We start from the raw sequence: 142,992 nt of genomic DNA on the forward strand, positions 1-142,992 counted from the left end.
CAGTGCTGAAATTCAGCAGGTTCTGACAGGTTCTGGAGAACCGGTAGTGGAAATTTTGAGTACTGAGTATTGTTTACTGTATATACACGTACAATGACAATAAAGTTTTTCATCAGGTTATATAATAAAGATTTTTCATCAGGTTTGCCTGATCCGCCAGTTGCGTCCCTTTCTAGATCGGGACTCCCTACGCACAGTCACTCATGCCCTCGTCACCTCCCGTCTGGACTATTGTAACGCTCTCTACATGGGGCTCCCCTTGAGGAGCACTCGGAGGCTCCAACTGGCGCAGAGTACGGCCGCGCGGGTGGTTATGGGAGCGACGTGGCTTCCCATGTAACACCTCTCCTGCGCGAGCTGCACTGGCTCCCGGTGGTCTTCCGGGTGTGCTTCAAGGTTTTGGTTATCACCTTTAGAGTGCTCCATGGCTTAGGACCTGGTTATCTACGGGACCGCCTGCTACCACCAATAGCCTCCCACCAGCCAGTACGGTCCCATAGAGAGGGGCTCCTTCGGGTGCCATTGGCCAAACAATGTCGACTGGCGGCCACTAGGGGGAGATCCTTCTCTGTGGGGGCACCTACGATCTGGAATGAGCTCCCCCCGGAGATACGGAGGATCCCGGATCTGCGCACCTTCCGTCGCACGCTCAAGAGTTTCTTATTTCATCAAGCTGGCCTGGCCTAAATCTTTTCCCCTTTTAAATGTAAATTTTAATTTGTTTTTAAATTATTGGGTATTTTAAATTTGTCTCAGCCAAATTATTTAATTCATTTTTATTTTATTTTAAATTTTTGTATTTATGTGTTTTATTCTTTGGCTGTTCACCGCCCTGAGTCCTTCGGGAGTAGGGCGGTATATAAATCTAATAAATAAAATAAATAAAATAAATAAAGTTATTATTATTATTATTTACTTTATTCATTAAACATGAAACTCAGTCAACTGAACATTCAAAAATGCATCACAAATACCATTGACCGGTGCTAATGGTTGATACGGGTTGCTGCCAGCGTCCTAGGGATCAACCAAGTATCTTCTTAAGATGTACGATGTTCCAAGTAGCGTTTTTACAGTTCCGCTGGTGTTATTGCAGGAAGCTGCAATTTGTTGATGTATCTTATAAAATTCTTTGACATGGTACCAAATGCCCCGATGACAATGGGTATCACGGTTATATTATTAATATTATTATTATTATTATTATTATTATTATTATTATTATTATTCCCTCCCCATTCCAGGGGAAGGAGACTGCAAAATCCCCATTTCCTCCCAATCAGCTGGGACTCGGGAGGCAGAGAATAAATGGGGGCGGAGCCAGTCAGAGGTGGTATTTACTGGTTCTCTGAACTAGTCAAAATTTCTGCTATAGATTCTCCAGAACTGGTCAGAACCTGCTGAAACCCACCTCTGGTTAGAATGCAGGAAACTGCAGTCTACTTCTGCTGACCGCTGGCTGCCTGCAATTTGGCAGTTCGATTCTCACCAAGCTCAAGGTCGACTCAGCCTTCCATCCTTCTGAGGTCAGTAAAATGAGGACCCAGATTGGGGGTGGGAAGGGCAATAGGCTGATTCTGTAAACCGCTTAGAGAGGGCTGTAAAAAGCACTGTGAAGCTTATATATAAGTCTAAGTGCTATTGCTATTGCTAAAGTCACCTCCTGCTGTCCCTGAGTGCAAGGAGAAGAGGCACATTGGAGTCCATTGGGGTCATAAGTCAAGGACTATCTATCTGTGGATAATTAAGACTCCACATATTTGGCTGTCTTCAGAGGTTTTGGAACGGTAACTCCCCAAAATTCCATCAGAATATTCAGACACATAAAATCCCACATTCCGGAAAATTGCATCCTAATTAGCCACTACCGGAGCTGTTGCTGGACCCCAGCATCACAAGGGGACAGCAGGTTGGAGAAAGCTGGAAATCTCTCTCCTGTTTAGCAAGAAGGAAGCTACATCGGCGCCCGGCAAAACGCTATCACCAGAGGAAAAACATGGTATGGTTTAACACTGATAATGTTACTTAGTTGGGTAATGAAAGGTCTGCAACAAAACAATCGAACTCAGAGAAAACACCAAGGACCTCACAATTCAAGCCTGAGCTACTAATATTCTCTTCTGTAAGACTCCCTGTTCCTAACCAAGTTGAAAATAAATCTCGTTACTCTCACTAGCCAGAAGAAACAATGGTTTGCATGGGTTCAGATTAGGGGTGAAATTCAGCAGGTTCTGGAGAACCGGTATTGGAAATTTTGAGTAGTTTGGAGAACTGGCAAATACCACCTCTGGCTGGCCCCAGAATGGGGTGGGAATGGGGATTTTGCAGTATCCTTCCCAAGGATACTTGTGTCTAGTTGTTCTGTTGTGCAGTGCTCTATAGCGTCGTTTTGAGGGTAGGAGTTGAAATAATTTATGTCCAAGATGTGAGGGGTCTGTAAATATTTTCACAGCCCTCTTTTTGAGTCCTGCAGTATACAGGTCCTCCATGGAAGGCAGGTAGGTAGCCATTGTTTTTTCTGCAGCTCTAATTATCCTCTGCAGAACCCAACCAAACATCCAACAAGACAGACACAGACTGTACACACTATTGTATGAAGCTTTGAACCCCATCCAGGACATAATCAATTTCATTCAACCATATTTGAAGGAAAAGTCCTCAGCTCCAGCCTTAGCCTCCAGGGTCAGTCCGATGGAGCCAAGCCAGGCAGGAGGATAAAAAGCAGTAGAAAGGAAAGTCACGTTGATATTAAAACTCAGGCATATGATGAGGCCTAATTATTTCTTGCCTGGGAAAATCTGCTGCTTCCTTTTGAAAAGAGTTCTGCCTTTTATAATAAATGTGATAGGGACGATAATATCTTCCCCTGCAAAAAAATAAATAAATTAAATAAATCATGGTACTTTTTGCCATGTGGCCAACCCAAAGGAAGAGAACTCCTAATACATGCAAGTTCTTAAAAGGATCAGAAAACAGCTGATGAGGTTAGGGCCAGGGGTGGGTTCTAATTTTTTTTACTACCGGTTCTGTGGGCGTGGCTTATTTTGTGGGCGTGATTTTGATGGTCATGTGACAATTCTTTTAGGATTTAGCAGAGGTACTGGTCTACCAGGCTTTTAACTGCTTGCAGAGCCATATCAGTCTACCCATTTGTTTTTGGAGCGTTCCGGTCTACCCATTTGTTTTTGGAGCGTTCCGGTCCACCCATTTGTTTTTGGAGCGTTCCGGTCCACCCATTTGTTTTTGGAGCGTTCCGGTCTACCCATTTGTTTTTGGAGCGTTCCGGTCTACCCATTTGTTTTTGGAGCATTCCGGTCTACCCATTTGTTTTTGGAACATTCCGGTCTACCCATTTGTTTTTGGAGTGTTCCGGTCTACCCATTTGTTTTTGGAGCAAGAGTTTAAACAGTTTTTTTCCTTCTAGCCAATCAGCTGGGACTCAGGAGGCAGCAAATAGATTGGGGACGGGGCCAGGCAGAGGTGGTATTTACCGGTTCTCCAAACTACTCAAAATTTCCACTACCGGTTCGCAAGAACCGGGGAGAACCAGTAGCAGCTCACCACTGGTTAGGGCCCCAGGAGCAAATGTTAATCTGAGCAGACAATAACAGGTTGGATTGAAACAGCACTGGGAGAGGCCGAGATTTCAACCTGAGTCTTCTGCGAGTAAAAGATGAAAAGCAAATGTCTACAAAACCTAGAATTTAGGAATCCCTGCAGATTTTACTCCGCTAGTCATTGCCGGAACACGACCACTGAAGTAAAGACAAGGATAGAGAAAGCTCGAACAGCATTCTTCAGAATGAAAAAGATCTTCTGCAGTCACGACATAAACCTAAGATTGAAAATCAGGCTTGTCAGATGCCACATCTTTTCTATCCTGCTCTACAGAGTGGAGATTTGATCTCTGACAGAAAACCACTTGAAGAGACTAGGAGCATTTAAAATGTGGATTTACAAGCAGCTGTTACGTATAAATTGGGAAGACAAAATCAGAAATGAGGAGGTGATAAGTCGCCTGGGAAAGCCAAGGGACATCATCAAAACCATAAAAAAGCAAAAGTTAGAATATGTTGGATATGTGATGTGACACCCGGAAAAATACGGCATCCTTCACTTAATCCTCCAGGGAAAGATTGAAGGCAAATGAGGTCCAGGCAGAAGAAGAACATCATGGCTTCCAAATCTGACTGGTTTGGACAAAACTCGGCAGCACTTTTTCGTGCAGCTGTTGATAAAAATAGGATCGCCAACATGATAGCCAACGTCCGATGATGGATATGGCACAAGAAGACGACGTTGTTGCCGACTATAAGGAGCAGTGCTCATCTCCATTTCAAGGCCATTGAGTCAGCGCTGTCCGAAGACATTTCTGTGGTCATGTGGTCAGCATGATGTCATGGAACACTGTTACCTTCCCATCGAAGTGGTACCTATTTATCTACTCACGTTAAGCATGCTTTCAAACTGCTGGGTTGGCAGGAGCTGGGATTCATCCCATCCCATAACGTGGCACTCGGGTCTTGAACCCAGGTTGCCAGCTTTCCAGCCAACATGCTCGGCATCTTAACAGCTGAGCCACCGCACTGCCCTCTGTCATTAGTAGGTGAAATAAACTAACATAATAATAATAATAATAATAATAATAATAATAATAATAATAATAATAATAATAATAAGTGGGTGCAGCAAAATTTCACAAACTGACTACCTACAACGCCATGACCGTGTTGCTAAAATCATTCACTGGAAATTGTGCCAGAAGTTTGGATTTGAGTACAGCAAAAACCACTGGGAACATCAGGTTGAGAAAGTTTTAGAGAATGAGAAACTCAAGATCTTGTGGGACTTTAGGATTCAGACTGACAGGCACTTGGTCCACAACACACCTGACATAACAATAGTTGAAAAGAAAAAAGGATGGTTCATTGACATTGCAATACCTGGTGATGCACGAATTGAAGATAAGCAGCAAGAAAAAATCACAAAGTACCGCGACTTACAAATTGAAGTTGAGCGACTGTGGAAAAAGAAATCGTGTGTTGTCCCTATTGTAATTGGAGCCCTCGGAGCAATACCCAAAGGGCTACCCCGCTATTTAGAAATTCTAAATTTGCCGGACTTGAACATTTTGACTCTACAAAAAACCACCTTACTCGGAACAGCTTACATCCTCCGACGATACCTTAACAGTTTCTAGGTCCTTGGTTAGGACTCGAGCTGCTGAGCTATTAACCAGCCCCAAAGGCTGTGAATCTCACTAAAGATTAACCAATAAAATAATAATAATAATAATAATAATAATAATAATAATAATAATAATAATAATAATTAGCTTTATTATATGCTGCCCGGAATTGCTTATTTGGTGACGTGAACAGATATGTAAATTAGGAGAAATAAATCAACTTTTGCTTCCCTGATCAGCAATCCACACAGAAACATCCTTTGCTACTGATCCTGATCAGTTTTATTCCCAAACTATGATTCAACTTCTTCTTTGACTAAGTTAGACCACTAGTAAATCTAGCTTAATCTTAAATACACCAGCCTTTCTAATCCTGGCTGCTCTCCTAGAGTGTGGACCTAAACATCACCACCCAGCCAGCAAGAATTGCTAAGAATTCTGGGAGTTGAAGTCTACACATCTGGGAAATTTCCTGGGTTGGGAAATATTAAGCTGACTTGAGTAGCAGAGGTTGTTGTGCCAGCTAAGAACAGGATGGACTTGTGCCTTACTTAATTTATGCATACAATTTTATTTAGGCACTCGTAGCATCGACCTAGATCAGCTCAGATTATCCTACCACAAATAACGCACACGCCAGAAATATACCAAATAGATAACTGAAGTATTAATACTGAAAACAATAAAGTGATGCCCAGGGTTTAACGAAGGTGGCTCTAGCACTGAGCTGTGTTCCTCTTCACAATTGTAACATCCATGTTTAAGGGAGGCAATGAAGGAAGGCAGTGACATCTGCAGGACGAAAGCTTTAATGCTTTTAACATCCGTTGCAATAAAAAGGAGTTTTTTCTTCAAAGATTTTGTTTGAAATGCATTTTATTCGAGACGACCACAAAACTTGACAGTCTGATCCATTATGTTGCTTCAAGACGTATCTCTGAGTTGCCTATGTGTGATCTGACTCACTTCAGAAAAATAGATGCTCCATTGGATGGCTGGTAGTGGCAACCGTTGATTTATGACCCTGTTCATACAAGTTATTATCAAGTGATTTGAAACCACATTAAATAAAATAATTGGGATTCATGCATAGCAAACTGACAAGAGTAGCCATTCCTGGGAGGCTGTGGCATCAGCGGTGAAATCCAGCAGGTTCTGACAGGTTCTAGAGAACCGGTAGCGGAAATTTTGAGCAGTTCGGAGAACCAGCAAATACCACCTCTGGCTGGTCCCAGAGTGGGGTGGGAATGGAGATTTTGCAGTATCCTGCCCCCAGGAGTGGGGATTTTGCAGTATCCTTCCCCTGGAGTAGGGTGGGAATGCAGATTTTGCAGTATCCTTCCCCCAGGAGTGGGGAGGGAATGGGGATTTTGCAGTATCCTTCCCCTGGAGTGGGGAGGGAATGAAGATTTTGCAGTATCCTTCATTGGTGCGCACGGCCACGTTGCGAACCGGTAGTAAAGGTAAGTAGAACTCACCCTTGGTATCCTTCTCCTGCCACGCCCCCAAGCCACGCCCCCCAGGCCACACCACGCCCACAAGCCACGCCAACAGAACCAGTAGTAAAGAAATTGGGGTTTCACCACTGGTCTACATTCTTCCAACTAGTTCTCATAAGTATTAATTATTTCACAGGTATTGGGGAATCAAGATAATTTCCTTCTCAATTAAATTGGCTAGTCCCGCAGGCAGATAGATAGCCATTTTTAAGCCAACCGACATCAGGAAAATTCCCATGTTTTACAAGTGATTATTAGTTACTGCACATACACAAACAAACATGTTGGGAACCATATTCATCCTCACAATTCTAAGCATCTCTCAAGAAAACAACCAAAAGCCTTGTTAAGTGAAAAATATATTTTATTTTTTAAAACAATAGCTGCCAGCAGTTTGCCAGTATATCTCTAAAAGATATTCCAGAAAAGTGAAAAGAAGCATCTTACAATATGTCATACGGATTACCAGGTATCTCTCAAAAGCCAAATAAATTACCTTGCTCACTCTATGAAGTTTAAAGTGTTATTGGATAATAATATTTTCAGATATAGTCAGAAGATAGTAAATTTGGCTTTTAACTAGGAAACTGGCTTCATAAGAGATAAATCTTTCTCCTTTAGTCACAGTTGAAAGAAACAAGGTATTAGCGTTCAGCATTAACATTTGATTTAGCACTGTGAACAGAAAATATATATAAATTGAAGTCAGATTTTAAGAAAAAGGCAGAATTTGTGTACAAAGCTAATTTTAACTTTTACGTGGCCCCCAGTACACATATAACTGTATACATGCAGCATCAAGGCATAAACCATTAATTTTTAAAAAGGCACAGCAACAGTTCAATTCCTTTGGTGAATATTCCATTTGCAATATTTCTTCCCCCTTGTTTATTTTTTATCAATGTCTACCACATAATCAGAACACATATAAACAAACCATGCTCCATTCCGATTTAAGCTCTCACGGAAAACAGTGAGATCAAAGTATGTGTTTGGAGCACATACTGGTTTCTGTCTAAATAAAAAAAATGAAATATTGCAAGGGCTTCACAACTTTGGCAAGGAAATTCAACATGTTCCTGTTACATAAAATTCTATTTGCTGAACTGACAAACAAACCACATTTTTCTTGGAAAGCATATAACTGACGCCTGTTGAAAGTTTTTACCGCAACTTTAATGATGTTTGAGTATATCATCAATATTTTCTCAGCCAGCAAAATATTGCTGTCATGTTCAAGACCAGGGGTCTCCAACCTTGGCAACTTTAAGACTTGTGGACTTCAGCTCCCAGAATTCCATAGTTGAAGTCCACAAGTCTTAAAGTTGCCAAGGTTGGAGACCCCTGTTCAAGACAACAGTTCCCAGCTAGTAGCTCAAGGAGTTTTAGGTGAGGGTCCTATATACAATTCTGTTGTGAAAATAAAGGGGGGGGGGAAATGCCCCCTAAAAATGGCTAAAATATTGCAAGATTGGCCTTCTTGCTCGAAATCCTATAAGTCTTAAGGTGAATTGCTCAATATCCCATAAAATTTTAGGTAGGAACAACAAAATATTGTGAAATTTGGCAGCTCTTGATATATCTAGTTCACTTTCAAGAAAAATGTGGGCATCAAAGAATGATGGTGTCACTCTTTCCTTGCACACTAGTCTTTCCTGCAAACCCCTAGATTTGACTTCTGCGTAAACCATATTTTCATGAGTTGGAAGCTCACAGAATTGCATAGAGAATTTGCAAAGGTTTGGGCCTCATCGGCTACATCTATGAACATCCCCGTGATCGTGTGCTCAAAATTCAAACGCTTGACAACTGGTTCATATTTAGGACCGTTGCTGTGTCCCAAGATCATGGGATCCACTTTTGCGACCTTCTGACAAGGTAATTCCTCAAAAGGTAAATCACAATAAATTCAGTGGGGTTTGTGCTCTGCAAATTGGTCAGCAAAAGCTTAAAATGAAGGATGCTCCCTTGCAAACAGTAAGACGATTTGCATTTCAAAGATAAAAGATCAATGTAAAAATTAAGAATGGTTTTTTTTTTTAAATAAATCCCACATAAGCAAGACCGTTTTGGAGCTTATTATTCATAGCAATTTAAAATAAACGGAAAAGTCATTCTGTGCCTCAAGCACTGGCCTTTTAAATGGAAGGAAATCAAATGTATTGGTCTTTTGAAATTGAATTACAGCGTTGTTCCTTGATGCTGTTATAAGTGGGAAAAAAAACAGCTGACCCTTTGATATATCGTGATTGCGGCATGAAAAATAATCGATCGGGTAAAGAGATATGGAGCTACTCTCTTCTCTTCCTTTCTCCTGTTCTTCTAACTTTTGCTTTTCCTATATTTTGTATCTTATAGTGATGCTTAATAACATTTATTAAGAGGTAGGAGACAGATAAATCCCAATGTAAAACCTTAATAAAAGAATGGAAAAGGCACTTGGCTTTGCTTCGCAGGAAGAATTACAGTGAGGGAACTACGCAGGTTGTCTAGATAAGGCAAATAAACTGATTTTTTAAAGAATGCTTGCCTGAAAATTAAAAATAAAACAGTAGATTTTAGCAAGATTCTGACCTTAGCAAAAAGCAAAAAGGATGCACCTCAGACATAAAGCTACTGTATTTTTGTGGAGACCTGCAGGGATGTTGCTCAAGGAAGTCATGACAACCAAACAATCAAAGCCTTACACCCTTGCTAATGTGCATCAGAATGCATTGTGGCTTGAATCACAGGCTTGTGGCCTCCACCTTGATTTTTCTGAGCATTCGTCCTATGGACACCCCTATGTACTTCTAGCCAGCATAGCTTTGACCGTTACCTAAGAAATGAATTCTGCATTTTGACAAGTCCCTTATTGACCTAAAAAGAAATCACTTGCTATTACCATGTTTCCCCAAAAATAAGACCCTGTCTTATATTTTTTTGAACCCTGAAATAAGCACTTGGCCTTATTGCCATGCACTCAAAAGCCCGATTGGGCTTATTATCAGGGGATGTCTTATTTTGGGGGAAACAGGGTATAAGCTTGGGAATTTGTCTGATTGTTTATAGGGATACCTAGCTTCTAACAAAAGACCACCAGATTCTAAGCTGATCATCCAGATCATCCAAAGTTGGCAACTTTTATGATAGGTGGACTTCAACTCCCAGAATGCTGAGAGTTGAAGTCCACTCATCTTAAAAAGTTGCCAAGTTTGAGAAACAACTGATCCAGAATCAAAACACAAAACGCTGGACTTGTGTGAGAAAATATTCGGTGAACGTGCATTTCCCGTTCACCTTCCTCCTCCTCCTCACGCTAGGTTGGCAGAAGCTGGGATAAGTAACGGGAGCTCACCCCGTTACGCGGCACTTGGGACTTGAACCGCTGAACTGCCGACCTTTCGATCGACAAGCTGCGCCACCGCGTCCCTATACAATGGTTTTACTGCCCTCTTAGTGGCTGCATTTGTCCTTTTACAGGAGGCAAAACAAAATAAGCCGTGTAAATATAAATTTGCATTTCACAAAAGGGAGAAAGACAAATGACAATACCTGGTCTGCCCAGTGTAGCACTTGAATTAACTGCAAGATACATGCAAAGTAAATGGCTATCTTAAAAGACCAAAAAAAGAAAGAAAAAAGAGCAGTCTGTTAAAAAAAGCTTTTGCTTATACATGTGTAACAACGCCACTTTTTTTTTTTTAAGCGAGTCTTTTAGCTACGTCGCTGTAGGCGATTTCAATCTCTTTGTCTCCAGGACAAGTGTTGGTGAATTCATCACGGCTATAGGCGTTCTTCAGGTATCTCCAGATGCCCGTCAGAGACTTGGGAATATCAAAGTTGCGATACTTTTTGGCCACAATCTAGGAGCAAAGAAAGAACTGGGTCTCAGTAGGGTGTTTTGGAGAAACTTTTTTTTTTTAACTTTTAATTTTTAAACAAATAAAACATAAAAAAATCCATTTTTCATAACAATTGCAAACAGTGTGTCGATCGGTTACAAATCCTTTGTGCTTCCTCCCATATTCATATTTTACAAATTATCTAATTGCTCATATTGTCAACCTTATGTATATCTTTACATCATTATCCTCATTTATTATTTATCCAACAATGGCATTATCATTCTAAAAAAACCCCGAAAATTATTTTCCCATATTATATTTTAACATACATTTTGTATTTCATATTTCGTTCCCATGTTTTAGTATCTAGCCATTGATAAAATAAATCCCATATCCTATAATATTGTTTATCTTCTTGTTCTCTAATTTCAAATGTCAATTTACTCATTTCAGCACATTCTATGAATTTCTTAATAACTTCTTCTTCCGTTGGTATCTTCTCATTTTTGGAGAAACTTGAGGCCTGAGAAAGACCTGGAAATTCTCTGAGACCCACCAACACAGCATTTAATTCACTGGATTTCCTGCCGAAAGCCTCCAAATAACACACCAATGCACACTTTAGCAACTTTAAGATGTGTGAACTTCAACTCTCAGAATTCCCCAGCCAGGGAACCTAAAGTTACCAAGTTTGAAAAAAATGCTGATTTAAATAAATATGAGGCTATCTGTTTCAGGAACTTCTTTTAACTTCCAACTGATTCAGTATTCATCTTGCAAATTCTAAATTAGCCGGAAACACAAGGGTTTCAGAAAGAACGACAGTTTAAACCGCTTTTCAGTTTCATGGATTTAGTGGAAACTTTTAGCATTAAATCCCAAAGGTGTTTTTTTTTCAAAAGGCAACTGGACGTCCTTGGTTATTTTTCCTTGAAAAATTCCTCTTTCTCATCCAAGAAGCTTCAGTTCATTTCAGAACTGAAGAAGCTTCGGGAGATGAGAAGGAAAACAAGCAAGAAAGCCCAGCTGCCTTTGGCCTCAACCATGACTTGGATGATTGAGAATCTCCATAGACATTTAGACTAGCGTTAAATCTCAATGTAGGCTTGTTTCAGTTCTCGTGTCCGATTCCAACTTACTTTGACGATATGCAGCTTGGGTAACAAGTTGCAATCTGCTAGCGTCATCTCATTCCCATCCAGGAATTTGCGCGTGGAGGCAGGGATGTCTTCCATGCTGTTCTCGTCAATCTCATCAGGGAGGGGACTGATTAAGTACTCATCCAGCTTCTGTAGAGTTTTCAAAAGACCCCTCTCTAAGGCTGTAAAAGGCAACAGGGGAAGGGAAAAACAATAGTGAAGGATTAGAGCAGTGATGGCCAAACTTTTCGGCACTGAGTGACGAAAAGGGAGCGGGCGCACACTTCTGGGCCGCAACCTGGAAGGGGAGCTGCCCAGGGCGCATGCACATGCCCAAATATGAATTTCCAGTTTCAGCTACTGAACTTCCGGTTTCAGCCAGCTACTCTTCCGGGTTTCTGGTGTGACGATCAGCTGGCCAGCGTGCATGCTCACACAGGAAAACGGAAGACCAGCTCTTCTAGTTTCCCGGCAGTGCTGCTTGCAAAAAGGCCAGCTGATTGTCACGCGTGCATGCACGCCAGAAACCCGGAAGAGGAACAGGTGATGTCGCGCGTGCCAGGCGACATGGCTCCGTGTGCCACTTTGGGCACGCATGCCATAGGTTCGCCATCACGGAATTAGAGCATCCCTCTGACCAGCAGTGGGTTTCAAATTCCGGTGTTACTGGTTCGCTATTGGGAGCGTGAGGGCGCTTCTGCGCGTGCACAAGTTCTGCACATGCGCAGGGTGGTTTTGATGACGTCTGGGCCAGTGGGCGGAGCCTCCTGTCACCACTGCTACAGGTTCGCCCGAACTGCGGCGAACCGGTAGCAACCCACCATTGTCTCTGACATCTCTCTAAAGCAGTGTTTTTCAATCTTGGCAGCTTTAAGATGTGTGGACTTCAACTCCCAGAATTCCCCAGCCAGCAAGGTAGCCAATGGATGGAGAAGTAGCCTCCTGGGAAGAGCTCGGAGTACACTTTAATGACTTCTACTGCCTTTTACTACTGCTGTTTACAAGTAGTCCTCGACTTACAACTGTTCATTTAGTGACCATTCGAAATTACAACAGTACTGAAAAAAGTGACTTATGACCTTTTTTCACACTTACGACCACTGACTCATATTTTTGACGGTTGCAGTGTCCTAGAGTAATGTGATGACCTTTTGTGACCTTCGGACAAGCAAAACCAGCAGAGAAGCCAGATTCACTTAACAGCCATGTTACTAATTTAACAACTGCAGTGATTCACTTAAGAAAATGTGGTGAGAAAAGTTGTAACATCGAGCAAAACTCACTTAAGAAATTTCTCACTTAGGAATTGAATAGTTAGATAGGAACTGAGTACCAACTAAGGAAACAATAAATTAAAAAGGGAATTTAAAATACTGTTATATAAGTAAAGACGTAGAGATATATATTGCTGAATATAGTTTACCGATGTGACTATTTAAAATACAAGTCATAAGACTTGATTTATGTTTATTTGTTGTGTATATTGTATTGTTATATCTGTGTTTGTTTGTTTGTTTTTCATCAAAAAATAAAAATTAAAAAAAAAAACAAATTTCTCACTTAGCAACATAAATATTGGGCTCAATTGCAGTCATAAGTTGAGGACTACCTGCAGGGGTGAAATTCACTTACCTTCCCTACCGGTTCGCAAATGTGCGCAAGCTGTGTGTGCACTCATCCGCTCACCCGCGCCGTCGTCCGTGCATGCACAAAGCCTCCTGCGCATGTGCAGAGGCTGAAAATCATCACAAAAAAGGGACGTCATGATGTCCGCGCGGGTGGGCGGGGCTTCGTGCAGTCAGTCCTACCGTATTGCGCGATCCGGATAGAACCGGCTGAATTTCACCCCTGGCTTCCTGTATTGGGCTGTTTCTTCTGACATTTATTTTAATTATTGCTTTCGGTATTTTTGTTTACTTTTATTTATTCATTGGATTTCCATGCCGCTCATCTCATTAAAACAGGTAGTCCTCGACTTACAACAGTTCCTTTAGTGACCTTTGGAAGTTAAAACAGCACTGAAAAAACTGACCTGTGACAGTTTTTCACTTATTGCCCATGATCACCTGTTCAAAATTCAGACTCTTGGCAACTGATTCATTGCAATGTGATCGTGTGATCCCCTGTTGCAACCTTCTGTCAACCGAAGTCAATGGGGAAACCAGATTCCTTTTACTAACTTAACAACTGGAGTGATTCACTTAACAACGGTGGCAAGAAAGGCCATAAAAGGTGAGGCAGTTTAGTCCCTTTGCTTGTGCTTTTTTTTTTTTGGCCAAAATCTCCAGAACACCACCAGAGGGCGCTCTTGTTCAACCCAACTTCACTTCTTGCAGAAACCTGGGCTAAAAACAGAAGTTCCCGACCTTCTCTCATTTCAAACAGCATGAAAGATCTGGAGACTTAACAGAAACATTAAAATGAGCAATATCTTATTTACATAAGCCTGCAGTTACAGAAGTAAAGTGCCTCCGTAGGAAATTAGCACCCACCCCTTTCCTAGAAGAATGAAATATTTTAGGAAATATTAAAAAGGCAGAATATTATGTTTCCCAGGATGAGAAATGGAGAAACATGTTTAAAAGACGAAGCAGCTCCCACCTTCCTGCTCCCACCCTTTGTCAATGGGCCAGAGGCAGAAACTCAATGGACCATCATCTGCAACACAATAGGAGCCATCTAGCAACAGAAACTAACACAATAGGACCCATCTAGCAACAGAAACTCACCACATGGCACCTGGGAAGATTATATCAGCCAGCACGGCCAGCTAAGACCCCCATCCCCTAGGAGTCTGACAACCAATCAGGATACTCTTTCTGGGCCCCAGGAAGTTCAAAGCCAGAGAGGGCATAAAACCAAGGCACGCTCAGCATCTCGCCCTTTTCTGTTTTCAGGAACTCAAACCATGTGACCCTGTCCACCATTAAACCATCTTTCCAAGCAGTCTCCATGTTTCCAGTATCTTTTTCCCCACTTGGAGCTGAACCCAGAAGGATATTTCTTCCAATACCTCTAAGAATTCCCAATTGCCGCACTTGGTTTCGGTTTTTTGCTTTTTGTTTTGATTAGGTTTTGGGGAGCAGAGCACACTTTATTGATTCTCTAGGGCAAATGTGGTCTCTCTAATTTTAAGACTTTATGTCCTTCATCCCTATAAAGCCTACAATTATTTACAAGAGGTCCAAAGGAAGGCTACATATAGTTATTTGCATGGCAAGCAGCTTATAAAGAATAAAAGAGTTGGAATGGACCTTGGAGGTCTTCTAGTCCAGGGGTCACCAACCTTTCGGATCTCAGGGACCACTAAATTCATAATTTTAAATCCCGCAGACCACTAATATGATTTGCCTAATGACCGGCTGGGTGGGTAATGGTCATGTGACTGGGTGGGCATGGCCAACTCAATGTCACTCACGTTGAGGGATGCCTCGCCAGCCTCTACTCACCCCTCCCCTTCCAGCCACTCCTCACCTGCCTGCCCGGGCTCCTTAGGGCCCCAACAGGAAGCAGTTGTTGGAGCTAAGCAGCCACCACGAGAAAGAGTTGGCAAAAGAGCTCAGTTCAAATTGGATCTGGCCGAGAAGGAGGCTCAACAGAAGCACCTCACAGAGGATTAGCAGCATAGGCTTTCCAAGCAGAGGGAAGACCTGAGAGCGTGCAAGGCCAGATACCAGCACCTGGAAGCTCAGCAGGCTGAGATGGTCAGCTAGTTCCAGGCCATGATACAGTCCCACTGGAACAAGGCCCTCCAGCTCTTCGCCACCAGCGGCACTTCCCTGCAGCCTTCGCCCAAAGCCCCACATCAGGAGGCTGAAGCAGACCCAGAGTTGGAATTTCTGCCCCCCCTCCGATCCGCATAAAAAGACCCTGAAGGGGGAGACTTTCTGCAGCAGCACAAATGTTGCACGTATCTGTCCCAGAGGATCCCTGATTTAGTGCAATATAAAAAATGCAAATAATTTTTCTGCGGACCACCAAAATTTTCTCACAGACCACCAGTGGTCCACGGACCACCAGTTGGTGACCGCTGTTCTAGTCCAACCCCCTGCTCAAGCAGGAGACCCTGTACCATGTCAAACAAATGGCTGTCCAATCTCTTCTTAAAAACCTCCAGTGTTGGAGTATTCACGACTTTTGGAGGGAAGCTATTCCACTCATCAATTGTTCTCACTGTCAGGAAATTTCTTCTTAACTACCAAATGCAGAATAACAAAGTTGGATGGGACCTTGTAGGTCTTCTAGTCCAACACCTTTACTCAAGTGCTCTGCCTTTGACAAGCGGAATCTGTTCCTTCTCTGTGGGGGCACCCACTATCTGGAACGAGCTCCCCCCGGAGATACAGAGGATCCCGGATCTGCGCACTTTCCGCCATGCTCTTAAGACCCTCCTATTCCAGCAAGCCGGCCTGGCCTAATTTTCTCCCCTTTCTTTTAAATTTTTTAAATTGAAATTTTAATTTGTTTTAAATTATTGGGATTTTTAATTGTTTTGGGCTAAATTATTTAATTTGGTTTTAATTATGTTTTAACTTTTGTATTTATGTATTTTATTTTGTGCCTGTTCACCGCCCTGAGTCCTTCGGGAGTAGGGCGATATATAAATTTAATAAAACAAAACAGAAAACAAACAAACAAACTTCCTGTCCTGCCTTCAGGTGCTTTGGAAAATAGGTTGACACCCCCTCCCCTCTTCTTTCTGGCAGCCTCTCAACACAAAAGTGGAAAGCAGAGAAAATACCTTCGGAAGAAGAAATAACAACAACAAATTTTAGATTGTGCAGAAATGAACAGATTAAACTCTGATGATTAAGGATAGAGAAGAGTCAGAATATTTTAAGATATGGAATCATCTTTATTATTGGTTGGAAAAGAGAGATAAATGATTAATTTCACAACTATGTATAAAAATGTGAAAGACTAGAATATTATTTTAGGGATGAATTGGCACAATGGACTTGATAAGGATCAAGGTAGAAGAAATCACATACTCATAGAAGAAGAAGAACTCTGGAAGATAACACTGAAATGTCACAGGGAAGGAATAACTGATGTATTAAATGTTTATCTAAAAAATACAAAATTAAAAAAAAAATATTGGAAGAACTGCTATCATATGAACCTAGTCCCCATGATGGCACACGTGCCAGAAGTGGCATGCAGAGCCCTCTCTGTGGACACGCATGCCGTCGCCAGCTGCTCTTCTGGTTTCGTGTGCCAGCCAGCTGGTCTTCGCATGAGCCGGAGCGCCAGAAACACAAAGACCAGCTGGCTGGTGCGCACATGTGCACCGGCCAGCTGGTCTTCGGGGTTTTGGTGCACATACATGCACGCGTGCACACATTCCAGTTTGGGCACTCGATGCCGAAAAGCTCTGCCATCACTGCCCTAGTCGTTCTCTTTGTTAGACTAGGCCAGTGATGGTAAACCTTTTCGGCACTGAGTGCCCAAATTGGAATGTATGCATGCGTGCATGAGTGCGCCGCATGCCAGAGCACCATAAATCCGAAGACCAGCTGGCTGGCGCCCATGTGTGCACCAGAAACCGGAAGAGCAGCTGGCAACAGCGTGCGTGCCCACAGAGAGGGCTCTGCATGCCACTCCAACACATGTGCCATAGGTTTGCCACCACGGGACTAGGCACACCCAGTTTCCATAACTGTTCATCGTATCCTCCTCCAGACCCCTAATCTACCACCCACTAATAATATCGCCAGGAAAATAACCCCAACAGCTGGATCCCAATTAATCCTGATGCACAATGGCTCCTAGTGTTACAGGCCATGTGAGGCAATATCTTCCTTTTCCTGGAGGTGAAGCATGAGTGATTCTGCAGAATGATGGCGTTCAGAGCTCCCCATCTTATTTGCATTCTGCTTTACTTACTGTAGCCTTGTTTCGTCTGAGGCAACACCGAGAGGAACTGATGGCAATTCAGAAGTTCCATATGCCGAGAGGTTGCATTGGCCACAGTGGTGAAATCTGAACTGGTTTGTTACTAGTTTGCTGGCTACACATGTGCAGTATGTGCCAAGCACGCACACATGCGCAGTATGCATTCGCATTACGCACCAAAAGGAGGGTTGGGAAGGTAAGTAGAGGAGCGAGGGGGGGAGGGGACATCAGGAGAACCAGTAGTAAAAAAATGCTTTAAATAAGTTTTTAAAAGGGTTCCGATGATCACGCACCACAGCTGTGATCAATGGAACCGTTTTTAAAAAAATCTTTTTAAAGCATTTTTTAATACCTGTTCCGGAGAATGGGTAGTAAAAAATGCTTAAAAAGTTTAAAAAAAAAAAAAAAGTTCCAACGATCACAGCTGTGGCGCTCTAGAACCGGTAGTTAAAAATGCTTTAAAAAGTTTTTTTAAAAAAAGTTCCAACCATCGTGTGTCATTCAACTGATCTTCGGACCTTTTTTTTTCTTCTCCTTTTTACTACCGGTTCAGGCGAACCGGCCCAAACCGGTAGCATTTCACCCCTGATTTGCCACCAACACACCATGCATGAATGCTGGTTTCTGGGACATTAAATAAAGGACCTTGTCCGTGTGCAGGAAAAAGTATTCTCTTCCCAGCTCTTGGCAATTCAGAAGAAATGCATTAATACACTGCCCTTCATAACTTCTGCATTGGCCGTCATACAGGTTTGTGCCAACCTGGGCAAATTACAAAACGAGTGGTGCTGCAGAAGCTATTTCACTCCCACTTTGGAAATGAACTTGTGTGTTTGCCCTGTTTCTCTACTCGTTGTGTAGCCAAGCTCACAGCAACGGATTTCCATACAATTCTGTGCATCGACAGAAAAGCCCCAGAAATTAAGTTATGGTTGGAGGAAATGATACAACAACGTATGGATTTAAAACCAGAGCTATTCCTATCGGGTATCTTACCAGAGAAAATTAGTAAAGATAATATATATTTGATTATACATGTAATAACAGCGGCAAGGATTGTTTATGCACAAAACTGGAAAGTAGAGAATACACCATTGGAGGGAGAAGTAATTAAAAAAAATTTTTAGATTGAGCAAAAATGAATAGATTAACCATGATGATAAAGGAAAGAGAAGATTCAGAATATTTTAAGATATGGAATCAATTTTATTATTGGTTAGAAAAGAGATAGAATTAAGTTTTAAAAGAGATCGGGAAAAAAATTGTTATAATTAGAATACTATATTAGTGGAAAATCTTGTAACGGACTTGGTGAGATCGAAGACAGAAGAGATAGAGAAGAGAAGAAACTTTTTGAAGATAGCACCGAAATGTCACATGGAAGAAATGAATGATGCACTAAATGTTTGTTTGTCTTAAATAATAAAAAACCTTTTTTTTAAAAAAGAAAAGAAAAGCCCCAGAAAATAATATGAGATTAAGGTTTTTGTTTCCTGTGAAATTCAGCACGAAAGCGCGATTCTAGCAGTGTGAGTCAAAGTGGACTTTTTGAATTTGTGTCAAGAACAGAATTAAATTGACACACAAACCACAGATGCACTGGAGGGGAGTTTCCCCCCTTAAATACAAAGCATAGATGAACTGTGCCATTGAATATAACTGAAGCATCTCCCTAGGAAAGTGCAGCCACGAGGAAGATGAATTTTGGAAATACTATACTTTGAAGGGTCTTTGGTGTTCTCTGAGCACCGGACTCCACATATCAACCCTGAGCCAAAAGTATTCTTCTTTTATTAATAAAGGAGCTCTAATTCAGGGATGTGAAACACAAGGCCCGTGGGCTGGATGTGGCCCGTGATGTGGTGAGATCTGGCCCACAGATCTTCTCCTGTCAGTGAGAAGAATTAATCAATGGAACGACTTGCCTCCAGAAGTGGTGGATGTTCCAAAGCTGGAGATGTTGAAGAAAAGATTGGACAGCCATTTGTCTGAAATGGTATAGGGTCGTGATGGCGAACCTATGGCACGCGTGCTGGAAGTGGCACACAGAGCCATTTCTCCTGGCACGCCAGCCGTCGCCTGTTGCTATTTTGGGTTCCAGTGCACACATGTATGCCAGAAACAGGAAGACCAGGTGACTGGCGCACATACGCATCCCGGAAACCGGAAGCTCAGCTTTCTGGCACGCACCTGCTCTTCTGGTTTCCGGTGCTCCCCCGTGTGCGCGCATTCCCATTTTGGCACTCGGTGCCGAAAAGGTTCACCAACACTGGTATAGGGTTTCCTGCCTAAGCAGGGGGTTGGACTAGAAGACCTCCAAGGTCCTTTCCAACTATTCCATTCCATTCCATTCCATTCCATTCCAGTCCAGTCCAGTCCAGTCCAGTCCAGTCCAGTCCAGTCTATTCCCATTCTATTCCATTCCATTCCACTCTCCACTCCATTCCACTCTATCTACTCTATTCTATTCTAAAGTTGTGCAACACCCAAATATAGGCAGGACCTTGACATGCCATCTTAATTGTTGTTGCCATTTTAGAAGAGACCCATTTGAAGTAGAGGTTAGCTTGTTTCTGCCCCCTGCTTCCCCTCCACTAACAGAAACATTCCTACTTCAGCTGCTTTCTTCTTGCCCTGTTGCAAAGATGCCTCTGGAAGGCCTTGAGGTGAAGTAAGCAGACTGGTGAGTCAGAACAGGAAATAATTCACCCCTTTTCTGCTCCTGACACAGCTGCAATAGAGGCCAGGAGGGTTCATCACCTGCTTCTGTGTGACATGCAGCTTCCCTGGTGCTGGTTAGGGGTGTTGAAGTCTAATATAGTGGAATATCACTCATTTGGGGGAAAACTCTTTTTTTTTAAAAAAAAAAAAACTATTTTCTTGGGACAGGGGAAAAATTAGACTAGATCAGGGGTGGGCAACTGTGGCCCTTTTAGAACCTGTGGACTTCAACTCCCAGAATTCCTGAAACAGCTTGACTGTCTCAGGAATTCTGGGAGTTGAAGTCCACAGGTTCTAAAAGGGCCACAGTTGCCCACCCCTGGACTACAGGTATCCTTGATTTATGACTTATTGAGCCCAAAATTTCTGCTACTAAGTGAGACAGTTGTTAAATGAGGTTTGCCCCCCCCCCCATTTTATGACTTTCCTTGTCACAGTTGTTAAGCGAATCACTGCAGTTGTTAAATTAGTAACACTGTTGTTAAGTGAATCTGCTCTCCCCATGGACTTTGCATGTCAGGAGGTCACAAAAAGAGATCATGTTGTACCGAGGACACCATAACAATAATCAAAAATATGAACCAGTTGCCAAACATCTAAATTTTGATCATGTGACCGTGAGGGATGCTTCAACAGTCGTAAGTGTGAAAAACGGCCGTGTCACTTTTCTCAGTGCCGTTGTAACTTTGAACGGTCAGTAGATGGACTGTTGTAAGTCAAGGACTACCTGTATGTTTACAGAGAAAAAGCTTCCTTCATCATTATGATTAACTAGCTGGACACCCGTGCTCCGCTACAAAACTAAGTGCTTGGGCTTGATAAATTGACACTTGCAGCCTGAAACTTAATGTAGAATGTGTACTTCCATAGCATCGGAGTGTGTTAATATAATGCAACTGGCAGTTGGAACAGAGGGGGAGAGGAAGTAGAATGTCCCAGCCCGCAGCATCCATCGGTATTCATCTGGCTAGCATCCTGTTAGTGTGTGAGAGAGTCAACGGGTGTTTGGAAACTCAACCAGTATTTGCTGTGTGAGCAAGGAGACAGGAAGGAGGCTGGGCGTGGCTTAACTCAACTGTTCTGTAGTAAAGCTGCTTTCCGCTGTGAAAGTAAAACTGAAACTCCTCTCCTCTGCTTGTGTTTTGCATTTGGAACAGATTTCTTTTGAAGTGGGGAAAGGGAGTATAACTCCTTAGCATCAGAGCGCCTTAATAATAATATGGAAAATACTAATGCTCTGATGATCATTTCGAAAAATCCTTTCTTAGTGAGCACCTAGAAGCCAAGAGGAACATACATGGCAAATTTCAAGTTTGTAGGCTTTACGGTTCTGGAGATTTTGTGATTAATGCGTGAGTGGTTTTCGCTTTTATATATATATATATAGATAGATTGGAGCAAGCATCCCTAATGCTACATAACAGGGTGCAGTACTGCAACTACTTCAGCTGACTGCTAGTTCAGCAGATCAGTGGATCAATTCTCACCGGCTCAAGTTTGACTCAGCCTTCCATCCTTCCGAGGTGGGTAAAATGAGGACCCAGATTGTTGGGGGCAATATGCTAATTAGTATACTGTCATTGGTGTAAGCTGCCCAGAGTCCTCGGAGAGTGGGCGGCATAGAAATATGAATAATAATAATAATAATAATAATAAATAAATAAATAAATAAATAAATAAATAAATAAATAACAATATAAAAAAACCAGCATGGATTTCCTACCTTCATTGGCTTCGGGTCTGGAATTCTTGATAAACGCTGAAAATTTAGCAAAAATGTCCATTCCAGCAGTATTTGATTCTGGGTGTTTTGCTGAAAGCTTTATATACCTGAAAGAGTTTAAGTGACAGCATGAGCTAGGATACAGGATTACACCTCTCCATTTATTCCTTATAACATTCATTATTAATAACATCCTTTTCAATACTGATTTGTGACACTCCCAACATTTGATTTTGATCCCATATCCACTTAAGAAGTCCATAAAATGATGCTTAGGGTTGAAATATCCAGCATACTGGTAGTACTCAATTTACAACAGTTCATTTAGTGACTGTTCAAATTTACAACAGCCCTGAAAAAAAGTGACCATTTTTCACACTTATGACTGCTGCAGCATCCCCATGGTCATAGGATCAAAATTTGAATGCTTGGCAACTGGCTTATACCGTGTTTCCCCGAAAATAAGACCCTGTCTTGTATTTTTTTTTTGAACCCTGAAATAAGCGCTTGGCCTTATTGCCATGTGCTCAAAAGTCTGATTGGGCTTATTATCAGGGGATGTCTTATTTGGGGGAAAACAGGGTATTTATGACAGTTGTAATGTCATGTGAGCCCCTTTTGGGACCTTCTGAAAGCAAAGTCAATGGGGAAGCCAGATTCACTTAACAGTTGTATTTCCTAACTTAACAACTGCAGTGATTCACTCAAAAATTGTGGCAAGGTAGGTCGTTAAATGGGGCAAAATTAACTTAAAACCGTCTTGCTTACTAACATAAATTTCTGGGGTTCAATAGTGGTCGTAAATTGAGGACTACCTGTACTCAAATTCTGTATCAATAGATCCCTTGAATTTTAACTGCTCTTTGCAGACTCACCTCAAATTTGGCCATGGCCTAAAAGGGTGGAAGGCAGTTAAGATTGTGAAATGAAGTTTATTCAATATTAAAATGGGGGCAGGGGAGGAAGAGAAGGTCAATCGTGCAAACGTTGGGTCCCAGAGGCCCTAAAATACCCAGTAAACCCCAACAGCAGCTCGCAGGTGTCACGCTAGTCTGAAAATCATTGTTCTGCTTGCTTTGTTCCACAGCTCTTACCAACAGGAAATTCTTCCTGATATTGTCTGAATCTCCTTTCTTTTAATTTGAAGCTCCCGGTCTTTGTCAGATTCTGAATTTCAATGAATAGATCCTGAAGCAACCTCTTGCAACCAACAACTAAAGCACTATTTTTTTTTCCTGTTTTACCCCATCTTTATTATGTATTACCGTATTTTTTGGAGTATAAGATGCACCTTTTTCCCTCCTAAAAGAGGCTGAAATTTTGGGTGCGTCTTATACTCTGAATGTAGCTTTTTCAAAGCTTTTTTTCAGCCCTAACAAGGCGCTAACGAGGCACTAGCGAGTGATCTTCCCAGCTTTGCCTACTCCCTCTGCGATCTCCGACTCTCAGCTGTTCTTTAGAAGCTTTTTTTCAGCCCTAAGTAGGTGCTAGCCGAGTGAAGCGATCCCCCCCCTCCCCGTGATTTACCTGCTTTTCTCATTGCTGCTTCCTCTCAGTTGTGCCTTAGAAGCTGTTTTTTATCCCCAAGCAGCGGATAAAAAACTAGCAAACTAATGTGCTGAAGCTGACCAGACTAAGGACGCTAGCCAGATGAATAGGTAGGCAGATTTTTTTCCCCCTATTTTCCTTCCCCAAAACTAAGCTGCATTTTATATTCCAGTGTGTCTTATACTCCGAAAAATACGGGTAAATAACTCAAGGTGGCAAATATAGTCACTATTCCTTCCTCCTCCACTTTTTCCCCCAAACAACTCTGTGAGGTGAGATGAAAGAGTGATTGGCCCAAAGTCAAGAGAGGACCAGAACTCCCCATCTCCTGGTGCCCTTCATCACTAAACCAAACTGGTTCTCTATAAGATCGGGTCCAGATTTTTAAAGATTATTTGGTGGGCTTGGGGCTCAGTATCTCTTGTATCTCTTCTGTGGATCTGTTCTAGTGTAGCTGTCAGTGTTCCGAAAGATGCCCTAATTAAATCATGAGTCTCAAGCCAAGCTTCAAAAGAAATCCAGCTATTTATTAGGAGCTTCATGTTGGCAGTTCCCAAGTGAAGCCAACTCTGACCCTACATAATTTATGCTCCAGTTATGACCCTGTTTCCCCCCTCCCCCCAGGGTGTGTCATCAATCACATTCGCCAACAGAGCAATTTCGCACTCCCCTCGGCTTCTGTAGGTAACCCTGGGATACAGCCTTGAGAGAAATAAGCGTGGAATGTGCATCTGTCTTTGGCTGCTGTGCCATTTCGCTGGTTTCCCATCCCGCCTGGCCTATGGCAATTCGAGAGCAGGCCAGGGATGTTTTCCATATCCCTTTCAAAGCGAGATGTCCAGAACTGAATATACTATTTCAAATCTACCCAGGGCAAAGTCACACCCCGCCGTGTGGAAACAGTGTTGTGTAGGACAGGGCTTTTGACTAAAAAGTCAGGCATATTCCAAAGTAGTTTTAAAAATAATGAGACAAAAACTGTCTTGGCAAAAGAGAAGCAAGCTTAGAAAGAGCTCTGCCTTTATCCCTAGCTCTGGCAGTATGAGAACAGTGCTGGCACAGTATTTTCAGTGGTAAATTTCTGGTGTCTTCTCCTCTTATAGGAGATATCCCAATTTTTTTTCTATCCTGAGACTGGCTTATCATGCTTGGGGGTGTCTAATAACATGCAGTTAAGAGGAGAGCAATTATCACGCATCTCCTTTATTTTACTAATCACCTTCCTACCAGTATTCAGAGGAAGAGAAATTATGGATGGTGCCCAGCTGCTATTATTTTTCATCTTTTTTTTTTTAATTTGATTTATATGCCGCCCTTCTCCGGAGACTCAGGGCGGCTTACAGTGCGTTAAGCAATAGCCTTCATACTTTTGTATATTTTATACAAAATCAGCTTATTGCCCCCACAAACTGGGTCCTCAATTTACCTACCTTAGAAAGGATGGAAGGCTGAGTCAACCTTGAGCCTGGCGAGATTCGAACTTACTTTAATTGCAGACAGCTGGTGTCAAATTGCAGTGCCTTGTCTGCAGAGCTATCCAGGCTCCTCTTCTGTATTGTCTTTATTTTAATGTATTTTAATGTAATTTCACCATTTTTTTTAATAAAGCAAAGATAAAAGATAAAAACGAACAAAAAGCAAGTGGTCAAAAAGAAAAAAAGAGATTAAAAAAGAAAGATAGGGAACTATATAGGTGATAAAAGAGGAAAAAAATAAAAATTAGGCAAAGAAACAAAAATGTGTTAAAAAGCGCCCTTCCAACTTCTTTTATAGAAATATGTAGCGATGGTAGTTAAGTACGAGGACCGGTTGTAAGTCCCTTTTCATAAAAATGAGCCACCTGCCAAAATTTTGATCGAGCGACCGTAGGGAATACTGCAACGGTCATAAGTGTGAGGACCAGTTGCAAGTCACCTTTTTCACCGCAACTTCAAAAGATCGCTAAATTGCAAGCAGTTGTGGGTGACCTATGCTGGAGCGTGCAGTGCAAACAGCTACGGGTTCAGTGAGCTAAGCCACACTTTTGAGAACCGGCGAGAGGAATGACGGAAAATGACAGCATGAACCTCACTCCCCCTTCCCTTCTACCCAACCCTCTCAATGATACCTACTTGGGTGGGCAGAGAACTTCTTCAAGGAACTCTTCAATCTTGTTCACATCAGTTTTCACTTCGTTATTAAAGGTGATGAAAGGCGGGTGTGTCCCTGGAGCCAAGTTCTGAAGGTCTGCAGGCTTCCTGAGACAGAGAAGTTACATGGTTTACATGAAAAACAGATCAAGGAATTCCCCAAATCGTAGTTCGCATTGTCATCTGCAACGTAACATGCCCAAGGACCAGGGATGGGCTCCTTAGGGGTTCGGGCGATCCTCTAGCCAAGGATTGCCGGGGTTCAGTGAACCCCCAAATGCCATCCCTGGCTGGCCCCCAACAATTAGCATCCCTGTAATCACATGTTCAAAATTTGGATGCCTGGCAACTGATTCATATTTATGACGGTTGCATGGGATCCCCTTTTGCGACCTTCTGACGAGCAAAGTCAATGGGGGAGCCAGATTCACTTAACAACCATGTTAGTAGCTTAAGAGCTACAGTGATTCACTTAACCTCTGTGGCAAGGAAGGTCGTAAAATGGGGCAAAACTCACTTAACAAATGTCTCGCTTAACAAAAGAAATTTTGGGCCCAATTGTGGTCGTAAGTCGAAGACTACCTGTACAAACTCTGTGCGCTTATATTTTAATTGGTTATTCAAATTGCATTCATACATTCTCTTTACATATGCCCAACACCCACCCCTTCTGATTCTTAGACTTAGAATACTTTTATTGTCACGTTAAAGGCAGTGGTGAAATCCGACCGGTTTGGGCAAACTGGTAGTAATAAAATCTACTGGTTCGGCGAATCGGTAGTAAAAATAAAAAAGCTACCGGTTGGTCCGAACCAGTATTTTCGACAATCAGCTGTCAGGAAATCCTGCTTTCTAGCGAATCTAAATTGTGCGACACAGTGGTGTCCCCCCTCACTGTTCTACTTATCTTCAAACGGTTTTTTCCGCGTGAAGCGTGAGTTTGGTGCGCACTGCGCATGCACACAGCATGTGTTTGGTGTGCACTGCACATGCACGTGCAGTGTATGTTTGGTTGCACATCATCTGGCACACACTGTGCATGTGGCACGCATCTAGCGCGCACCGTGCATGCATGGGCAGTGAACCGGTGTCGACACTAATCAGCACACATTAGAATGAAATTTTATTGCATACAGCTCTCAAAGGGTCACCATCTCCAATATACACTACATAAACATGACTGACTGACTGACTGAATGAATGACTGAATACAAAAATACGCATATACCCACATAACCACATATATTATACAACTCAGAGAAACAATACAGTCTAGTTCGGATGTATACATGCCACATTTATTTCATTTTTGGTTCTCAGCTTCAACTGACCAGGTCTTTGCCCCAGCCACCCACCACATACAACTCCAGTAACGCTGAATTCTCCATTGAACGAAGGGATATGAAAACCACTTCTGACTTGTAGAAAGTTCCACCATTTTGATAAAGGGGAATATTAGCAGCTCAGGATTGAAATGAGGGGGTCCTTGGTGCTCTTTGAGCTGGATGGTGTTTTTTCCAGACCTTTCCTTACCCAAACTAGGAAACGTCATCAATGCTGTTGAACGATGAACTAGGTAACATCTAGTTACCTAGTTTGAGTAATGAAACATCTGCAAGAAAAACCACCCATCCCAGAGAGCACCAAGGATTCCTCGTTCACCATTCCTGCCTCACCCGTTTTGCATGCAGTGGGAGAAAAACTCAGGGATGAAATACTTCCAAACAGATTCAGTATTTTTAAAAAAAAAAACTGAGGGAAAAAAACACACACTAGAAAATCAGAAGTACCCCTTTAACCTTCTTTGATAAAATCAAAAAAAGGAAATAGCACGCTTCGGCATTTACTCTCATTTTAATACGGATAGGTGCAGCCCTTTCGGTCTCCAAATAATATTTCCAAATAAGGCAAGGGTGGATTGTGTAGTAGGCTATAAATCTCTTCGGAAAGTGAAAGAAGTAGATCTGCAGGGGGGAAAGCAAGCAAATTTCCCCTCCAAGCAGATGCCTGCTTGTCTTCCAAGTCTGCTTCCTCTTGGAACAGGGCTCTCTGGCTTCACACGCTCATATCAGAGGCTGTCACTGCTCCTATCACAAGACATTTACCCCAAACAAGCTTCTCAAACCCCAAACCCCGTTTGGGAGATTCTTAAGCAGAGAAGAGTCGATCAAGGGTATCGGACCCTGCAAGAGTGACGTCTGTTTGTCAGCCTTCTCAGAGGAGGCTGACAAACAGACCAGCTGTTTTGAGAGAATGCATCTGTTTACAGGAAATTGGGGGTGAAGCATTAGTGGCTTTTTTTTAAAACAAAAATGGGAATGATAACAATGGGCTCTTATTACTAAGAACAAGGTGGCTTCTCTTAAAAGTGTCAGGAAGTGGAAGCAGATTTTTTTAAAAAAATAATAATAATAAATGGGTTCAGATTTTGAACCTTGTGCTTAAATGTCTTTTTTAGATGTTGCTTTAAGCAAAGAAAGCACAGACTTGACCAGGGCAGAAACGGAGGAAGTTACTTTGAGCCACAAGAAATAAGACAGGTTATGTAGTTTTGATCAGTGTTCTGCACCTTTGGGGTGACAGAGGATGGATTTGCTTTTGAAGCACGACTAAATATAAAGTATAAATAGAATAGTATTAGTATTAGTATTAGTATTAGTATAGTACAGGGGTCGGCAACCTTAAACACTCAAAGAGCCACAAAGCTCCTAACTGGAAGCCCCCCATTCAAGTCTGGAGCTGACTGGAAGTCCAGTTCCTTCACCATAGAGTCTCCTCCTAGCATCATGTCCTTTTTCCTTTACCTGTCCTAACCGAAAGCCCTATGAATTGTGGAGCCGACCAGCGACAGGGAGCCGCAGCAGAGGGATGAAAGAGCCACATGCGGCTCCAGAGCCACAGGTTGCTGACTCCTGGTATAGTATTAGTAGAGTAGAACAGAATGGAACAGAACAGAATAGAATAACAGAGTTGGAAGGGACCTTGGAGGTCTTCTAGTCCAACCCCCTGCTCAGGCAGGAAGCCCTATATCATTTCAGACAAATGGTTGTCCAATCTGTTCTTAAAAAGTGTTGGAGCATTCACAACTTCTGGAGGCAAGTTGTGGAGCAAACTGATTAATTGTTTTCACTGCCACGAATTTTCTCTTTAGTTCTAGGTTGCTTCTCTCCTTGATTAGTTTCCACCCATTGCTTCTTGTCCTGCCTTCAGGTGCTTTGGAGAATAGCTTGACTCCCTCTTCTTTGTGGCAACCCTTGACTTCATTTGCAAAGTGACTCTGCCGTGCATGCCTCCTCATTTCAGTGCCGTTACCGTGTGCTGCAGATACCAAGCTACAGATGCAAGTAGAGCTACTTCTTCCACCCATGGCATTCTTATTTGCACCAATCAGTCCAGATTGCAAATGTGCAGTGAGCATTGGGGCTGGCATGGGGAGGTGAAGGGAATACAGGTTTCCAGGGATTCTATTCTTACTTTCGGGTTTCGGGCTCAGTAACTGAATTACTGCACACCTGTCCTGTCACCTTTGTTGCTTGGCATTTAGACAGAGACACCCGAATGATACCATTAGGGTGTGGGGATGGTGACATCAGTACGTTGATGAAAGAAACCAGAACTCAGTGTCAGCAAAGTCAGATAAGGCAGCGTCTAGACAAAAGTAGTAGGGTGGATGTGGGGCAATAAAATGAAATTAAATCCTGACAAAGTGGAGCTGCTGGATTGGCAACTCACAGATCCGGGAAGCAGGTATGCCCCTCACTTCAGGTGAGGCTGCACCTCCTTTAAAGATGCAAGTTCCAGATTTAGCATCTTCTTGGATTCTGCTATCACTCAAGGTCCAGGGTGTGTTAGTTACAAGCCGTGTATTCACATACCCTGTAACCAGGGGTGGGCTACTGGGGGTTCGCAGGGGTTCTGGAAAATCTCTAGCTAAGATTCTGTGCAGTTTGGAGAACCCCCAAATCCCACTCCTGGCGAGATTCGAACTGCCAAATTGCAGCTGGCAGTCAGCAGAAGTAGCCTGCAGTACTGCATTCTAACCACTGCTCCACCGTGGCTCGTGTAGGGTCTCCTGCTTGGGCAGAGGGTTGGACTTGGACTAGATGACCTACAAGGTCCCTTCCAACTCTGTTAATCTGTAGTCTGTACGAGCTAGCAACTGTACTAGCAAAGGAGGAGCATACAGATTTATCGTTTATTATTTATTTATTTATTTATTTATTTATTTATTTATTTATTTATTTATTTATTTATTTATTTATTGGTTCAATTTATATGCCGCCCTTTTCCGGAGACTCAGGGCGGCTTACAATGCGTTAAGCAATAGCCTTCATACTTTTGTATATACCTGCTTAGTAGGGCTTTCGGGCCCCCCCAAGCGGTGTTCTTTTTTATACAAAGTCAGCTTATTGCCCCCACAATCCGGGTCCTCATTTTACCTACCTCGAAAGGATGGAAGGCTGAGTCAACCTTGAGCCTGGTGAGATTTGAACTTGCAGTAATTGCAGGCAGCTGGTGCTACTTAACAGCCCTTTAGTCTGCTGCGCCACCAAGATTTTACCCAAGACCCATACAAACAGGGGATTAAGAGAAGATAAACTCCAATTCAATGCAAGGCAACAGATTGAAAAGGGTTAGTCTATGTCAGGGGTGTCAAACTCAAGGCCCGCAGGGCCACCCTGGAAACAGCGAAGGAGTGGCCCGTGGTGCCTCTGTCAGTGAAAACGGAGCTCGGGAGGGCTGCACGCGGCCCCCCAGAGCTTCGTTTTTTCTGGCAAAGGGTTGCAGGAGGCCGTCGCAGCCAAAAATGGAGCTCAGGAGCTGGTTTTCTCTGGCAGAGCACTCGGGCCGCCACAGGCGCCCCCGACACGAGTGACATTGAGCTGGCCACACCGACCCTGGCCACGGCCACTTCCCTCCAGTAGTGGGTTCCACTTTATTTATTTATTTATTTTATTATTTGTATTTCTATGCCGCCCACTCTCCAAGGACTCTGGGCGGCTTACACCAAAGACAGTATACTAGATAGCATATTGCCCCCAACAATCTGGATCCTCATTTTACCCACCTCGGAAGGATGGAAGGCTGAGTCAACCTTGAGCCGGTGAGATTTGATCCGCTGAACTAGCATTCAGCTGAAGTAGCTGCAGTACTGCACTCTAACCATTGCGCCACCTCGGCTCTTCACTACTTGCCTTCACTACTGGTTCAGAACTGGGACCTTCGCTTGCGCAGAGCGTCCGTGATGATGTCTGGGTGGCCAGGTGGGTGGAGTCTCCCGTCGCCGCCACTACCAGTTTGCCTGAACCGGGGCGAACCGATAGAAACCCACCACTAGTCTCTCCCCCCCACCGAGGTCAAACACAATCCTGATGTGGCCCTCAATGATATCAAGTTTGACACCCCTGGTCTCTGTGGATTGAAGAAGTGTAAATTATACTATGGGTAGGTGTTACTGCACAGCCCTCTTTCATTTAAACACAGTTGCCTCATTAGAAATAAAATATCTGATGCCTTCCCCTCATTTGGATTTCAGAGTTATGCCCGGAATCCACTGGAGCTGGGTGGCCAATAAATATTAATAAATGAATGAATAATACAGATCTCAAAATCCACTGGACTGACAAGCTGGGGCTGGCTCGTAAAAGTGAAAAACAGCTGGAAATCCTCAGATTGCCTAACCCAAGCTTGACAAGTTCACTGACTAATGGCCATCTGAGTTAAAACGTCTCAATTTTAATATCATATATCTGTGGTGGAGAGTCTCATGTTGAAATTCTGGATGCCTCATAATTGTGAAGCATTCTGAAGAAAAGGTACAGCATGGATTTCCCAAAAACCCAAACACTGAACATCAAAATGCACATGTGAACAACCTGGAGAGGGTGGAAGACTGCTCATGTGTATGTCATTCAAGGCAGGTGACTCATATTCCACCTTATCCCAAAGCCAACAATCCCTGCCTTGGTGCTTCCAGATCCCTCTCCCTCCTTCAACCCCACACACAATAGCCAGCTTTGTAAACCTGTTGGAAACTCTGTAGGTGGTTTGAATGTCCCAATGGATCCTTTTTCCAGAAGACGCTGAAAAACGTGAATCACTTTCGGGCCTGAAGCAGCTGAAGCTTCAATTACAACATTGCCGTGTACACCCACAATAATTACAGGAAATAACTGGAGTGGCTTTCCCCCTTGGCTTGAAGGAGAATCCTTTTAAGAGAGCGGCGAGATGGACAACTTTAATCCAAAATGATAAGGTGTACTTAAACGGATTGTGAACGCTGCATTTCGTTCTTTTGAGTAGGCAAAAATCAACTCTTAACTTGCTGCCAAAAAAGTCATTTTGAAAGCAGGTAAAGGGAGAAAAGGGGGTGTGGTGGCCTAGCGGTTAAGATGCTGGGCTTGTCGACAGGAAGGTTAGCACTTTAAGACCCAAGCGACATGTGATGGGGTGAGCTCCCGTTCTTGCCCCAGCTCCTGCAAACTAGCAGTTCGAAAGCATGCAAATGTGAGTAGATAAATAGGTACCACATCAGTGGGTAGGTAACATTGTTCTGAGCCTCTTGGTGTATAGTCATGCAGGCCACATGACCACGGAAGCAACTAAGAAACAGAGATGAGCAACACCCCTAGTCAAAGGTGGGCTTCAAACATTTTAGCAAGGAGTTCTCTGCCCGGTTGCTGGGTGGTCATGGCCATGGTGGACGTGGCCTAGTCGGCCTTCTGCACCACGGCGGGGGGGTTGCGTTTTTGCCCTCCCTTGGCTCCTGAGGCTTTCCTCGAGCCTCCAGGAGGGCAAAAACAGCCTCCCCAGTGTCCGGAGGCCCTTCGGGGCCCGTTTCCAGCCTTCCTGAACTTCAGGTAGGCCCGTTTTTCGCCCTCTCTGAGCCTCCATGCACACCCTGCACTTACCTGCATCCAAAACGGGCCACATGGGAACTCCTGGGAGGTGCGGGGCCAGCCAGGAGTGGGATTTAGGGGTTCTCCAAACTGCACAGAATCTTAGCTAGAGGTTCTCCCAAACCCCTGCGAAACCCCAGCAGCCCACCCCTGCCCCTAGAGCAGAGATGAAGAACGATGGGCCCTTTATGACTTCTGGACTTCAACTCCCAGAATTCCTGAGCATGGCTGGCTCAGGAATTCTGGGAGTTGAAGTCCACAAATCATAAAAAGGCCATCATTCCCCACCTGTGCCCTAGAGTCAGACACGACTGGTCAGGAAGACCCTTGTCTTTTTAAACGGAGAAAAAGGGATTCTGGCATCCTTTTCCTTGGAAATTAAATCCAGTGACTAGAAGAATCCCTTTATCCGTATCAAAAGTTACTTGGTTGTATGCAAACTTCCTTTTTCCTCTTGGCTTCTTGCTAGTTACTCTCATGTTAGTTGCATATTTCTATTAGTCCAACACAGGAAATGAAATTGTAGCGTGTCTTCTCCAGATATGCTGGACTGTGACTTCTCAACCAGCAGAGTTAAATTATGGAAGTTGAGTTCAAGTGGAAGACCCAAGATTTGGGAAAGCTACACCAGAGTAGAGGAAACCTACTAGCCATGTTCCAGTTGTTCTGAATGAAAGCGTCTTTAGGCAGTAGAGCCAGAGGTGGGCTTCTGGGGGTTCGCAGGGGCTCAGGAGAACCTCTAGCTAAGATTCAGTGCAGTTTGGAGAACCCCCAAATTCCACTCCTGGCTGGCCCCGCCCACGCTGCCCCACTCCTCCCAGGAGTCCCCACGCGACCATTTTGGATGCAGGTAAGTGCAGGGTGTGCACAGAGGCTCGGGGAGGGCGAAAAACAGGCCTACCGGAAGTTTGGGAAGGCCAGAGACGGAGCCTAGGGAGGCAGTTTTTGCCCTCCCGGAGGCTCGAAAAAAGCCTCCCGGAGCCTTGGTGCAGGAGGCTGACTAGGCCATGTTAGGATATGGTTTGAGCCTAACAAGTTGTCCAGGCAATATATGTGTTCTGTGACTTTAATATGAATATGTATTGTGTGACTTTAAAGTTTTCCTGCTGATTCATTGTAATGCTGAGTCATGCTGTGATTAGTTGTGAACGTATTTAAGGAAGGTACTGTAAAGTATTCAGTTGATGATAAGCTACAACAGTGTGTGGAGTTGCAACCATTGTGCTATCATCGTTTGATGGATCTGCTACCATCGTGGTTTGTGAACCAGAGTGAGTTTGTTATTCTAACCGACTACTGTTTGTGTGGTAAGAAGATTTTATATCACTGGACTGATTTAACTGGCAAAGGCTTGGAATTGTTTAAAGACTATGAGATTGTTTTTTCACTATAAAGTAAACTTTTGATAAACCGGTTTGCACATCTCTTATTCATTGCTCTCAGCAACGTTTCTCTGTGCTCTACACTCTGCTGGTTGGTAACACAACAGCAATATCCTTAACAGACCACGCCCACCCAGTAACCAGGCAGAGAACCCCTTGCTAAAAGTTTTGAAGCCCATCCCTGAGCAGAGCCCATGATGAGGGATGCTGGGACCTGAAGTCTGGTTCTCTGCTCTAGAGAAACCAAGCTTATTGAGGCCAAACTAAAGGAAATACAGCACTTGTTCACTGATAGATTCTTTTCCAATAGTTCCTTATTTTAAAGGAACAAAATGTATCAAGCAATAAAAAAAAAAAGGGAAAAACAAGGATCACTTTTCCAACTAAACCTTGGCTTCGTTGTTGGATTAAAATTGAACTCCTCCAGACAGCAAACGGGCCAGTTGCAGATTCCAAGGTATAAAGTCATCGTTGGTTTCCAACCTCATACAAGAAGTTCAGGCTATGCATAATTCCCAACTTTTACCAATTATGTACAAGCACAGCAAGGGCACTCCCTCAACGCTTACGAGAAAAAAAAGGGGGAACACGCTGATAACCCTTCCCACCTCGCTCAAGATGTGCAAGGAAAAGGATCGGAGAGCCTTCCAAAGACAGGAAATAATCTTTAAGCTCAGGAATCCAGCCCAAACTAGTTGAAGACATATGTACCAGCCTGTCTAAAGATGCTAATGTGTCATTTTGGCAGAGACTTGGAAAGCCAAGCTCCACTCAATTACCAGGCAATTTTTTTTAAAAAAAAAAAAAACACCCTTCCCTGCCCGGAAGGGACTCTTACTCACATTAGCAAGTGCTACAGAGTCCTCTCCATAAATCCATGCCCCCCCCGCCCCCGGCTGCATTCACCCACCCACCCAAAGGTGCAGTTGAAATGAGGAACACCGACAGAAACACGGAGTGGATTTCTGTGTAGAAGGACTAGAACAGGGGGGGTCAAACTCAAGGGCCGGGGGCTGGATCCAGTCCATGGGGTACTTAGATCTGGCCCATGAGGCCACCCTGGAAACAGCAAAGGACTGCCCCGCAGTGCTTCTGCCAGCAAAAACGGGCTCCCGAGCTCCATTTTCGGCTACCACAGCCTCCTGCAACCTTCTGCCAGTGAAAAAGGAGCGGCCCTCCCGAGCTCTATTTTCACTGGCAGAGGGTTGCAAGAGATCGTGGCAGCCAAAAACGGAGCTTGGGACAGGGTTGAAATTCAGCAAGTTCTGACAGGTTCTGGAGAACCGGTAACGGAAATTTTGAGTATTTCAGAGAACCAGCAAATACCACCTCTGACTGGCCCCAGAGTGGGATGGGAATGGAGATTTTGCAGTATCCTTCCCCTGCCACGCCCACCAAGCCACACCCACGAAGCCACACCCACAGAATCAGTAGTAAAAAAAATTCCACCACTGGCTTGGGAGCCCATTTTTGCTGGCAGAGCGCGCAGGCCAGCACCGGCGCCCTCGACAGGAGTGACTTTGAGCTGGCCACGCCCCCTGGCCACGCCCACCCTGGCCCCCAAGGTCAAACCAGGGGTGAAATCCAGCAGGTTCTGACAGGTTCTGGAGAACTGGTAGCGGAAATTTTGAGCAGTTCGGAGAACCGGCAAATATCACCTCTGGCTGGCCCCAGAGTGGGGTGGGAATGAAGATTTTGCAATATCCTTCCCCCAGGAGTGGGGAGGGAATGGGGATTTTGCAGTATACCCTGCCACGCCCACCAAGCCATGCCCACAGAACCGGTAGTTTAAAAAAAATTGGATTTCACCACTGGGTCAAACACAACCCTGATGCGGCCTTCAATGAAATCGAGTTTGACATCCCTGGATTAGAAGAACTCACTGATCCTCGGGTCAAATATTCAGCATTTTTGAACCCCTCTGGCTGTCTTCCGGACAAGTCTTCCTTCAAAAGAAAACAATATTTTTGTAAAGGGGGTGCGCAAAAGTCTCCGATGGAAACGGCCATCCCACATGCTCCAAACTTAGAACAAAACACCACCCACTATTTTTCTGTATCCCAAACTTGAAATGAAATGGGTGTTTCTTTTCAGGATGTTTGGAGCTTTTCAACACCACCCTATTGGGTTTAAAAAAAAAAAAAAAACTTCCAAACCACAAAGACTCACAGAGCTCAGTAACCCAAAAAACAGTTTTTATTCATGCAGTTTTTTATTCCTGGCTGCGGCTGAGGGCAGGAGGGAGGATCAGTGCAGAGTATTTTCAACCACTGCTCCTTGTTAAAAAAAAAAAAAAAGCAAGAAACATCCCACAAGCATGACAACTTCGTATCCTGAGTCTTGCGGCTTCTGAACTCCCAACGTTTTGATGCGTGAAATGGAAAGGAATTTATGGCATACGGGGGCAGAAGTACATGGCACATCCTCCAAGTAGCTCAAAGCAGCATCTGTTAATCCTATTTATATTCCAAGAGCCTAGTTAAATAAAATTCAACCCAAAGAAACCCAGGGGTGAAATGCTCCCGGTTCGGACCGGATCGCCTGATCCGGTAGCGATGGAGGCTGGTGGTTCGGAGAACCGGTAGCAAAAATCCATGCCCCCCACCCATTGCCCAGCTGAGCTGCGCAATCATCAGAGGCTTTTTTTTTTACTTTTAAAAGCAGTTTTTCTACAACCTCTTCGGCCGAAAAAATGCTTTTAAAAGTAAAAAAAAAAGCCTCTGATGATCGCGCGGCTCAGCTGGGATCATCAGAAGCTTTTAAAAGTATTTTTTTCTACAACCTCTTTGGCCGAAGAGGTTATAGAAAAAATGTTTTTAAAAGGAAAAAAAGCCTCTGACGATCCCAGCTGACTTGCCTGATCGGCAGAGGCTTTAAAAAAAAAAAGAAAGAAAGCCTCTGCCAATCAGGCAAGTCAGCTGGGATCGTCAGAGGCTTTAAAAGCATTTTTTTTACAACCTCTTCAGCCGAAGAGGTTGTAGAAAAAATGCTTTTAAAGGTTAAAAAAAAAAAAGTTGGCCACGCCCACTCAGTCAAATAACCTCCCCCACCACCACCACCAAGCCACTCCCACAGAACCGGAAATAACAAATTTTACATTTCACCACTGAAGAAACCAACTTAGAATTACAGGGCTGGAAGGGACCTTGAGATCTTCCTAGTCCAGGTGTCAGCAACCTGCAGCTCCGGAGCTGCATGTGGCTCTTTGGGCTCTCTGCTGTGGCTCCATGTCAAGTGATCCCACTATTGGCTGGCCCCGCCCCTCTCTCTCCCCTCCCCTCCCAGTCACTCCTCGCTTGGCCTGAAAAGGCAAGGGAGACGGCGGGGGATGGAGAAACGGTAGGGGCAGAGGCAGAGAGATACAGAAAGAGGGGGGGAGGGAGAGAGAGAGAGAGATCAAAAGGGTTTTGTGATTCCCGGTGTTTTTTAACAACTGGTTCACTGTCCTAATGACTGGCTGGGTAGGTCATGTGATTGGTGGAAGTGAGTGATGTTGAGTTGGCCACACCCACCCAGGTTTTGTGGCTCCCGGTGTTTTCTTTTCTGTGGGAAATGGGTCCAAATGGCTCTTTGAGTGTTTAAGGTTGCAGATCCCTGTTCTAGTCCAACGCCCTGCCCAAGGCTGGAGTCCTTTATATCAATATCATCCTGGTTATCCAATCTTGTCTTGAAAACTTCCAGTGATGGAGCCCCCACAACTCGGAGAGGCAGGCTGCTCCATTGATGAATTATTCTCACTGTCAAGAAATCCCTCTTTATTTCCATGTTGGATCTCCCTCTGGCCAGCTTCCATCCGTTACTTCTTGTCCTGTCTTCAGGTGCTGGGAAGATTAGGTCAACCACCTCTAACAGCCCCCTCAAATCTTGGAAGACTGCTATCATGTCTCCCCTAATTTGTTAGGCCAGGGGTGTCGAACTCGATTTCGTTGAGGGCTGCATCAGGCTTGTTTTTGACCTTGGGGAGGGGGGGGCAGGATGGGCGTGGCCATCTCAACGTCACTTGTGTTGGGGGTGCCTGTGGCAGATCAAAAACAGGCTCCTGAGTTCTTTTTTCGGCTGCAACGGCCTCCTGCAATCCTCTGCCGGCAAAAACAGAGCTCAGAAGGGCTGCATGCGGCCCTCCCGAGCTCCGGTTTTGCTGACAGAGGCACCCTGGGCCGGTCCTTTGTTGTTTCCAGAGCAGCCCAACAGGCCAGATCTAAGCACCCCGCGGGCCAGATCCGGGTCCCAGGCCTTGAGCATGACACCCATGTGTTAGGACATATATATCTAGTTCCCGCAATCGTTCACCTATGGTCCAGGCCCCTTATCCTCTTTGTTGCTCTACTGTGCACTCCTTCTAGAGCCTTGATGGCAAACCTATGGCCCTCTCTGCTGGCACGCGATCCATCGCCCAGCTCAGCTCCACCGCGCATGTGCGCACGCCTCCCATTGGCCAGCTGATTTTCAGGCCTCTGGCATGGAGGCATAGCACATGTACGCGAGGGCACGTGTGCATGCACGGGGGTTGGGGGAGCACGGGGGGAAGCAGGGCAGCCCCCCATGGCCTGTTTTTGGTCCCAGGAGGCTTCAGGGAGGCTGCCAGGCCCAAAACGGGCCGAGGGGGTCACACACACATGCACCGGGGAGAGCGTGGGGGTCGTGTGCATGCACGAGGGGCAAGGCACATGGGAGGCATTGCATTATGGGTGTGGGCACGTGCATGTACGACCCCCCCCCCCGTGCTCCCCCCACTTTTGGCAGGCGACGGCAAAAAGGTTAGCCATCACTGTTCTAGAGCCTCAACATTTTTTAGTATCCTGGGAGTATGTATCATGGTGGTCAACCGTGGAACTCTCAACAAGCAAACAGACCTTGAAACATGGAGCCCCCAGTGTCCCTCTGGTTCTTCTCTCCCAAAGTAATCAGGACACGAATTCACTTTTCAGAGCAGACGTCTCAACCTTACTATCAAGTACCATGTTTCCCGAAAATAAGACCCTGTCTTATATTTTTTTAAACCCTGAAATAAGCGCTTGGCCTTATTGCCATGCGCTCAAAAGCCCGATTGGGCTTATTATCAGGGAATGTCTTATTTTGGGGGAAACAGGGTAACTAAAGCTCCTGGGATTTTCCCCAGCTCTTAGAAAACTCTAAATGTACACATAGCCAAAGGAAGACGTGCTTGGGGCAGAGATTGCTTGGCCCTAAATAACTTCAGCAGCGACCCAGGCTATAAATACTAAATTAAAAAACAACAACACTATATTTACCAGTTTCCAGGCTGACAAAGAACTAGTAGCGCACGATTTTGGGTCATTTTAGCATGCGCTCTTTAACTACAGTTAGTCCTCCACTTACAACAGTTCATTTAGTGGCCATTCAAAGTTATAGCAGCACTGAAAAAAAGTGACTTTTGACCATTTTTCACTCTTACGGAAAATGGGGGGGGAGGGAGATCTGCTTTTTCCTCGATCAACTGACTCTATTGTGCAGTTCCCATATTGGAGCCCTAAGCCAACTGGCAGAGTCCCAGATCTTTAGGCCCTTATGAAAGGATAAGAGGGTTGGGGCCAACCTCATGTGGGGGGGGGGTGCAAGATATACCAGAGGGCAGGAGCAACAGCAAAGATGGAGGCATGGTTCAGCCCACCGATCTTCATTTCTGCCCTCCATAAACTGCACGGAGCCTAAAGCAGAACCCGCAATCCAGCACAGTTTCGAGAAGAAAGCAGCCTCTAGTATTAGCTTCTCACCCCCCACCCCCACCCCCAAAAAGCGAGCCATTCTTTAAAGCTTTTAAAGACCTCCGGACTTCTTAAAAAGAAAATCTGAAAACCTCTGGCTCACTTCCTCCATCCTTCTTTTTAGCCAAGAATCTCCTTCCGATGCTCTGCAAAAATACGAGTCCCAAAAATCGTTTTATATTCCCAAGCAAGCTAGAACTTGGGATGCTACAGCTTTACTCGGTCCAACAAAGACCGTCTAATTCCTGCATACAGACTCCAGCTGCATTCCTGAAGATGGAAAAGAATGAAACCTCTGTCTTTAGCAGTTGCAGGGGGGAAAAAAAATACGAGCACTTGGCAGGGGAGGAAAGGGCTGGTATGTCCCCATTTAGCCTGCATGCAGTTGTGCTTGTGTTATTAACCGAGCTGCAAATATCCCCTTGTTAGCGTAGAATTAGATATAAAAAGAGAAAGTAGCAAAGGAAAATGGATGTCACAGAAGAGTAAATTGATAGCGTTTTTCCTGAATTTCACAATTCCCTAGCTGTGAACTTTTCAACTGGTGGGAGCCGTGTAGAGGCTACAGTAATTCACCCAAGTCTCTGCAAATATGTACTTGAAAGAGGAACTTGTGTATTATTGCCATCGTCTGTAGTGATGAGAGTGAAAAAGATGCACCGTTGACTTACTGCAGCTATGTTAAAACTCAATTTTTATGTCCTAATAGAAAGGGAGTGAGCCCTGGTAGCGCAGCAAACTAAAGCACTGTTATTAACATCAGCTGCCTGCTGATGTTAGGGGGTGGGGGGGAAGGAGGGAAAGGGGGGGGTGGGAAAGTGGAGGGAGGGGTTGAGGGGGGAAGGGTGGGGGGGGGGTGAAAATGTTTGTATTTTCTACAAAACTTTTTAATTAAAAAAAAAAATCAGCTGCCTCCAATTACTGCAAGTTCAAATCTCATCAGGCTCAAGGTTGACTCAGCCTTCCATCCTTTCGAGGTAGGTAAAATGAGAACCCAGATTGTGGGGGCAATAAGCTGACTTTGTATAAAATATATACAAAAGAATGGAGGCTATTGCTTAACGCATTGTAAGCCGCCCTGAGTCTCCGGAGAAGGGCGGCATATAAATCAAATCAAAAAAAAAAAAGGGGGGGGGAATGAGTTTTCCCTTTTAAGGAAATGGGAACGGTTATTGCACAAACGAAGACCCAGGAATAGAAAGTCCACAGCGAGTCAAAAGCATGAGTTTTCGATCTGGCAATAAAGTTTTGTTTTTCTGATAGTTCACAATTGTCAATGTTATACAAATGTGAAATTAAGTGTTCGGACCTGGCTCCCAAACATGACAAACCCTCTGTAGTTACCGTATTTTTCAGAGTATAAGACGCACCTTCTTCCCCCCAAAAAGAGGGTGAAAATCTGGATGCGTTTTATAATCCGAATGTAGCCCCGCCCAGCCTCGCAAACGGAGATTTCAGAGGCTGAAAGAAGCCTCTGATAGAAGCTTCGGAAAAAAAGCCTCAGAAACGAAGCTTCAGGAAAAAAGCCTCCAAACAGAGCTTCAGAAAAAAAGCCTCTGAAAGGCTTTTATCTAAAATAATATGGCAAGCAACAAAAGAAGAATCAGTAAAGGTTCTAACCAAACTATGCTAACAAATCTGGAGAATGACACAATAACCAACAGATCGGAAGAGGTTAATCTATATACCAATACCAAAGAAAGGAGATTAAACAGGGTACAGATACTCCTTCAGAATAAAAGCCTCTGTTTCGGAGGCTTTCACAGGCAGAAAAAAAAGTTTTTTTCTGAAACAGAGTTTCAGAAGTTTGAGAGGCAGAAAAAAAAGCAAGGCACAGAGCTCACAACCAACAAACCTGTTGCTAAAATTCACCTCTGGGAACAGCTGATTGGGGGTATTCCGGGAGGCCGAACCACCCACCAATCAGCTTTTTGCTTATTTTCCTCCCCAAAAACTAAGGTGAGTCTTGTACTCTGGTGCGTCTTATATTCTGAAAAATACGGTAAATAAATGTTCCCTTTATTAGGAGTGTCAGCAGCCCGGGCAAAAAGTTTTTCTCTCTCTCACAGCAGGCTAACAAGTCTGTCCAGCAGAGAGATGAATATTGTCTGCCACACCTATTCATCTCTGCCCCCCCTGCCTTTTATCCCCAGAACTAGGGTGGGGCTTCGCTAGCAGCGGTAGCTCTTCCGTCCCAAGGATCGGCCCATAGATTTCCACTGCTCTCCTCTCCTCTGCCTTCTGCACATCCGCGCATCAGATGCTGGACCCAGCTGTTCCTCCTCTTTCTCATCAGCCACCTCCAGACCTGGCGGCTGTTGACTCTCCATCTGAGGGCTGATGGACGGCCCAGGCTCTGCCTCTGTCTCTATCTCTGACAGCTCCATTCCCTCTTCACCCTCGGAGCTCTCAGATTGCCTTAATGCTGGCCCTGTCTCCCACGCCTCCTCCTCATCTGATTCGGTTGCTGGAGGGGCCGGCTGCCGACAGGCCACGGCATTAAGTATATGAGCCATTTTTCTCAGAAATGAGTGCAACTTCTCTGGCTTGGCATTACATATTCACACACCTCGCTTTCCTATTCATCGTTCCTATCACTTAAGCTATTCATGCATGAATGAACAGAGACATGATGACAGATCAACCAACCTGTCATCCTGATCTCTGGTCATTCATGCATGCAGGTTCTATGCCCATGGCGGGAACGAGGAAATGAAATCACATGTGTGTGCATGAATAGCAACCTACAGTTAGTCCTCGATTTACAACTTTTCGTTTAGTGACCATTCAAAGTTATAAAGGCATTTCAAGCCAGGAGGACCTGTTCCAAGGTCACAAAGCTGGAAAGGCTTAGATAATTTCACTTTAATCCAAAACTTCAAAAAGAGAGAAGCCCTCATAGTGGAGAACGACTCAAATGATTTCCCATGAACATCAACAGCCCCAAAGAAAGTCTTTATCTCTTCCACAATTTCTCTCATTCCATGAACAGTGGAATTTCCTGGGGAGGAAAGCTATGGCAAAGTTAGACAACATACTAAAAAGCAGAGACATCACCCTGCCAACAAAAGTGCGTATAGTCAAGGCCATGGTTTTCCCAGTTGCAATGTATGGCCGTGAAAGCTGGACCATAAGAAAGGCTGAGCACCAAAAAATTGAGGCCTTTGAACTCTGGTGCTGGAGAAGACTCCTGCGAGTCCCTTGGACTGCAAGGCGATCCAACCGGTCAGTCCTAGAGGAGATCAACCCCGACTGTTCTTTAGAAGGCCAGATCCTGAAGATGAAACTCAAATATTTTGGCCACCTAATATGAAGGAAGGACTCCCTGGAGAAGAGCCTAATGCTGGGAACGATTGAGGGCAAAGGAAGAATGGAATGACAGAGAATGAGGTGGCTAGATGGAGTCACTGAAGCAGTTGGAGTGAGCTTAAATGGACTTAAATGGATGGTAGAAGACAGGAAGGCCTGGAGGAACATTGTCCATGGGGTCGCAATGGGTGGGACATGACTTCGCAACTAATAACAAATGAACAATGGAGATAAACAGCACTGCGGAGTTGCTGGTTTGTGTCCATTTAGTGGATGGCATTTTTGGGGGGTCGGAGTTCGTGGTGTCAGCAGTGCAGTAATTGGAAAGACTGCCTCCATCAATTAAGAGTCCTTCCCTTTTCTTTTTGACTTCCTGGGAAAAGTTCCATGTGGCATAAACAGGCGTGCTGTCAAGAGAGCAATGACCCCACTGATAGAACAATTGCTCAACACTGTATTTTCGATGTTATTAATCTGTTCCTTTCATGCTTCAGCGTGTGAGATGAATAAGACAACCCCAGTATCAGTTCAGCAGGGGAGAAGGGGGAGAACCAGCTGGCCTTTGGGACAATCTGCTTTGAAAGTGACACGGTGGAAGAACAGAATGCTGCTGGTATTGGGATGAAGGCTCCCTAAATTCCTTTGGATTCCATACTAGGCACTGCAAAGACCGGGGACGCTCGGGGAGGGAATGAGTGCCTTGCCAAGCTGTAAGCTTCAAAATAAGCAACGTAGCAGACAATATTAGAGTGGTTTCTACCAAAATCATTTACACCCTGCTAAGAAATGCGGTGGTTCAGTGGCTAAGACGCTGAGCTTGTCAATCGAAAGGTCGGCAGTTCAGCAATTCGAATCCCTAGTGCCACGTAACGGGGTGAGCTCCCGTTACTTGTCCCAGTTTCTGCCAACCTAGCAGTTCAAAAGCATGTAAAAATGCAAGGAGAAAAATAGGGACCACCTTTGGTGGGAAGGTAACAGTGTTCCGTGTGCTTTTGGCATTTAGTCATGCCGGCCACATGACCACGGAGACATCTTCAGACAGCGCTGGCTCTTCAGCTTTGAAACGGAGATGAGCATCACCCCCTAGAGTCAGGAATGACTAGCACCAGTGGTGGGTTCCTCCCGGTTCGGTCCGGTTCGGCCGAGCCGGTAGAGGTGACAATATGACGTCACCGAACTGGTTCTCCCCCCCCACCCCCCCATGTTATTCTTACCTTTTATTTGGTCCCACCCCCAATCTATTGCTGCCTCCTGAGTCCCAGCTGATGACTAGAGGGGAAAAAAACTGTTTAAACTCTTGCCGCGGGGCTTCAAAGGGCCGTCCTACAGCTGATCAGTGTTAAAAGCAAACAAATGAGTCGGGTCGTAAGTGCGAGGACTGGTCGTAAGTGCGAGGACCTTCCAGAAATGACTCTGACCAGCTAGCCACGCCTACCTAGTCACATGACTTCCAAGCCTCACCCACAAAATAAGCCATGCCCACAGAACCGATAGTAAAAAAATTTAGAACCCACCCCTGACTAGCACATATGTGTGAGGGAAACCTTTACCTTTACGAAACTATTAAGGTAGAGCTTGAGAGTGACATTAACCTGGAGCAGTGAACAGAGGTGCCATTAAAATTATCCTAGCCTGTAAGTCTCAGTGGGATCCACTGGTGTTTGCCATCCAAACAGTGTCTCCTAAAGGTGAACTGCACTTTGGGTGTTCAGTAAGCAGGCCGTGTTGACGACCGTTTGCAGCGTCCCACAATCATGTGCCGACGTTTTACAATTCAAAGAAATACCTAAAACTGTCATAGGAAACCAGATCCAGGTAGTCCTTGAGTTGCAACCATTCGTTTAGTGATGGTTCGTAGTTACAACAGCACTGAAGAAAGTGACTTATGACTGTTTTTAATATTTGCAACCATTGTAGCATCCCTGTAGTCACGTGATCAAAATTTGGATGCTTGGCAACTGGTTCATATTTATGACAGTCGCAGTGTCCCAGGGTCACGTGATCACCTTTTGCGACCTTCTGACAAGCAAAGTCAATGGAGGAAGCCAGGTTCACTTAACAACTGTGTTACTAAACTGCAGTGATTCACTTAATGGCAAGAAAAGTCATAAAATGGGGCCAAACTCACTTAACAACTGTTAGCAACTGAAATTTTGGGCTCAATTGTCGTTGTAATCGAGGACTACCTGTATAGCAGGGGTGAAATCCAGCAGGTTCTGATAGGTTCTGGAGAACCGGTAGCGGAAATTTTGAGTAGTTTGGAGAACCGGCAAATACCACCTCTGGCTGGCCCCAGAGTGGGGTGGGAATGGAGATTTTGCAGTATCCTTCCCCCAGGAATGGGGAGGGAATGGGGATTTTGCAGTATCCTTCCCCTGCCACGCCCACTAAGCCACACCACGCCCACCAAGCCACACCCACAGAACCGGTAGTAAAAAAAAATTGGATTTCAGCACTGCTGTAGAGTAAGAGGTTCCTAAGAACAGCAAGTTCCTTACCTTTTCAAGTCAACTGTTGTGACGCTAAAGACCACTCCTTTGAGCCACAGTATCATGAAGAGCCTCTGAGAGAAGGGGCAGTTGCCTATGCTTTCGCCATCACTGCCAGCCTGTGGAAAAATAAGGGGGGAAAAGACATTAGTAAAAAATGGACAAGCTGTGCCACACTATCCTCTTTCGTCAGACAAGAAAGCCATCTTAGGAACCAGCAGAGCCCTCTCACTCTTGCCTCAAGCATCGCAAAATAAGGACCGTGCCAGAGGTGGTATTCAGCTGGTTCTGGAGAACCTGTAGTGGAAATTTTGAGTAGTTTGGAGAACCGGTAAATACCACCTCTGACTGGCCCCGCCCCCATCCATTCTCTGCCTCCATTTTCACTGGTAGAGGCACCGTGGTCTGGTCCCTGGCTGTTTCCATGGTGGCCCCTCGGGCTAGATCTAAGCACCCGGCGGGCCGGATCCAGCCTGCGGGCCTTGAGTTTGACACTCCTGCTCTAAAGTGACAGTTTTCAGGAAAAACAAAGCCACCAGATGTGTTTGTCTGACAAATTCTGTACAATAGTTTAGAAGCGCCAAAGAGAGAAGTCAAGCCAAACACCAACGCGGAAGGGAAAAATGTTATAGGTAACCTAATCAGAAGCCTACAGTACACCCCTCTCTTCCCTGAAATAATACATTGTTTATTAAATAATTATTAAACCACATAAACAAATTGTAATGCTAGCTCAGCTGCTGGTAGAATGACTATCACCTGGCACATATCACAGAGATTTGAATAAGAGGCGAGTCAATCTTTCTGTCTGCCAGTTCAGAAACCACAAGTTCCATCCTACAGTCTGCCAATATTATAGCGTCTGCTTCTGTTATTTATGTGGCTGGGATAATAGAAGGATAATATTAGTGTACCATCTACCCATCACACAACTGTCTCCCTTCCTGAGCTAGCCAGGGTGATTTCTGATGGACTACTTTAAAATCTACATGCTGGATATTTATTCAGCCCAAGCTCGATAGGAAGAGGATGAGTGTGGTTTTAAAACGGGAAGAAGAAACATCGATAACCTGCATTATGTGGATGATACTACCCCAGTAGCTGAAAAAGGAAAGAATCTACAAGCTCTAGTAATACATTCAAGAAACAGAGTGAAAACATGGGATTAACACGTAAACAAGACCAAATTAATGATCATAGGTACAACAACCAACCTTAGACCTGGCAATGAAGAATGCTGAAGTGGTTGGATAGCTTCTGCCTTTTAGGATCAACCATCAGCAGTAAAGGAACAACCAGTCAAGCAAAACACCACCGACTAGCACAGTGATGGCTAACCTTTTTGCCATCATGTGCCAAAAGCGGGGAAATGCGGGGGGGGGGGGGTGTCACGCGTGCATGTGCCCACATCCATAATTCTATGTGCCCCACCCTCCCGCATATGAGCATGCAACCCCACCCCTGCACTCCCCCCGCTTTTGGCATGCGATGGCACGGTGGGCCCGTTTTTCACCCTCCCCAGGCTCCAGAGCCTTTCTAGGAGCCTGGGGAGGGTGAAAACGGCCCATTTGCCAACTTCTGGTGGGACCGGAAGGCCTATTTTTTGCTCTCCCCAGACTCCAGAGCCTTTCTAGGAGCCTGTGGAGGGCGAAAACAGCCTTCCCCACCCCCCTGAGGCCCTCTGGAGGCTGGAAACAGCCTGTTTCCCTACTTCTGGTGGGCCCAGAAGGCCCAAAAATGGAGCTGAGCTCGCGTGCCCACCAATACGGCTCTGCGTGCCACTTGTGGCACACATGCCATAGGTTCACCATCACAGGACTAGCACTTCGCAGAATCCATAAAACCTTGGAAAAAGAGTATTCAGATGCTGTGATGTGTCCAGGTTCTCATGTGATCATTATTACACTATATTGGTCTTCCTGCAGTGACTTTTGGAAACCAGGAGTACACATGACGGGCAGCAGCGATTAACACCAATGTTTTTACAGACGTAAAAATGTTCCGAAGAATCCCAAAATGTGTGTGAAACAAAAACAAATTTATTTATTTATTTATTTATATTTTTATTTGATTTATATGCCGCCCTTCTCCAGAGACTCAGGGCGGCTTACAATGCGTTAAGCATTAGCCTTCATACTTTTGTATATTTATACAAAGTCAGCTTATTGCCCCCACAAACTGGGTCCTCATTTTACCTACCTTAGAAAGGATGGAAGGCTGAGTCAACCTTGAGCCTGGCAAGATTCGAACCTGCAGAAATTGCAGGCAGCTGTTCTTAATAACAGGGTGCATTAAACCACTGTACTACCAAGGCTCCTGTACTACCAAGTAGCGAATTTTCTAAATGGTTTTGAAGCAATGCACCCCTGACCGAAAAACATGTCCTCTGCTCCTGCTTCCAGTCCGAAGTAAAGCTGCTAGGAGAACCTCAAAGGGAAGTTTGTAGGCAGCAACAATATTGCAGCGATGCAACTTCAAAAAGAAAATATGCTGTTCCTCCCCACCCCGAGAGGTAAGAAAAATATGAAAGCTCAAAGAAGCAGGGATGGCTGAAACTCCGTGATGAAATGAGTCATCCGGGGTGACTTTCGCCCATTAACAACCAAGAACATTTCGTTTCTTAGTGACAGATCTAGTTCAAGACGCGGCAACAGCTGGTATCAGCACATGGGGTAGAGAGGAGGGTCAGAAGGAGAAGACAATGATAGCATCATAGGAGGTGTAGAAAGTCAGCACCCACCCCCTCCTAGAAGAATTAAATATTTTGAGGAATATTTTAAAAAGGCAGAATATTATATTTCCTTAAATGAGAAATGGAGAAAAGTGTTTTTTTAGAGGCAGGAAGCAGACTCAGTCTTAATAGCCCCCAGCAGATATTTTCTGCCCATTAGGAAAGACTGGGCCAGCCTATCTACAAAACAAGAGACCTTCAGCTCCAGGATGACGGGATTACCCTTCAGGAAAAAAACCATTAAGCCACAATAGGAATTGCCCAACACCCTTTCAGAACACAAGCCCCTTCACTGCACCACCCTCAGAAACTTCAACCAAACTTAGCTCAGACAAACACCTAAGATTTGTACTTTGCCTATAGAGCCAGCTGTGACTCCTACATAACCCCTACATGGCCCCATGGGAGTCTGACAACAGCCAATAGAATACGTGTTCTTGCACAGGAACAGGAAGCTCAAGTGCAAAGCCCAAGAGAAGGTATAAACCCCCCTCCCCACTCTCAACTCCATGTGGTCAGCTGCACCAGAACCCATGTGCTTCTGCTTCATCATTAAACCATCTTTCCAATCAGCCTCCATGTTTTCAGTGTCTTTCTCCCAGCTTGGAACTGAACCCAGAATGGATATTTCGTCCCACGGAGGTTTATAGACTTGGGGCAAATAATACCCTCTTCATAGCAATCAATGTAGCACAATGGCTAAGAGCTAAAAAATGGGGAGACCCAAATTTTAGTCCTAACTTGACTAAAAAGCACACGGGGTGACTAAGCTGAGTTAGAATATGGAATAAAATATTTTCTTTATTGGCCAAGGGTGATTGGACACACAAGGAAATTTCTCCGGTGCATAAGCTCTCTCAAAATCTCTCTCATCCCAACCTAGGGATTTTTGGGGGGATGAAATGAAGGGGGATACCCGCAGGGGTGGACTTCAAAAATTTTAGCAAGGGGTTCTCTGCCCAGTTGCTGAGTGGAGGTGGCCATGGTGGGCGTGACCTAGTCGGCCTCCTGCACCACGGCAGGTGGGGCGTTTTTGCCTCCCCACCCCCGGACTCTAGAGGCTTTCTTTGAGCCTCCCCAGGCTCCGGAGGCCCTCTGGAGGGCGGAAACGGGCCCATTTCTGGCCTTCCCGAACTTCCGGTAGGCCTGTTTTTCTCCCTCCCTGAGCCTCTGCGCGCGCCCTGCACTTACCTGCATCCAAAACAGGTCACGTGGGGACTTCTGGGAGAGGAGGGGCAGGGTGGGTGGGGCCAGCCAGGAGTGGGATTTGGGTGTTCTCCAAACTGCACAGAATCTTAGCTAGAGGTTCTCCCGAACCCCTGCGAACCCCCAGCAGCCCACCCCTGGATACCCGTGCACTCTTAAGCTCTCAGAGAAAAGGAGATATAAAATGCAATAACTATCTAGGATTAATCCTTTAAGGAAGAACAAAAAAAAGCAGACCGTTTAGATCTGTAATTGGACTGGCCTTCACCGTTTATATTCCATACTCTCGCACTAAAAACAGAACAAAAATAAATCAATGCAGGCATCTGCTTTTTATTTAACTTACAAGGCAATGTTTCAGAAGGAAGTGGAAATGTCACTTTACCAAAACAATTGCCTGAATCCAAAATACAACCCAAATTAATTCCGGATACGATGTCTCCAGGAAGCCACTGTAGTTCTATACACCCTGTCTGAAAAACTTTTCCCCCACACTTATTTCTGTTCTTTGCTTTAAATTGTCTTTTAAGAGCCTGTGCGAAGGAGGCTACGAGAATGACAACAAAAATTGGCTTCAAGACTCAAAAAGGACCCAGCCGTTTAACTTCTTGAGTTTGTAATCAATTTATACAGAATTCTGTATATACGTAGCCAAGTGCAACTGTGACCACCATATCAGGTTCATTAGCATTCGTCTTTAAGAAGCGACTTGCAAAGCTAATTATCTTTTTCCTTAGTAGGATTCGATCAAATTAAACAAAACCACACCGCTTAAACAGCCTGAAAAATACTGAAGGCAGTTATTGAAAGGTTTTAAAAAGGATTGACTAAAAATAAATCTTTGGATTCAAATGAAACAAAAATTAGGGAGCAAAAGTACAAGAGTGAATGATAACTCTTAAGATGTTGATCCTGGGCAAATCCGCAGTTGCCAATTAAATAGGAGAACTCAAATCATGTCTGAAAAGCTCTCTTTTGCATAATCCAGTTCAACAAAGATTTTTTTATTTTAGGAAACAAAAATGTAGTGCTTAAATTCAGCATGAATAAAACCAGGGTGTGTTCCAAGGCATTTGATAAGAGGGTGGGAAGGTATTTCTCAAGAGCTGAGTATCATCCATGCTGAAGCAGAGAGATTCTTGCAGGTTTAATTAACACTTGTCATTCTATAGCTGACTGATTTGACCTTAAAGCAAGTTAGGTTAGAAGTAGGATTCGGTTAAGAACATTTTTTTAAATACATACTTTACAGAAATATTTGTATGATGAGATATCAAATTATAATACTGACAGGAGATGATAAACAGGCACGGAGGCAAGCAAGCAGGCATGTTAAAATGCCAAAATATTAAACCAATGCCAGTAGTTCTTACCTTACAACCACAATTGAGTCCGAAATTTCTATTGGCAAGTGAGACATTTGTTAAGTGAGTTTTGTTCCATTTTATGACCTTTCTTGTCACAGTTGCTAAGTGAATCAGGCTTCCCCATTGACTTTGCTCGTTAGAAGCTGACAAAAAGTGATCACATGATCCCGGGACACTGTAACCGTTATGAATATGAATCAGTTGCAAAAAAATAAAATAAAATCTGGGTTTTGATCATGTGACCTTTGGAGTGGTCACATGATCAAAACAGATATTCTACATTCTACAGGTAAAGTTTACTAATATATATATATATATCAAACTCTCATTGCAACAAAAACAGCAGAATAGAAATTGCATCTACAGATACCTGGATTCTAAAAGGATATTCTAAACAGGAGGATAATTTCTCTCTCCTCTTCTACTCTCAATTCTAAAGAGGTTTCTAGAATCAAAACCAACATTCTGAATGCGCCTGAAAACATGTTAGTCAATAGAGACTATTTGATTCTAATACATTACGATCAATATTATTAGCAACGATTTCTTTTTAAAAAATTATTTTGAAGTTTTAAATTTTACCTACTATATATTTACTATATATTTACCCTCCTCCATTTCATAAAGACAGTGATCTTCAACCCCAATCCATGCATTCACTCATGGAAAGCAGCACCCTTAATTTGTGCTTGAAGACAACAAAAAGAAGCTACAGTACAGCATTTTAATACAGGTGGTATATTGCCAATACAGGTAGTTGTCATAAGACGAGAAGTACCTGTATTGCAAATCACTCTAGCCGCTTCAGGTGGCCAAATCCACAAAGGCCTGAAGCCAAAAGAGCTATTCAAGAGCCTAAAATTAGGACTTTGTCTAACCAGTGGGGAATTGTCAAAATCCCTTCTCTACCAGCAGAGCCACCACTCACATAACTTGTGACTTCTTAGTCCTCACCTAATCCATATTGACTCCAGATTCTATTTAAGCCTTCAGGTTCCTCCCCTGAATTAACTAAAAAGAGGAACTAAGACCAAAATAGCAATAGCAATAGCACTTAGGCCAGGGGTCGGCAACCTTAAACACTCGAAGAGCCATTTGGACCCGTTTCCCACAGAAAAGAAAACACCGGGAGCCACAAAACCCTTTTGACATCTAAAATGAAGATAACACTGCATATATCATTTTTTACCTTTATGCTATGTATAAAAAACGATAGTGTGTTTCATTTATGAAATCCATGAATTGCTACAGAGAAAACAAATTTGTATAACCATTTTGAACTCCGAAAAAAAAAAAAAGATGGGTCGAAAAGCTCAATAAATCACATGCCGGCGGATGTCGCATTGGCGGTTGTGACACACACATTTTGAGCGACAGGGAGCCGCAGCAGAGGGATGAAAGAGCCACATGCGGCTCCAGAGCCGCAGGTTGCAGACCCTGACTCAGATTTATATACTGCTTTACAGCCCTCTCTAAGTGGTTTACAGAATCAACATATTTTACCCACCTCATAAGGACGGAAGGCTGAGTCAACCTTGCGCCTGGTGAGATTTGAACTGCCAAATTGCAGGCAGCCGGCAGTCAGAAGTAGCCTGCAGTACTGTACTCTTAACCACTGTGCCACCGTGGCTCATAAATAAATATCATAATCATCAATAGCCTTCAGTACTTATCTAAATTACCTTCCCCGCTGTTTTACTGTACATAAAAATGAATACCATCAGGGATAATATCAACTACCTCTGAATCTAACGGAAATAATTCCACAGCTTCATACCACTGTATTTTCTCTCCGATTGCAAAGGACCCAATTCTATGGAGTGAGTTTTTCTCTGTCTGGGTCCTATTGCCAGAAAAAGAGACAAGGGCGGTGAAATTTTATTGCATCAGATGATCAGAGCATCTTTTATTGTAATCAATTGTGATCCAAAGCCAGTGACTCTTTTAGAAATATAATTATAGGCACCAATTCAGACGACAGGCTTGGAATTCAAACAAAGCTGACTGTGCCAATTTCCACAGCTTTTATTTCTACAGCCAGTTCTTTTAAAATGCTGCCATTTTTTTTTTTTTGCTTCTTCCGATGAAGAAAGAGTCAGTAGATCTTTTAAAAAGGACAAAAGTAGAAATCCTTGATGGATTAGGTCAATGCCGCTGAATCACAAAGAACCCTGTTGCAAAACTGTAGGATGGAAGAAGGTGGAGTAACAGTGAGTCAGTCCTTGGAGAGAAACAGCTGGCCAGACACAGGGAGACTTATGAAGGTTTTTAAAAATTGCTTGCCAAGTTTCAGCTTTCTGAAAATCCAATTTACCATAGGGTTATTGTTCACTCCTTTTTAGCTTCCAAAGTTGAAGTTAATATTTAATGCAGTCAGAAAAATAACTTTTATGTTCAAGATACTGTTTAACCACATATTAGGATCTGTTTTAAAAAATGGAGCTTGCATGCCAGCAGACACAATGCGACAAAGGCAGTTGTTTGGAAAAAGGAAATTTAACTACTGGGATTTGAAAATGTTAAGATTGCAAAAAAAAAAAAAAAAAAAGCCATTCTGGGGGATGGGAAAGCTAGAAGAGATCTGGAACAAAACAAAACAAAAATCAGGCAAAGGATGACCTCACACACATCCAATCACATCTCTGGAAGGAGGAGGCAAGCACCTCAAATTTAATCCAAACAAGGTGGAAATATTCTTGTGGAATTTCAATGACCAGACTGTGAATCTTTTGCTATTTTATACAGGCTGCTTCCCCTTAAAAAATAACTTGTCTGCAGCTTGGGAGGTACTGCTGAAAAAGCATTTTTACAGTTCTTTGGAAACTGTGACCACTAATGTCTTCCATCAACTTCTTCTGGGAAAGCCAAAATGTGCTCAAGTTGCCTTCAAGTTAGACTACAGCTGGTCCTTGACTTACAACAGCTTGTTTAGTGACCATTCAAAGTTACAAGGGCATTGAAAAAAAGTGACTTATGACCGTTTTTCACACTTACGACCATTGCAGCATCCCCATGGTCATATAATCAAAATCCAGACACTTGGCAACTGACTCGTATTTATGATGGTTGCAGTATCCTGATCGCTTTTTGTGACCTTCCGATAAGCAAAGTCAATGGGGAAGCCAGATTCACTTAACAACCATGTTGCTAACTTGACAACTGAAGGGAGTCGCTCACGACTGTAGCAGGAAAGGTCATAAAATGGGGCAAAACTCACTTATTTTTTTTTTTATTATTTTTTTATATGCCGCCCTTCTCCGGAGACTCAGGGCAGCTTACAATGCGTTAAGTAATAGCCTTCATACTTTTGTATATTTTATACAAAGTCAGCTTATTGCCCCCACAAACTGGGTCCTCATTTTACCCACCTTAGAAAGGATGGAAGGCTGAGTCGACTTAACAATTGTCTCGCTTAGCAATGGAAATTTGGGGCTCAATTTTGGTTGTAAGTCGAAGAATACCTGTATGAACTTCTTCTTCTTGTGCCATATCCATCATCGGACGTTGGCGATCATGTTGGCAATCCTATTTTTGTCAACAGCCGCATGAAAAAGTGCTGCTGAGTTTTGTCCAAACCAGTCCCTTAGATTTTGAAGCCATGATGTTCTTCTTCTGCCTGGATCTCGTTTGCCTTCAAACTTTCCCTGGAGGATTAAGTTGAAGGATGCCGTATTTTTCCGGGTGTCGCATCACATGTCCAAAATATTCTAACTTTCACTTTTTAATGGCTTGTATGTTACTGCATTTTATGCAGGCCTCTTTGTGAAACCAACTGAAACACTTATGTTGAGTGTAGAATAACCTTTTAACCATTTTTTTAATCTTTGACATTGATTATCAAATCAGAGCCTTGGTGGCGCAGCAGACTAAAGTGCTGTTAAGTAACACCAGCTGCCTGCAATTACTGCAAGTTCAAATCTCACCAGGCTCAAGGTTGACTCAGCCTTCCATCCTTTCAAAGGTAGGTAAAATGAGGACCCGGATTGTGGGGGCAATAAACTGACTTTGTATAAAAAAGAACACCGCTTAGTGGGGCCCGAAAGCCCTACTAAGCAGGTATATACAAAAGTATGAAGGCTATTGCTTAACGCATTGTAAGCCGCCCTGGGTCTCCGGAAAAGGGCGGCATATAAATCGAACCAATCAATCAATCAATCAATAAATAAATAAATAAATAAATTTTACTATCAGCTGGGACCTTTTTTGTCACTGAAAATAAGTTGCCTTTAATACATATTTACTCTGACAGGGTAGAAGATGCACATCAGTGAAAGCAAATTGTCTGAGATGTGGGGGCTTCACCTAATCAAAGGTTCAATGGTAGTCCTCAAATTACGATGGCAACTGGGACCAGAATTTCCGTTGCTAAACCATGCAGTACATTGCATGATTGCATGGCTTCGTGACGGCAAATCATGCCAATCCCAGTTGCTGTCTTAATTTCAGGGCTGTGTGGATCATTAAGCAGGGAGAGGCCACAAGCAATTACTTGGGAATGTGGGCATGTGTGAGATGCACAGTGGGGCTCCTGAGGTAAAAAAAAGTGACAGGAGTTTCCCTGTTTCCCCTAAAATAAGACATCCCCTGATAATAAGCCCAATCGGACTTTTGAGCGCATGCACTAAAATAAGCCCCTCCTGAAAATAAGCCCTCCCCGAAAATATTTAAACGCATGCGTAGCCAGTCCCCACCATTTCCTCTGGTTAGGGTTAGGGAGACAGAGCTGGAAATCAGGTAAGACAGCAAGAGGAGCTCCGACTTGCTCCATGCTCCCCAAAATAATAAGACATCCCCGAAAATAAGGCCAAACTCTTATTTCGGGGTGCAAAAAAATATAAGAACAGGGTCTTATTTTCGGGGAAACATGGTACTTGTGACCTTCCCTGTTGGGCTTCCCCATTGACTTTCTGGGGAAGCCAGCAGGGAAGACGGCACGTGGCGATCACATGATTACAGGGCGCTCAACAACACACTTTTAGTGTGAACAGGTTGCCAAGCACCCAGATCGCAGTCACATGACCCCAGGGGTGCTGGGACAGTGGGAACTCCAAGGACTGGTTGTAATTTGAACAGTCGCTAAACATAGCGTGTATTTCTTGTATACTTGTATTTCAGTGGTGAAATTCAAATTTTTTTACTACCGGTTCTGTGGGTGTGGCTTAGTGGGCGTGGTGTGGCTTGGTGGGCATGGCAGGGGAAAGATACTGCAAAATCTCCATTACCACCCCACTCTGGGACTAGAGGTGGCATTTGCCGCTTCTCCAAACTACTCAAAATTTCTGCTACTGGTTCTCCAGAACCTGTCAGAAGCTGCTGGATTTCACCCCTGGTGTATTTGTAAAACCACACTGGGTGGACGGGAGGAAGTTCTCCCTTAAGCCTAATTAACTTCAAGGCTTTCCCCCATCAGGAAAATAAGCAATAATCTCCATTGCGGCAGAGTCCATCATCACCCAATGCACAATGCAACAATTGTGCCAGACTCCCTCGGTGTTCGCAATGAAACTCTCCAGGGCTGAAGCAAAATGGTTACAAAACTGCAAAATTGCTTGCCTGCTGTCAAGTTTGCTTTTAAAACTGCTTTGACTTTGGAGTCAATATTACACATTAGCAAGGGCCCTGAAGAGCTCTCGTCCAAGAACTTTGCTCTTCTACGCTGGTACAGGATGTGCCTTGGCAGTGGCACAAAATGCCCTTTCCACCCTCAGTTTCCATATGGCTTCATCGCAAAGACAGCAGATTGCTGTTCCAAATTGCTGTTCGAAGGTGATTCTCCTGTTCTATCCCAGCCTACTGGCTTCCTTTATAAAAATAATAATAATAAAGCACCGAATTAATTGGCATCCTGGCACTTCCATTATTCATAAACACTACAGTTATTCAAAGACTAAAACGTATTTAGGGGAAACTGTTTATCACTATTCTTAATGAAACTCAGATGCGTAACACACCCACACCGGGCTGAATAAGGCTACTGGAATCAAAGTGATACACAACACTTGGGGAGAACAGATTGTTTAAATCGGTGGTTATCAACCAGGGGTGGGCTTCAAAAATTTTAGCAAGGGGTTCTCTCCCCATTTGCTGGGTCGGCGTGGCCATGGTGGGCATGGCCTAGTTGGCCTCCTGCACCATGGTGGGAGGGCATTTTTGCCCTCCCCGGGCTCCGGAGGCTTTCCTCGAGCCTCCAGGAGGACGAAAAGGGCCTCCCCAGGCTCTGGAGGCCCTCTGGAGGCCAGAAATGGGTAGGCCCGTTTTTCGCCCTTCTCGAGCCTCCGCACGTGCCCTGCACTTACCTGCATCCAAAACGGGCCAAATGGGGACTCCTGGGAGGGGAGAGGTGGGTGGGGCCAGCCAGGAGTGGGATTTCTCCAAACTGCACAGAATCTTAGCTAGAGATTCTCCCGAAACCCTGCAAACCCCCAACAGCCCACCCCTGTTATCAGCCTGTGGTCTGCAGACCTCTTGGGGAGGGCGCAATATCATCACAGGGGGTCTGTGAAGGTTTGAAGAAATGTTATAATTAAATCTCAAGTTAAGTCTTGGGGTCTGTGGCCGCAAAAAGTACTTAAAAGGGATCCATGGTGAAGAAAAGGTTGAGAACTACTGGTTTAGATAAAGCTAAGTATCCAATTGCCACCAAGCAAAAATACTACGACTTCTAAGAAGACATCTGGCCTTTTATACAAGAAGCGAGGAATGCTGTACTTCTGTGAAGTCTCCCTCAAATCAAGCTTAATTCTTGGGGACTTCATGGACATGGCCTTGCAGTTTTCTCGGCAAAAGCAGAGAGAAAAAATTCATCACTGCCAACTTCTAGCACATTCACCTGTTTAGCTTGCAGCCTAGTATTTCCCTGATCTTCTATTAGACTCTAACCAGACCTGATCTTGCTTAGCTTCTGAACCCAGACAAGGCCAGGAAGAGCTTGCTAACTGCTGAAGGTTCCCACTTCCTCACTTCCTACAGCCGATCGCTTTCTACCAATCTTACAGTCAAGTCAGAAAATGTCTTTCTATAAAAAGATTACAAAGTAAAGTTGAAGAGGGTTTTTCACTGCATAAGACCAGATTTTCACCACTGCACATCTCAATGTAAACAGGATGAACGCACGGAGAAAACATATGGTCGCCGGGCCCCTAAACAAATACATTAATCTGTTGAGTCAGCATGTTATATTTATCTCTGTTTTAGCAAAACTGGGGCAAAATGTATTTATTTTGATTGATACCCTTGTTCTGACTCGAGAGTTTAGGGTGGTGTACGCATCACTCCCTCCCTCCTCTTTTCTCTAGAGAAAAGTTCTAGCTGCGTCATGGTGTCCAACTGAAACAGTTCAATGGGCTTTTTTGGACTTCCATGAGGCTTTACCATAAAAAATGTCATAACCAACATCATTAAAAGAGATAGATGGTATATACACATACTAGGATGACCGCCACAAATAGTATTCCTACAAGAGAATTCTTCCAGCCACAATGACAAAAATGCTTTTGGAATGTTTTTATGATTAACTAATTAATAAAATATTACTCTTGTTTCCCTGAAAATAAGACCCAAGCGGAAAATAAGGCCTAGCATGATTTTTCAGGATGCTCGTAATATAAGTCCTACCCCCAAAATAAGCCCCAGTTAAGATCGTCAGCAGACGGAGGCGTTTAGTGCTGAATTTCCCCCAAAGTAAGACCTAATCAGAAAATAAGCCATAATGCATCTTTTGGAGCAAAAAGTAATATACGACCCGGTCTTATTTTGGGGGAAACACGGTATTAGATAACCCATGAGCTGTTGGGTCATTGTTTTAGAGATATTTCATTATCAGATTCCTCAAAGCCTTCCACAAGGGCAGAGCTTCTAATCTACTTGAAAAGTTCTTAAAAATTCAGGGAGATCTTCAGAAAAGCATCTGCCTTGAAAGCAGGCCTTGTCAAACTGTATAGCATAGTCAAACATCAGCAGCAGTTGACCACAGAAAATGTTGTATGACACTTTGTATTCTGTCATGTTTTTATAAAATTTGCCAAATTTTAATTCCACCAGAAGTCACGGATCTCGGATTTTCGATGCATTCTGTAAGTTAGCCCATTTGAAGTATCTTGACAGAAGAGGTTTCATTCTATGATGCACTGTTTCGCCTAGTTAAATGTTACAGACATGAGAGTTCTAGTATATTCAGATTAGTAAGGTGTACTATCGTGTTTCCCCCAAAATAAGACATCCCCTGATAATAAGCCCAATCAGACTTTTGAGTGCATGGCAATAAGGCCAAGCGCTTATTTCAGGGTTCAAAATAAATATAAGACAGGGTCTTATTTTTGGGGAAACACAGTAATCAGAAAAATCCACTTATGAACAATTCTTACCAGTTAAGACAGAGCAAATGATATAGAACTGCTCTCATTTTTGACTACCAACAGTCTGGAATTTTCCCCATATCTCTACGACTTATGAAATTTGTGTTTGCTTGAGTAAAACTGAAAAGGTCAAATAGTTTCAATTTCAATATTCTTGATAACCAGTTGCTTAAATGCAAATGATAAACACAAGCTTTATGTCAGGGGTGTCAAACTCGATTTCATTGAGGGCCGCATCAGGATTGTGTTTGAACTAGAGGGGGGGGCGACTGGGTGTGGCCAAGGTGGGCATAGCCAGCTCGACGTCACTCATTGGGCCGAATCCGGCCCGCAGGCCTTGATTTTGACACCTCTGCTTTATGTCATTAAAGCAATAAGATAAATAACTGATAGTAGAAAGTAGTAGAAACTTATGTTTAACCTTTTGGCAATTACAGATTGTCCTCCTCTTACGACCACAAATGAGCCCAAAATTTCTGTTGTTAAGCGAGACATTTGATAAATGAGTTTCGCCCCATGTTATGACCTTCCTTGCCACAGTTGTTAAGTGAATCACTGCAGTTGATAAGTTAGTAACTTGGTTGTTTAGTGAATCTGGCTTCTCCATTGACATTGCTTGTCAAAAAGTCGCAAGAGGTGATCTCATGACCCTGGGACACAGCAATGGTCGTAAGTATGAACCAGTTGCCAAACATCTGAATTTTGATCACATGGTCATGGAGATGCTACAAAGACTGTAACTGTGAGAAATGGTCATAAGTCACTTTTTCAGTGCCTTTGTAACTTTGAATGGTCACTAAATGAACTGTTATAAGTCAAGGACTACCTGTGTAAGGCATATGGATAAACCTGATAAATCAGTACACCATCTCATAAGGCAAGAACTCCAAAGCTCTGCATACCAAAGAGACATTTATAATTCATGCTTGCTTCAATTCTATTTCTGGCAAACTGTTTTCCTAAAACACACTACTTTTGTTTCTCTTTTTTTAAAACCACAAAGAAGGGAACAAATTCTGGATCTTAAAGTGGTAAATGGGACCCATTAAAGAATTTTTAAAAAGGGAAAGTCTGAAAGTCATCCAGCAGCAACAGCAAATGTGACTTCACTCCTGGATTATATTTCTATATTTAGTTTATGCCTAATATGGATTCAACTGCAGGCCACAGCAACTTCCTCTCAGAGAAAAAAAGCTCCGCTGCTTTGTTTAGCCAACAATGCAAGGATTAAATGATGGCTTTCGGGGAGAAACATTGACCAATCTTGTAATTAACCTGATTTATTCTTAGGGTAACAAAAGTAAGCTTTAGCAGTGACATTAGATGCTGCTGAAGCCTCTTTTACAACTGTGAATTTTATTCACTTCTCTAAGGAGGAGCTAGAAATGTTAGGGTTAGGCCAATAAAGAATTCCTATCTTATTGGGCTACTATAGCTGGGCTAAAATGCTGAATATTCTCAAAAGAAATGCATTGCTAAACAAGTACATTTCCAAAAAGACACCAGTGTTTTGAACTTTAACGCCTTCCTTAATCCTTAACGTGATGATCTGAAGCAGTGGTGAAATTCAATTTTTTTTACTACTGGTTCTGTTGGCGTGGCTTGGTGGGCATGGTAGGGGAAGGATACTGCAAAATCCCCATTCCCTCCCCACTCCTGGGGGAAGGCTATTGCAAAATCTCCATTCCAACCCGACTCTGGGGCCAGCCAGAGGTGATATTTGCTGGTTCTCCAAACTACTCAAAATTTCTGCTACCAGTTCTCCAGAACCTGTCAGAACCTGCTGGATTTCGCCCCTGATCTGAAGGGATGTGAAAGTCTTGGTTGAATCTCTGATCATTTTAACATGATTTTGCAATGTAATTGTAATTTTTGGCATGTTATACAATTATTACACTTCAGGGACAAACATTTTGACCAGACTACGTTGCACAAACTCTGTAAAAATATTGTCTCCATCTTCAAAGCAGTGCAAACACAATTCGTTATGACAGAGTCTGCAGCTAGACTTCCACTACTAAAAATAGGAATGCTTAAAGCGGATATATGAAGAGCAAAGCGACTCCGTTCAACTTTTTAAGTTCTTTGAAATGTTTCATGCTACCCTCGACGCAAATTCAGCAATGCATTTTCCTTAATATCTGAAACCCGTTCTTTCCATTATTTCGTTTAGCCATGCTGTTGATAAAATTATGAAATCAAGAATTCAGTTGTATCGCTGCAGAAGGACAAATATAACACGATCTGGTAAATGAGAGGGCAGGACGTCCTCTTAACTTCTGACACTCCATATTTAAAGTTAAAAAAATGTGACTACAAGTGGTCCTTGACTTGCAACCACAATTGAGCCCAAAATTTCGGTTGCTAAGCGAGACACTTGTTCAGTGAATTTTGTCGCATTTTATGACCTTTCTTGCCACAGTTGTTAAGTGAATCACTGCAGTTGTTCAGTTAGCAATACAGTTGTTAAATGAGTCTGGCTTCTCCATTGACTTTGCTTGTTCAGAAGGTCGCAAATGATCACATGACCCCAGGACACGGCAACTGTCCTAAATATATGCCACTTGCCAAGCGTTTGAATTCTGATCACGTGACCATGGAGAAGCTGCAATGATGGTAAGCATGAAATACGGTCCTAAGTCACTTTTTTCAGGGCCGTTGCAACCTCAAACAATCATTTAACTCAGAGGTCTTCAAACTTGGCAGCTTTAAGACTTGTGGACTTCAACTCCCAGAATTCTCCAGCTGGAGAATTCTGGAAGTTGAAGTCCACAAGTCTTAAAGCTGTCAAGTTTGAAGACCTCTGACTTAACTAATGGTTGTAAGTGAAGGACTATCTGTAAGTCTTCCCAGCACAACCAAATCTGTGAAATTTTTGAGAGCCCATTCCAAACATTTTCAGAAGTGCAACACGGCTCAAGCAAACCACGTTACATGTGACCACTGTATCAGAGGTGGGTTTCAGCAAGTTCTGACCAGTTCTGGAGAACCGGTAGCAGAAATTTTGAGTAATTCGGAGAACCGGTAAATGCCACCTTTGACTGGCCCTGCCCCCATCTATTCTCTGCCTCCCAAGTCCCAGCTGATCGGGAGGAAATGGGGATTTTGCAGTATCCTTCCCCTGCCACACCCAAGCCATGCCCACCAAGCCACGCCCACAGAACCGGTAGTTAAAAAATTTGAATCCCACCACTGCTCTGCATAGTATAAGGTTTCTCCCTGAAAACCCCAAAGACAGAAAATGTTATGTGTACTTATTACCTTCAGGTAATAAGCAAGGGAGGGAGATATTCTTGACTGAAGAGCAATTTAAGTTCTATATCAGGAACTTGTAACTTTTTTCCCCCAGGGCTGAAGTCGGCCCTTGAAAGTCAGGCTGAGGTCTAAAAAAAACCCCCAAGGTCTAAATAAGCAGGATAAAAGATAAATTTTAATGCAAATCAAATCAAGCAGAATCAAAATTAAATAGAGGTATTATGCTTGCAATAACGTTCTTTTCATTCAAATCTGATGGCCTTGAGAGCAGCCTAGTTCTAAAACAAGAGAGAGAGATCTTGACAATCAAACTCCGAAACTAGACGGGTTCCCAAGAAAAAAATTGAACAGCCGTCTCTCAACAGAGGGGGAGGGATACGACATCATCTATCTCCAATCTACAACACAGTCCTTTCAACAGTTCCAAGAAGGCTCCACACCCATTTGCACCACTCAGGTGACCCTTGAGGACACAGATAAACCTCCAGGTGACATTAACGCCCCGCTAAAAGGATGCAAATGACCAGCTGTCTGCAAGGAGTATAAATCCTTCCATTCTTCACCATCCAGTCAGAGCTGAAGAAGCTTCTTGGATGAGAAGCAAAACAATTTCAAAGAAAAAAAATCAGAACACCGAATACAAGCTGGACGGATACGACCCCGTAGACGACCCTCACTCTGTCAAGGACGTTGGAGTGCTCATCTCAAACGATCTAAGCGCCAGAGCTCACTGTAACAGCATTGCCAAAAAGGCATTAAGGATTGTTAACCTAATCTTGCAAAGCTTCTTCTCCAGTAACATTGTACTGCAAACTAGGGCATTCAAAACCTTTGCTAGACCAATTCTCGAATACAGCTCATCTTCCTGGAATCTGCACTGTATATCGGACATTAATACAATTGATGGAGTCCAGAGGTATTTCACAAGAAGAGTCCTCCACTCCTCTGCTCGCAACAAAATATCTTATGCCACCAGGCTTGAAATTTTGGCCTTGGACAACCTAGAACTACGCCGCCTATGGTCCGACCTAAGCATAGTTCACAAAATTATCTGCTACAATAAATCCATCAACGTCAAACAGTTCCCAGTGACAGGAGAAGAAGTTTGTAATTTGTAAGTTTGTAAAGTTTGTAAACTTTAAGTTTGTAATAGAGCAAAGGAGGGCCGCTTGAAGGGCGTTCTATAAAGCCGGAGGCACGGGAGACACAGCCGTCTCTGACTTTGCTTCTCACCAAAGAACTTCAGCGCTTACTGTTTGACCATCGTGTAAGCTATGATTAAACCGGATAGATTCCTCTTCTGAGCGTGAGTGTGTATGTTTATCCGGTGCAGCACAGGTGGTTCCAAGTGGGGCTGACACTACCTGTCAATGACTACTTCAGCTTCAACCGCAATAATACACGAGCACACAATAGATACATACTCAAGGTAAACCGCTCCAAACTCGATTGCAGAAAATAAGACTTCAGTAACAGAGTGGTCAATGCCTGGAATGCACTGCCTGACTCTGTGGTTACATCCTCTAAGCCCCATAACTTTAACCTTAAACTGACTATTGTTGATCTCACCCCATTCCTACCCTGTTTCCCACAAAATAAGACATCCCCTGATAATAAGCCCAATTGGGCTTTTCAGTGCATGGCAATAAGGCCAAGTGCTTATTTCAGGGTTCAAAAAAATATAAGCCAGGGTCTTATTTTTGGGGAAACACGGGAAGAGGTCTGTAAGGGACGTGCATAAGCGCACCAGCATGCCTACTGTCCCTGTCCTACTGTCCCCATTTATTTGTACCCATTTTCTGTATTCATATCCATGTTTACACTTATTCCTGTTATCTCGTACATGTTTGACAAGCTAAATAAAATAAATAAATAAATAAGTAAATAAAATAAAAACCAGAAAGTCCAGTTGCCTCTTGAAAAAAAGCCCCTTTGGGACAACCATGACCTGGATGACTGAGAATCTCCATGGATGTTTCCGAGAAAACATTAAAGCAGAGACATCCATCCAACCATGGCTGGCTGGGGAATTCTAGGAGTTGAGGTCCACAAGTCTTCAACGTGGCCAAGATTGGACACCGCTCTGCATTCAAGCTGAACTGTTATGCTCAAAACTGAACCCAATATGACTTTTCTCTTTCCACTGGTAATTTTCTCAATGAGTGAGGTTAGGGCAAAACATTAGACAATGAGAACATCGTCAAAGCACAGATGTCGCCTCCAGGCACTCTCTTTGTGCTGGTTCAACATGCATCAACCAACTGTGAGCGTGAATTCAGTTTTATAAAATCAAAGTCAAGGAAAGCAGAGACGCTTGCAGACTCAAAGAGGGAAAAGTAAGCGACATCCGAGAATGACTAATACAGAAACTAACAGACGAACAGAGAGACTTTGCCGGTTTCAGCCACGGTTGAAAAATTACGATCCAGGCAGCCCTTAAAAGCCTGGCTTTCTTCCTCCAGAAACCATAGCTACAGTCCCGATGTTAATGTGAGGTTTTGCAGATAACTGGTTTGACGGCTTAATATATATTAATTTTGCCTCCATGAGCTACCCTCTAAAAGGTTTAACTGCTGCAATGGTTTTCCTCTGCTTATTTCACTTCAAAGAAGGGTCAGTAAGTTTATGCAATTCTTCTATTTTTCACGGATAAACAGCCAAGTTGTGCTTTCAACGTGGTCCAAATGCTTCCACTGCCACTTTTCATATATATATCCACTAAGAGCTGCTACCTATTCCTTTCCAGCTGCGGTCAAAGCAAGAGGATTATGGGTATCCTTGGATGACAACCCTCTGCCAAAACCTATAGAGTTAGCCCTTCAAGCACAAAAGTTTTAACACAACAGCAATTTATGTCCACCGAAAGTATGAGAGGTGGAAGCAGGACAGAGAAGGGATATTTGAAAGTCACCTAGCAGATCCTCCTGCAGAGCCGATACCAACTTTAGGATTCAACGAAGTCACTACAGACAGTCCTTGACTTACAACAGCAATGGAACTCAAAATTTCCACCTACTCTATCAGACCTGGAGATGACCATGAAGATTTTTCAGGGAAATAAAGCAGGTTCAAGGAAAGGATATTTGTTGCCTCTTCAGAATCCAAGGCCACGTACCTTAAAACAGTGTTTCTCAACTGTGACCACATGTGGACTTCAATTCTCAGAATTCTCCAACCATATGCTGACTGCAGACTTCTGGGAATTGAAGTGCCAAGGTAGAGAAAAAGATAAAAGGTAAAGCTTTCCCTCGTACATATGTGCTAGTCGTTCCCAACGCTAGGGGGCGGTGCTCATCTCCGTTTCAAAGCTGAAGAGGCAGCGCTGTCCGAAGACGTTTCCGTGGTCATGTGGCCGGCAGGACTCAACGCCAAAGGCGCACAGAACACTGTTACCTTCCCACCAAAGGTGGTCCCTATTTTTCTACTTGCATTTTTTACGTGCTTTTGAACTGCTAGGTTGGCAGTATCTAGGACAAGTAATGGGAGCTCACCCCATTACGCGGCACTAGGGATTCAAACCGCTGAACTGCCGACCTTTCGATCGACAAACTCAGCATCTTAGCCACTGAGCCACCGCGTCCTACAAGGTAGAGAAACACCACCTTAAAATCTCCAGCTGTTAGGAAACAAGAGGAACAGGACTGATTTTTCCCATCCTTGTGAGCTTCTGAGATGCACCTAAGTGACCATTTATGTGACTTATGTGAAATTTTGGGCTCAATTGTTGTAGTTAAATCAAGGACTACCTGCATTGCAAGATTAGCCAGCTTTTGTTCTTACTTTTTTTTCCCCCCTCTGGGGGATATAAAGTTGATATCTTGGCAAATTCATTTGGACAAAGACTCCGAAAAAACATGGGAAGTCAAGTTTCTGTTAATAAGGGATGCGCTGTACGCAACGAAAGGCTATCTGACATGTTCATTGCAATAAAGAGATTTGAGATAGGCGTCTGAACTCAGTTTACTTTCATCCTCCCAATTCAACTAACTCCAGTAACTGCCTATCTTCCATCCTTAACTCCCAAAGCAGTAAAGACATTTTTTCTAGCAACAAGACAAACAGTTGTCTTACCAGCAAGCATAGAAGTTGAGATCAGCACCTTTCTTAACTGCACTATGTCCAAATGATCACTTACAAATGCTTTACTATTGCAGCACATTTAATACGTCTCTTCTTCTATAGCAGCTACTTATATACACTGAATTTATTCCCGATTAGCCTACAAATTACCGAGTTATTTGCCCCCGTGTACATTAAGGTCTCAAATCCTATCGACATAATTTCCCAGGAAACCAATTCTGATATCAAAGTTACATGTTTTCAGTTATTAGTCACAGCCATAGCCAGTTATTGGTCTAATTAGCCATTAGGCAGTAGCTAATATACTATTGTAAGGGACTTGGTGGCTCAGTGGCTAAGATGCCGAGTATGTTGATCGAAAGGTCGGCAGTTCAGGAATTCAAATCCCTAGTGCCGCGTAACGGAGTGAGCTCCCGTTACTTGTCCCAGCTTTTGCCAACCTAGCAGTTCGAAAGCACGTAAAAAATGCATATAGAAAAATAGGGACCACCTTTGGTGGGAAGGTAACAGCGTTCCGTGCACCTTTGGTGTTTAGTCATGCCGGCCACATGACCATGGAGACGTCTTTGGACTGCACTGGCTCTTCGGCTTTGAAACGGAGATGAGCACCGCCTCCTAGAGTCGGGAACGACTAGCACATATATGCGATAAGATAATCTTTACCTTAATATACTATTGTCCCAAGAAACGTTGGCAAGTCTGCCTTTATTTTTTCCAAGCTCACAGAAGGGGAGGAAGAATTATGCCCATAGTTACATTTAATAGTACCGACCCATCACAATTAACCCTCTCTCCAAATTAGCCATTGTTTGATCACAGTATTTGAGTGCCCCTTGGACCACAAATCGAAATTGAATGGAACTTATAAATCTTTGCAATCCTATTTGTAAGCCAAGAAAAAAGCAGGGTCTTTTTCTTCATTTTGTCTATGGAGATTCTCAATCATCCAGGTCCTGGTTGTCCTAAAAGTGCCTTTTATTTTTCCTTGAAGACGTTTCAATTCTCATCCAAGAAGCTTCTTCAGTTCTGACGGTGGAAAACAGAAGGATTTATATTCTTTGCAAGTCATCTGGTCCTTAGCACTCTCTCTGAGAGTTGTTTTCTTCATTTTTGTAACAAAATGCAAATCAAGGATAAGTGACACAGCATGACACTGGCAACTACAAATGGGCTTAGTTTTTAGGGCCAGCAAAAAAAAAAAAATGTAGACTCTAGATTTAATTAAATAGAAACCCTCATAGAATCACTTTTCTGAAGCAGAATATAGCTTGTTCCTTAGTTTTTTTTTAAAAAAATCCCAAAAGTGGATACACAGCAAGCATGTTTTTTAAAAAAACGTATGTATTTAAAACATTTCATGCTTTCCCTCTATTTGTATTGTCTGGAGTTACACCATTTACCAGGGTTATTTTGAAATGCCAAACACTTTGGCTTGTGGCCAGTTTTCCAGAAGTGGGCAGCACAAGACAGTTTCAATTCTTTTGCGTATCAGCTTTTATAGTTTCACTATACCACTTATAGTCAACCGTTTCTACGCTTTATAAGCAGCAGCATCATAATATGCTTCTCTGTTCATGCAGTCTCCCAGAAAGGGCCAAGAATGATCCATGCAACAAAGATTTGGAGAAGACCATTTACAGCAGACCTAATACTGGCACTCAGGTTCTAACTGCAAAAAGCAATATTTCACAGATCTATGTAAGAGAATAGGGTTGGCAAAGCAATCTTTCTTTTTATATCCAAGCCAGACAATGATAGCAACAGCAACAATACTTAAGATTTATATACCGCTTTATAGTGCTTTACAGCTCTAAGCGGTTTACAGCGTCAGCATACTGCCCCCAACAATCTGGGTCCTCGTTTTACTGACCTCAGAAGGATGGAAGGCTGAGTCAACCTTATGCCGGTGAGAATCGAACTGTTGGTAGTGAGCAGAGTTAAACCTGGAATACTGCATTCTAACCAATTATCATACCCAAAATATGCCAGATGGATTGAAGTAACCTACAGTTTGTATACTGTATCTTAATCTCATGAAGGCAAACACCAGAAAAACACGGGGAAGCATATTAGCAAATGCTCTTCACAATTCAAAACTAAATATGCTTGGATGCATATAAGAGTATAAGGCAAGCTTGCCTCTGACATATATCTTTTCTTCCCTTTAATATGCAAAACTTTGTAAGACATTCTATAATGTTAGAGCTTGACAATTTTATACAACAATACATGTATTTTTTTTATCAAACATAACGTGATGAGTTTTAGAGTGCCAGTTCATCTAAAAAATACCCCCCCCTCCATCATTTAAATCTCTGTTCCGCTAGGAAGAATCAGGCCTTCTGGGCAACCGACCGCCTCATAACTGCAATACAAATGATATTTTTCATATACAGTGCACATTAACGATAATGAATAACATGCTTATTATGCCATATGAATTATATCCCAATCTCTGTGAGACTAAGACAGAATGTTATTAACATTTCTTCTAATAGATGCAGGAAATGAGCTTCCTTTATTAACCAAATATACTGAACCTGTTAGTGAATGAGATATTAGCTGTTTCTGCTTGAGCAGCATTGCGACAGCAAATATTTGCATTGAAGGTTAACTTAGACAGGAGGAAGACCAACATGCTGGATGGCAGGCACAGATGCAAGTTACTCATTACCACAGAGCATCAGGAAAAGTACTACAAGCAAGTTGTATTTTATCTCTGCATCAAAGTTTGCCTTAAAAATATCCTCTAGAACAGGAATAAACCACGAGTTACAACCGTGTTCAGCATATTTTTCTTCCATGGGAATTAGTAAAGTTGCAATGGTTGTACTTAATTTCCATCTTTCTTTCTTTTTTTGCCTTCAGTTGGTTTTTTTTTGCAAATGCCAGTTAGTAAAGATCACCTTGTGAGGAGACATGCTCTGTGGATGGGGAAGGGGAGAAACCCTAGAAATAATCTCACTTTAACTCTGAAATCACACCACTTCACCTCTTTAACAATATCGCCTACTTGTTTTTGAACACTGAGAGCATATATATCAAAATAGGAATCAAAATTACCCCCCAAATAGCCCCTTCCCCAGTCTCAATAATAAGTTATCTTATGGCTGATGGATGCACGTTAATAAAGGGAAATTATTTTTCCCTATCCAATCAGCCTTTCAGCTAAATATGGTAATCATTTTCCTCAAAGACTCAAAATCAAATTCTCCGCACAAAATAGCCTAGGGTGGGTGGCATAACTTCAGACAAACTAACATCTTATGAATATTATAATACTAACATCTTCATATCATTTTCTTCAGCCTTTAGAAATGACTACTTAATACAGGTGTGTTCAACCCACAGGCTGCATGCAGTGGTGAAATCCTGCCGGTACTGTCTGGCTTGCGCGAACCAGTAGCAGCCGTGGTGCGTGGTTTGGTGAACCGGTAGTGACGGCAGTGCGAGGCTCTGCCCACCCGCCCGGATGTTGTTACTTTCTGGTTTTAACCAGGAAGTAACCCGTTTTTGACTCTCTGCACATGCGCAGAAGGCTTTGCGCATGCGCAGAGGGTCAAAAATCGGACATGACGATGGCACACACTCTTCTGAACTGGTAGGGAAGGTAAGTAGATTTCACCCTGGCTGCATGTGACTGGACAGCTAATACAGCTCTACAAGATTGTAAAATTTTAATATTATATGATATATACATGGTCCAAGACAATTCCTCTTCACTCAATGAGGCGAAGCAAGCCAAAAAGGTTGGATGTCCATGAATTAACATAAATAACAAATGATTTTAAGTCAAGGACTACTTGTCTTCGTAGACCATTTGAAGTTACAGCGGCACTGAAAAAAGTAACATGATCATTTTTCTGCGGCAAGAAATGTCGTAAAATGGGACAAAACTCACTTCATTACCGTCTTGCTTAGCGATGGAAATTTTTGGCTTTAATTGTGGTAATAAGTCAAGGGCTACCTGTACTTGGCTGTTCTCAGACACTCAACAGTGACTTCTCCACTTGAAAGGAGAAATCTTTTAATATATGCAATTCACATCAGCAAAAAATTGCATAATAACTGGTAAAGCAAGTGATGAGAACAGGGGTGGAACTCATGCATATGTACACCGCATGCGGGACATAAATATATACATACATTTAATAAAATATGTAATGCAGATTTGTTTTTTTATTGTGGCTCCTTCTAATTCCCCAAAGCCCATTTTTTACAGAAGTGTGGAACTCAAGCCAAGTCTTCAAGAGCAAGTGAGTAATGGACTATTCATAGACTGCATGAAGTAATGACTTCTGGAGAACATGACTTCATGCAGACTCCATCATTCCCCACCCTTTATTTCCAGCTCAAGACTTCTGCTATAACTGTGCCTGCCTCATACCAGAGCAGATGGGGGCTGAATGGGTGTGTACAGCAAAGAATTATTCCATGGATGCATGGAAAAATGCAAAGGGGAAGATTTTATTAACACGGCACTAGGGAGCTTGTTCCTGAAGGCGAGGCCATGCTGAACTGATATAAAAACCAAAGATATGTTATGATCAAACAAGGCAAAGGTTAGCTATAGCAATGCAAAAATGTGATTCCCCAAATAGTTGTGTTATATATTCCTTGATGTAACCTCTGCCTAAGAACATAAATGTTTGATAAAAACATTTCATATATATGGAACTTATATGTCACCAAAAATCATGCCGATATTAATCAGCACTTTATATATAACTCCAAAATTGGAGACGAGGGGAGGAAATAAAATAGGAAGTGTTTGAGCTAAATCTCGGTGAATTAAAGTACCTCATAGAAATAGCTTCCTAATGCATATGTAACTGGGAAGAAAACCTCTGAAATGAGATTTTTTTAAAAAAAAAAATCACATTCTCTTCTCATGACAAAGCTGAGAGAAGTTAAATACTTGGAAAAGAGGCTATAAATCTATCATGGGTAAGCAAGATCTATATCTACTGAAGAAGGCAGAAAAATTCTCACAACTCCAATAAATGTCCATTTTACAGAACAAGGAATAACTTCTATTCTAACCTCCTATCACCTTTGCCTTTTTCTAAGCCCCAAAGTTTTACCCCCTTTTATCAACCTGCCATGGAATCTCATGGGATTCAAAACCCCTACTGAGGTTTTATATATATATATATATATATATATATATATATATATATATATATATATATATATATATAATTATAATTATACATACACATACTATGTAGGTATAGATATATATAATTGTATAGGAATAAGCTATAAATTACTATTATTATACTATGTTTAAATAACGTATAAGGTGTTAGGAATATATTATTATATTATCATTAGTATATTATGTATTAACTTAAAGTGTTGGAAGATGCTTGGGACCAGTGATGTCATATCTATGTCTAATGTTTTTAATTTTGAACTACTAATAAAAAATTAAAAAAATAAAAATAAAAACAAAAAGCAAAAAAACCCGAAACTCCTACTGAGAATACTTCTGAACTTTCAAAATATCAGAATATAGAATTAGGCCTATTGACTGATGAAATAAAAAGTTAAAAAGCGCAGAGAAACTTAGACGTCTATTTCCACTTGGCAGCACTCATGCAGTATTGGTCAGTTCAATCATAGCTGTAAGAATTATAGCTCAAACCTCCAGGAAGCCTGAGGGATAGCAAAAGGCCAGGTTAAGTTTTAGACCAAGGGTGTCCAACCTTAGCAACTTAAAGACTTGAACCAAGGGGAGACATGACAGCAGTGTTCCAATATTCGAAGGGCTGCCACAAAGAAGAGAAAGTCAACCTATTTCCCAAAGCATCAGAAGGCAAGGCAAGAAACAACAGATGGAAACTAATCAAAGAGAGATCCAATCTAGGAGAAATTTTCTGACAGTGAGAACAATCAATCAGTGGAACAGCTTGCCTTCAGAAGTTGTGGGTGCTCCATCACTGGAGGCTTTTGAGGAGACTAGACACAGCCACCTGTCTGAAATGGTATGAGGTCTCCTGCTTGAGCAGGGGGCTGGACTAGAAGACCTTCAAGGTCCCTTCCAACTCTAGTGGTTCAGCATGGCTGGCTGGAGGAATTCTGGGAGTTGGAATCCACAAGGTTGGACACCCCATTGTTCTATCTAGATAGTTTTCTTCTTCATCCCAACCAGAAAGCCCCACCCAGAATGGAAAAGGTCCAGAAGGAAATCTACAGCGTCTTCCGGGTGCTGGGATGAAGAATGCTGCCTTCCAATCGTCTTCTCAGTCCAACGCCTTTCTTGGAAGACTCAACTTCAATCCCTTTCTTGGAAGACTCAACCCACCCAAGCCCCCTCCCAGGATTTCCAGCCCTGGCTTACACTTTTGCTTTTCCCTTTTTAAGAAAGAGTCTGGCTTTTCATTCATTTTTATGGCTTGTTTATGTTTTATTCTGAGCCGTCCAGGGTCACATCTGGGGGATATAAATACAATGCAAACTATTTACTAAGTCTACACTATTAACCTTCTCATCGTTCCCACCACCCATCTCCTTCCACTTATGACTGTATGACTGTAGCTTTGTTGCTTGTATCCTTACAATTTATATTGATATTGTTTCCTGATTGCTTATTTGTTCCTTATGACTATCATTAAGTGTTGTACCTTATGATTCTTGATGAATGTATTTTATTCTCCTTATGTACACTGAGAGTGTATGCACCAAAGACAAATTCCTTGTGTGTCCAATCACACTTGGCCAATAAAAAATTCTATTCTATTCTATTTTATTCATAAAGAAACGATGAAGGAACCAGAGGTGGGTTTCAGCAAGTTCTGACCAGTTCTGGAGAACCGGTAGAAGAAATTTTGAGTAGTTCGGAGAACCAGTAGTAAAAACTCTGACTGGCTCCGCCCCCATCTATTCTTTGCCTCTCAAGTCCCAGCTGATTGGGAAGAAATGGGGATTTTGCAGTAACCTTCCTCTGGAGTGGGGAGGGAATGGAGATTTTACAGTATCCTTCCCCTGGAGTGGGGTGGGAATGGAGATTTTACAGTCTCCTTCCCCTGCCACGCCCACCAAGCCACACCCACAGAACCGGTAGTAAAAAAATTTGAAACCCACCACTGGAAGGAACTGAAGTGTATTATAGAAAACTCTTTGCATTTGGGGGTGGGGGGGTTGGACTAGATGACCTAGAGGGTCCCTTCCAACTCTGTTAATCTCTGTAATCGATACACGCATTCAAGCCTTAGCAGTTGGGGGAGGGGGGCTTCCAAGGGGTCATCGAAGCCCACCTGAACCCTCTCTCAGTGGGGTAAGAAGGAAGCCCAGACCCCGAGGGCGGAAGGGGGGCTGCGGGACCCTTTCCTCGCGCCCCTTTTCTAGGGAGCGCCCCCAACTTCTTGCAAGCCCTTCGGGCGGGCAGCTCCGAGCAGAACCTCCCGGCCTCGATGGGGCAGACGGGGTGGAGAAAGCCCGACCGGAGGCGGGAAGGAGGGCACCAGGGTGGGGGGTCGTCCATCCCACACACCACCGCCCGGGCGTAGGACTACAACGCCCATCCACCACCGCGGGGAAGCAGGCAGGAGGGCGATTTCCTACCTCCCCCACCCCCCGCACCACCACCACCCGGCGAAACAAGCCGATGCCCTCAATGAGGAGCCTCTTTATACCTTGACGAAGAGTTCTATGAGGGGCTCCTTGCCGTCGCCCACCTCCTTCATGCCGTTGACCGGCACCGAGAGCGCCATGCCGACCACCCGCACAGGAACCGTCCCTCACCAGGCTCGGATCGACTCCCTCTCCGGGTTTACGGGTCACTCGGGATGACAGGGAGGAAAAGAAAAAGAAAAAGAAAAAAAAACGCAGAGCCGTTCGCTCGCTCTCTTTCCCTCACTCCTTCACCTCACCTCACCAACCCCTCACGCGCGACTGACGGGACGCTTTCAACACACCGACTATTTATACCAAAGGGGCGTGGCCCCAAGAAAGGGGGCGGGATTCGGAGAGAACGGCGAGATTGTTTTTTTTTTTTTTAAACTGGAAAGATGCCGCCCAAAGAGCAAGGATGGGAGGGGCTTAAGCGGGAGACAAGGGCGGCTCGACTGTACTAACCAGCCGGGCGCCGCTGTGGGGAAAGGAACCTCGCGCTCTCGATGCGAGTGGGCGCGGCCTGAGGTGGGCGTGGTTTGAGGTGGGAAGGGCGGGGCTGTATAGACTCCCGCCTTTTTGACTTTCCTTACTCCAGATGAGGGAGAAGAGGAGCGGTGGCTCTGATTGGTTGATCTTAAGACACGCCTCTCGATTTTGGCTGGCTAAGTGATGCGGAGGACGACTTGTAAGTACAAAGTTCTGAGCAAGAGGCTAGTCCCTGGCGAGTTTCGATTGTTTTGATACCTGTTCCGATTCTGTTAAACCTTTCAGTGTGGCGAGGTGTCTTAAATTCAGTGGCAGGTATTTTATTTTTATTTATTTTTTAAAAATATTTTATTAATTTTGCAATAAATACAAAACCAAAAACATACATACAAAAATACAAAAAAAAAAAAATACAATAGATACAAAAAAAAAGAGAAAGAAAGAAAGGGAAAAAAAGAACATTTTTTATGCAGAACTGTGTCCATTTACAAAACGTATCCCTATAAAATACTTATGCTCTATATATTTTACTTCATCAAATTTTGTTATGTCTGAGCCTGTTTCATCTTTCTCTTTTTAATCCATTTGTACCATTTCTCCCACGATACATAATACTCCGAGTCTTGTCATTCCTTTCAATTCCAATGTTAGTTTGTCCATTTCAGCCCAGTGTCAGGTATTTTAAATGCACCCAATTAAAAAAAAAATCAATGCACTGCAAAGCATAAGAAGTGCATCTGTCTAGCATGAACATTTTCTGGTGGATTTTGATGAAATGAATAGAAACATACCTTTCTCTCTTTGCTACTTTTTAAACAGTTCAGTAGTTTTTAATCCTGTATCGGTGGTCGGTTTCAAATTTTTTTACTACCGGTTCTGTGGGTGTGGCTTGGTGGGTGTGGCAGGGGAAGGATACTGTAAAATCTCCATTCCCTCCTTAGTCCAGGGGAAAGTTACTGCAAAATCCCCCTTCCCTCCTGATCAGCTGGGACTCCGGAGGCAGAGAATGGATGGGGGTGGGGACAGTCAGAGGTGGTATTTACCGGTTCTCCAAACTACTCAAAATTTCCACTACCAGAACTGGTCAGAACCTGCTGAAACCCACCTCTGTCCTGTATGATCTTTTCTTCAATAAAAAAATTATTAAAAAACATGCACAAGGCACTGTTTCCAGGCACTTCCAAATAAGCTTAAAATTGGTGACATTTTCAGCCTCTTATCAAAACATTTGGGCCTCAGCCAGACAGTAGCCCCATCATAATCACTCAGCACTCCACCACTAATCTATTCTTTTCTCTCTGCAAGGTACTGATTCCTAATAGCTATTTCTAGCCAAATACATCAGCAACTTCCTCTTCCAGTTCCCCAGACACTGATTTCCCAATGCCAGAATCAAATCAGGCATGAGTCTGTGATCTGTTGCCTGATGTCTTTGCTTAAACTTGTTTGTGTGCTGTGGACTGTTGGAAAGAGAATTAATTTAGTCCCCAGTTCCACACACGTTCATTTTAATTTTAAATTATTTTAATTATAATTTTTAATTAGTCAAATTAATAAATAAGGCATGTCCAACCTGTGACCCACAGGCTGCCACGTGGCCCTGGAACAGCTCATAACGCAGCCCCACAGTTATAATAAAAAGTATTAAACAATAAAGGAAGCTTGTTATTTATGTATATTAACTATATTACCATATATATTTCATATGTGGCCCAAGACAATTCCTCTTCACTCAATGCAGCCCAGGCAAAGCCAAAATATTGGACACCCATGTACTAAATAATAAAATTGATGTCATTAATTTAATTAATATTGGTGAAATTAATTTTAAATTAATACCTAAATAAAATTAATATTAATCAATATTGATTCAATTCATTTCATTCATTTACAGTGGTCAAATTAATTAAATTCATACAATTAATAAAGACATGTAGATGTGTGGAAATGTGATCCTAGACTTCATCAACTGAATTGTAGAACCCGGATCAAAAGGGATCACTGTTCTGCTCTGTTCTGAATTGGTCCAACCACACCCAGAATGATTACATCCTTTTAAGCAGGACATTAACACACTGAAGGACGTCAAGATTTTAAAAGGCATGGATGGAAAAACTGACTATATTTAGCCTGAGAAGAGAAGGATGGGGTGGAGACATATTTTTAAGTAGCTGAAGGCTTATCATGTGGAAGAGGAGGCAGAATGGTTCATTGTTCCAGCGAACAGGACGAGAAACAATAGGGCCAAATTATAAAGAAATAGATTTCATCAGAATATCAAGAAACGCATAGGGATTCCTCAGCATTGTTTAAACTCTCTCTTAGACCCTCTAACACAGGGGTGTCAAACTCGATTGCATTGAGGGCTGCATCAGGGTTGTGTTTGACCTTGGGGGGCTGGGGTGGGTGTGGCCAGGGTGGGCGTGGCCAGCTCAACGTCACTCGTGTCGGGGACGCCTGTGGTGGCCCGAACACTCTGCCAGCGAAAACGGAGCTTGGGAGTGCTGCCTGTGGCACTCCCAAGCTCCGTTTTCACAGGCAGAGGCACCACGGGCCGGTCCTTCCTGTTTCCAGGGCAGTTCTATGGGCCAGATTTAAGCACCCTGCAGGCCGGATGCATCCCCTGAGCCTTGAGTTTGACACCCCTGCTGTAACAGAAAGAACTGTTCAGAAAGACACTGTAATAGTAGATTGCATTGACCAAACCGGTTGGACTAATCAGTGTTTCTCAAGCTTGGCAACTTTAAGATGGGTGGATCAATTCCCAGCATTACCCAGCCATTATGCAAAAGGAGTTGAAGGCCATGTTGGTTGGGAATTCTGGGGGCTGAAGTCCACCCCTTTTAAAATTGCCAAAGTTGAGAAGCCTCGACTAGAGATTTTCAATGATATACAGTAGGCTTATACTGTTCTGCAATTTTACGTGAGGCTAAAGCTTGCTCCTGGGGAGGAAAGCTATGGCAAATCTAGACAGCATTCTAAAAAGCAGAGACATCACCCTGCCAAAAAAAGTGCGTATAGTCAAGGCTATGGTTTTCCCAGTTGCAATGTATGGCTGTGAAAGTTGAACCATAAGGAAGGCTGAGCGCCAAAGAATGGAGGCCTTTGAACTCTGGTGCTGGAGAAGACTCCTGCGAGTCCCTTGGACTGCAAGGCGATCAAACTGGTTAGTCCTAGAAGAGATCAACCCTGACTGCTCTTTAGAAGGCCAAATCCTGAAGATGAAACTCAAATACTTTGGCCACCTAATGAGAAGGAAGAACTCACTGGAGAAGAGCCTAATGCTGGGAAATATTGAGGGCAAAAGAAGAAGGGGATGACAGAGAAGGAGGTGGCTGGATGGAGTCACTGAAGCTTAAATGGACTCCAGAGGATGGTAAAGGACAGGAAGGCCTGGAGGAACGTTGTCCATGGAGTCACAATGGGTCGGACACGACTTCGCGACTAATAACAACAAAAGCTTTTTGATGTTTCATGGAGCTTCAGAGAGAGTTAAACATGCATTTGTCCGCTCATCAACCATTGGTGCCCAAAGCTAGTGTAAAGACACATACAAAGAGGGCATTTTCTCACCTCTTCCTTGTTTGAGGCGAACTCTAGCATCGTAGCTCACTAAAGATCTAAACTCATAGAAGTATTGAGGGAGGTTTTCGAAAGTAGACCCAACGTTATTCTTTTAAAAATTGCTAGGAAAATCTTTGCATTAAAACTGCAACCGACAAATAAGGATGGTTCATATTAAAGAGTTACCGCATTACAATAAACATCTTGCTGGACACTTGAGTGTTGCAAAGATACCTCTAAATGTGAAGCTTCTTATGGAGTAGGAACAGAGCCCATTTTTTATACTTCAGCCTATTGTGTAGACCAGGGGTCTGCAACCTTAAACACTCAAAGAGCCATTTGGACTCGTTTCCCACAGAAAAGAAAACACTGGCAGCCACAAAACATGGGTGGGTGTGGCCAACTCGACGTCACTCACTTCTACCAGCCACATGACCCCCCCCAGCCACGCCTACTCAGCCGGTCATTAGGGCAGAGAACCAGTTGTTAAAAAACACCAGGAACCACAAAAACCTTTTGACATCTCTCTCTCCCTCCCCCCTCCCACCCCCTTCTCTCTCTCCCTCTCTCTGTATCTCTCTGCCTCTGCCCTTCTTCATCCCCTGCCGTCTTCCTTACCTTTTCAGGCCAGGCAAGGAGTGACTGGGAAGGGAGGGCAAGGGGCGGGGCCAGCCAGTGGTGGGATCACCCGACAGGGAGCCACAGTGGAGGGCCCAAAGAGCCGCATGAGGCTCTGGAGCCACAGGTTGCTGACATCCGGTGTAGACTGCCCCATGTTGCTCTTTGTGATAAATTGGCAATAGTTTCTTCTCTTTTTTTAAAAAAAAAGTATGCACACACGTTGATAAGATCTATCACTTAATGAGAAAGCCAATGATTTTCTGAAGTAAAAAAAAATATTTTTCACCTCAAATTGCAGAAATGCTTGAAATGGCTACGAGCAGCTCCTTGGGACCAAACATTCGTGGAGTTACCTTGGAAGAATCAGATGTACATAATGCCTGCACAGGTAGTCCTCGACTTACAGCCTTGCATTGAGTGACCATTTGAAGTTATAATTGCACCGGAGAAAGGTAACTTGCAATTGGTCCTCGTACTTACAACTGTGAGTATCCCATTAGTCACATATTAAAATTTGGGTGCTTGGCAACTGGCATGTATGGACGACAGTTGCAGTGTCCCGTGATCATGTGATCTCCATTTACCACCTTCTAGTCAGCTTCTGACAAGCAAAGTCACTAGGAGAAGTCCGATTCATGGCCGTGTGATTCACTTAACAACGGCTGTGATTTGCTTAACAATTGTGCAAAAAGGATTATAAAATTGGGTGCAACTCACTTAACCCTCGCCTTGTTTAGCAACAGAAATTCTGGTCCCAATTGTGGTCATAAGTCAAAGGCTTATATATGCGAACATAGCTTTCCCAGCTAAACTTCTGTGTGTCTGTATTCAATGATCCCCTTTCAAACTTGAATGGACCAGTGTTCCACTGAAACGTTCTTATGCGTGTGCCAAACATGTAGTGTGAGCAAAGGGTGAGCTGGCCTGAGGTCAGCCTACGACAAGATGCTTTCCAGGGCTGTTAAGCATCTGAATTTGGACGCCTCTTCCCTCTGAACAGTCCTTGAGCTGCCATTTCCAGCTGCAGCTTCCCCTGCCAAGCCTCTATAACTGAGCACACAATACCAGAATTCAAAAACGAGTCACCCCGAAATACAGATAATATCGAGGGCAGGCTTGGCATATTTTTTACTACAGGGTCTGCATTGTGAGCGTCATGATCCGGGATTAAATTCTGCTCTCATTTTTTGTGAGTTTGCATTTTCCTGTTCCCTGCTGGCTTCCTTTCCTCCTTCTCTCTACTGGCTAAAATCGATGTTTTCCCTCTCCTTTTTCATTTCCTTCTTTTCATTTGCTTTTTCCTGTTCCCTGCTGGCTTCCCTTTCCTCCTTCTCTCTACTGGCTAAAATCGATGTTTTCCCTCTCCTTTTTCATTTCTTTCTTTTCATTTGCTTTTTCCCTCTGATTGGATCGCCTCTTCCTTCCCAGGTTGTTACGGAACGCAGTTTATTCAATAAACAGCTTTCCACGAACCAGTGCTTAGCTTCTTCTCCCTGTGCATCATTATGTGCAATCCAATTATGTTTCCCATTTCACAATACGTATCTTTGTTTCTGTATGTATGGGTGTGTATACAGTCCTTGATTTACAACCATTGGTTTAGCAACTGCTGTTACAGCACTGAAAAAAGTAACTTACAACTCCTACCCTCAAAACTCTATAGAGCACTGCACACCAGAACAGCTAGACACAAGAAGTTTTTTCCCAAATGCCATCACTCTGCTAAACAAATAATTCCCTCAACACTGTCAAACTATTTACTAAGTCTGCACTATTAATCTTCTTGTTCCCACCACCCATCTCCTTCCACTTATGACTGTATGACTGTAATTTGTTGCTTGTATCATGATTTATATTGATAGTTTCCCGATTGCTTATTTGTACCCTATGACTATCATTAAGTGTTGTACTTTATGATTCTTGATGAACTTATCTTTTCTTTTATGTACACTGAGAGCATAATTCCTTGTGTGTCCAATCACATTTGGCCAATAAAAAATTCTATTCTATTCTATTCTATTCTATTCTATTCTATTCTAGTCTAGTCTAGTCTAGTCTAGTCTAGTCTAGTCTAGTCTAGTCTAGTCTATTCTATTCTATTCTATTCTATTCTATTCTATTCTATTCTATTCTATTCTATTCTATTCTATTCTATTCTTACAACTGGGTCTTTGCACTTACCACCATTGTAGCATCCCCCCAGTCACGTGATCAAAATTCAAGCACTTGAGAATCTTGCATGTATTTATGAAGGTTGAGACACACCGGAGTCATGTGACTGCCATTTCCAACCTTCCCTGCAAACTTCCAACCATCAATGGGGAAAGCCGGTTTCTTCACATGAACCATTTAACAACTGCAGTGATTCGTTTAATAACTCATTGGCATTCTTCAGTCTCAAGAGACTATGGTATCGTGCTCTGGAAAGAGGTCCTGAAACAGCATCTAATGTGACTAAAAAGGCCACGTTTAATAACTAACCATGGGAATAAAGGTCATAAAATCAGGCGCAACTCACTTAACTAACACCTTGCTTAGCAATGGAAATCCTGTCCCCAACTGTGGTCATAGTCAAGAACCATCTGTATTCAAGTGAAAAAATGCAGCTGCTTTCACTTGATCCAGTCCACCCTCTAGTGATCATCAGCTGTCACTGCTTAACACAGTGTTTCTCAACCTTGGAAGCTTGAAGATGGGTGGACTTCAACTCCCAGAATCCCCCAGCCAGGCTGGGGGATTCTGGGAGTTGAAGTCCACCCATCTTCAAGCTACCAAGGTTGAGAAACACTGGCTTAACACAAGAGTGTTAAGAAGGTACATAAAAATGACAACGAAAGTCCAGGGCCCCAATGGAAAAAAAAGAGAAATTAGGCAATCTTCTAAGTACTAAGTAACTAAGTACTTTCAAGAAACATTGGATGTTACGGTATCAGCATGCTGATAATTTAGGGAATTGAGACCAAAAAGAACTAGAATAACATATTGAAAAGGACTCACTAAAGTAACCCTACCTCAAATTTTCCCAAAATACCAGTGTCTGATTTTTGTCTATCAAGTTAGTTTTCTCACCAATAAAGATGAATATTTGTAGCTCAGGCTTGAAATGTTATTTCTCAGTCCCAGAACAGTTTCTTGCGGCCTAGGACTAGATGGCTTAGGACCTGGTTATTTACGGGACCGCCTACTACCACCAATAGCCTCCCACCGGCCAGTACGCTCTCATAGAGAGGGACTCCTCCGGGTGCCGTCAGCCAAACAATGTTGGCTGGCGACCCCTAGGGGGAGAGCCTTCTCTGTGGGGGCACCTACCGTCTGGAATGAGCTCCCCCCAGAGATACGGAGGATCCCGGATCTGCGCACCTTCCGCCGCGCTGTGAAGACTCTTTTATTCCATCAAGCAGGCTTGGCCTAATCTCCTCCCTCTTTTAATATATAAATTTTAAATCTGTTCTTAAATTATTGGGGTGTTTTAATTTGTCTGGGCCAAAAAATGATTTAATTCGATTTTAACTGGTTTTTTAAATTTTTGTATTTATGTATCTTATTGCTTGGCTGTTCACCGCCCTGAGTCCTTCGGGAGTACAAATCAAATAAATAAAATAAAATAATAAATAAATAAAATAGATAATTTTTAGAATATTTGATTGCCAAGCCTAGCTTTTAAGAGGTTGACATTCAAAATTTTGTGGAATAGTTTATACAAACACAATTATGCAAGTCATTTGATCCCAATCAACCTGGGGTCTCCAGGCCCACCCAAAAAACTTTGAGGGGGGAGATAACTTTAGCATTCAAAATCAGTGATACTGGCTTCTTTCTCTGAACAAGCCTGAACATTCATGAGAACAAACTAGGGCTTATGTTTTTGATTTGGGATGTATGTCCAAGTTCTTTAGCCACTTTTAACCTACAAAGGACACATGGAAGTGATCCAGAAGCATACAGATAATAAAGTCCTATAACTCAAGGATTTTAGTTTCATGAAAAAGAAGAGCCATTTTGGGGCTAAACCAGGAAACTGAAAGATGTGAAGAGGGGACTGGCAGATGGTTAGAGAGATAAGGAAGACAAATGAAATAAGAAAGCCATTACTGGAACCATTTTCCTTTTCCATTAAAAGAGTCATCTCATTCAGCCACTGCCTTTTTATATTTCTGCATAGACCAGGTTTAATGAGAGGAAGATGAGGGTCAGGAAGCTAGGAGACTCGGAACTTCCTCCAGTAACTCTTTCTCACCTATGAAACAAACTCAGTCTGTTGTGTAGAGCAACCTGAATGTAAATGCCCTTGTTGGTGTTAGAAGTTCGTCACAAGCGATTGTGCCCGTTCTTTACGTTGGGCTTGAATGGTGTGTGTGTGTGTGTGTGTGTCAATTTTATAACAAGGAAAAGGTATTGGGAAGTGCCATCTCTTGGAAATGCATGGTCCCACAGAAGCTTTCAATATGCAGAGTATATAGAGTGTTAGATGAGGGGCACCATCTTTTAAAAGCTCCTCTGGGAAGAGAAATATTTCATGATCTATTAGCTTCTGACATTCTTTGAAGTCCCCTTCATCCATAAAGTATTTTACTTTAATTAACAGGATTGGACCCCTCAATCTCTCTACATAATGAATATTATTTTCTTAAAAAATGAGAAGAGAAGAAAGAAACAGAAAGCCGAGATCCTTTAAATTTAGAAATTTATTTTGTTTAATACACAAGCTTTGTAATAGCTTTAGTTTAAAAAAACAGAAACAAAATAAAACCCCCAATATGAACATGACAATATCCAAAGTTCAGGTCCTTCAGGTTTTCAGAAACCACAACTCTGAAACTTACATACTATTCCAAAGGACTTCAACAAGACGAAAGAAAACTATGAATGGGGCAACAACATTCCACAAAACAAAAATTTATGCCAAATTTGGCTGAGACTTTTGATCACAGGAACTGTATTTTTTAAAGAAGGTGAAGGGGATAAAGGGAAAAAAAGGTACAAATTAAAAATCCAGTGTTCCAAATAAGTCTTATCATATTATAATGAACCCACTGCCTTCTGCCAAGCAAGTTTATAAAGTAGATATGTTGTGCCAATTTTAAACATAAATTATTAGGAAACACTGAGAAACCTGGGTGTTTGGCAAGTGTTCCCACATAATTCTTTGCCAAGAGTGGCTTTCTCATGCCTACAAACCACAAAAGATCTGGAGCAAGAATGTTGTAAGCATTTGTACTATGACCTTTTAGAGCAGGCCTGGGCAACCATGGTCCTTTACGCCCTGTGGACTTTAGCTGGCTCAGGAATTCTGGGAGTTGAATTCCACAGGTTGTGAAGGAGCCATAGTTGCCCACCCCTGGTTTAGAGAAACTGAAGTTTTGTCAGGCCCTTGTTTAAACCATTGAACAGGAACAGGGATAGGGCAGGGAAGAGATCCTTGCTGCTTAAGAAAATTCTAACAAAATCATGTCAACTGTCAAAAGAGGTCACTAGTACACCGTAAATATTTTTTGTTTTGTAATGAAGATCCATGCCCTTTTTTTTTAATAAACATGGTGAACTTTAACCTAGCAATTATTACAACCAATGTTAAAGTCTAAAGCTCAAACACATTTTAGCAATTTGAAATTGAAATCTTGAGTATAAACCAAATAAAATTTACATGAAATCAAATGCTGCTTCATCCTAAGATGGTGGAGATGCCTGCGCCTTCCTCATCGACCTCAGAGCTTTCTCACGCAGGTGTTTTTCCAAGTCATCCAGGTTATCTTCTGCTTCACTCTCAGTCTCCTTAACGCAATGGAAAGTCAGCAATTACTTCTATAGTTACAGAATATGAGCCTGGGTTAGATTTGACCAGAGAGTAGAAACTTTCATGAAACAAGCAGCCTAAAAAGCAGGGAGTCCTGCTAGTAATTTCAACATTGAATACACTGGAGAAGGACATAATCTAATTTGCACATTGGTTTTAAGGTTAAACCACCTACCAACGCCCAAATTATATAGATTCCAAAACACAAACTGTGTCCCTAAAAAAAGAATATTCTTAAACTCTGCAAGAGCACTATTGTAATAGATCTCAATATAATCCCTGAATTCTTAAAATATTTAGCCATATGGATATTCAATCTTAAAAGATGAAGAAAAGCACTCGTTTATTTAAACAGGCTAAATATTCACCTTTTTGGGTTCTACATTTTTTTCTTGATCTTCTTCTGCAGATGTTGTAAAAGCAGCCATTGCAGCAGCTACAGCAGCCTTTTCTTTCTTATGCTTTTTGTGTTTCTTGTGCTTCTTATCCTTTTTATGCTTCTTATCCTTCTTTTTCTTCTTCTTTTTACCACCTCCTTCCTGATCAGAATTCTGAAAGATCAAGCCAATACATTATAAAAATTACATCTCCACCCCATACATGGCAAGTAACAATTACAAGCCAAATCTTGACAGACATTTCTTTTGTTTACTTTCACCTTTAAAATAAGTTTGTCCATCAAATGCACATAAGGGGTCCAGTTACAGATCTTTCCTCATCAACGTCCACAGAATTTGGTCTGTTACGCCAGTGGATATATCTATGCATTTAACTGCTAGTCATACAGCAGTTGGAATAAATTCACACGTTCCGTGAACTGAACTCAGCCAACCTTGCATTACAGCTTAAAAGTGATGTATATTTATTTATTTATTAGTTCGATTTATATGCCGCCCTTCTGCGGAGACTCAGGGCGGCTTACAATGCGTTAAGCAATAGCCTTCATACTTTTGTATATACCTGCTTAGTAGGGCTTTTGCCCCCCCGCCCCAAGCGGTGTTTTTTTTAATACAAAGTCATCTTATTGCCCCCACAATCCGGCTCCTCATTTTACCTACCTCGAAAGGATGGAAGGCTGAGTCAACCTGGAGCCTGGTGAGATTTGAACTTGCAGTAATTGCAGGCAGCTGGTGCTACTTAACAGCAGTTTAGTCTGCTGCGCCACCAAGGCTCTTATAATCTCAGCCATTGTTCCAACCAGTTAAAAAGGGAGTTGATCAAATGAACCCTCATAAATTTACAGCAGCAGCTACTCACTCGTACTGGTGATGGGCTTGGAGTTGGACTTTTAGCCTTCTTTGCAGGTGCTACTGGTGACCAGTGAGCAGAAGGGGATGCTGATCGAGCAGGAGAGGGAGGTGCTGGATGCTTCTTCGGGGGTGGTTCAGGGGACGCTGAAGCTGACCTAGATGAAGAACCCCTTCTTGCAGAATGGGGACTTGGTGGAGAAGCCCTTAGAAAGAAGAGGCAAAAGATATACTTTCTAGAAAAGGCAGCAAAATCAATGTTGAAAAATCAAGTCAGCTGTTAATTTTATAGTGCTTATTGATTCCAAAGTGGAAAAAAAACCCCACACCTTGTTTTTACTCCTAATACCTATGATACTGGAATACCACACATCTTGACTGGGGAAATGGTTTTCCTACAATTCCAGAGCAATTATAGCAATAGTACTTATATACCGCTTCATAGTGCTTTAGAGTCAGCCTATTGCCCCCAACAATCTGTCTCCTCATTTTACCAACCTTGGAAGGATGGAAGGCTGAGTCAACCTTGAACCAGTCTGGATCAAACTCCTGGCAGTGGGAATGCAGAGTTAGCCTGCAATACTGCATCCTAACTACTGAGCCACTACAGCTCTTACAGTTGTAGCCCAACAATCTAGATCCGTGTTTTTCAAAGTTGGCAATTTTAAGATATGTAGACTTTAGCTCATAAAGTTCCAAAGCCACATCTAAAAGCTGAAGTTTGAAAAACACAGATCTAAAACAGTTCCATGTGTTTCGCTTACTTCTTTGACTTCTTGGGCTCTGGAGTCCTTGAGACTCTTCTGATGGGCCTAGAGGTTGGAGATGGCGACTGCCTTCGCTGAGGCGATGAAGAAGGACCCCTACGCAACAATGGGGGGCTGGCAGAGGTCCGTGAAGGTCTAGGCTGAGGGGAAGGTGAATGCCGCTTGTTCTGCAGTGGAGAGCGGGGTTCCCGGTTGGACCTGCTTGGAGGGGAGCTTTTCCTGTGCTTGGAAGATGCAGATGGAGAATGTCTTTTTGCAGGTGGAGAGCTTCTTTGTTTTGGTGGTGGAGAGCGAGAGACTCTGAGCTTAGGCTGCGGAGAAGGAGAAGCCCTTCTTTTGGGAGGAGATGCCGTTCGCCTCTTTGGAGGAGGAGAAGGAGAATACCTCCTCTGTATGGGAGGAGAATATCTTCTGGGGGTGGGCGAATGCCGGCGAGGGGGTGGCGAAGGAGACCTAAGAAGTAAGAAGACACATAAACACATTGATCAAATCACCAAGTTAGAAGGGTTGTTACCTAGGCAAATTACAGAACGAAAGGACAAAAATACAGTGAAAAAGGGGAGAGGGTACGTTTTCACTTAACTGCAATTGCACTTAGGTATCGCAGCAAAAGCATATTGAGAATCACCCGTTAAAACCTGTTAACTAAAATAATTTCTAAATGTTCCTACATTTTTTTAAAAATCTTGTATTATAATGGTGAAGGCTTTTTCTGCTATTAGTTGTTTTGTATGCATTTTAAAATATTTCTGTAAGTCATCCTGAAGGGATTATTAGCAGTATTATAAAATGTTTCACACTTATTGAATGAATGACGTTCCTTCCCAAAAAGAAAATGCTACAATGCATGCTATGAAGCTGGACATCCTGATTTCCAGCTTAGGGACTAGCATTTTCTACAAACATGCAACATTACCTTCGTCGTGGCGGTGACGGTGACCTGCGACGTCTTGGAGGGGGGGCAGGAGAAGGAGACCGTCGTCTTCTGGCTGCTGGTGGGGAGGGACTTCGCCTCCTCCTACTATAAGGAAAGAGGACAATAAGTTTGAAAGAGCAAGGGGCTGCTTAAGAGACTGCTGTTACAGTATTATCAAGTACTTTAGGACTATAGTTCCACAAGTCCCAACCCATCAGTCAGTGATCAGGAGTCACAGCTGCAATCAAAGACATCTGGAAACCATCAAGTTGTTTCCTGCTTTACGAAGGGCCTGGCTTCTATGATAGAATAGTCTTATGCATTATTTCCTGAGTAGGCAACTAGTGTATAATTGAAACTTGGGAGACATATATTTGGCAATTAAGATGGTATTTAGAATGTCTTCTATTGCACAAGGCCCTTCTTTCAAAATAGACAATAGCACTGAATGAGGGGGACTTGTCACACATCCCTAAAGTCACATGATTGCGATTTAGACACTTGGCATCCAGTTTGCAATCACAATATCCCATGGTCACATGACCATCATTTGCAACTTCACTGCCAGCTTCTGACACAGTAAATGGGGAAGCTGGCAAGAGGATGTAAAAGGTGATCAAATGAATATGGGACACTGTAACCATGCAGAATTCACCTAACAATGGCAACTGTTAGCATAGGTTGGTGTGCTAACATTACAACAATTAGCGATGGAGTTGCCAATTCCATTGTTCAGCAAGAACTACCTGTACTTGCAACTGACCTACTCACACTGATGAGGGCCATCAGAATACTACTGGAACTTGTACAGAAGTAGCAGCTCTCCACTTTAAACATTTCATCCCTGGCAGATCCCAGACCTGCTATGAAACAGCACTACCAGAGACAATGAGCAATAAGGGAAAATTGTCTGGGTAACTGATACAACCATGAAGATTTTAATCAAATATGTCCAATATTCTTTATCTCATTTTTATCTCAATACATATCATCTCTCATTAAAATAGCTTGATCTTTTGCTTTTAGAGAGAAGATGGATACGGCCAAGAACCAATTTATAGTCATTTATCTGTGCCAATTTAGATTTTGCTTTTTTAATAAAAAATAAAAGTGGGATATAAAATAAATCCTATGATCCTCACTATAGTTCACTACAGCATTTGTTAATATCTGAACTGCATTCCACGTTTTTGTTTTTAAAAATTATTATTTTTAAAGTTCTGCCCAGTGATCAAATAAATAAATTATAGAAACAACGAAGACTGGAAGTTTAAGGGATATAATCACTTTTGCAATTTAGTAAACATTAAGTAGATCAATTAATTGGTTCTTCCATTAGTCTACTTTCATTATTTTAGCTTTTCTTCCCGCTCACAGCTATAGTTACAGAAAAAGAAGCTGATAGGAAACGCCCACCTTTACGCCACCATTTATGTTATTTACTTATTTTACTGTATTTTCTAGAAGGGGGAAACATGTGGTTGTGATCAGATCAGCAGTATAAATGCTCCATTCTCAAAACACATTAAAGTTTAACTCTTTAACAGAATGACCTGCTGACCAACCTTTTAACAATTGGTGACTGCCACCTCTTTCCCATCTGCATCCTGACAGCAGTGGAGGGAGGAAAAAATTCATTTGTGAGGATCAATTAGCAGGCAAAAACTGATCAAGTTACAATATACGTTGCGTTGCAGTGCAAAATGGCTTATATCTGCACGCAACAAATCCCCCACTCATCAGGTAAACAACTACCCTTTTTTGTTGCTATCAAAACTATATAATAATGGATGAAACCGAGAAGACTGGAACAGAGCCGCAAAATTGTCATGGCTAAAATGAAAGCAAAAACTGGACATGATAGCTGGGTTCATACTATATTCATGGAATGGTTTATTAGGGTATGAACTCAGGCATTAGGGTTTATAAACCATGGTTTTATGGCTTAATATGATATCTCAAGACAGGCTTATTTTTTAAAAACTAGCCATGTACAGAGAAGCCATAGGTTAAGAGTGATGAGTGAATGTAGTCACAATGCTTTCAGAATGAGTCAGGAACTGAAGTATGTTCACTGCGATCTATTCAGAAATTCCAGTAGCTTTTATCAGATGATCAAGAAACCATTAGTAACAAAAAAAAATTAGCCTGGACACACAACGGGAAGTTACCGAGGAGAAGATTCTTTCTGCCACTTTCGTGGAGAAGGAGATGGGCTGCGAGAATGTGAGTGCCGTCGTCGTCTACCCACTTCACCGTTTTTCACATTTGACTTTTTCGGTCGTTCCTCTTCAGATGATGATGATGAACCAGAATCTGAACCACAATAAGTAATTGTTATTAAAATGCGATATAACTTTGCAGTGCAGAATATTCAGTGTATTCTGTTCTACAGGCTAGAAACAGAAAAGGAAGGAAGCACACTTATTCAATTATTTATTCAGTTGCCCCACAGGATCCAAACCAAGCAGCTCAAATCATATAGAAATTTAGTGAAGTATTGAAAAATACAAGACGCTTTGATAAACCATTTTAAAAGCAAAATGGAATGTTTCTGCCCATTTAAAGCTTAATCTAGGTCTACCCTACAATTGTAAATTAGGCTTAATGTTGAGAAACTACTCCTAACAATATTTTCAGGATTGTTAAAGTTCTTTGTTATAGAGGACTTTTACTAGTTCAACAGGAACTTTCAGTCTTTGCTTCTTCAAAGAACCAAAACACTGGGCAATGTCAAGCAAGAACACAATATCCTCTTACACAGAAAACAATCTGGACAGGTATCGAATAAAACTTTTACTTTCCACTACCCAAGAAAATCAGATATTGTAATTTTTATGAAATGCTTTAATATATTAATATATATTTGGGATTCATGGGCAATGAACAAAGTTTTACTACATTTCCCTCCATTTTGTTTTGTTTATGCACCACTGTCTCTTATCTCTAAAAGCAAACTTTTGCTCATATCTAAGACTTAAGTGTCCCATTGCATCAGGACACAAAAAATCCCGTCTATGTCAAATTACAGTTTCTACCTGAGAAGAAAACCCCAATAATTAATAATCAACTTATTTCAGGTATACGTACAAAAGAACATAAAATATCTTACCTGATGAAGACTGCTGGTTCTGCCTTCTGTACTGTCGTCTTTGCTGCACCGAGTCTGCAGCTGCCATTTTGCCACCTTTGTCTTCTTCTAAATATTAGGCAGGAAAGAATTATAATTCATATTAGTTTGAGACTCATTATATATTGATTGCAATCTTCCTTTGTATACATGTAAAAAATAAGTTTTAGTTCCTTTAGGCTTTTTGGCTACGTAAATCAAATGATGACTGAGATCCAACTGCAACTTTTGCTGTTGAGTTGTTCTTACTTTTGATTTTAATTAAATTGTACCAACAACGGGTATTAGGATCTAACTGATCGAATTCCACTTAACTCTTTTCATTGTCACAGACATTGGAAAATACAGGACAATTCTGAAACCTACCTGATTCTGACAGTTCAACTTTTCTTGTTTTTGGTGCAGGTGAGGGAGATTCTCTCTTTTCAATACTTTTATGTTTAGGTGCTGAGAAAAAAAAAGTAAATAAAATTTAAAACTCATTTATATCATAGTCATGTGAAAGTATTTATGATTCTTATGCAAGTAATCTTATTAAAATTGTTAATATTTAAGAGAGTCTACATATTTCATCAAATTACGAAAAATGTGATACACAAATCAAATAACTAAAATGCAGAAAAGGACTACTGTATTTTTCGAAGTATAAGACACCCCTTTTTCCCCCCTAAAAGAGGGTGGAAATTTGGGTGCATCTTATACACCAAATGTAGCCCTGTCCACCCGCTGGCCCCTTTGGCCTCTGCCGCCCAGCAATTTACCTCCTTGCAGCAAACAGCCCGTTTCAGCTTCAGCACAACCTGATTAGCACAAGCAGTTGATTGTTTGCTGCAAGGAGACAAATTGCTGGGAGGCAGTTTTTTTTCTTGTGCTGATCAGGCTGTGCTGAAATTAAAATGAAACTAAAGCAGGCTCTTTGCCGTATGGAGGCAAATTGCTGGGAGGCAGAGGCAGATTTTTTTTTCTTGTGCTAATCAGGCTGTACTGAAAATGAAAATGAAACTAAAGCAGGCTGTTTCCTGCAAGGAGGCAAATTGCTCAGAGGCAGAGGCAGATTTTTTTTTCCCTCCCCAAAAAAGGTAGGTGCGTCTTATAGTCCAGAGCGTCTTGTACTCTGAAAAAAATACGGGAATTTCCTGGTCAATTCTACACAGTAAGTTGCAGCCTAGAGAGCAGATCTTACTGGAAAGATTGCAGTTTTCTTTCAAAGTTAGGTAATAGTTAGTTAAGCAGGTTAATACAGAAGCGTTTGAAGCTAAAAACATTATCTGAATGGCTTGGAATATTTTCAAAAATGCTTCCATTTACCTGAAGTCCTATTGGGAGAAACAGAACTACGGGCTTTTCTTGTACGAATAGACTGTGGTGTTGGTGACCTGCGGGGTTTGGGGGGAGGACTTGGAGGTGGGGATGGTCGGTGTCTTCGCCTTGGGGGGCTTGCAGAAGGAGAAAGCCTTCTTGTTTTCCGAGGAGGGCTAGAGACAACTCTCTTAGGCAGTTTCTTTGGTGGTGATCGAGAACGTGAAGACGATGAGGATGAACTACTTCCTGATAATGATGCTGATGATCTTCTCCTCCTAAAACATTAAATTTGATATTAAATATGCTATAAACTTAGTCTTAAGATTGATCTGCCTTGCAGTTTCAGAAATATTTTACTAACTCCTAATACGATACTTCCAATAACAGAACGTTCATTTTCTACATTATGCAGGACTATCGGTTGCATCACTGTATAGCTTAAATACCATTTAGTAATGGTGAAAGTTTCTGGATTAAGAAATGGATAGTCTGAACATTTAACATATTACACAATGTTTTTATTCTTGGTCAAAATCACTCAAAATAAGGGAACTGAAAAATAGCTGACCTTTTCCTTTTCCAAACATGAAACATCCAAACACATCAGCAACTAAGCTAAATTCATCACATTACATTACATTTAAAGGAGGACCCACAGAATTCTGACCATAATTGTGGTCAGTTCTGTTGCGCTCGTCTAGTTGATGACTCCACTTCTGATTGTAGAATTCCCAAGAACAGGGGGGAGGGAGGGAACCCTCCCTTGAGCAATACTCATTAGAAGTAAGGCCATATGACTATGAAACTGTACTTCTTATAATTCTACTAAGCAAATTCAACTGCTGTTTTGTCTGACTCAGCTTTACAAATGTCAATTTCAGCAACAGTAGAAAATGGGCCGATAATAAGTCAGAGAACGGGTTTTAAACAATCTTCATGTTCTTCCTTGAAAGCCCTCCTGCTGAAAGCATAGCCACAAATATATTTCCAACTAAACTGATATATCAGTCTAAAACATGAACAATGAAGAAAAAAAACAAGGTCTTAATTTGTAAGATGTCAATTTTTCAATATAGGTGACATAAAAGTTTAATAAATAAAATTTCATAGCCCTGTTTCCCTAACAGGATTGTTGCAAAGCAGACCTATTCCTATCATGTTTTCAAGCCAACCTGGCATGTATTTTCTACTATCTTCTCCCTGAAACCCAGAGAGCTGTGGATAGCATAAGAAGCAACAAAATGCTTCCTCCTGCTTGTAGTGTTCTCTGAAGTACAACTGCTGGAACTGGAGCTAAGATCTAACAAAGGTCAGGATAGGACAGTCCCAAAAGGTTTCAATGTTAGTGATTGTTGCCTCTAAACTCTAAAATTCTTACCGCCTCACAGGAGATCTGCTTCTTCTATGCCTGGGTGGAGGTGGAATACGTCTCGGTGGGGTTCTTCTCCGAGGAGATGGGCGCCTTCTTGGGCTAGGCCGCCTCCTTGGTGAATAAGACCTAATTGTACAAATGATAAAAAAATCAGATACTGAACCCATTATAGAACTGAATGTTTACAACGTTTCCAAGGGAAGGAAGAGCAAGAGCACCTGCCTACATGCCAAAACTACAAACTAGTCTAGATGTTTACTTTGTGTAGCACAGAAAGGGAACTGCTTTATAATAGGCATCAAGAAAGGCAAGTATAAGATTAGTAAAAGTATGAAGATAAGATTATAAAAAAACCCGAGGATCATTTGAGAATAATAGATCAATGGAAACATTTAGGCTTCATATATTTAATATTCTCAGTTATTATTAACAAGATAACATACACTTACAATGGTTAACAAGGTTAGATATAAGGTGAGCTATTTTCAGAAAGAATTTGAAGTATCTAACCTAGATCGTGATCTATGACGTCTTCTTGGTCTTGAATGAGATGGGGAACGTGATCGAGACTTTGATCTTGACCTAGATCGAGATGGAGATCTTGGACGAGCCTTCTCCTTTTCTTTTTCCCTTTCCTTTTTGGAAACTCTTTCTGGAGATATTTCCTTAGTATCTGGCATAGGCTCAATTTTAGGGACTTTCAAGATATCGCTGTTAAAAATAAATTACAAAGTCAAGATTATATTAGTGGAAGGCTGACAGAACACTCATTTGTGTCGCTATTTTAGGATATGCTGTTATATAACAGGATATTTAGCAACTAGTATTTCAGAAGCCCTAAGGATAAAAAATAAACAGTGCACATAACATTTAATTTCACTGATTTAACATAATCAACATTACAAAACCAGGAGGAAAAGAATTAATTATCTGAAGTGTTACCTGGTAGATGTGGCCTCCTGGATCAATGTTTCCTTTACTTTCATGGAAGGTTCTGGTTCTGGTGTCTCTTCTTTTTTTACTGGTGGAGGTGTAACACTGCGACTTTTGGCTGTGTGGTGGGGTGATCGAGAATGGCTATGTTTCCTCTCTTTCCTAACAGGAGATGAGCGTCTTCTAGGGGAAGGAGATCTTGATTTGCGTCTAGACAAATGTAAATTTAGTTTAGGAGAGATCTAAAAAAAATATGCTCATCCTAACATGCATGTGATAAAGAACCTTTATCACATGGACATCCCTAACCTTCTATTTTGACTGCTGACTGAAAAGGTAAAATTACTGCATTCAGTAACCTTCTGGAGACATTTAGTTTGTTAACTGTAAGGACTGAAAATGTGATGGGGTGATGCCATGTAGGCAGGCCCTTTCCTTCCTATCTGCCTGTGCGGATTACTGTATCTGGGGAAGCCTGAAAGTACTTGGAATAAAGGCCCTCAAGTCCATCAAAGAGTTGGAGCCCTGCCTTATCAAAAGTCCCAGTACAGAAGTTTGTAAGTTTGTGTTCAATATGCCTAGTTAAAGTAAAGGAACTGGGTGGCTGGATGCAATATATATGGGCAGACCCTTGATTCTTTCATGTGTTCAGCTAAATACAAAGCAAAGCAAGCAAGCAAAGCAAAGCAAAAATGCACTTCAACCACAACATTTAGACAGCAAGCGTTAAGATGGCATATTCATTAAAAAAAAGTTTTTGTGCACGATTGCTCTACCAACATCTTCAAGACATGCTCAACATGCAAATAAATATCACCTTCTGGGGCTCCGAGAGCGGTCCCGCTTTTCTCTGTTCTCTTTATCTTCTTTATCTCGCTTATCCTTGTCTTCATCTTGTTTCTTCATTGAAGCCAATTTTTCCTGTTCAATCTGAAACAGCAAATACCAACATTTTCTTAATTAAAAGGCATGCACAAAAAGCTGAATCCTACTCTACTTACATTACTGACAGTGCCAAGCATTTTTATTTTTATCCTCTCCCCCCACTCCCTCCCTCCCTCTCTCTCTCTCTCTCTCACACACACACACAATTTTTAAAGAATGCAACTCTCTCTAGGCTGATCCTGCTGGCTGAGGCTTTGGGGAGTTGTAATTCAGCAACTTCAGAAAGTCTGCATCCCTTCCTCTTCGGTCATCCATGTAATGACCCTTTGTCAGGAGATCTGTGATTTACTGCAGAACCCAGCTTAGGAAGCTGGAATGGGCAAACTTTTTATTACCAGGCATCACACACCTTTTTGAAATTTAAGTTTTTTATACTGCTATAATCCCAGCAGGAACATAATAAATACATGAACATGTAAATAAGTGCCTTTGATTTTCTCTTTCAGAAGATTGGTGGGAATAATTAAAATTGATAGGAAGAGATAAAATCTCTGGGTGGCAAACAACACAAAGACAGTGCACACTGTAGTAAACTAAAAATAAATAATAGCATTTTGTTGTACTCTTAACATCTTATTAGTGCCTCCAAAAGTTTAAAGACAAATAATAGAAGGAAATTTACCCTATCTGGTACATTTTATTTGGCAAATGTGTAATGTTTAATTTAAAAAAATCATACAATTGAGATAAACACCTTGGCTTCAAAAACCCATGACTAAAAACTATGCAAAACCAAATTCCATTCTTCACAGCAGAAATGAACACTGTTCAGCAGGCAATTAGACCATCTTTTTGTAGATTTTATGCATACAATAAAAACTAATTGTTTGTGTCTTCAAATGTTTCTAGTGCTCACATCTTTTAAAAAAATTTTTGGGAAGTCAAGTGTTTAGTAACCAAAAAATTCTAAGATACTGCAGCTCAATAATTAGCGTCTATCCACTTTGTTCTCTTACATTTTCACCAAATTGTAACAGATTTTCAGATCATATACTAATTTTTCAAATATTTCTCCAGAGCTATTCTATTCTACCAATCATTCTTTGGCTTTAGATTTAAACCCGTAACCCACCCTTAACATAATCCCACCTGTCTTTGTTTTATTTCTTCTTTCTTCAGCTCCAAAAAAGCAGATGGAATACCAGCAATGTTTTCTTGAGCACTTAACAGCAGCGGCCATAGTTCTCCCATGAATTCCCTTGCATTTTTCCCATTCAAAAATCCAGTCAAGTTGATTTGCATCATTTTGGAATCAGGATTCTGTAAAGAGATATGACAGGAAGAAATACAGGTTATTTGAAAAACCAAACCAAGACAAGTTATTCTTTATTTTGATTTAATCTTCTACCATGGACAAGAGCATATTACACTCATTTTATTAGTTTTTTGTTTTTTTATAAAAAAACAAAACTTTGCTTAAAAGTTGTTCAGTAGCTGTCCTAACAAATAACCAACATTTTCTTGCCTTACCATTACATTCAGAGTGGCCTTTTAATCCTTTGTGGATTTCATAAAAAGATATGATCTGTACAGCCATTGAAACATAGGGCCATGAATTTGCCATAGCAGCATCGTAATAGATGGTGTATGATTCTTCTAATTAACTTTCTAAACATTTTCCCCCAGCATTCTTTGGTACCAATCCTTGAAAAATTCTTTTAAGTTATCCGTACAATGGACAGAAGCTGTACACTGAACATTACAGAATCATCATCTACAATATCACTGAAATCCTGCTAAGAAAACTGAAAAAGAATTTATGCATGCATTTTCTTACTTCCATCAGTAAACTGAACTAAACCTCCACTATCTATTTAATGGAATGAAAGCTGCCATCATTTTCTTAACGACAATTATGTGATGACCACAAAGGATTAAGAGGTCAAGTGTGGTTCACAGTACAGGTGGGCAATTTAGTTCTAAAGTTGCTGGTCAAAGCAACAAGGTCCATGTAACAAGCACAGCTCAACAGCACAAAGCAAGTACAGATTCCAGGTGTCTTCCTTTTCTTCTTGGAACTTTGGGGGGGGTTTGGAATCGCCAAGTCCCCTGTAGAGAAAGATGTTCCCTTGGCTTGCTTCCGACTCCCTACTGCAACTCAATCACCTTGAGTTTAATGTTATACCATTTATCTAAATTGCAAAAGACGAACAAGCAATAATGAGTACACAACCACAGAAAGAAAAAAAATGTTTTTTTAAAAAAAGTTCTAAATTTCAAATCATGCTTTCTATGAAGGGGAATTAAAACTGCACTTAGGTTTTATTTTATTAATACATATTAGTAAACTACTTCCTACCACAATTTCATACTTCATCTGATTCCCCTAAACCATCTCCCCCAAAAGAATTTCTATTAAAGTACATTAAGGATTTATAAATATGGATACTTAAAATAAAAACCTACATTCAAATTACAGCATGTCTTTTTTTTAAGGAAAACATCAATACCTTTCTCAGTTGAAATTTCAACTGTTCAGTCAAATCAAAGATGAATTCTTTGGAAGAAAGATTGAGCATAGAGAATATTAGAACAAGAACATTTTGCCAATGGTTCAGAGAAACACTCTTACTATCTCTTGGAATGCAACGGCAGACTGTGCAAAATAAAAGACTGTTTATCATGAACGCAAGTTCATTTACGCAGTTCATGTTATATAGTATGTCTCGCTATCGATTAGCTGTATTCCAGTGGTGCAGTCCAGCTCCGCTGATATCAGAGGGGCACCATGCCACTGATTTCAGTGAAAAACAGCTTGAACCTTTAAGCTTTCTAAATTAAACTGAAGTGTACTTTTATAATCAGATATTAAGCCCACCATCCCAGCTGAACATAGTTCTAAACAGAGTAGGTCTCCACTGAACGCCTCTTACCAATTTAGAACTGCACTTCATTCTTTATATTTAATGTGATTTAATTCAAAACAATTTAAAGAGCAGTGTAAAGCTTTGCCCAATTTCTTTCTGTTGGATGTTTTCTGTCTTTGGTTCGGCCACTTTACACAACTCACCTCCAAACACACACTGCATCATCAAGGGAGTTGGTCAGAGCGACATTGGACACTCACTCTGCTGTGACCTAATAAGGTGATGGTGCTATACTTCAGACGCAAGGAATAACTTCCATTTTGGTTCAGGCCTTTTAAATCATAAATCACATCATCATTAGAAAATTGCTGTCAAAGTAGCTTAACATGTAACAGCAAAATCAACACAGTAAGTCTGATTTTTCACCTGAGCAGTTTTGCATACTATGCACCTTCACTAAAACTGTCAACCTTAACAAATGTTAACAAAGTGAATTATTCACAATATGCATTGCAACAAAATGCCTCCTAATTTCAACTGGTTTTTTGACAGAAAAAATTCAATTTACACAGAATAATTATGCAATACAATTACGCATACGGAAAAACAACCACAGCAAAATTATTACCTTCACTTCCAACTGATTGAATATAAATTCAATTACTACATCATCTTCAAATCCAAGGATTTCTGTTACTCTCTTTGTTATCCATGGCTTGATTACTTCCAGGTTTACCTTGCTCATGTCAACCTACAATGAGATAAAGAATGTTAAGATATACCTTACTTGATACTGTAATTACTATTGTAAAATCTTGACATCCTATAATATAGCAACAAGCAGCACAGGTCAACCTGCTGCATTGTCATGTTGTCCAGATATAGTCACTTCCATTAATTCTCACTCATGTTGAAGTCTAGCAGTTTTGGAATATATTAAGGAGGCTTTTACTAATACACAGTACATACTGGTACAATGCAATTGTAATGTATTGCTGTGCAACAATACAGATATACATAGATATGTACAGTGTATATGCACAAATCAATGTGGTTTGTGATCCTTCTTAGTAGCTTTGTTACAGATTACTGGAAGTCATTTTATTACTACTATCTGTAGTGACCATTTTCCTAAACAAAAACAATTCTTCCAAAGATTATCAACCACAACTTTCTGTATAGGGAATCTACATACTGCCAATGGACATCACTGTAATGCAATTCCTTCCTTTCTATTTTTAAAAAATTAATGTTTTATTCTTTTTGTTCTGAAATGAGATGCTGTTAATCAGATGGTGGGATATTAAAACTTCATGCTCTGATTTGAAGTGCCCCCAGCCATTTTTTTTTTCTTTGATCACCACCAGTTCATATGAGAAATGGGTATTTTGTTTGGGAGGGGACTTCCTTTCTGCTCTATTCTTAGCTTCTTGGTAGTTACATGTCTCTGAGATACATCAATTTGCTTTCTGTTATAGGGAATTTGGATTAGAGTAGATTCAAAATAGAAAAATGTTCCAAAGGAAATGGACCCTAATTTGTCTTCTATATGTAGTTGTTCTGTTACATCATGACTCTCAAAATTCCAAATAAGTCTACTGACTTGAACAGCAGCAGCTGTAGGCTCTCCTTAAAGTTAAATGTCTATTAAAAATAAAATAAATTTATTAAATATAACATAAACATACTTTCTTTTCAAGGCATTCTGCAAATTTCAGTTGCTTTAGCAGCTTCTTCTGTTTGTTGCTGAAGCGGTTATCCTGTTCTGCACTTGTACCCTGTAAGAATAAAATAATTCAATTACATATAATCCTCAATTTAGTGACTGTTCAGTGTTACAAGGGCACTGAAAAAAGTGACTTATGACCATTTTTCACATTAAGACTGTTGCAGCACCCCTATGGTCAAGTGATTAAAATTCAGGTGCTTGACAACTGACATGTATTTATGACAATTGCACTGTCCAGGAGTAATATGATCACTATTTGCAAACTTCCCAGCTGGCTTATGACAAGCACTCAGATTCACTTTAACAACCACATAATTCACTTAACTGCAGTGATTCGCTTAACAGTAGCAAAAAGATCATAAAATGTGGCATAATTCACTTAACAATTGTCTTGCTTAGCAACAGAAACTTTGAGCTCCATTATGGTCCTTGAGGACTACTGTGCAACCATTGTTTCAAGACAAAACCTTGTTCTCAACTCCACTGATGTTTCCAAAACACTTTGCATAAACCTTCTGGCTGGTCAACTATAAGCTATGTCTTAAGAAAATCAGATCATACAAACTCCCAGAAATCAAACAATTCTTAATTAATGCATCTTACAAATAAGTATAGACACACACAAAGAATTGATTATTCACTTGTAGTGCTATTACCTTAATTTATTTACTGTATTCGTAATTACAACAATCAAAAGACTAAAGTACAATTGTGTTTTTTTGTGGTGCCTTCAAGCCAATTTGGCCTCTGGGTGACTGCCTAACAAGCCACTGCAGTTTTCTTGGCAAGATTTTTGAGGTGATTTGCCACTGCCTCTTTCCTAGGCTGAGAGTGAGTGACTGGTACAAAGTCACCCAGGTGGTTCATACCTCAGGCAGGACTAGAATTCAGTTTCCCACCTGATGCCTTAACCACTACATCAAACTAGTGCTTCTAAATATCAAAATATTAAAATATGAAGACAAAAACAATTCCACTGAACAGTTACACATATTAAAATGGAAGTAACAATACTTAAAAAGAATTAGAAGTTAAATGTTCTGTTAAACTGAGATTTACTTTCAAAAATTTGCAAACTAAGTAAAATAACATTTGTGCATATAAAGAATGAGGAGATATGCATTGTAGAAACCAATTTATTCCTTAGATAAAGCTTAGGTGACTTAATGTAAGTAACACATTTGTTTTTCATAGAATGAATTTCAGAGTTCAGATTCTATTTTTAGTTGTTACTGTTCTTGCTTCGAAATTTATTTAATTAATTTAACCAAACATTTTCAGGTTTATATGGCATGTTTAATTCATTCTTTCTCCTAAAGTTATTTTGCTTGAAAACGAAAGCACCAATATGGTTTGGGCAGAGTTGTAGGGCAGGAAATGTGCAGTACAGCATGAAGGGATTCCAGCAATGCTAAGCATGGGTCAACACTCCTGCCATTCCACAGGCCAACTGCCACTTACATAACATAAAGTATACAGTTATATAAGCCATTGTGGTCAAATCTGACCAGTGGCCTGCTTGATATCCAACCCCAGTATACATGGAAGAAAGGCTACTGACTTTTAGTATGCATGCCACAGATCAACCACAAAGTATCAATGCCTGTAAAAGACAAATTGTAATCCCAGCATTTGGGGATTATTTTTGTCTGCGAGTTTACTGTTCTAGAAAGCAAGCAGCAGTGCACTTTAGTATTACAGTATGCCAGTTTCACAATCATAAACTAGCAATACTCCAAACTGACTATCATCTACTGTATTTTTCAGACTATAAGACGCACTGGAGTATAAGACACACCAAGATTTCAAAGAGGAAAAGAAAAATAGTTTTTGCCCTCCCCAGCCCCCAGGAGCACTCTTGCAGGCCTCCCAAACCCTGTGCATCCCGTTTTTGCAAAAAACGGGCCTGTTTTTCACAAAAAATGGGATGCACAGAGGGCTTGGGAGGCCTGCAAGAGTAGTCCTGGGGGCCAGAGAGGGCAAAAACACGATGTGTGGAGTGTTTGGGAGGCCAAAAATGGCTGTACTCAGTGTATTAAAACACACCAACATTTCCACCCTTTGGGGGGGGGGGAGTGTGTCTTCTACTCCATAAAGTATGGTACTCACAACCATTTTTCTCATAGTGCTCAAGGCAATCTGTATAGCAATAGCATTTAGACTTATATACCGCTTTTAGTGCTTTACAGCCCTAAGCGGTTTACAGAGTCAACAATCTGGGTCCTCATTTTACCCACCTCAGAAGGATGGAAGGCTGAGTCAAACCTGAGCCTGATGAGATTTGAACTGCCGAATTGCAGGCAGCCAGCAGTTAGTAGAAGTTGCCTGCAGTACTGCACTCTAACCACTGCACCACCAGGGCTCATATAGGCATGCTTCCTAACTTTATGCCTACAAAACCAACCAAGTGAGGTATGGTTGAGTGTTATGTCTAACCTAAAGTTTACTCACAAAACTAGATGTTATCAGTCCAAATTCAGTAATATTAACTGTTGCTATACAGCTTTGTTTGATAAGTAAGCGGGTTTACACCAGCTTTCTCCAAACCAAAACATTCTTAAGACATTTTGAGGGCATCTTGCCAGAGAAAAGCTAACCAAGCCCAATGTTCTCATATTTTGTTTTAGAGGATTTTCACTGAACTGATACACTGATTTTCTACCTCTCACTTTGATTTCAGGGCTGCAAAATTTGGGGCCCTGAACCAAGTTACTGTTTCTCTTCCCGACAAGGTTTAGCAGCACTCAACAAAAGAGAACAAGCTACATTTTAAGTTTTCACTGTAAACAAGCTGCCTTTAAAAAAAAAAGCCGACTTGTTTTCGAATCCTTCCAATAGGAAAATTTGCAGATCCTGTAACACAATTTTCTCCACCAAATAAATTAGAAAGTATTTCCGCCCCCCCCCCATACATACACACAATTATTGAGGCTTTGGAGCCAATCAGAGTAGTTTTATTACAGAAAGGCACTCTCTTGGGATTTATCGACCACGCCAAATCGCCCAAGCCAAATCATAAAATAACGGCTTTGGTTTTGTAATAAATGGCAACGTTAATTACGGAATTCGGGAGTGTGTGTGTGATCCATGCATGGCGGCGGGGGGGGGGGGGTTGTGGTAAAAAACAAAACAAAAAGGCCCTAAAAGTAAAGGGAAGCTCTCTCTCAATCTAATGCGTTTCCTAGCCGGGAATAACGGACACTGTAATCCGTCCCGGCAAAAGGGCGCCTGGTTGAGTGAGGAAGGCTGCAGCTGGTGGGAGGAAAGAACAGGCCTCTCCGCTCAGGCCTCGAAATAACTCGCGGCAAAAAAAAAAAAAAAAAGAGGAAAGAGGCCGGGAGAAAAACGCACGGAAACGACCCGAAGAGGACGGCGTTAAGCGTGCGGGAGGAGAACCCTGTTCTTTTCTCCTCAGTTTCTACCGCGCGCTGAGGAGAGTCGCCGCCTCCGCCGCCATTTTCTTTACTCGGCTCCTGGCAGGAACGCGGGGGAGGGAAGGAAGGAAGGAAAGCAGCGACACAGCTACGCCGGCCACCCTGAGGAGGCTGAGGCCTGGCTTCGGATGGCTTGGAGCCGCCTTCAGCTCTTCGCCTTAAGTTCCCCGTCCCAGCCGGCCTCCTCCCCCCTCAGAAACTTACGCGAAAAAAGCCTGCGTCCATCTTGACTCCTCCAGCCTGGCCTTACAGAGCGAGGCTCCGTATCCCGGCGTGCACCGCGGTAAAGGACAGGCGCGCGCAGGCGCCCAAACGGCAGACGCTCCGGCTTTTCTCCCTCCTACTCGGCTTTTAAGGGCGCCGCCCTCCTCCTTTCGCGCGCGGGAAACGCAGGAAGGTGGGGGGGAGACTGCGTGACGCGCAATAATAATTGAGGCGGGGCCCGAAGAGAAAGCGAAAGAGGCGAGAGGTGGGGGGGGAAAGAAGAGAAGGAAAATCCAGCCAACGGTTGCTCGCGGGCTTCGTTTCCCGACCAATCCTGCGAAGGAGAGGGGGCGGGAGGATGGAATAGGGTGGCTCAGCCAATCGGGCATCAGTAGGGGGAGGGGGGAGGCCAAAGAGCCGTTCGTTCGGGATTGCGTCACAGCCCGCCGTTGCTATGAGAAGCCGGGCAGAAGGTGTCTTGTTGCTATGACTACCTGTAAGGACCGGGCGCTATTGAACAAGGAGACTGGGGAATGCGTTGCAGAGTACACGTGGCGATCGGCTTGCAACGGTTTATTTAGTGACCGTTCAAACTGAAAAAAATTGACTTATGTCCGTTTTTTCACAGTTCAGAAAGAAGTTGCAGCATTCCCCCATGATCAGGTGATCAAAATTCAGAGACTGGGCAACTGACAAGGATTTATGATGGTTGCAGTGTCCCTGGGGGTCATGTGATCTCCTTTTGTGACCTTCTGACAAGCAAAGTCAATGAGGAAGCCAGCTTCATTGAACAACCATGTTATTCACTTACCAACGGCAGTGTTTCACTTACCAACTGTGGCAAGAAATACCGTAAAAGGGGGCAAAAGTCATTTAACAAATGTCTCGTTTAACAACAGAAATGTTGGGCTCAGTTGTGGTCGTAAGTCGAGGACTACCTGTACTTATCATCCTGCAGAGATGCAGTTGAACTCCCAGAGTGAAACGGGCAAACATCGTGATTAGTAACCCCTGGCTCATGAATTTACCCCTTTGCTCTAAGAAGGCAGATTTTCTCAAACTTGGCAACTGCAAGACTGAAATTCCCAAAATTCTTCAGCCTGCATCTGCTAACTAACTAAAACCTAGTCCCACTTCCTTTCCCCCATTCACTCCCTCCTCTCCACACTTTTGTTAATGATTTTATGGGTTGTGATACTGTTCAACATGTACATCGAAATAGTTACGAGAAATGGACATTTGGAGGAATTTACCATTGGGGTTAAAATCAGTGGTAGGAATATCAACAACCTCCAATATGCAGAGGATATACAACATTCCTCGCAGAAAGCAAGGAAGATCTGGAGTGGTCAATCCTGAGAGTCAAAGATGAAAATGAAAAATTTGGACTGCACCTTAATAACATCAAGAAAATAAAGATAATGACAATTGCAGAGAACACACAGGTTAAGAAGACAGATCGACGACGAGACCATCAAACAGTAAAGGATTTCATCTTCCTGGCCTCTAAAATCGACCAAAGTAGTGACTTGCAGCCCTGAGACCAGAAGGCATATAGCCCTTGGAAGAACTGCAATGTCTGGCATGAATAACATCTGGAAGAGTAAAGAAATCATCCTCACAACTGAATGCATATTAGTTACAAGTAAAATTTTTCCAATTGCTACTTACGGCTGCGAAACTTGGACTCTGAAAAAGACAGATAGGAGAAGGGTAGATGACTGAACTGTGGTGCTGGAGGTGACTATTATGCATCCCATGGTCTACAGAAGTAACAAGGAAGTCCTTAGACCAAACCTCACCAACAATATCACTTGAAGCCAAGATCGCTTAAAAAGAGGCTGTTATACTTTGGTCATGTCATGAGAGCTGGCTCATTGATCAATCATGCTGGGAGTGATCAGGGAAAAAAAAGAGAAGAAGCCACCCTAACTCCCGCTGGCTGGACACTATAAAAGATGACACTGAGATGACCATGGCAGATCTGAAGGAGGCAATGTGAGACAGAGGGACATAGAGAGTGCTGATCCACCGAGTGGCCGAGGGTCAGACACAACTGAATGGCTGACGATGACGACAATATTAATGTTGTTATGCTGTAAGCCACCCAAAGTCATTGGACAAGAGATGTGCAGCAAATAAATTTCATGATAAATAATAAAATTTACTAACCTACAAGATAGTCAAACATCAATGTCCTTTTCCTGGGTGCTTAATATCTCACTCTTGCCTCATTAGAGAACTTTTCAATAAAACGAAGGTGGAATTTATGGCTCAGATGGATTAAAACAAAACAGCCAAAGATCTGGCATACCACACAGTGAAAGCTAGAGGACTCTTGATGGCTGAATGTGGAAGAGCTCAAAAGCCGCACTCAAAAAAAGGGAAGCATTTTGGGGGCAAATCAATACAACCCTCCAAGGTCCCTTCCCCAACCCTATTATTCTCTATTTTCTATGTTCTTTCTCTTTCCATTTATGTATATGGCAGTGGGAGTGTATCAAAGGCGTTTTTCCAAAAGGCAACTGGACTTTTCTTGGTTTTTTTCTTTGAAAACGGTTCACTTCTTGTCCAAGAGCGAATAGGCAGCAATATAAATCTAATAAATAAATAAGAAACTTCTTCAATTCTTCAACTGAAGAAGCAAATTGCTTTCAAAGAAAAACAAAACCCAAGAAGGTCCAGTTGCCCTTTGGAAAAGTACCTTTGGGCCTGGATGATTGAGAATCTCCATAAATAGTGGGAGTGTGGATGAGGGAGTCCCTTTCTTACGGATTTTCCTCCCTTTCCATCTCCCAGTGTGTGCACACAGAGTGCATGCACTTGTACATACAATCTGCACACACACACCAAGTAGTAGAATTCCCAGTTGACCTCTACCAACCTCCTAGAAGTTTGATATTCCAGCATAAAAAGGCCAGATGTTCATTCCCTCCAACAACTAATTTACTATCCCTGACTTTTCCAAAAAACACTCCAATTATCTGAATGAGAACATTGGAGTTGAGCGAGAAGGAAAATGTCACTTGCAAATGGGGACAACTAAATGTAGCTCACGGCTACCTCATCAGAGAATAACAGAATAACGAAGTTGGAAAGGACCTTGGAAGTCTTCTAGTCTAACCCCCTACTCAGACATGAAACCCTATACCATTTCAGACAAATGGTTGTCCAATCTCTTAAAAACCACCAATGTTGGAGCACCCACAGCTTCTGGAGGCAAGTCATTCCACTGATTAATTGTTCTAATGGTCAGGAAATTTCTCCTTAGTTCTAGGTTGGTTCTGTTCTTGATTAATTTCCATGTCTTGCTTCTTGTCCTGTGAATTGAAGATGAGATGGAGAAACTCCCTGAGGACACATCCATCAAAAAAAGTTGATGAAGTGCCTTTGTGCAGTAGCCGGCAGGACGTGAGAATGAGTCTACAATAAAATAATAGCTGTACAGAATTAAATTTGTAAATTAACACTAGAGGGAGCAAAATGCTTAGGTGTTCAGCTGAAAAACCTGTGCTTAGTGCCTTGAATGCATACAGCCCTGTGTGCAGACTCTCCCACATACAAACTCAAATGGAATTACAACAGTAGACTACATATGCAGCTCAGAGTTGAATTATGGAATTCTTGGTGTTCCTCGCAAACATTTCTTGCAAACAATTCATTCCCAAGATAGATAAAATCTCAGTACTCTTACATGGCTTGTTGGCTGGCTAGACTGGGATGGATGGGTGGGTGGATGAATGGAGCTTGTTCTACTAGCCTTGTGTAGGTTTGGACAGAATATGTGGATTGGGGATACTGTCTGGAGTTTACGGTAGTGATCAGTGATGGGTTTTTTTGCTCATCTGGATGTTGGTTAAAAGATCTTACATATCTTTGGTTGTTTTTCTGGATACTTCTGGAGTTAATTTCTATATCCCTGCTGATGGCTAAATTTGGCAACATGACAAGTTTCTAGAAATTCTCTTGTATTCTTAGATTAAAATCTCTACAGCTTCCCAGTTGAAATGGTGATTGAACCCAACAAAGATCTGGGCAGAAGACATGCAAAATCCTTGTTACGCCCAAACCCAAACATGGCAAAACTGCAAAACACTTTTTTTCTAGATAAATTCATTTTGGAAACCAAGATCCTCTACAAAAACCCCTCAACAAGAGGGTTAGGCTTGTCTGACAGAACGATTTTTCAGATTCTATTAGAGAAAACAAAACAGAGAAAGACTGGAGTGGTTCTCCCTGTTTCATACTCTGTTTTGACAATGCAACCTTGGAGATATTTTTAACTAAAGAAATAATAACCAGTTTATTTGAGTTATTCTTCTGGAGGTTCTTAGAAAGAAGGAAATGAAACCAACCACATTATATATTAAAGGAAGAATTGGATCCCCAAAAATCAGAAGTCTTCCTATTTCCTCAGCATATCCCAGTGTAAAAATCTAGGGAATATCTATCCAACAAATAAGTGGGGAACTTTAAAATAAAGAGGGGGGAAGGCAGGGATCTACCATTCTCACATTCCTTCAGTCTTGTTGGTAAAAACCTTTGGAATCAGGAAGTCTCTGGGCACCCAAGGTAAATTTATAATTGTTTTTTTATTGTGCTTGGATGCCTTTGCAAACTGCCCTGGACATTTGGTTGAAGGACGGGATTGGATTCTGGGAGCTACGATCAAAACCTTTTACCACATCTTCAGATTTGTTTGGGTCCCGCAACTCCCTCTATGTGAGCCCCTGAGCCTAGAGAAGAACAATTAATGGCACAACACAATACCACCACTGTGCACTTTTTGAGAAGAATTGAGTTGGATTATTGCACACCCACTCCTGTGTAATACCAGACTTGTGTAGCCTGCCAGCATAGTTCCTATTTTCTGAGTTTGTGCGCAAAGAAGAGCTTCTTTTAATGAGCTTTTATTTTCTTCTAAGAGCAATGAACGTCGTTGCGAATAGTCACGAAAATCACTTTTCAGCTGGGTTGGACACATTCCACCATCTGCAATACGGTGAGTGAAAGGGACGTGGATGTTGCCTTGAGTCTTACAAATCACTTTATGCCATACCGCTTTGCCTGCCCAGGAGATATGATTTTGTGCTGCAATCAGAATCAGAATAGAGCTGGGAGGGACCTTGGAGGTCTTCTAAACCCAGCCTCTTGCTCAAGCAGGAGATGCTATACCAGTGATGGTGAACCATCGAGTGCCCAAACTGCACGCACACGCATACTCAAACTGAAAGGTGTGTGTGCGTGCAGACATGGAAACAGAAGCCCACAAAAGAAACGCCACGGAGATCTGATCTGGGGCGACGGCGCGTGTGCCAGCAGAGATGGCTCTGCGTGCCACCTCTGGCATGCGTGCCATAGGTTCACCATCATGGTCCTATACCATTTTAGACAAGTGACGGTCCAGTATCTTCTTAAAAACTTCCAGCGATGAAGCACCTACAACTTCTGAAGTCCATGTGGTTCCACTGGTTAATTATCCTCGCTGTTAGGAAGTTTCTCCTTAATTCCAGGTTGCTTCGCTCCTTGACTAGTTTCCATCCATTGTTTCTTGTCCTGCCCTCTGGCACTTTGGAAAATAAATTGACCCCTTCTTCTTTGTGGCAGCCGCTCAAATACTTGAATACTGCTATCATGTGTCCCCCACTCCAAGTCCTACCCATTTCTTCATCATTGGTTTTTTTCATCAAAAGCTGCTTCAAAGGAGTGAGAAGAGCAGAGCACATAACATTTTATTAAAATTAGATATCAATTGAAGGTGTCTGGAGAATCAGACAACTTCATCAGAGCAGTTAAAACCCCAGGGGTGGAGGGATTCCTAAGGGGGAATTCAGTTGGTAATTAAATCCTCTCCTTCAGTTCAGACTGTCATCGTAAACCTGCTTATCAGGTAGTGAATTCCATTGAAATTTGAATAGGGATGTGATACATGCATAAATCGGGCTGTGATTGAGCTGTGAGGTGGGGCAATGCTTGCGTGTGTGTATGTGTGGCTTTTTTTAGGTACTTTTTTTATTTTTTATTTTTTTGCTGCTTGAAAAATACGTGGCTTCCCTGAGTCATCTAGTATTTCAGTTCTGAAATTTAGATGGATGCCCCATTCCTCGCCATCGTGTAACTGCAATTGGGGCACTAAGCAACTGGCTCACATTTACACAACTGTGTAAACCAGCGGTCACCAACCGGTGGTCCGTGGACCACTGGTGGTCCGTGAGAAAATTTTGGTGGTCTGCAGAAAAATTATTTGCATTTTTAATATTGCATTAAATCAGGGGTCCTCAAACTACAGCCTCTGGGACGGATATGTGCAATGAACGTTTGGGTTGCTGCAGAGAGTCTCCCCCTTCGGGGTCTTTTTGTGTGGGGAGGAGGGGGGCAGAAATTCCAACTTGGGGTCTGCTTTGGCCTCCTGGTGCAGAGCTTTGGACAAAGGCTGGAGGGAAGTGCCGCTGGTGGCAAAGAGCCGGAGGGCCTTGTTCCAGTCAGACTGCATCATGGTCTGGAACTGGCTGACCATCTCAGCCCGCTGAGCCTCCAGGCACCAGTACCTGGCCTTGCACTCCTGCAGGTCTTCCCTCTGCTTGGAAAGCCTATGCTCGTAGTCCAGCTGTTTTGCCAACTCTTTCTCATGGTGGCTGCTTAGCTCCAACAACTGCTTCCTGTTGGGGCCCTAAAGAGCCCGGGCGGGGAGGCGAGGAGTTGGCCACGCCCATCCAGTCACATGACCACCTAGCCACACCCACCCAGCTGGTCATTAGGCAGATCATATTAGTGGTCCGCGGGATTTAAAATTATGAATTTAGTGGTCCCTGAGGTCTGAAAGGTTGGTGACCCCTGGTGTAAACAGTGATTGTGTTTTTCACTTTTGCCCAAATCCAGCATGGAAGTGGCTAATGGACTAACCACCTTCCTCCTGTGCTTCCTGCTTTCCCTCTGCCCATTTTTTAATTCATATTACAGTATTGTACTTTTTATTATTTTCACTGCTTCATTGCTTTGTTACTGTTATGTTTACATTTTATTCCTCCCCCTCCCGTTTTACAGTTCTAAGCCATCCAGAGTAACCCCAAGATGAGATGGGTGGCAAATAAATTTAACAAATAATTAAATAAATTTACTTCCAGTTTTCAGGAAAACTGGCCTTTAATGAACAATTTAGTTCACTTAATGAACATTGTAAAAAAAAATGTCATAAAATCAGATCAGTCAGGTGACAATTCACTTTATAACTTTCATGACTTATAGTCTTAATGGGCAGGCTCCATTACGGTCATAAATCTAAGACTACTTATATTAAATACTACTACTAACATATTACATTGATATAATAAAATCTTGATATTTTATTACTGTATTTTGAAAAAATTAACATTTTCTCATAGAGAGCTACTAATATTCAGATCTGGTTAGGAACTGTACCATATAATCAAATGCTGGATACTTAACTTGAACTTTTATCAACGGTGAGTTGATCTTGTTGCTTTAGCAATTTTTACCAAATTTCTAAAAGTTGTCCTTGGAGTAGAGCCTGTGGACTACAATCACTTCTGAAAAATTATTCCACTGTTAATTGTACATACAGAATGTGAGATTTTATGGAGACCAAACACTCTTCCTACATGGATAAAGTGGCTGATCCGGTCCCTGAAATTTTGAAGTTTAAGAACTCAAATAAACATGTCGCAAAAGGAGTTCCTGAAGACCTCCTTGGAGATTCAGGATCAAACATCTTTTAATTCTTCTTCTTCATTTATAATGCACCTTAGAGGTACTCAGCGTGGTATACAACATCAAAAACAAGGCATCCTCCTCTCCCTGCTGGCTTACAGTTTAAAACTCCGTAAGACAAATGTGATGGGGAAGAAAGAGGGAAAAGGACAAGCTCGGACACCATGTTCTTATTGCAACCAGCTGGAAGAGTCCCGAAACGGCGGCGAGGGCCTCCTTGTCGAGCTGGCTATAATTTCGATAGAGTTCGGGAGTAGTATGCGATGGGCGTTTCTAGGCCATTCGGGAGTCTATGGCTCAGGATGGCTCCCACCCCGAACGGGGACGCGTCACATGCTAGAACAAGGGGAAGCATTGCGTTGTACTGTATCAGAAAGCTTTCAGCTGATAACAGTTTTTTAATGCCGGTGAATGCCCTGTCTTCAGCCTTCCCCCATTTCCAAATGGCTTTCTTGGTTAACAGTCTATGTAGGGGTTCTGCCACTGTTGCCTTGTCTTTAAGGAAGATAGCGTAAAAGTTTAATAGTCCCAGGAAGGCCTGTAATTCTGCCTTGTCTTTGGGGGTGGGCGCTTCTTTGATTGCCCTGATCTTGCTCTCTGTGGGGTGTATGCCGGTGCCATCTACCCTGTATCCTAGGAATTCGACTGAGGGGACTGCGATCATGCATTTGTTTCGTTTTACTCTGAGTCCAGCGTCCCTGAATTTCCTGAGGACTTCCCTCAGCCTTTCTCTTAGTTGCTGCTCATTGTCGGCGGTAATGAGCACGTCATCAAAATAGGGCACCACCCCGGGGATTCCCTGTAGTAGCCGCTCCATGGTACTTTGGAAAAGTCCGGGGGCTACGCTTACTCCGAATTGCAAGCGGGTGCACTTGAAGGCCCCTCTGTGGGTTACGATAGTCTGTGCCTCTGTGTAGCGCCATCTACCGGCAGTTGCTGGTACGCCTGCGCAAGATCGAGTTTTGCGAAGATCTTGCCGGGGCACAGGGAATGCAACAAATGGTGAACGATGGGCACTGGATAGGCGCTCTGCTGCAGGGCCTTATTAATTGTGCATTTATAATCAGCGCATATGCGCACTGATCCGTCCAGCTTTACCGGTGTCACAATTGGGGTCTCCCATTTGGCGTGGTCGACTGGAACGAGCACCCCTTGTTTGATTAATTTGTCCAGTTCAATGTCAATTTTGGGCTTCAGGGCGAACGGTACCCGCCTAGGCTTTAAACGGATGGGTGCAATATTGGGGTTGAGATTAAACGAAATCGGGGTCCCCACATACTTGCCCAGCCTTTCGTCGAACACGTCCTGGAACTCTTGCATCAGGTCCTCTTTCAGGGTGCTTCGAACGTTCCTCACTCCGGTGAATCCCATGCCTAGGGCTCTAAACCAGTCCATGCCCAGGAGGCTTGGGAGGTTGTCGCTGACGATGGTGAGGGGCAGTTTCTCGGTAAACTCCCCGTACTGTACCTGGAACTCGCCTCTTCCTTCGACGGGTATGCGGTTCCCTTGGTAGTCCTTCAGTCTGCGTTGCTGTGGCTGGAGCTGTCGCTTGTGTACGCTGGGGATGACTTTCTTCAGGTTCTCCCAAGACATGATGGATATCGGTGATCCCATGTCTATCTCCATCTGGCACTCCCATCCCGCGATCTCGACCGTGGTGTAGGTCTTTTCTCCGGGCGAGGTGCAGGTCTGTGCGATGCATATGGTGTAGGCCCCAGCGTCTTCAAATTTTGCGCCCTTCCGGCTGCCGCCATCTTTGTTGGGCCTACGGTGTGGCGCTGGCTCGGATTGGAAGGTTTGGCCACGTGGTTTGTAGCTCTGGTGTGTCTTGGATCTGCAGACCCGAGCGATGTGTCCCCTCTTCTCACAGGAACGGCAAACGGCGTCCCTGAACTTACAGTTTTGTCGTGAGTGGGACCCTCCTCAGCTGGCGCATCCGTCTCTGGGCTCCCTCCGGGCTGTGCGGGACTGCTCGGTGCAGTAGACCTCTTCTTCAGACTCCCCCTCGCTTGCAGTGCTTATGGCCTCTCGGTGCACTGGCGCCGTCTTCTGCGTTGTTCTGGTTAGGTGGGAGCTCTTTAGCTTCTCTGCAGCCTTTACTGACAATTCCTGCGCTCTTGCCTCGTCTAGGGCGATGTGTAGGGTCAGGTTTGACCTCGCGAGCAGCCTTCTCTGGAGCCGGCTATCTCTCACTCCGCAAATTAGTTGCTCTAGGAGCATCTCATCCAGGTCTCAGTACTCACACTGGGTTGCGGCCTTACGCAGGGCAGCGACGTACTCGCTGATCGATTCGCCCTCCTGCTGGAGCCGTTGCCAGAAATCATAGCGCTGGACGTACTTCGATGGCGTTGGTGCATAGTGGTCTTTTAGCAGGGTCTGTAGCGTCGACCAGGAAATGTTGTGGACCGAATTCGGCTCCGACAATGCTTCGGCTGTGTTGAAGACCCTTGGCCCGCAGTGACTCAGGAACAGGGCTTTCTTCCGAACGTCCGGTAGCCCTTGCATGTCGTTTGCCACCATGAAGCACTCGAACCGAGACATGTAGGATCCCCACTTCTCTTCCTTGGGGTCGAAAGGCACTGGCGGGGTGTAGGCAGACATCGTTTCAGGATTCTCCTGTGCTCCGCTCGCTCGCCTGGCTGGATTCGGTTGCGGTCTCCGGTCCCCTCTCTGAACGTGGCTTCAGCTCTTTTTCTCGAGTGTGGCTTCAGCTCTCCTCTGCTTCTGGCCTCAAAATCCCACCTTCGTCGCCAATGTTAAGTTGGGTGAATGAGGACGCAGCAAGCCAGAGTAGTTAGTGACAACAGCTCTTTATTGTATAGTGAGACTCCAGCAACTAACCCAGGGAGCCAGCTCCCTTTATATACCTTACAGCCGTGGTGGTCAGCCAATCAGCTGATGGTCAGTTATTTCGAACTTCCTGCCAAACAAACCTATTTACATAACAGGACCAGTTGGATTCCAAGAACAGCTGGATTCGTATACCTCTTGGGCTTCAGACAGTGGTGGGATTCAGCCGGTTCTGGCCAGTTCAAGTGAACCGGTTGTTAAATTGCTGGCTGGCCCCTCCCCCTCCCCTTCCAGGAGTCCCCCCCCCCGTGCCCCATTTTTGCTCCCAGGAGGCTGCAGGGAGGCCTACTAGGCCCAAAACGGGGCGTGGGGCGGGCAACGCCCCCCTGCAGCCCATTTTTGCTACCAGGGGGGTGCAGGAGGCCAAGTGCTGCCCGTCACACACCCTGGCCACACCCACCCTGGCCACGCCCACCCACCATGTCATTAGGGCAGAGAACCGGTTGTTAAATTATTTGAATCCCACCACTGGCTTCAGACCAGAGAAGGAACAGCTAAAAAGAAAATTAGTACTCTTGAAACAAAATCTGAGCTCCAAGGGATAGCGAGGAGTAAGGTGGCTTGATGCATCCTCCTGTTCCTTGGCTCTCATTCATACCTGGCAGTTGACAACACAGAAGGGGCCCCACTGGATCAGATTAATCAGCCCTCTGAGGCCCCCAAAAACCAAAATGTGTACGCTTCTGGACTAGATCAGGGCTATTCAGGCTGGAAGCTCATTAATGCTTCCATGTATCCCAGAGGTAGTATTCAGCAGGTTCTGACCAATTCTGGAGAAACAGTAGCGGAAATTTTGAGTAGTTCGGAGAGCCAGTAAATACCACCTCTGACTGGCCCCGCTCCCATCTATCCTCTGCCTCCCGAGTCCCAGCTGATCGGGAGGAAATGGGGATTTTGCAGTAACTTCCCCTGGAGTGGGGTGGGAATGGAGATTTTTCAGTATCCTTCCCCTGGAGTGGGGTGGAAATGGAGATCTTACAGTATCCTTCCCCTGGAGTGGGAAGGGAATGGAGATTTTTCAGTATCCTTCCCCTGGAGTGGGGTGGAAATGGAGATCTTACAGTATCCTTCCCCTGGAGTGGGGTGGGAATGGAGATTTTTCAGTATCCTTCCCCTGGAGTGGGGTGGGAATGGAGATTTTACAGTATCCTTCCCCTGCCATGCCCACCAAGCCATGCCCACCAAGCCATACCATGCCCACCAAGCCACACCCACAGAACCGGTAGTAAAAAAATTTGAATCCCACCACTGATGTACCCTCCTGTTCCAGTGAATTGCCTGTTAGGTATAAGGAAACCTTTTCATTTTGTGCTGAGAAGTTTTAACGATCCGGGCAAACAATCTCCAAGAGCTGGCTGTGAAATTTTATTATTCCTGGCATGGGAATTTTTTTTTTTTTTTAAAAATCAACTATTGCTATAGAAAAATGCATCAGAACTCTCTCCCCCCCCTCTCTCTCTCACACACCCACACACCCACACACCCACACTGATCTAGTCACATCCCACATTTTACTTTCTTGCTCTTTAAAAATATTTCCCCGTTTCAGTTTGTTCAAAAGGAAAAAGGAGAAGAAATAAATCCAGATGCTTCCGCAACAAGATTCTGAAGGCAGGCTGATCTCCCAAAACTTATTTCTGTGCTGCATAGTTTCAGTTAAGTGAATGGGAACATAAATTTAGCATACTAGATTGACTCCATCTATTGGGGCCTCACAAAAACATCACAACCTTCCCATGAAATCTCACTTCAGATTCCACTTCATGGTTTTTTTGTGCTTGAGACTCTTAAGCTAGGACAGTTCCCTTTCACCAGAATATATACATAGCCAGGATCACTTTATACATTCAAGCACAATCGATCTGTTGATTCCCCCCCCCCTCTGTAGCATTTAGGGAAGACATTAAAGACATGTTCCCATAGGAAAAGGAGAGCAAAACCCACCTCACAACTCTGTATATACAGATATCTAGCATCTTCTCCTAGAGGTCTCCATCCATCTTCTGTCCTGACAAGGCAGCCTAAAATTCTATCTTTGATCCACTGAATGTTATCAACTCACTTCAGGGGTGGGCTTCAAAAATTTTAGCAAGGAGTTCTCTACCTGGTTGCTGGGTGGGCATAGCCATGGTGGGCGTGGCCTAGTCGGTCTCCTGTACCACGATGGGGGTAGTGGTGTTTTTGCCCTCCCCGGGCTCTGTAGGCTTTCTTTGAGCCTCCGGGAGGGTGAAAACGTCCTCCCCAGGCTCTGGAGGCCCTCTGGAGGCTGGAAACGTGCCCGTTACTGGCCTTCCTGAACTTCCGGTAGGCCTGTTTTTCACCATCCCCGAGCCTCCATGCGTGCCCTGCACTTACCTGCATCCAAAATGGGCCGCGTGGGGACTCCTGGGAGGGGTAGGGTGGGTGGGGCGGGGCGAGCCAGGAGTGGGATTTGAGGGTTCTCTGAACTGCACAGAATCTTAGCTAGAGGTTGTCCCAAACCCCTGCGAACCCCCAGCAGCCCACCCGACTCACTTGTCACATAGGTGAAGATTGGACTTGGAGAATACACACTCATTGTCAAGAAAAATTGAGGTTGGCTAAAATCAGCCTAACGAAACATGATTGTTGAAATCAAGTTCTTTGCTTTCCTGGGAAAACAGTGTTGGCAACTGGTGATAATGGCTGCTACTGCTTTTTAAGAGCCAAAAAATGAAAGAATATTGATCCTATATTATCTTCTACAAACCAAGATGAAAACTAATCCCTCTGACGTCTTCAGAACCTCCATCCAGCAGAAGATTCACTTTCACTTACAGGACAATGGGAGCTGGACCTAAATTAACAGAGCAAGAAAATATGAAGGACATGACTGGTTCCAAGAATAATGGCAGTTGTGCTTCTCACCATCCTTTCCAACAAGCAGCTGGAAAGTTTATACATATTATTTCCACAACTGGTTGCCCTTAAAGGTTTTGCCTTCTATGAAGAAAAAAAATGGTGACCAGTAGACCACTGAAACGTGGACCACGGGAGCCACTCCATTCCTCAAGAGTCTGCAGAGTTCACTTCTTGCTGATTTATTCCTCCACTTGCTGCCTCTTCAAAGTCTTCTTTTTGGCATGTGAATGTCCACAGGGACAAATGTCACTGCACTGTTCCTGGCAGAGGTGCTACTGTCCTGTCTGAAAACTGAAGGGATGTTGGTCTTTGCATTCTTCGGCTCCAGCTCTCGTTTGGTTCTCATATGCCTACAAAGAACCAAGCAGACTTTGTGTTAGTGTGCTCACGGGTTGTGCAGGCAGAAAAGACAAACAGCTGTGGCCCCTGAAAACTAAACATCCCTGTTGTAGGTAAGCTTTTGCAAATCGCGGTCCTGATGCACAGGCTACATTCTTCTGAGAAAGCATCCATTCAAGGAGAATATTCCTGAAATTATTTTCTTTTTAGAATAAATTTTGCAAGGTTTAAAATCAAATTAAATGAGACAAGGTAAGCGAGGGGGATTGTAGGACATTTTATTTCGCTTACATGCATTCCAGAGGTGGGTTTCAGCAAGTTCTGACCAGTTCAGGAGAACCGGTAGCGGAAATTTTGAGTAGTTTGGAGAACCGGTAGTAAAAATTCTGACTGGCTCCGCCCCCATCTATTCTCTGCCTCCCAAGTCCCAGCTGATCAGGAGGAAATGGGGATTTTGCAGTAACCTTTCCCTGCCATGCCCACCAAGCCACACCCACTAAGCCATGCCACACCCACAGAACCGGTAGTAAAAATATTTGAAACCCACCACTGATGCATTCTTCCCCCAAATTCTGTGCAGCTCTAAAAATATACAGGTACTTTTCAACTTATACCCGTAATTGGGATCAGAATTTCTGTTGCTAAGCAAAATGGTTGTTATGTACATCACCCTGGATTTTACAACCTTTAAAAAAAAAAAATTGCCACGGTTATTAAGCAAACCACTGTACTTAAGTGAATCATACGGTTGTTAAGACATTTGCTTTCTTCCATTGACTTTGCTTGTTGGAAGCCAGCTGGGAAGGTTGCAGATGCTGATCATGTGACCCCAGGATGCTGCAACCATTGCAAAGACATGACAGTGCCTGAATTTTGATCACGTGACTGTGGGGAGCCTGTGAGGACCAGACGTAAGTCACTTTTTATAGTACCATTGTAACTTCGAACGGTCATTAAATGAATGATTGCGCATTGAGGACTACCTGTACAGTATATACAGCCGTGATGGTGAACCTATGGCACGTGTGCCAGAGGTGGCACGCAGCACCCTCTCTGCGGGCACACGAACCATCATGTTTCAGATAAGCTTTTATTAACAAAGTTAAACTGGGGTATTTTAAATTTTTGGGGTTTTAAATCGGCCAAATCTATTTAATTATTTTAATTTTTAATTATTGTTTTGTCTTGTGTTTTTAAATTGGCTGTACACCGCCCTGAGTCCTTCGGGAGAAGGGCGGTATAGAAATAAAATTATTATTATTATTATTAAACTAACAAACAACGCTTATAAAGCGTCTTCAAAGGGAACACCCAGGAACCGGAAACACCTCATAGAGGCAAATGGGATAAAGATTAAAAGCAACACAACCCCATAACATCTCCCCTTTTCTAATAACAGCAACACTTTCTACAACTTGAGTCTATCAGGGGGGCGTGAGCATCTACCACTCCGAGTAATGACCGGCTCTCTCACACCTGACTCTCTCACGCAGGCCAGATCTCTTCGCTCGCCATTTTCTGAAGCCTCGGATGTTTGGCTATCACCAGACACACCGACTTGCTCAGGACTGTCATCAATGTCAGACGAGCATTCATTATTATCCTTAAGTAGGTTTGGCTTGGCAACTGGCTCTGACCCACCCACTGGATATGAGGAGTCTGGTTGCTCAGCCACACGCAAGTCCACACGGTTCCGCCGATATCGGGTTCCTCCAACCTCCACCAAATAGGAGCGAGGTGCCACTTGTTGTAAACAGGTACCCCTTTCCCAATGGCCAGTCCGATCTCCAGGCAGTGGTCTCATCCGAACTCGTTCTCCCACCTTTAACTCTGGCAAGTCTCTTGCAGATCTATCGTATTTGGCCTTTGCCACTTGCCTCTTCTGCCGTAGCCTTTCCGGGACCCCTTGTATCACCACGGGCTCAAGCAACTTATTTGCCACGGGTAAGGACGTCTTTAATCTCCGTGACATTAATTTTTGTGCTGGGCTACTGTCCCTACTGTCCCAACCCCATAACACTTCACCCCAGTTCAGCTGCGCATGCGTGTGTGCCTCCCTTGAGGCAGCTAGTCTTTAGGTCTCTGCTGTGCAGGCATGGAGGGGTGGGGCGCATGCGTGGGGGGTGCGTGCGCATATGTGTGGGGTGGGGCCGCGTGCGTGGGCCCTGCAGGGCATGCGTGGGGAGTGAGGCGTATGCATGGGGACCGCAGGCGCATTGCATTTTGGGGGTTCGGGCGCGCCCGTGGCTTAGGACCCGAGTACTTACGGGACCGCCTGTTGCCTCCAGTAGCCTCTCACTACGGACGATCTCGGATTTACGCACCTTCCGCCACGCCCTCAGGACCTTTTTATTCCAACAGGCTGGCCTGGCCTAACCTCCCTTTTTAATTGTAAATTTTAAATTTGTCTAAAATTTTAGGGTTGTTTTAATCTGTTCTGGGCCAAATTTATTTAATTAGGTTTTTATACTGTTTTTAAATTTTGTAATTCTGTGTGTTTTATCTCTTGGCTGTTCACCACCCTGAGTCCCTCTGGAGTAGGGCGGTATATAAATCTAATAAATAAATAAATACATACATACATACATACATACATACATACATACATAAAATGTGTGCACGCTTTGGACACTTGGTCCAGAAAAGGTTAGCCATCACTGGTATACAGTAAGAATGCTCAGGAGGTCCTGACATGGCTACTTTAATTTATTAGTTTCTTTAGCTTCTGCCAACCTAGCAGTTCGAAAACCCGTAAAAAATGCAAGTAGAAAAATAGGGACCACCTTTGGTGGGAAGGTAGCAGCATTCCGTGCGCCTTTGGCGTTGAGTCATGCTGGCCACATGACCACGGAGACGTCTTCAGACAGCGCTGGCTCTTTGGCTTAGAAACGGAGATGAGCACCACCCCCTAGAGTCGGGAACGACTAGCACATATGTACCAGGGGAACCTTTACCTTTTACAATATTAAAAACAGATTATAAAAAAGAATTTGGGATGGAGTACAATATTAGAAACAGACTATATGCAGCAATTAACAAAATGTCAGGGTTTGATTAATTGTCAGAGATTAATTGTTGCTAGAAGTGCTCATGGTTTATTTAATCAATCAATTGGATTTATTTACAGGGCTTTTAGGCTGAACAACAGAAATTTTGGGCTCAGTTGTGGTTGTAAGTTGAGGATGATCTCCATTTGTGTTTTTGATAAACAAAAATGGCATGCGAGCTTGCAACCTCTCACAAAAGGAAAACAGCAGAGACCCTGAATGTAAAAATGTGAGGACAGCAGAATTTATGAGGTAAAAAAAACCCCCACGGAACACACAACCAGAGTAGCAGCTTTCCTCAGACACAATGGCATCAAAATAAGTACATCCACCTCATGATCTCATTTATTCAATGATGTCATTATATATGTGATGCAGGGGTGAAATGCTCTGAAGTCTACCGGTTCGCTTCGCTACTGGTTTGCTGCGTGCACGCATGCACGGTATGCACCAAACATGCGCTTTGCGTGCATGCGCACCACATGCGCTACCGTGCAACCCTAAAAAAAGGAGGATTAAGAAGCCTTTTCTGAGTCTTCAGAGGTAAGTAGAACAGCAAGGGGAGGGGGGAACAGCTGTGCCCCGCGATTTAGATTCGAAAGTAGGATATAAATCGCGCAGCACAGCTGATCTTCGGAAATGCTGCTTCACCCAAACTGGTAGCGTTTATTATTACTATTGATTTGGGCGAACCGGTCAGAACCGGTAGCATTTCACCCCTGATGTGATGTCACTACTCCCTCTCGCACCTCAGAAACGGAGTGATTGCATCCATTTAGTAGATTGATCTCCTGAAGAATGAAAGGAACTGGAGAGAGAGAGAAAAAATCAAATGACTAACCTGTTATACGTTTTAAGGATGAGCAGAACTGTTGTAAATATTACTATGACGCCCACGACAATAGCTGCTACTATTGCTCCAGAGCCTAACAAGGAGAAAGAAAGAAAAACAGGCTTTTAAATACACTTTAATTGCCAGTTTATAATAAAATAAAACTCCCATGTTCTAGGATACGTACAAAAATATCTCAAAATTTTATCTTATTTTTAGCTGTTTTCTTAGAAACATTAGTATTATTTGTTATAGGTTTAATTCACCCTTAAGAGCCAAGTAGTCCTCAATTTATGACCGTTCATTTAATTAGTGTAATTAAGGCAGTGATGGCCTTATAGGTTTTTTTTGGGGGGGGCAGGGTCCGGGTGAGAATGTCCTTGTGTCCCCCATGGAAGACCTCCTTTTACAACTTTTTAGTAATTTTATTTATTTGTGCCTTTTGAATCAATGTCAATTCATGGCAACTGCCAGACTAGCTCCTGGAAATATTTGGCAATATTTTGGAAGTACCGTGTTTCCCCGACTCTGTCTTACATTTTTTTGAACCCCGAAATAATTATTAAATAATTATTTTCGGGAATGTCTTACTATTTTGGGGCACATGGAACAGGACGGGGCTCCTCTTGCCGTCTTACCTGATTTCCAGCTCTGTCTCCCTAACTCTAACCAGAGGAAATGGCGGGGACCGTGCGCATGCATTTAAATATTTTTGGGGAGGGCTTATTTATTTTATTTATTTTATTTGATTTGATTTCTATACCGCCCTACTCCCGAAGGACTCAGGGCGGCGCACAGCCAAACAATAAAACACATACATACAAAATTTAAAAGTAGAATTAAAATCAAACTAAATAGTTTTGGCCCAGACAAATTAAAACTCCGAACTATTTAAAACCAATTTTAAAATTTGAATATATAAAATACTAAAAGATATTAAAAAATTAAAAATCTTTTATAAAAGAGGGAGAAAATTAGGCCAGGCCCGCCTGGTGAAATAATAAGGTCTTTAGAGCGCGGCGGAAGGTGTGCAGATCCGGGATCCTCCGTATCTCCGGGGGGAGCTCGTTCCAGATAGTAGGTGCCCCCACAGAGAAGGCTCTCCCCCTGGGGGCCGCCAGTCAGCATTGTTTGGCCGACGGCACCCGGAGGAGCCCCTCTCTATGGGAGTGTACCGGCCGGTGGGAGGCTATTGGTGGTAGTAGGCGGTCCCGCAAGTACCCAGGTCCTGAGCCATGGAGCGCTTTAAAGGTGGTAACCAAAACCTTGAAGCGCACCTGGAAGACCACCGGGAGCCAGTGCAGCTCGCGCAGGAGGGGTGTTACGTGGGAACGCCATGTCGCTCCCATTACCACCCGCGCCTCTGGGTGCTCCTCAAGGAGCATTTTCATTTATTTTCAGGGAGGGCTTATTTTCTGGGGGGGGCTTATTTTAGCACATGCACTCAAAAGCCCGATTGGGCTTATTATCAGGGGATGTCTTATTTTACGGGAAACACGGTAGTTTGCCATTGCTTCCTTCTTAGGACCTAGAGCAGGGGTCAGCAACCTGCGGCTCTGGAGCTGCATGTGGTTCTTTTATCCCTCTGCTGCAGCTCCCTGTCGCAGATCGGCTTTCGGTTAGGACAGGTAGAGGAAAAAGGACGCTGCGCTAGGAGGAGACTCTATGGTGGGGAAACCGGACTTCCGGTCAGCTTCAGAATTGAATGGGGGGCTTCCGGTTAGGCTCTTTGAGTGTTTAAGGTTGCTGACCCCTGGCCTAGAGAAGGGAATTGGCTCAAGGTCACCCAGCTGGCTTTGTGCCTAAGACAGGACTAGAATTTTCGGTCTCCAGGTTTGTAGCCTTAACCACTACACCAAAGTGTCTTTTTCTTGATAAATCAGTAACTTATCAGTTCAGACATCAGTGGTGGGTTGCTACCGAATTGGGCAAACCAGTGGCGGTGGCGGGAGGCTCCCCCTACTCTCTCGTGCGCACGAGCGAATCAGTAGCAAACTAAATTGAAACCCGCTACTGTCGGACATGTCTGATTTTGTTTTCTTAATGCATGGTCTAATGTCAATTCAGAGACTGTGTATTTTGATAACTGTCCTTTGAGTGTTTTGTTATGGATTGAGAAAACATATCATAAAATGAAAGCAAACAAAAAGGGTTAAATTTTATTCTTCGTTCTATCTCTTCATTCCATCTTTATATACCACCATCCGACACCATAAGCTAAAACTTACGGATATAGTTTACTGAAATGAAACCTTTAACTCCTTTAGGATTAAAAATATGTTATAACTCCCACCAATACTCCCCTCAACACTGACAGGGCAAGCCACCTGTATATATAAACAGAGAGCAAACCCGACTCCCTTCTAGCACTGATGATGTTACTTAGCTGGGTAATGAAACGTCTGTAAGAAAACTGCCAAGCTCAGAGAGCACCAAGGACCTCACATACGTATTTCCAATTCAGTTCCCAGTTGAAAGAATTTCTAATCCAGATCCCGTCACCTCTGCAGCAACTGGGGCCTTGTCAGAGCAAATCCAGAGCTGTTTCATTCAGATCCTGAAGATGTTTCTTTTCGCCCATTCACACATTGGTGGTGAAAAGCCCATAAAATCACCCAGCGCCACCTCTGCCCTTTCTTACTCTGATAAAGGATTTGCTCTCGAGACTTCGTGGTCACATTCTTCCAAGGCAGGGAATATTCAGATGTTGGGGCAGCTGTAGTCATCTTGATTCCAACTAGGTGGAAAAATGAAAAAAAGAAGCATTAGAATGGTGCAAAGGCAACCAGTAGGAGAATCGTAAGAGAGGCACCAACATCACCAGCCTGAATAGCTCTGCAGACTAAGCACTATAATTTAACACCAGCTGTCTGCAATTAAAGTAAGTTTGAATCTTGCCAGGCTCAAAGTTGACTCAGCCTTCCATCCTTTCTAAGGTAGGTAAATTGAGGACCCAGTTTGTGGGGGCAATAAGCTGACTTTGTATAAATATACAAAGGTATGAAGGCTATTGCTTAACGCACTGTAAGCCGCCCTGAGTCTCCAGAGAAGGGCGGCATATAAATCAATTTAAAAAAAAAACCCAGTCAGAATAGAATAGAATAGAATGGAGTGGAGTGGAGTGGAGTGGAGTGGAGTGGAGTGGAGTGGAATAGAATAGAATAGAATAGAATAACAGAGTTGGAAGGGACCTTGGAGGTCTTCTAGTCCAACCCCCTGCTTAGGCAGGAAACCCTACAGCAGTGGTGAAATTCAAATTTTTTTACTACCAGTTCTGTGGGTGTGGCTTGGTGGGTATGGTGTGGATGGTGGGCGTGGCTTGGTGGGCATGGCAGAGGAAAGATATTGCAAAATCCCCATTCCCACCCCACTCCAGGGGGAAGGATATTGCAAAATCTCCATTCCCACCCCACTCTGGGGCCAGCCAGAAGTGGTATTTGCCGGTTCTCTGAACTGCTCAAAATTTCCGCTACCGGTTCTCCAGAACCTGTCAGAAGCTGCTGGATTTCATCCCTGATGTGATGGTTAAGCAAGGGATCATATGACCAGACCCAATTTTGCCAACATTTTTACTGTAGTCTTTAAGTGAATCACACATTTTGCAATATCTTTCCCCCAGGAGTGGGGAGGGAATGGGGATTTTGCAGTATCCCTCCCCTGCCACGCCAACCAAGCCACACCATGCCCATCAAGCCACGGCCACAAAACCAGTAGTAAAAAAAAAATTGGTTTTCACCCCTGGATAAGTGTTCATGATATAGATAATAAACAGCAAGTGCTTTTTCAAACATAGTTGTCTTAAAAACAACTTTATTGTCTATTTCCAGCCTCTGTGTTCGGTTGCAGATGTAATTGCAGGAAATTCACCCTGATTAGCAAATGTTTTCAAATTTTCTATCTTGAATAGACAGGATGGGTCTTTTTTTTAAAACTTGGAAATAAAAACAGAGATCATCTGGCATTTGTTCCCATGGCAGAAGAAATGGTTCGAAAAATCACAGCTGGCTGTAAAAAGGCTGTGGGGAATGGAGCCCAGCACCTACTACAGTAATACTGAAACTTATAACTCAGTTCTACAAGGGAACTTTTCTAAATGCAATTTCAGTAGCACAAGTAAAAAACTAACAAGGGAACTTGAGCTCACTGCTGGCAACATGCCTCCCCCACCCCCCACCCACCCCCCACTGCCCCTTGCCCCATTGGTGTCTCTTGAGAGTTTTGCCCCAAGCTTTCAAGGCTTTGAATTGCAAAGTTGTGTGCACTGTGTACCACGTAGTCTCAGAGTTTCCAGCCAAAACGGGCAGCAGCAAACATGAAAATAACTCTGGATCTGAACCTATAACGGCCGTCATTCTCCTCCAAGTGAATGGTGCCTTTGTGGACCCAAGGATGACCTACTTTTGTAACCCAATCATCTAGTGTGGTCAGGGATCCTCTTTTTCCAACTTCTCCTTTTTTTTGAAAGAATCTTGTTCCAAAGTTCTCCTTTTGCAGCTCATCCAGCCCCCTCCCCCCCTCTTTCCCTCCCTCCCTCCTTCCCTCTCTGTCTCTCAGCTGGCTATCAATTTCTAATGCAGGATCCTTTCACCATCCTAGGCATCAAATCCATGTTCCCTAAAGGCTACCACGGAACATCTTCTCACGGCTGTTTCATGAGGCTTTGAAGGGTACAAAATGGGAGTGGAGCGGGTGGGTTGTCCCTCTTTTAGGGAGGGTGGCAGCAAGGCTGAATCAATATTATCTTAAAGCAGCAGGGGTTAAGGGCCAACTAACACACAAGTTAGAAGACATTTGCATTTTTGGAAGACAGTTTGCCTCTGGCTGTTCCTTTCAGCAGGGAGAGATTTTGCTAGCTACTATTTTGTCACCGGTGGTCCAAAAAACCCCCTTCTCAATATTCTGCCCTTCGAACTGCAACAAAGATTTACAGATTTACAGAGTTGGAAGGGACCTTGTAGGTCATCTAGTCCAACCCCCCGCCTAAGCAGGAGATCCTGCACCATTTCTGACAAATGGCAGTCCAATCTCTTCTTGAAAGTCTCAAGGGTTGACGCCCCCACAACTTCTGAAGGCAACTTCTGTTCCATGGGTTGATTGTTCTCACTGTCAGAAAGTTCCTCCTTATTTCTAGGTTGAATCTTTCCTTGGTCAGTTTCCATCCATTATTCCTTGTCTGGCCTTCAGGTGATTTGGAGAATAGGTTGACCCCCCCCCTCTGTAGCAGCCCCTCAGATATTGGAAGACGGCTATCATGTCTCCCCTGGTCCTTCTCTTCACTAGACTAGCCATGCCCAGTTCCTTCAGACGTTCTTCATACGTTTTAGCCTCCAGTCCCCTAATCATCTTTGTTGATCTTCTCTGCACTCTGGAACAACTCTCAACAACTTTTTTTATAGTGTGGTGACCAAAACTGGATGCAATATTCTAGGTGTGGTCTTACACCTTTATTAGTTACATTTATTTATTTATTGGTAGTCTTAGATAGAGTCAGATTAACAGAGTTGGAAGGGACCTTATAGGTCATCTAGACCAACCTGCCTCCCAAGCAGACTCTACACCATTTCTGACAGATGGCAGTCTCTTCTTGAAAGCTTCCAGTGATGAAGCTCCCACAACCTCCGAAGGCAACTTCTGTTCCACGGGTTGATTGTTCTCACTGTCAGGAAATTTATCCTTACTTCTAGGTTGAATCTCTCCTTGATCAGCTTCCATCCATTATTCCTTGTCTGACCTTCGGGTGCCTTGGAAAAGAGCTTGACCCCCCCCTCCTCTCTGTGGCAGCGCCTCAAATATTGGAACACTGCTATCGTATCTCCCCTGGTTCTTCTCTTCACTAGACTAGCCAGGCCCAGTTCCTGCAACCATTCATCATATGTTTTAGCCTCCACTCAAGATAAATAACAAAGAAGCAAAAATTCAATATAACTTAGTCTAAGGCAGGATTTCTCAATCTTGGCAACTGTAAGCCAGTGTGGACTTCTGTTCCCAGAATTCCCTAGGATTGTTGGCTGAAGAATCCTGGCAGTTGAACTCCACACAGCTTCAAGTTGCCAAATCAGGCGTGACTCACTTAATAAGCGCCTTGCTTAGCAATGGACATTCTGATCCCAAATATGGTTGTAAGTCAAGGACCAGTAGTGGGTTTCATTTACATTCGCTACCGATTCGGAACTGTGAGCGTGCGCATGTGCGTGCTTAATTCGCTCGCTCGTGGCACTTCCACGCATGCACAGAATCTTCTGTGCATGCGCAGAGCGTCCGTGATGACGTCCAGGTGAGTGGGTGCCGCTGCTACCGGTTCACCCAAACCGGGGCGAACCGGTAGAAACCCACCACTGTCAAGGACCATCTCTACCCTGGAACAATCCTGTTTTGGAGTAGCAGTTTCCCAACTATGTTTCTGCGGCCGAATTAATGTTGCAGGGAGAAGAGGAAGAAGTCCAATCCCTGTTTTCTGAGAGAAAGAGAGAGAGAGCTGGAAGCCGTGGCGCCCACCAGCTGCACTCCGTCCTTCCTCGCCCTGAATATAAAAGCTCTTTCTTTTCCTCTCGAGGCACACCTGCATTTCAATCTTGCACCTTTATTTTCGATTGGGAAGGGTGGGCAAACAAAGGCTTTCATTCAATTTGCTGGCAGCTGCGTCAGCCAATCTAAAGGCAACAGAGGAGCCGTTTCTCTCTGGAGAGGTGCTGACTTGATCCTTGCTTTCAACAGGGATGAGCCTTGGTAGTACAGTGGTTTAAGGCACCCTGTTATTAAGCTGGTTATTAAGACCAGCTGCCTGCAATTACTGCAGGGTTCGAATCTCGCCAAGGCTCAAGGTTGACTCAGCCTTCCATCCTTTCTAAGGTAGGTGAAATGAGGACCCAGTTTGTGGGGGCAATAAGCTGACTTTATATAAAATATACAAAAGAATGAAGGCTATTGCTGAGCACATTGTAAGCCGCCCTGAGTCTCCGGAGAAGGGCGGCCATATAAATCAAATAAAAAAAAACCAAAAACAAAAAAACAGGATTCTGCTTCTGCGCTGACTTCGCAAAGCCAGGAAGAGAGTTACCAAAACACATACAGGAAGTCTTCCACTCCCCACAGTTCACTTAGCGACCATTCAAAGTTATAGCGGCACTGAGTTCTGACCGTTTTTTTCACACTTACGACCATTTTGCAACATGTCCATGGTCACTTGATCAAAATTCACTTAGCGACCACTGAAAGTTACAGCAGCACTGAAAAAAATGAGTTTTGACTGTTTTTCGCACTTACAACATGTCCATGATCGTGTCATGTGATCAAAATTCAGATGCTTGGCAACTGGTTCATACTTATGATCAGTGGTGGGATTCAAAAAATGTTATTACTGGTTCTGTGGCTTGGTGGTGGTGGTGGCTTGGTAGTGTGGCAGGAGTAGTATTTAGCTGCCAGCTGCCTGCAATTATTGCGAGTTCAATTCTCACCAGGCTCAAGGTTGACTCAGCCTTCCATCCTTCCGAGGTAGGTAAAATGAGGACCCGGTTTGTGGGGGCAATAAGCTGACTTTGTATAAAAAAAGAACACCGCTGGGGGGGGGGGCGAAAGCCCTACTAAGCAGGTATATACAAAAGTATGAAGGCTATTGCTTAACGCATTGTAAGCTGCCCTGAGTCTCCGGAGAAGGGCGGCATATAAATCAAACTAATAAATAAATAAATAAATAAATAAATAAATAAATAAATAAATAAACAAGGATACTGTAAAATCTCCATTCCTATCTCACTCCAGGGGAAGGTTACTGCAAAATCCCCATTTACTCCTGATCACTTGGGACTTGGGAGGCAGAGAATAGATGGGGGCGGGGCCAGTCAGAGGTGGTATTTGCCGGTTCTCCAAACTACTCAATATTTCCATTACCGGTTCTCCAGAACTGGTCAGAACCTGCTGAGTACTACCTCTGCTTATGACCATTACTGCATCCCCCAGTTCATGTGATCACCTTTTGCGACCTTTGGACAAGGACGTCCAATGGGGAAGAACAGATTCACTTAGCAACGGCAATGATTCATTTAACAACTGCGGCAAAGAAAGTTAGTAAAATTGGGCAAAACTCACTGAACAAATGTTTCAATTCCCAGCAGAAATTTGGGGCTCAATTTTAGTTGTAAGTCGAGGACTGCCTGTATATCCCACACTAGCTAGATGTCCACCCTGCCTTTCATTTGGGAGCTCCAGGTGGGCACACAGAATATACTCCCTTCTCCTTCCCTCACAACAACAGCCTGAAGAGCAGAACTAACCCATTCCCTATGGGGCAGGGATGAAATCCAACAGGTTCTGGAGAACTGGTAGCGAAAATTTTGAGTAGTTTGGGGAATCGGCAAATACCACCTCTGGCTGGCCCCAGGAGTGGGGACGGAATGGGGATTTTGCAGTAACTTTCCCCCAGGAGTGGGGACAGAATGGGGATTTTGCAGTATCTTTCCCCCAGGAGTGGGGACGGAATGGGGATTTTGCAGTATCTTTCCCCCAGGAGTGGGGACGGAATGGGGATTTTGCAGTATCTTTCCCCCAGGAGTGGGGACGGAATGGGGATTTTGCAGTATCTTTCCCCCAGGAGTGAGGACGGAATGGGGATTTTGCAGTATCTTTCCCCCAGGAGTGGGGACGGAATGGGGATTTTGCAGTATCCTTCCCCCAGGAGTGGGGACGGAATGGGGATTTTGCAGTATCTTTCCCCCAGGAGTGGGGACGGAATGGGGATTTTGCAGTATCCTTCCCCCAGGAGTGGGGACGGAATGGGGATTTTGCAGTATCTTTCCCCCAGGAATGGGGACAGAATGGGGATTTTGCAGTATCTTTCCCCCCGGAATGGGGACAGAATGGGGATTTTGCAGTATCTTTCCCCCGGGAATGGGGACAGAATGGGGATTTTGCAGTATCCTTCCCGTGCCACACCCACCAAGCCATGGCTGCAAAACCGATAGGGAAAAATTTTGAATTTCACCCCTGTAAGGGGGAAAAAACTGGCTCCTCTCCTGACTTTTATGGCAGATGACTCACGTCCAACTGGGAAGGTCTAACTGGTCGAGTTCAAATTCCACATGGAACAGAATGAGTTGAGATGTAAAAGCTCACAACTCAGCGCAACTATACATGCTACCTACAAGCAGCTATATCGGAAACAGTCCGGGTGTACAAACAGAACTGGATAGTTAGGCCATTTCTAAGCTATTTATCATCTTCAATATGGTTGCCTTCTAGAGGTTACCAGGAGTGGGCTTCAAAAATTTTAGCAAGGGGTTCTCTGCCCGGTTGCTGGGTGCGCGTGGCCATGGTGGGTGTGGCCTAGTCGGCCTCCTGCACCACAAGGGGGAGCGTTTTTGCCCTCCCCGGGCTCCGGAGGCTTTCCTTGAGGAAAGGAGGGAGGGCAAAAACGGTCTCCCGTGGCTCTGGAGGCCAGAAATAGGCCCATTTCTGGCCTTCCCGAATTTCTGGTAAGTCTGTTTTTTGCCCTCCCCAAGCCTCCGCATGCGCCCTACATTTACCTGCATCCAAAACGGGCCATGTGGGGACTCCTGGGAGGGGAGGGGCGGGGTGGACGGGGCCAGCCAGGAGTGGGATTTGGAAGTCCTCCGAACTGCACAGAATCTTAGCTAGAGGTTCTCCCGAACCCCTGCGAACCCCCAGCAGCCACCCCTGCAGGTTACCTATAGAAAGCATCTCATTGACTCAAGACATTGACTTAAAAAAAAAAAAAGAGAGAAAGAGTGCCAAATTTCTAGAGAAAAAAATATTGTGATGGACCGGGAGCAGCTCAGGACATGGGTTCTTGGACACCCAAGAACACCCAATTTCCCTCCAGCCAAGGGCAGCCAGGATTTGTAGGAGTTGGGGAGCCAAACTCCAGAAAAAGGGCAGAGAAAGTTGAGTTCCAAATTGGAAGGAAATTTGGAAGGCTTAGATGGTAACAGTAAGGAACTCGCCTTAAAACCCACAAGGATGCACTTGGAGGAGCAGCTGCAACTTTTGAGCAACCTCTTGATTCAAAGTTCCAGCCAGGTGGCATCACTGAATAGCCCCTACTTCATAAACTGACCCTCAAATAGTCTGTTTCTTACCTAAACACAGAACAATTCCCTATTCCTTAAATAGGAGGAGGAGGGGGGGTGGAAAGGGAAGAAGAAGAAGAAGAAGAAGAAGAAGAAGAAGAAGAAGAAGAAGAAGAAGAAGAAGAAGAAGAAGAAGAAGAAGAAGAAGAAGAAGAAGAAGAAGAAGAAGAAGAAGAAGAAGCCTTGAAGGCACTTGGAGGCTCCAGCTGGTCCAGAATGCGGCCGCGCGAGTGGTTATGGGCACAACCCGTTGTGCCCATGTGACACCCCTCCTGCGCAAGCTGCACTGGCTCCCAGTGGTCTTCCAGGTGCGATTCAAGGTGTTGGTCACCACCTTTAAAGCGCTCCATGGCATAGGACCCGGGTACCTTCGAGACCGACTTCTGCCACCAACAGCCTCCCACCGGCCAGTTCACTCCCACAGAGAGGGTCTCCTCCGGGTGCCATCGGCCAAGTTATGTCGGCTGGCGACACCCAGAGGGAGGGCCTTCTCTGTGGGAGCCCCAGCCCTGTGGAATGAACTGCCCCCGGAAATGCGTAAGATCTCGGACCTCCGTGTATTTCGCTGTGCCCTCAAGACCCTGCTGTTCCGCCAAGCCGGGCTATCAATTTAATGATTTTTAAACTGGATTTTAAATTTTTGGAGTTTTAAATTTGTCTTTGTGTTTTTTAATAGGCTGTACACCGCCCTGAGTCCTTCGGGAGAAGGCGGTATAGAAATAAAATTATGTATTTATTTATTTATTTTAAGAAGAAGAAGAAGAAGAAACACAAAGCAATTTGCTTGTTCAAAGCTGGGATGACTAGCAACTTTTAATGATCACTAGGAAATTTGTGACCTCTTGGGTCATCCTTAGAGAGAAAGGTAGTACAGTCCGATGTGACTACAACGAACATTAAATTTTCTTGAATGATATTGCTATCCCTTTGCTTTGAAAATGAGCACAGGCAGGCAAAAAAGCAGCAGAAGCGGAAGCGACTTCCGAGTTCCTGCAGACTTCCTGCTGACTTTGCTTTTGGGAAGCTGACAGGGAGTGTTGGAAATCACAAAACACGTGACCACATGGATGCTGCACCAGCCACAACTTTGCAAATAAAACTGGTTTGGACATCATAATAAAAAAAAATATACAAGCATCTGCTGGCTGGGGAATTCTGGGAATTGAAGTCCAACATGCCTTAAAGTTGGTGAAGTTGAGAAAGCCTTAGAGACCCTGCCTAGATCGGATGTTAGCAACCTGCAGCTCTGGAGCCACATGCGGCTCTTTGGGCCCTCTGCTGTGGCTCCCTGTCAGGTGATACCACCATTGGCTGGCCCTGCCCCTCGCCCTCCCCTCCAGTCACTCTTCACCTGGCCTGAAAAGGGTGACAGCAGGGGGGATGGAGAAGCAGCTGGGGCAGAGGCAGAGAGGTACAGAGAGAGGGAGAGAGAGAAGGGGGAGGGAGGGAGGGAGAGAGAGAGAGATGTCAAAAGGATTTTGTGGTTCCCGGTGTTTTTAACAACCGGTTCTCTGCCCTAATGACCGGCTAGGTAGGCGTGTCTAGGGGGGGTCATGTGACTGGTGGAAGTGAGTGATGTCAAGTTGGCCACGCCCACCCAAGTTTTGTGGCTCCCGGTGTTTTCTTTTCTGTGGGAAACGGGTCCAAATGGCTCTTTGAGTGTTTACGGTTGCAGACCCCTGACCTAGTCCAGCGCCTTGATGCTGCACCCTCCACGGTTGCACTCCTCTCTAAAGCGGGTGATGTGGTGGGAAAGCAGATGAAAGACATTGTGTAAGGTTGGATCTTTTCAGGTAGAGCCTTCTCACGTAAGGAGAATACTAAGTGTTCTGTCTCTGGGCACATGGATCAGTGCATTTCTACGGAGAAGAATAGGATTGGGCAAGAGAGAACTTCGTTTGTGGTGAAATTTTGAATGTTGCAATTTCAAACCGAAGCATGAGCCCAGACATGTCTCAAGTCACAGTTTCCTAAATTTTGCAAGCCAGGACATTTTGTTTGAAAGAACAATAGGGAAAAGCCTACATAGAAATACTTCTGTTTATGACAATTATACAGACATGCATGGCATTAAAACCAGCATTTGCAAAACATGCATAAAGCAGGAAGAGAGCAAACAGAGATCCCTGTGTTTGGAGAACTCCTATCAATCCCATTGCAAGCTTCAAAAGAAGATTCTAAGTTTGGCAATTGAACTTAAGTCATATACAGTAAAGAGAAAGTGGGGGTGGGGGGAGCTGAAATTGAAAATGACAAGACCCTGATTGGCCCATTTTTACATGTAGATCACATCCTTGCAAAACTTATGGCTTGGAGGGGGGGGCTACATGCTCCCTCATTATCAGTGAAAAGGCCTTCCTGTTTATGCATAGTATGGGACATAGAAAAGCAAAAAGACTCAACCACAGGGGTGAAATGCTACCAGTTCGGCCCGGTTCACCCGAACCGGTAGCAGCAACTGCATGTGGTTCGGAGAACTGGTAGTGGCGGCAGCGCGAGGCTCCGCCCACCTGCCTGGACGTGGTTACTTCCTGGTTTTAACCAGGAAGTAACCTGTTTTTGACCCTCTGCACATGTGCAGAAGGCTTTGCGCATGTGTAGAGGGTCCAAGCGCGCACGTGACGTACGCAGAGCACACACTTCCAAACCAGTAGAGAAGGTAAGTAGATTTCACCCCTGCTCAACCAGTATATGCAAATTTTTAAAACCCAGTTTTAAAACACCAGAACAATTCAGTTGCAGAAATTCTTGTAACCCTATTGCTATCCTACTGCAATAAATCTTGCTAAAAAAAACTCTGGAGGATTTTGCTAGGAAAGAATCATGTTTGATTTTAAGTAGCTGGCAAAGAGGCAGAATCTAATTCCTCCTACCTTGTTTCCCCAGAAATAAGACATGTCTGGATAATAAGCCCAATCAGGCTTTTCAGTGCATGTGATAAGCCACCCCTGCAAAATATGCCCCCCCCAAACTACTTACATGCATGCGCAGCCGGTACCGCCATTTCCTCTGGTTGCTTGCCGTGCAACCAAAATGAGTTAAGGAGGCAAGGCTGGAGGAGGCGGTGAAGGGGGGACATGCCCTCCCCTCCCTGTTCTTTGTACCGGCTGAGCGGCCCAACATGTCCCACCCCAATGACAACAGCAGCCTGGCTGCTTCCCTTCCCCACCATCTCTTTATCGAGAGGGGTGGCAGGTGGGGCGGGGGAGAAGCAAGACGTGTGGAGCAGGACGTGGCTCCCCTTGCCATCTCTTCTCCCCCCCCCCACTGGGCATGGCAGGGCTCTTGCCCCTTGCTTAGCCACCCGCCCCCTTTAGGGATGTAATTTAGGGGGTGGCAAGTGGGGCGGGCGAGAAGCGGGACGCACATCTTACCTTTCCAGCTCTGTCGTGTTCCTCGCCGTTGCTTCCAGGGAAACACGCTGTAAAAGAAAACCTTATTGCGAGTTCGAGAAGTTTGATTGAACTCGCGAGAAGGTTTTCTTTTACAGCGTGTTTCCCTGGAAGCAACAGCGAGAAACGCGACGGAGCTGGAAAGGTAAGATGCGCATCCTGCTTCTCACCCACCCTACCTGCCACCCCAAGAGATGGCGGGGAAGAGAAGCAGCTGTTGCCGGTTGGGCGGGATGTGTTGGGCCGCTCGGCTGGTGCGAAGAACAGGGAGGGGAGGCGACGGCAGCGACAGAACATCCAGTCCCATGCTCGCCGCCTCCTGCACCCCTAAAATAATAAGACCCCCGATAATAAGGCCAAGCCCTTATTTGTGGGGGGGGGGGTGTCAAAAGAAAATAAGACCCTGTCTTGTTTTCGGGGAAACACAGTATCTTTTAACTCAGAAAAGGACCCCAAAGAGTCTGCAAATATATATTTCAATGTCAATGTGCAATAAAAATCATGCCCCCTATAAAGCTAAGCAACCAGGCTTGAAAAAGGCCTTTTGTCGTTTTGAAAAGCGGAATTTCGCACAATGGGCTCCCTACCAGCCTCCAATAATGAAGAAGAGAAGCCATCAGCAAAGGACGTTTTCTCAAAGAATGAAAACCTCAGCAATTCCTGCAGAGCAGAGTGAATTTCCTGAATTAATTCCTCTGCAGGGTTTCCTGAGTGCCAAGAAACAAGCACCAACGAATGTGACAAAGCAAACAAACAAAGAAATGGCAGCCCTTGACCTGTTCACGCTGCTCTGTTTCTTTCCTGTCCAAAGGAGGTGACGGCAGCCAATTTTGATATATATCACAGTGCAGCAGGGGTTTCTCAGTTCCCCCAATGCTGTAAAAATGCTGCAGCTATGCCACTGGGATGAGAACATCTACACCAGGGGTGGGTTCTACTTACCTTTACTACCGGTTTGCAACGGGATCGCACATGCGCCCTGCTTTGCTCGTACGCACGCCCTACTTCGCTCGCACACACGCGCGCCCTGCTTCTGCGCATGTGCAGATCACTGATGACGACATCCGGGGCAGTGGGCGGGGCCTCTCGCCAGTTTTACTACCGGTTCTTGCGAACCGGTCTGAACGGGGAGCAACCCACCACTGATCTACATATGGAAATGCAAGACGCACTTCCAGAGCGGAATGGGACAGCTTGCCATGGCCGACCCACTGTGGCTAACTGGCCAGAGTCAATTTGCCAAGACCAACTCCTCATGGCTAACTCACCACGGGATAATTCAACAATTCAAGTTTTATTATTTAAAATAATTAAAATATTATTGTGATTTTTTTTGTCATTCACATTTCATTTTGTCCCTCCTTTTGCTTCCTTTCTTTAATGATTCTACCATTTCTTTGATATTGGTGTAACTCTTGTCCCACAGTGAGTTATCCTGCAGTGAGTTGACCCACGGCAAATTAGCCACAGCAAGTTGCCTGTGGCAAGTTCGCTGTGGTGTTGGAAGAAAAATTGAAGTCCGGTTCCAAGCTGGGAATAAAATGGAGGCTGATTGGAAAGTTTATTGATGAACAGAACCATCACACACACACACACACACACACACACACAGAGCGTGCAGTTCTGGGACTGTTGAGAATGGGTGGGTTTTATACTTTCTGGATTCCTATAGGGTCATGTAAGGGTCATGGCTGGCTCTACAGGCAAAAGGGGAAATGCAAATCCTAGGTGTTTGTTTGAGCTAATCTTGTCTTGCCTAATTGCTTATTTGGTGTTTCCGGCTGGCCCAGTCTTTCTGAATGGATTATGTTTATACTTTCTGAATGGATCCTGTTGGAGAAGGGCGGTATACAAATTAAATAAATAAAAATTAAATAAATAAATAAATAAATTATCAAATCTGCATTTCTAAAAGCTGGCCTGCTCAGTTTCTGCTTGGGGCAGGGAGGCTGGGGCTGGTTTCTGCCTCCCTTAAGATTCCCCTCCCCCCCGTTTCTCCTTTAGGGGAAATATTCTATCCTGCCTTTTTAATATTCCCCAAAATATTTCATTCTCTAGGAGGGTGGGTGGGTGCTGACTTTCTACAGTGGCGAGTTGGCTGCAAGCGAGTTGTCCTAGATTCCTTCCAGAGAGATGCAGATTCTACACGGACCCACACCAGAGTTGCTGTCAAACAGAGAGAGCCATCTGCTTAGCGCAACTGATCTGGAGTAGTGGAACAAGGCAGTACTCAAAGTTGAAGGTCCATCTGTACTTCTCGCCTTCTGTCTGTGGTGTAAGTATCTAAAGATGTTCTTTCTGTCCCATCAGGGAAGATTCAACTGCTGATCTGGTGGGTTCCCAATGCTGGGAGGAGGAGTAGCAGAGGGTGCTCCTTGTGGCTTCAGCTCAGACAGAAACTGCCTTGAACTGGTCCTCAACATCCACTATTTGCAATGGTATTCAAGTGTCACTTCCTACATATATGTAGTCCCAGGGGTGGGCTGCTTAGCTAGAGGTTTGGGAGAACCTCTAGCTAAGATTCTGTGAAGTTCGAAGTAATGTGAATGATGTAGGAATAGTACAGGGTCAGCTATATGAACACTGAAGGACTCTCTTTATTCACATTATTATAAGAAAGAAATGTGCTTGTTTAGAGATTACACTAAGTCAGCTAAATTCCATTCTTGGTAATATATAGCTTCTGAGGGGCCTAGCTGTCAAGGATGCAAAGACATCCATCTGAAACAAAAAGTTACTTATTTATCCAAAGCAGCCATGAATCTACGCATCAGCAATTACAGAACTGAGGAAGGTTGTTTAACTAAGATAATCTTATGAACTAGAAAATAATGAAAGAATTTAGTAATTAGAAAGTGTCAATTATCATGTAACAAATGTACGTTAACCATTATGTGGAAAACTGCTGTGCTCGCAAAATCCTTTGTCTTGGAGATGTATAAAAGCAGTTGTATCAGAGCTCTTCTTGGTTCAGAATTGCAGATACAAATCTGATTCTGAAACTGCGCAATAAACTGTCTCTGGCTGACCAGGAATGTTGTTTGGTCTCATCATTCCATAACAGGAGAACCCCCAAATCCCACTCCACCCTGCCCCTCCCAGGAGTCTCCACGCGGCCTGTTTTGGATACAGGTAAGTGCAGGGTGAGTGCAGAGTCTCGGGGAGGGTGAAAAACAGGCCTACCAGAAGTTTGGGAAGCCTCCAGAGGGCGTCTGGGGTCTGGGGAGGCCGTTTTCACCTTCCTGGAGGCTTGAGGAAAGCCTCCGGAGCCTGGGGAGGGCAAAAACACTCCCCCCCCGCTGTGGTGCAGGAGGCCAACTAGGCCATGCCCACCATGGCCAAGCCCACCCAGCAACCAGGCAGAGAACTGGTTGTTAAAATTTTTAAAGCCCACCCCTGTGTATTCCCCATTGTAGGGCAGCAGAGCTGGCCTGGGGACATAGAACATTTGGTAGCTCAGGAATAAAAATAGGTTTTCCATTCAACCATTGAAATAGAAGGACAAGCCTTCAGGAGAACGGAGAAGGAGACTTCACAAGAAGGAGGATTAAGGTCTGTTGAAGGCGTCATAGGAGGAAGGAAAGCAAAGAAGCAAGAACTCAGAGAAAGAGATAAGATAAATTTTAAAAAGGACAAGGAGAATGAAGAACAGCAAAGGGCTCCAACATTCTGTGTCTTGACAATAATATAGGTAGTCCTCAACTTACTATGATTTCTTTAGCAACCATTTGAAGTTACTATCTTGCAAACAATTCTTGCACTTATGATTGTCACAGCATCCCCATGGTCAAATATACAGTAGATTCGGGTAATTATGAGGGTTGCAGCACCCTGGATTCACATGATCGCCATTTTGTGACCTTCCCAGCCATTTTCCAACAACCAAAGTCAATGGGAGAAGTTGGATTTGCTTAACAACCAACTGCATGCTTCACTTAACAACTGCAATGATTTGCATAACAAGCATGGCAAAAAGTGTTGTAAAATTGGGCACAACTCACTTAATAACCGCCTCTCTTGGCAATGGAAATTCTAGTCCCAACTGGTCGTAAGTTATAGGTCCCCTATAAACAAGGCAACTAGAAGGAAGAAAGGAAATAACGTTTTGGAAAAACGAGATGTGGCATTTTGTGTGAAGAGATCAAGAGCTGAAAATGTTGTTGACGCCAAAGCTTTTGAAAGGCTGCTCTATGAAACATGCCAAGTATACCTAGAAGAATATTTATCTTCTTCAGCATAGCAAACACTCAAAGTGTCTGAATGTTGACTTTTTCAAAGTATAACTGTCACTTTACATTGATTAAATAGCCCTTAGGCACAGACCTGGCAACAAGAATATGCCCGCTGTTGTTGTTTTTTAGTCGCACCAGGTTAAAAAAGAAGAACTGAACCAATGATGTGAAATACAAAAGCTGTAGGCAGAACTAGGAGGCAGAGTTAAGCATGTCATTAGCTTAGAGTCCTTACGTTGCCACAAACGATCCAAGTCTAGAACCCCCTTGAATTCCTTTGACCTTTATTTAGTGCCAATTTAGTGCTGACTGTTAATCAGGGGTGGGCTGCCGGGGGTTTGCAGGGGTTTGGGAGAACCTCTAGCTAAGATTCTGAGCAGTTTGAGAACCCCCAAATCCCACTCTTGGCTGGCCCCACCCACCCCACCCCTCCCAAGAGTCCCCATGCGGCCCGTTTTGGATGCAGGGAAGTGCAGGCCGCGCGGGGAGGCTCAGGGAGGGCGAAAAACAGGCCTACCGGAAGTTCAGGAAGGCCAGAAACCGGCCCGTTTCTGGCCTCCAGAGGGCCTCCGGAGCCTAGGGAGGCCATTTTCACCCTCCCGGAGGCTCGAAGAAAATCCAGAGAGGGCAAAAACGTCCCCCTCCTGCCGTGGTGCAAGAGGCCGATTAGGCCATACGCACCATGGCCACACCCACCCAGCAACTGGACAGAGAACCTAAAATTTGCTAAAATTTTTGAAACCCATCTCTGCTGTTAATCAACTCTTCTGTATAGGCTTGAATAAATCTTCTATGCTGCAATCTAGCGGATGGTCCCACTTCTTTGCACTTTACAAACCCCTGTAAATTAATTCTTAATTTAGATATTAATTCAGATACAATCAGGCCTGGTGAACAAGAGTGAGACTTAAGAATGAATCTCTACTGACATTGATAAACTGGATCCTATCTATGTTGTTATCTGAGGAACTGTCTCACCCCAATGGGATTGGCCTGCCCCACCCACATCAGCAGGAGTGGCATGCTGAGGATCCCTTGGTCAAGGAATTCTGGCTCATGGGGTCTGGAAGAAGAGCCTTTTCTGCCATGGCTCCTGCCCAGCAAAACATTGTGCACCCCACAGGTCAGGGGTCAACAACCCGTGGCTCTGGAGTCGCATGTGGCTCTTTCATCTCTTGGCTGTGGCTCCCTGTCACTCAAAATATGTGTCACAATCGTCAATCTGCAACACCCATAGGCACTCGATTTATTGAGTTTTTTGACCCCGGTAGGCCAATCATGGATAAATCCAAGAAAAGAAAAGTTTCAGAAGAAAACAGAAGGTTTAATTCAACTACATATGCTGGTTTTGTGGCCGCTCTGGAAATAGTAAGGCATGGAAAAGGTTTTGTGGCTCCCGGTGTTTTCTTTTCTGTGGGAAATGGGTCCAAAGGGCTCTTTGAGTGTTTAAGATTGAAGTGAAATCCAACCCAACATTCTTGGCCTTGCGAAAGGTTCTGAACAGCTGGCTCTGCCAATTGATCTGAGGTTCATTCTGGAGGATTAAGATAAGACCCCCACCTCCTCTCCAAGGGCAATTTGCTCCATTCCTCCCCATCTTTGTCGATTTTAATCCAATGTAATGTGACTATTTAGTGTTTTAGCATCTTATCGTGGTTTTAGTGGATTCTAAACTGCCTAAAGTTTTTTTAGGCGAGAGGAGAGCACAAGTCTTAAAGTTGCCAAATAAATAAATACACAAATAAATAAATACCAAATAAATAAATACAGAAACAGCGCTTTCAGAAGAGGGCAGAAGATGTAGAAGATACTGAAAAGTTACTGAAAAGAAGAGATTTGCAGTTGCTCGACGATGAAGGAAAAACACTCCAAGTGTATTTAGAGATCCTCTGTGTTATCATGACAACATAGAACGGAATTGCTGTCTTAATTCAAACTGACAAGTCACTTTTTCAGAGCCCCCTGGTCCTGAAGGCGACTAAGTCATAGGCCATTTCCCCAGCAATAATTTACAGCATCCTTGAGTCATTCATCTCCACGGCAATCTATCACCAGGAGAAGGGTTCTAAATCTCTCAGCGATTGCTGAATGAGGCTGTAAATCACCACTATAGAAATGAAAGTTGCTAGACTAACTCTAAAATAGGGGTCTCCAACCTTGGCAACTTTTAAGACTTGTGGACTTCAACTCCCAGAATTCCTCAGCCAGCTTTGCAAAGGAATAAAGTTGCCAAGGTTGGAGACCCCTGCTCTAAAAGACATAAATCAGTGATGGGCTTCAATTTTTTTTACTACCAGTTTGGTGGGCGTGGCTTGGTGGGCGTGGCAGGGGCCATTCCCACCCCACTCAAAGGAAAAGGTACTGTAAAATCTCCATTCCCACCCCACTCCAGGGGAAGGTTACTGCAAAATCCCCATTTCTACCTGATCAGCCACGTTTTTATTTTATTGTTTACAAAATTTACCTAACTCAGACCACATTAGATGAAATTATTCCCTTCTACAAAGCTACTGAAGGTTTCAGCGACCTGGTTATTTTTATTTATTTAAAAACGATCTAAAAAAAACCACAGTCCCAGCTCGCAGGCTTAAAGAAAAACAAAATTGCTTTAGTATCAATTATTAATGTAAAAGTTGATCTGACGTTTCTCTAACCCCACATCAATCTCGAAGTGTGTAAATGTTAAGACATAGATACTGATTAACAATAAGAAAGTAATTATTGACACGTCATACAAAGGTTGCCCTAACAGTTCAGATTAATATTGATAAAATGCTTTAAACACTGCACCCCACCCACCTTTTAAAAAGTCAGTGTTTCCTATGTCGGTGGCTCCACATCTCCCCTTCTTAAATTTAAAATATATACCCAGGCTTTATCATGGGAAAAAAAACAACCTTAATTGTCCGTATCTTTGCTCACAATTAAGTATTGTAAGTTTTCAAGGGTTGCAATTCTGGGCATTATCGTGCATGGTTTAGTTACTTTAATCATATCCATTCCTACCCACTTTGGAAAGCTCTCAAGGTGGTAAAACCCTAACTTCGAAGGGAAGAAATTCTGCCCACCCTAGAAAGGAGGGGAGGGGGAGGTAATTACCCCAGCCAGCAAGTCAAAATGTACTTTTGGCTTTCACATCCTCCAGAGATTCCAATTTTTAAACCACCCCTTCTTTTAAGACCATAAGCCTGAGTGTGTGTGTGTGTGTGTGTGTGTGTGAGAGAGAGAGAGAGAGAGAGAGAGAGACTGTGTGTGTGTGTGTGTGAGAGAGAGAGAGAGACTGTGTGTGAGTGAGTGAGACACTGTGTGTGTGTGAGAGAGAGAGAGACTGTGTGAGAGAGAGACTGTGTGTGAAAGAGTGACACTGTGTCTGTGAGAGAGAGTGACACTGTGTGTGTGTGAGAGAGACTGTGTGTGTGTGAGAGAGAGACTATGTGTGAGAGAGAGACTGTGTGTGAGAGTGACATTGTGTGTGTGTGTGTGAGAGAGAGACTGTGTGTATGTGTGAGAGAGAGAGACTGTGTGTGAGAGAGTGACTGTGTGTGAGTGAGTGACTGTATGTGAGAGTGACACTGTGTGTGTGTGAGAGAGAGACTGTGTGTGAGTGAGTGACTGTGTGTGAGAGTGAGTCACTGTGTGTGAGAACGAGTGACACTGTGTGTGTGTGTGAGAGAGACTGTAAGAGAGTGACACTGTGTGTGAGTGAGTGAGACACTGTGTGTGTGTGTGTGTGAGAGAGAGAGAGAGTGAGAGAGAGAGAGAGAGAGAGAGAGTGACATTGTGTGTGTGTGTGTGAGAGAGAGAGACTGTGTGTGAGAATGACACTGTGTGTGTGTGTGAGAGAGTGACTGTGTGTGAGTGAGTGACTGTATGTGAGAGTGACACTGTGTGTGTGAGAGAGACTGTGTGTAAGAGTGACACTGTGTGTGAGAGTGAGTGAGACACTGTTTGTGTGTGTGTGAGAGAGAGAGAGAGAGAGTGACAGTGTGTGTGTGTGAAAGAGAGAGAGAGACTGTGTGTGAGTGAATGAGTGAAACACTCTGTGTGTGTGTGTGTGTGTGTATGTGTGTGTGTGTGTGTGTGTGTGTGTGAGAGAGAGAGAGAGAGAGAGAGAGAAGAGAAGAGGAGAGACGCTCCATTTTGCGCTTTAAAGCCACCCCCAACCAATGCAAAACCACAGATGGAAGAGCCGAGATTCAGAAGAAAAAGCAGCCCTTTCAACCAAGCCCCCATTTGCCGACTGAATTTGCGCTACCCAGGACTGAGAGGGAA

General features: G+C 43.4%; 3 protein-coding genes across 6 annotated transcripts; all 3 read right to left on the bottom strand.

Annotated features, from left to right (window-relative positions):
* Positions 1-7,030: 7,030 nt before the first annotated feature.
* On the bottom strand, positions 7,031-74,350 carry CLIC4 (chloride intracellular channel 4). Its single transcript, XM_070949336.1, has 6 exons — positions 74,108-74,350; positions 45,484-45,593; positions 25,652-25,777; positions 21,993-22,099; positions 11,654-11,835; positions 7,031-10,532 (listed from the first exon to the last, which is right to left on the bottom strand). The coding sequence occupies exons 1-6, from the start codon at positions 74,183-74,185 to the stop codon at positions 10,371-10,373; spliced, it is 765 nt and encodes a 254-aa protein (XP_070805437.1). The 5' UTR covers positions 74,186-74,350; the 3' UTR covers positions 7,031-10,370.
* Positions 74,351-83,425: 9,075 nt separating this feature from the next.
* SRRM1 (serine and arginine repetitive matrix 1) lies at positions 83,426-103,408 on the bottom strand. 4 transcript variants are annotated; one of them, XM_070949269.1, is made up of 17 exons: positions 103,339-103,408; positions 99,660-99,749; positions 98,600-98,722; positions 96,254-96,424; positions 95,037-95,149; positions 94,229-94,429; positions 93,797-93,997; positions 93,293-93,412; positions 91,921-92,189; positions 90,979-91,059; positions 90,595-90,681; positions 89,654-89,798; positions 87,483-87,587; positions 86,564-87,019; positions 85,810-86,005; positions 84,921-85,103; positions 83,426-84,530 (listed from the first exon to the last, which is right to left on the bottom strand). In XM_070949269.1, exons 1-17 carry the CDS (start codon positions 103,357-103,359, stop codon positions 84,426-84,428), a joined length of 2,667 nt encoding a protein of 888 aa, XP_070805370.1. In that variant the 5' UTR covers positions 103,360-103,408; the 3' UTR covers positions 83,426-84,425. The 4 variants fall into 4 exon arrangements, with proteins under 4 accessions (XP_070805370.1, XP_070805373.1, XP_070805372.1 ...); XM_070949270.1 differs by having other exon boundaries at positions 84,475-84,560; XM_070949272.1 differs by lacking the exons at positions 98,600-98,722; positions 99,660-99,749; positions 103,339-103,408 and adding an exon at positions 98,175-98,299.
* Positions 103,409-116,998: 13,590 nt separating this feature from the next.
* On the bottom strand, positions 116,999-123,740 carry NCMAP (non-compact myelin associated protein). Its single transcript, XM_070950141.1, has 3 exons — positions 123,656-123,740; positions 121,024-121,108; positions 116,999-117,146 (listed from the first exon to the last, which is right to left on the bottom strand). The coding sequence occupies exons 1-3, from the start codon at positions 123,738-123,740 to the stop codon at positions 116,999-117,001; spliced, it is 318 nt and encodes a 105-aa protein (XP_070806242.1).
* Between the last annotated feature and the right edge of the window lie 19,252 nt (positions 123,741-142,992).

Source organism: Pituophis catenifer, unplaced genomic scaffold (genome assembly GCF_029215685.1).
Source record: "Pituophis catenifer annectens isolate HBS135680 unplaced genomic scaffold, rPitCat1.0.hap2 SCAF_9, whole genome shotgun sequence".
In the NCBI taxonomy this organism is placed as follows: domain Eukaryota; kingdom Metazoa; phylum Chordata; class Lepidosauria; order Squamata; family Colubridae; genus Pituophis; species Pituophis catenifer.

Coding starts and splice junctions, on each gene's coding strand:
- SRRM1 (XM_070949269.1), bottom strand. CDS start 103,359: ATGGACGCAGGCTTTTTTCGC. Junction 96,425..98,599: donor TCAATCAGTTGGAAGTGAAG/GTAATAATTTTG, acceptor ATCTCTTTACAG/AATCCTGATTCCAAAATGAT. Junction 91,060..91,920: donor TTCTCCCAATAGGACTTCAG/GTAAATGGAAGC, acceptor TTTTTTTCTCAG/CACCTAAACATAAAAGTATT.
- CLIC4 (XM_070949336.1), bottom strand. CDS start 74,185: ATGGCGCTCTCGGTGCCGGTCAACGGCATGAAGGAGGTGGGCGACGGC. Junction 45,594..74,107: donor TCATAGAACTCTTCGTCAAG/GTATAAAGAGGC, acceptor ATTTTTCCACAG/GCTGGCAGTGATGGCGAAAG. Junction 25,778..45,483: donor ACAACAGTTGACTTGAAAAG/GTAAGGAACTTG, acceptor TCTCTGTCTCAG/GAAGCCTGCAGACCTTCAGA.
- NCMAP (XM_070950141.1), bottom strand. CDS start 123,740: ATGACTACAGCTGCCCCAACATCTGAATATTCCCTGCCTTGGAAGAAT. Junction 121,109..123,655: donor AGAGCAAATCCTTTATCAGA/GTAAGAAAGGGC, acceptor TCTCCTTGTTAG/GCTCTGGAGCAATAGTAGCA. Junction 117,147..121,023: donor ATCCTTAAAACGTATAACAG/GTTAGTCATTTG, acceptor GGTTCTTTGTAG/GCATATGAGAACCAAACGAG.